The 144,179-nt window shown below is 28.6% G+C and overlaps 10 protein-coding genes, 2 long non-coding RNA genes and 3 pseudogenes across 27 annotated transcripts in view; 9 read left to right on the top strand and 6 right to left on the bottom strand.

Annotated features, from left to right (window-relative positions):
* The window catches only part of LOC145182085 (wee1-like protein kinase), a 39,064-nt gene extending 33,187 nt beyond the window's left edge, over positions 1-5,877 (top strand). The window contains exons 11-15 of one of the 2 annotated variants that reach the window (XR_016449693.1): positions 2,220-2,269; positions 2,370-2,427; positions 2,632-2,724; positions 4,105-4,160; positions 5,347-5,417. Coding sequence is in view for 1 of the 2 variants with exons in the window: in XM_090078165.1 (XP_089934291.1) it covers positions 2,220-2,269; positions 2,370-2,427; positions 2,632-2,712; positions 4,105-4,160; positions 5,347-5,467 (366 nt within the window). In the remaining variant the exon portion in view is untranslated. Of the gene's footprint in view, positions 1-2,219; positions 2,270-2,369; positions 2,428-2,631; positions 2,725-4,104; positions 4,161-5,346 lie in introns of both variants that reach the window. The other variant, XM_090078165.1, reaches the window with a different exon arrangement.
* An 8,017-nt stretch (positions 5,878-13,894) lies between these two features.
* On the top strand, positions 13,895-14,949 carry LOC149892019 (uncharacterized). The gene is made up of 3 exons (XR_016449692.1): positions 13,895-14,014; positions 14,577-14,605; positions 14,886-14,949. It is a non-coding gene; the product is annotated as an uncharacterized LOC149892019 (long non-coding RNA).
* Positions 14,950-17,063: 2,114 nt separating this feature from the next.
* On the top strand, positions 17,064-19,760 carry LOC149892018 (uncharacterized). Its single transcript, XR_016449691.1, has 2 exons — positions 17,064-18,313; positions 19,421-19,760. It is a non-coding gene; the product is annotated as an uncharacterized LOC149892018 (long non-coding RNA).
* Positions 19,761-29,434: 9,674 nt separating this feature from the next.
* On the bottom strand, positions 29,435-73,566 carry LOC145193527 (F-actin-monooxygenase MICAL3-like). 8 transcript variants are annotated; one of them, XR_016449690.1, is made up of 23 exons: positions 69,634-70,875; positions 63,128-63,229; positions 62,612-62,967; positions 61,828-62,085; positions 61,407-61,609; positions 61,103-61,230; positions 57,731-57,884; positions 55,875-55,923; positions 55,615-55,756; positions 55,307-55,413; positions 54,614-54,664; positions 53,442-53,622; positions 35,234-35,352; positions 34,391-34,634; positions 33,451-34,248; positions 32,865-33,050; positions 32,659-32,759; positions 32,355-32,568; positions 31,827-31,994; positions 30,803-30,911; positions 30,677-30,723; positions 30,363-30,502; positions 29,435-29,556 (listed from the first exon to the last, which is right to left on the bottom strand). XR_016449690.1 is itself a non-coding variant. In XM_090078156.1 (22 exons), exons 1-22 carry the CDS (start codon positions 73,031-73,033, stop codon positions 30,471-30,473), a joined length of 3,777 nt encoding a protein of 1,258 aa, XP_089934282.1. In that variant the 5' UTR covers positions 73,034-73,566; the 3' UTR covers positions 30,277-30,470. The 8 variants fall into 8 exon arrangements, 7 of the variants coding, with proteins under 7 accessions (XP_089934282.1, XP_089934284.1, XP_089934281.1 ...); XM_090078156.1 differs by lacking the exons at positions 29,435-29,556; positions 69,634-70,875 and adding an exon at positions 73,006-73,566 and having other exon boundaries at positions 30,277-30,502; XM_090078158.1 differs by lacking the exon at positions 29,435-29,556 and having other exon boundaries at positions 30,277-30,502; positions 70,792-70,881.
* LOC149892017 (uncharacterized) lies at positions 40,033-42,085 on the top strand (annotated as a pseudogene).
* On the bottom strand, positions 66,133-68,031 carry LOC149892016 (uncharacterized). The gene is made up of 3 exons (XM_090078163.1): positions 67,392-68,031; positions 66,802-67,216; positions 66,133-66,700 (listed from the first exon to the last, which is right to left on the bottom strand). Exons 1-3 carry the CDS (start codon positions 67,904-67,906, stop codon positions 66,197-66,199), a joined length of 1,434 nt encoding a protein of 477 aa, XP_089934289.1. The 5' UTR covers positions 67,907-68,031; the 3' UTR covers positions 66,133-66,196.
* A 1,741-nt stretch (positions 73,567-75,307) lies between the features above and the next one.
* On the bottom strand, positions 75,308-85,005 carry LOC145197503 (glutamate-rich WD repeat-containing protein 1-like). The gene is made up of 13 exons (XM_090078164.1): positions 84,885-85,005; positions 84,653-84,694; positions 82,414-82,445; positions 82,219-82,296; positions 81,880-81,948; positions 80,803-80,908; positions 78,200-78,294; positions 77,845-78,009; positions 77,618-77,661; positions 76,528-76,663; positions 76,329-76,453; positions 75,554-75,827; positions 75,308-75,481 (listed from the first exon to the last, which is right to left on the bottom strand). The coding sequence occupies exons 2-13, from the start codon at positions 84,690-84,692 to the stop codon at positions 75,377-75,379; spliced, it is 1,269 nt and encodes a 422-aa protein (XP_089934290.1). The 5' UTR covers positions 84,693-84,694; positions 84,885-85,005; the 3' UTR covers positions 75,308-75,376.
* Positions 85,006-86,155: 1,150 nt separating this feature from the next.
* On the top strand, positions 86,156-88,162 carry LOC149892015 (uncharacterized; annotated as a pseudogene). Its single transcript, XR_016450269.1, has 3 exons — positions 86,156-86,500; positions 86,577-86,768; positions 87,030-88,162. The product of XR_016450269.1 is annotated as an uncharacterized LOC149892015 (transcript).
* Positions 88,163-88,721: 559 nt separating this feature from the next.
* LOC145192490 (uncharacterized) lies at positions 88,722-93,232 on the bottom strand. The gene is made up of 4 exons (XM_090078910.1): positions 93,077-93,232; positions 91,181-91,291; positions 90,868-91,096; positions 88,722-90,278 (listed from the first exon to the last, which is right to left on the bottom strand). Exons 1-4 carry the CDS (start codon positions 93,153-93,155, stop codon positions 88,886-88,888), a joined length of 1,812 nt encoding a protein of 603 aa, XP_089935036.1. The 5' UTR covers positions 93,156-93,232; the 3' UTR covers positions 88,722-88,885.
* Positions 93,233-96,581: 3,349 nt separating this feature from the next.
* Positions 96,582-100,395, top strand: LOC149892014 (uncharacterized). Its single transcript, XM_090079815.1, has 9 exons — positions 96,582-96,852; positions 96,948-97,160; positions 97,260-97,499; positions 97,668-97,744; positions 97,852-98,048; positions 98,239-98,568; positions 98,729-98,887; positions 99,152-99,344; positions 99,544-100,395. Exons 1-9 carry the CDS (start codon positions 96,728-96,730, stop codon positions 99,891-99,893), a joined length of 1,884 nt encoding a protein of 627 aa, XP_089935941.1. The 5' UTR covers positions 96,582-96,727; the 3' UTR covers positions 99,894-100,395.
* Positions 100,396-107,292: 6,897 nt separating this feature from the next.
* On the top strand, positions 107,293-110,964 carry LOC149892013 (uncharacterized; annotated as a pseudogene). Its single transcript, XR_016450096.1, has 2 exons — positions 107,293-107,381; positions 108,742-110,964. The product of XR_016450096.1 is annotated as an uncharacterized LOC149892013 (transcript).
* A 2,186-nt stretch (positions 110,965-113,150) lies between these two features.
* LOC149892012 (uncharacterized) lies at positions 113,151-114,692 on the bottom strand. Its single transcript, XM_090079766.1, has 2 exons — positions 114,545-114,692; positions 113,151-113,760 (listed from the first exon to the last, which is right to left on the bottom strand). The coding sequence occupies exons 1-2, from the start codon at positions 114,610-114,612 to the stop codon at positions 113,151-113,153; spliced, it is 678 nt and encodes a 225-aa protein (XP_089935892.1). The 5' UTR covers positions 114,613-114,692.
* Positions 114,693-116,066: 1,374 nt separating this feature from the next.
* On the top strand, positions 116,067-116,570 carry LOC149892011 (uncharacterized). Its single transcript, XM_090078050.1, has 2 exons — positions 116,067-116,139; positions 116,245-116,570. The coding sequence occupies exons 1-2, from the start codon at positions 116,067-116,069 to the stop codon at positions 116,568-116,570; spliced, it is 399 nt and encodes a 132-aa protein (XP_089934176.1).
* Positions 116,571-117,144: 574 nt separating this feature from the next.
* LOC145187068 (tRNA pseudouridine(38/39) synthase-like) lies at positions 117,145-127,912 on the top strand. 6 transcript variants are annotated; one of them, XR_016449726.1, is made up of 17 exons: positions 117,145-117,308; positions 117,500-117,564; positions 120,292-120,425; positions 121,005-121,098; positions 121,600-121,707; positions 121,824-121,872; positions 122,006-122,108; positions 122,561-122,621; positions 123,237-123,296; positions 123,729-123,802; positions 124,017-124,131; positions 126,297-126,356; positions 126,518-126,581; positions 126,909-126,971; positions 127,208-127,265; positions 127,517-127,638; positions 127,733-127,912. XR_016449726.1 is itself a non-coding variant. In XM_090078293.1 (16 exons), exons 2-16 carry the CDS (start codon positions 117,505-117,507, stop codon positions 127,810-127,812), a joined length of 1,245 nt encoding a protein of 414 aa, XP_089934419.1. In that variant the 5' UTR covers positions 117,145-117,308; positions 117,500-117,504; the 3' UTR covers positions 127,813-127,912. The 6 variants fall into 6 exon arrangements, 4 of the variants coding, with proteins under 4 accessions (XP_089934419.1, XP_089934420.1, XP_089934421.1 ...); XR_016449727.1 differs by having other exon boundaries at positions 117,190-117,329; XM_090078293.1 differs by lacking the exon at positions 126,297-126,356.
* A 3,379-nt stretch (positions 127,913-131,291) lies between these two features.
* Positions 131,292-141,968, bottom strand: LOC145190602 (tumor susceptibility gene 101 protein-like). The gene is made up of 10 exons (XM_090078291.1): positions 141,607-141,968; positions 138,547-138,614; positions 135,127-135,211; positions 134,663-134,728; positions 134,055-134,218; positions 133,402-133,857; positions 133,050-133,142; positions 132,572-132,708; positions 131,988-132,090; positions 131,292-131,778 (listed from the first exon to the last, which is right to left on the bottom strand). Exons 2-10 carry the CDS (start codon positions 138,589-138,591, stop codon positions 131,674-131,676), a joined length of 1,254 nt encoding a protein of 417 aa, XP_089934417.1. The 5' UTR covers positions 138,592-138,614; positions 141,607-141,968; the 3' UTR covers positions 131,292-131,673.
* Between the last annotated feature and the right edge of the window lie 2,211 nt (positions 141,969-144,179).

The following is a 144,179-nucleotide window of genomic DNA, read 5'->3' as shown; positions in this document are numbered from 1 at the left end:
TGCACAAAAATAATGATTTTTTTTTTATTGAATACTTTTATTTGCATTTGTTGGAATGTTTTTAATGTATATGTTTAAATAACTCATTTTAAAAATACAGTGGCATGCAAAAGTTTCCAGCCAGTGATATTTTGTAGCTCTAATTTGTTTAAGAAAGGACAAATGATTTATTATCATTATGAGATCAATATGAGAGTTTACATATCCGTTGATCTCAACCAATCATATACAAATAAACTTTCCTAAACCATGACACTTCCTCCACTGTGGTTTACAGTTGGAGTTCAGTTCAAAATGCTTTTTCTCTTGCCAATAGGACATCATACAAGTTATCTACCATCAGTTTTAAAAAGATTAAATCTAAATATGTTTGAGAAAGCTACTTTTTTCCAATCTTTGATTTTTCAGTTATTTTTCAATGTGCTATTTTTTTTTTGTAAATGCGTACTTGAATATCCTGCTGCTTATATTTATATTATGTGGTTGGAAACTTTTACAAATCTAAATATAGCAATAACAATAACAAATACATTCACAAACATTAATAGTATTCTTTTACTGTATTATTTTGTTTCTTATATCTCATACTAACATCCCATAATGATAAATTATTAGTCTTTTTTTTTTTTTTAAGAAATTGCTGTGCAAAATGTTATTTGCTGGAAACTTTTGCATACAATTGTATATGTAATAATAACTAAATATGTGAATTAATGCATATGAAAGGATTTTTCTTTTTTTTTTCTTTTTAAATAAATCCAAGATTAACTCTGATAATTTTGATGTTTCACTTAGTAAACAACTTGATCTTTTTGATGTTTTGCTCAGTGCCTAATAACTTTTTTAAAGTTTTTTTTTCTCATTTTTAGCTATATCTTTAAAGTTCATTTAAAGTAAGATGGAAATAAATGGCTTTAACCAATTCTTTGTGCTTTTTTAAGTTATTACTAAATAGTTACAAAATCAAATAAAATGATATATGATTTGATAAAAGTACAGAGTAAATTATTACACATTTTATTCGGCATACTTTCGACTCAAGGATTAGTTTGGCTTATTCAGATAGAATAATTTTTAAGTTTGAAATATTTTTTTTTCCTGATTCGGACCTATGAGAAAGAGATAAGAGGTGCTATAGCATTTCCTAATTCAGAACAGAAATGCAATTTTGAATGCAACAGCAGATATAGTCCTTAAAATTGAACCATTCTGTTAGGCCTAATTTCTCAATTTACTATTATTAACTTTCCATCAGTAAGTCAGAGAGATAATTTAGTATGTAGAAGGAATTACTTAACTAAAGTCTAATAAAGATGTTACTTTATTAAAGTCTAATAAAGAAAGTTATAAGAGTAAAATGTTTCATTAAGAGTAGCTACTGTTAATGAAACATCTTTATTAGACTTTAGTTAAGTAATTCCTTCTGCATACTAAATTATCTATTTGACTTACTGATGGAAATTTAATAATAGAAGATATTAACAAACTTTTATTGATGAGAATTTAATGAACTTATATTGTTGAGAACTAGGACATCATTGATAAGACATTATGCAGTATAACACTTTTTTTTTGGCAAAATTTTAAAAAGTTTATTAAAAAAAAACAAAAATCTTCAGTTCATCACTTTTTTAACCCATTCTGAACAATCTATAGTCTTGACTTATATACTAGCATACTTGAAAATTAGAGGAGTCTGATGGTGAAATTAATACTGGGTACGTTTTCAAATCTCTCAAAGACCAATCCTAAAATTTATGTCATTTTGTGAAAATATTGTCATTTGAATTCATACAAACCAATTAAGTACTTCAGTGCAGTAAAATATGCCTTTGATACATTAAAATGCACTAAAGTACTTAATTGGTTAACATTGATGATTATTAAAGAAGTTGCATTCACTCATTTACAACAATATTTGGTTAAATCAAATTTACTGCCTTTCCAAGTGTATAGTTATAAAATTCTAGAAAAGAATGTAAGATTCTGCATAAAAGATCTAAATTTTTAACGAGTATCAGATAACGAAAAATGTTTCTTGTGACCAACTGCAGTATTATAGATAAGTAAGACATTGACTTAAGGATTACCCATAATTTAGTTATAAAAGATGCATTCCATTACTGAACTGAATATTTTTCTTACTTAATGTTTAGCTGAGCAGCTGATTACTATTGTGTTATAACTAAACAAAAGTTTTGAAACTTAACTTTTTTTAGGCTGGTGGAGCTGATTTACCAAAGAATGGCCCAAAATGGCAAACCATACGGTAATCAATTATATTGAAATTAAGTAACATTGTGTCTTTAAAGAATAATTAGTGTAATGCATTACATTACTTGGTAAACAACATTTTTATTTCCAATTAGTAACACTGGTCTTCCTAACCTTGCCAATCGTCCTGAAGATCTTAACATTTTACTGCAGGTGAATAATTTTTCCTAAAAATTTTATTATTATTTCAATTTATTTAAACTTTAGTTAATTTAAAAATTTGTTTTAACTTTAATTTATTTTTATGACTAGGTTGTGAATAAAAGAGGATAAACCTACATTTCATTTGTTAAAATATTAAAAACTCTTCAGTTATTTCACTACTGCTGAAGCTTTTTTTTTTTTTTTTATCTTTAGCAAATGATATCTAGTAATCCATCTAGAAGACCCTCTGCTAATGAGATTCTTCGTTCATCTTTTCTTGGTTGTTTGACTAAAGTGAGGGAATAAGTATAGCTGCCTACATTATGTTCATATTTTTATACTGACTTGATTATTTTATATTGCTATACAAGATTTGCATTACATATTTGACTAAAATATTGATGTAATGCAGATTCAATTATGCTAACTAAATGTAGTATTAGTTACATTATTTTATCAATATCTTGAATATACTAATATTTTAAAATGAATTTATGTGTCTAAAAACTTATAAATACTTTTATAGTTTGGGAAAATATTTTAAATTTTGTTATGGGCATGCTAGAGAGCTTCATAGACATAATTTCAGTTACTGCATGTGTTGTACATTTATAGAATTAAATTTTTTGTCATAAAACAAATGTATAATAGCAAGTACAACATTTAAATATTAAAAGTGACTGATTTGCATAAAGTTTTTTTAAACAATGCTCAGCCTAGTTAATTTATTTAAAAATTATATCAGTTCTTATTTAGTTAATCATGCATATACTTACAAATGTATACTACATTAAAATGTAAATCAGAATAAAATGTGGTTTCTTTCACAAGTATGGTAATAAATCTGAATTACAAATGAGTTTGTATGTTTCTGAATATTTCCTTGTCTTGATAGTAGTTTCCTTTGTTAGTAATTTATTTTCCATATTTGATTGACCACTCAACTTAAAAACAGGCTTTGGTGCTTTTATTATACACAGTAATATATGTAAAAACATTATTAAAATTTTTTAAAGACACTTTTCAAATATTTTTGAATAATAGGCACATTTTTTTTTCTATGAAAGCACAGCAAATTTAATTATGCAGATTATTTATCCAGATATGTTATTATCCAGGGACTAAACCCCCTCCCCCTCTTGTTAAAAGGAGATTGTTGGTTAAATTTAACCTATCTAATAAACCTCTCATTGCTTGGACAATATTTCCTTGTTTTTTTTGGCATTCTTGAAACTTATCTCAGTTAAACGACTAACATACAATAGCTGTTATGAAATATTATTTTTGTATCAATAAAACACATAAGTTTATAAGTGCATATATACTTACAGTAAATTACATATTATTTTAGGAATCTAGAGTGTACATCAAATTTAGTTGCTTAATTTGATTAGTTTTTTTTTTCTTTTGCTAAAGAAGCTTTAAATCTAAGCACATGTTATTAGTGTATTAGTACATGTTTTTAAAATGCTGGTGTTGTTAAAATTTCTGCAGTTTTAAGATTTAGTTGTTTAATAACTTGTGCTTTAATTTTAATCCGTGAGTTGTTTTATAAGTTAAAGTTTAATTGTGATGAGTTATCATGATCATGAAGTTTTCAGTACTAAGCCTGTTAGTTTTAAACTTGTGCTGTATAAATTGTATTTCTTATTAAATATTTTAATACATCCTCATAAGTTTTTTTAGGATCAACTTAGAAAGGAGCTTAAAGAGGAGAGGTTCAAGAATGAAATTTTATCTGGGTATGTTTTGCAGTTGTGATTAGTATGACTAATTTTATGCGACAGTTTTTAATGCATGTTTTACTATAATGTATCAAAGTCAAGCAGGTTATTTCTTTTATGTTCAGCATTTAAAATTCATAAAACAGTATATACTGGTTTGAATTTCAAGACTTTAAGCCATTTAGAATTAGTCAAAAAGGTAAACTCAACTTATAAGCCAAGTTGTCTTATGCACTGAATGCATTTATAAATCCAGTCAACTTGCATATCAATACTTTTTAACTAAACTTAATTTTAAAACTAAGGAAATTTTTTAAAATTGTTAATCTTCTTATGTAGTTTAGGTAAATTACATTAAGTCAATTTTATTTGTTGAAACTGATGTTTTCCATATGTTATTCTCCTTTTTGGTGGTGAGAAAATTATTATTACCCCAAAGTATTTCACAGTAAGTGATAAATTGCATAATAAGATAAAGGGCTACTTATTTGATCTATGTAAAATATATACAAAAGTGCTATTAATTTCTTAATGCAATGATATACTGAATGCCCCAGAAATGTTTGGAAAAAATTGTCAAAATCCAATCTTTAATTCAAAAGGTGGGTAGCAAAATAATTGAAATTTTTAAAATATAGTTAACATGGATGAAATACCTGTATGGCGTTACATGCTAACTTTAAAAACAGTTAATTTTCTCTTAAAGCCACCTTTATTGTGGCATATCTGATAGTTCTATTCAATTTAGCTTGTCTTTCATGAAGGTTTTAGCTTCAGTAAATAACCACACCTTTTTTAGTAATATCAAAAATTTCTGAAATCAATACCTGATAATTTCAAAAGGTTTTTTATGATGGGTTTCATGTCTCTCGATAACTGTTTCCAATTTTTAACCTTTGAATTTGGAGCTTAAATTTATTCCATAAATAGCAAATATTGTTCCCATGCACTTGCTAAGGTGTTTTTAATAAATTGGAATTTATGCTTTTATGTAATTAAGTATTTTTGAAACTTTATTTTTACAGGGAGGGAAACGTTTTAGTAACTGACTAATAAAAATAACGTTTCTGAGTTCAATATGTGAAAGTACAAATAGTATAGTTACGTTTAACACATATTTGTGTGTGTGATCAAGTTCGAAGAATGAGTACATCGAATTTAAAAATCTTTTAAACTAGGCGTGTATGGTTTCTTATTCGTTTAGAAAACTTCTAGCTGCGCAGAAAGCTGTCATCGATTCGAAAGCTATTCTCGGAACAGGGAATAGTAAAAGAGTTGTTGGAAATAAGGTGACGAGAAGTATGAGTATGAGTGTTATTATTTGATATTTTTATTTTTTAAACTTTTTTAATATCGATTTGTTATCAGTATTCTGTTTAACTCCCATTTGTATATATTTGTATGTACAGGTGATTCTTTTAAGATTTGAAATTTTCATATGCAAGGTTATTTTTCTGGCATATCTTTTGGTATTTTTTTGTTCTGTTAAAGTTCGTTCTAGGAACCCAATGAAACCTTTAGCTACTGCGGTATTTTCTAATAAAAAATTACGGCCTAGGAAGTTTATGTTCTTAAACCATTTCATAAACGATGATTGTATGACATAGATGGATTGTTTTCTATTTTCGTATTCACTTACGGATATACTTTTTGTTTGAGTAACGGGAATTTTTCTTTTCTATTTTAAATATTTTAAGATGTAAAGAATTGTACAAAATAAAAAAATAAACAGTGATAGTCGTCGTTTCTTTTTCAAATGTTTTAAAGAGCTCTATTTTTCAGTTAGATTCAATTAGATATGTTGTGGTTTTTAGGATTTCCTAATATTTCAAGTTACAAACTGTGTATTTTTACTGAAAATACCCAATTTTCATTCATAACAATTAAAATTAAAAGAGATTTAAAAATCGACCACCCTCGCAACATTAATTAACGAGGCGGGTCGATTTTTAAATTTCTTTTACTTTTAATTGTTATGAATGAAAAATGTTATTAGATTAAAAATAATATTCCTTTCCTTTAGCTTAAAAAGTGAGTAAGCTTGTTCACGGCAATTCTTCTCATAAAATAATGCACTAATAAAAACTCATTTTGGTTTTGGTTTAATAATAGCAAATGAAGATGTAACAACTGCTGACTAAAACGAAGGTTGAATTCCCAAACGAAAAGACATTTTCTTATATTATCTTAGATTTCATCAGCCTGTCGTTAAAATGACTAAATCTGTTAAAAGGTATTTCAGAGAACTTAGTGAATTATTTAGAACAAATAACTGTTTGAGTGATTCAATATCTTAATTAGGCACGGATGAAACGGCTTCTCTCAAAAATTGAGACACTGGCTAGGGACAAAACACTTATTCAAAACGAAAACAAAAAATTTCAGTAAAAAACAATTAAATTCGTAAAAAAAAAGCTCTATATTCAAGATAATGCTGAACCATAATAATGTACTAATTGAATTAACAAATATACTGAACCATAATAATGTACTAATCGTAAATAAGATAAACTAAGTAATTCTGATAAAAATGGTGCTGACCAAAACAATCAACAGCTTTATTTTTTATTATTAACATATTTGAAAAAAGATTCACTTGGGAATTTTAAGAAAAATAAGACAAACTAAACTACATTTCAAGACAGTATAAAAAAGGAAACTAATATAGGATCTTAAGCCGGACATTCTAAAAAGAAAAAACATATATATATATATATATATATATATATATATATATATATATATATATATATATATATATATATATATATATATAGGGTTTTCCGATAAGTTCTTGCCGCTTTTCTAAATTTGATATAGCTTTATTTTTTAATATAAAATAACAACAATTTAATCAGTAATGTATTCTCCGCTGTTTGTTACGACTTGCACCCAACGTTCAATGAGTTTTTCGATTCCTCTTCAGTAGAAATTGCCTGGCCTGGATTCAAAAAATTCTTCTAACCACCCGCATAATTCGACGTCATTATTGAACGAAACGCCTCGCAAAGCGTTTGAAAGAGATCGGAAGAGGTGGAAATCCGATGGCGCTAAGAGAGTATGGAGGATGTGACAGCACTTCCCAACCAAGCGTTTGAATTGCCTCCTTGGTCATAATGGCAATGTGGGGACGGGCATTGTCGTGTTGCAGAAGAACGCCATATTGCCTATCAGGTCGTTTTTGCTGGATGGCGTTGTTTAATCGTTGCATCTGTAGAACATAAAGTTCCGCATTGACTGTTTGGTTGCGATCAAGCAATTCCCAGTAGATAACGCCTTCCCAGTCCCACCATACACACAACATTGTCTTCCGTGGATGAAGAGCTTGCTTCGCTCGCGGGGTCGCTTGCTGTTTCGGGCTTAACCATTCTTTGCGCTGCTTCATGTTGATGTAGAGACACCATTTTTCGTCACCAGTGACAATGCGATAAAGAAATCTTTGCTTATGTCCATGAGTTGAGAGATAACGAGCAAGCAAACTGGCAGCAATGGTGGATCGTTGATTTTTATTGTTTTCGCTCAATACGTGCGGCACCCAAGCTCCGAGTTTTTTAATCTTTCCCATTGAGTGGAGATGTTCTGCTACTGTTGATTTATTGGATCCTATACGCTCTGCCAATTCTCCGGTTGTTTGACTCGCGTCTTCGTGCAGAAGTTGATTCAAACGCTCTTCATCAAACTTGCTTGGTCGCCCGGAACGAGATGCATCCTTGAGGTCGAAATAGCCACTTTTGAACTTCGCAAACCAATATCGAGCAGTTCTTTCAGCTATGGCACCCTTTCCGTATACGGCACAAATCTCTCTAGCAGCTCCGTGGCTTTGGCACCTCGGTTAAACGCAAAAACAAGGTGGTGTCGAAAATGCTCGTTTTTGCCGACTTGACACTCCAGTTAAATGCTCTGAAAATTAACAAAAATAAATCAAAATAAAAAAAACAAAAAACTCTCTTTCGAATAACACAAAACATTATACTAAAAAATTTCATTTCGATTGCAAATTTTTTAATTCAAAAAAACGGCGAGAACTTATCGGACAACCAAATATATAAAGGTTGAAGAAAGTGAAAGAAAACAGGAAGTGCAAAAAAGTATAAAAATATCTATACATTTATAGCAAACATCGGTACTTTTTAATGAATTCCTTAATGCCCTTGGCCATTTTTTTGCTCAGCCTGATAGGATACAGCAAAATATGAGCGAGGGATCCAAGAGGAGTCGGTGAAAGTCTCGAATTTGGCCACATTTGGCCCAAATTTTGACGTTTTGTATGGAAACGGACCAAAAATCGGGGTTTTGTCGCCAATTGCGGTACTTGCCAGCCTCTCTGTTGGTTGTCTCTGTCCTTTTTGTGCTCAGCCTGATAGGTTACAACAAAAAATGTCCAAAGACTCAAAGAAATCTCGGTGAAAGGCTCCAATTTGACGAAATAATCACAGAATTGACATTACAAGCAAATTGTAAGCATTTCTGTGCATTTGTCGCCAATTTCGGTACTTATCACCGAATTCCTTGATGCCCTTGGCCATTTTTTTGCTCAGCCTGATAGGATACAGCAAAATATGAGCGAGGGATCCAAGAGGAGTCGGTGAAAGTCTCGAATTTGGCCACATTTGGCCCAAATTTTGACGTTTTGTATGGAAACGGACCAAAAAACGGGGTTTTGTCGTCAATTGCGGTACTTGCCAGCCTCTCTGTTGGTTGTCTCTGTCATTTTTGTGCTCAGCCTGATAGGTTACAACAAAAATGTCCAAAGACTCAAAGAAATCTCGGTGAAAGGCTCCAATTTGACGAAATAATCACAGAATTGACATTACAAGCAAATTAAAAGCATTTCTGTGCATTTGTCGCCAATTTCGGTACTTATCACCGAATTCCTTGATGCCCTTGGCCATTTTTTTGCTCAGCCTGATAGGATTTCATAATGGAGTTAAGCGTAATGTTTCTATTTTAACAATCAATCTAATGATAACTGTTGAAACCTGGTCAAAGTTTGATAAGATACTTGACTTTTATGTTCCTTGAAAATGGACAATAAAAAAAAAAGGTAATTTTGCAACATATTTTGGTTATTGGACAAAAAATAATTGGAGATCAAATTTAAACATCAGACATAGTTATGTGCTTATTTGGCATATTTTTCATCATCAAGAGATATAAGGCCGAGATCCACAAGATTCTGACATTTTCTTAGTATCTTCATTATTGTTATATCTTAAAGTTCTTTTTATTTTTGTTATTTGTTACTTACTATTTCTAATATTTTTATCAAGTTTTAAATTTTCTGTTTTTGATATTTTTACTTGTTCTTCTGTATTATTTTCATCATCTGTTTCAGTATTTAAAATTTCATTTATCATTAGATTTTTTTTTTTTTTTTTCCTTCTTCAAATATACAGTTACTATGCTTTTTTTGTTGTTACAGGGCTTTTGTTGCTGTTGTTCTTAGTTAAGGTTTCTATTTCACTTTGATATATTTTTAATTATTGTTGTTGTTTATTATCTTTGTTATACTTTTAAGTTAACATGGTTATAATATCAATTTTCTTTATCCTTTTTATCTTATCATTTTTGTAACTGTAAATTTGTAAATTATTTTTGTATTTGTAAAAATAATCACTTACCATTTTTGTAATTGATTATTACTTTTATGGGTATTGCTTTTGTTAAACTTTTTAAATTGTTTGTGTTAGTATTAATGTTATTTGTTGTTTTTATTGTGTTTTAGAATGCTTTTTTATTATTCAATGTTGTAATTATTGATTATCTTTAAATATAGTTGTTTTTGCTTTGTTTTGTTTGTTTCTTTTTGTTTTTGTTTGGATTAGGGTGGATTAAATTTCCATCAGCTAATTATTGCCAATTTCTTTGTTCTAACTTTTCAAATAGTTAAAGATCATGTTTGCAGAAAAACTTTAAGTAATTATGATGAAATCAGACTATTATTTAATGGATATGGTTGAACATAATTGTATAATACTGTGCAATATTTTTTAAAAAAATTTATGTACCACTGTTGCAACATCATCTGGCAAAGAATCTGCATTAAATGATCTAGTTGTAAATATATTTTATAGTTTAAAAAAAGTTTCATTTAGTTGTGTTGTTGTTTTCTGATTTTTTTCTTATTTTGAAATAAAATTTAAATGGAATTATTTGTTTGGTTTAGTAACATTTTCTCATCATTATAAGAAAATAACAATTATGTGTTTCAGACTGTAAAGCAGGTGAAATGATAATTATAGGTAATATAACTAACAGGTGAAATTATAATTTTGTAAACATATGATGCTTTGAATTAAAAAATATTTCAGTGAGTTTTATTTATGTTGTTCATTAATTTAGGTTAATATTTTTGTTTATCTCATATATAAAAAATTACTACTGCTCATCCTTATCCCCTTCCTCTCCCTCCCCTCCCCCTGCCCCTCCTTTCCTCTTTGCTATATTAAAGATCCCAAAGGCTAAGTTTACTTCAAATTTATAGACGCTAAATCAAAAACATTCTCACGAGTGAATATACAAGATTAATTTCACTTTCAATCGCCCCTAAGAACTTTTGCGCTGTGATTAAGTTGTATTCTTTGGTTCCAACTAATTATTCTCTATTTATAATACAAAATCAACAGCAATCATATCCATTTCATTATTACATAAAGAGTTGTTTGCTAAACCTACCTAATGCTTATGCAAACGAAAAATGTCGTAGGTTAAAAAAATATAAAACTAATGAGAAGATAAAACAGAAAAGATATACAAAATAAATGAACTTGTAAATAAAGAAAAAAAACCAAGCCCAAGTATAGCATCATTTAAAGCAATTAAGCTCATATCATTCTCAAATCCAAAAACAAGATATCTTAAAAACGTATACAAAACGCAAATTAAAAACCAGTCTTCACGGAGACCAAATGGAGACCACTATAAGAAGTCTAAAATGCGCTTGTGCCGGCAGGGCTCTGTCATTTTTGTGCTCAGCCTGATAGGTTACAACAAAAAATGTCCAAAGACTCAAAGAAATCTCGGTGAAAGGCTCCAATTTGACGAAATAATCACAGAATTGACATTACAAGCAAATTGTAAGCATTTCTGTGCATTTGTCGCCAATTTCGGTACTTATCACCGAATTCCTTGATGTCCTTGGCCATTTTTTTGCTCAGCCTGATAGGATACAGCAAAATATGAGCGAGGGATCCAAGAGGAGTTGGTGAAAGTCTCGAATTTGGCCACATTTGGCCCAAATTTTGACGTTTTGTATGGAAACGGACCAAAAAACGGGGTTTTGTCGCCAATTGCGGTACTTGCCAGCCTCTCCGTTTTTTGTCTTAGTCAATTGTTATGTTTTTCATTTTTTATTATTTTAATCCTGCCGGTACAATTTTTTTTTTTTAATTTTCTTTTATTGCTTATGTTTCAGCTTTTAATATGTTTCCGTTCACGTTTAGAACGTGACTTTGTACGACACTTATTTGAATATATCTTTTATATGTTCTTTTATTGCCTCGGTTAGACCTGCTTTTCAACTCTTAGTTTAAAGGATTTTCTTTATGATCTTCATTTTCAACTATTATTAGCCCAATATTATGGAAAGAAACTTTATTAAAAGCTGTATTATTTTTTTCCTTCAAGAAAATCAAGCTAAAACATAGGATTATTTTATAAGTACAATTTGTTTTGACTTTTATAAATTAAAAATATGTAGCTACACTATCAGATATTTGGATAATAATAGTAAAACACATATTTATTTGTGTCTTATTTATATTTTTAAACTGCAAATAGTTTACACCCATGATACATATAAATATTGAAAGAGAAATGCACTATTATAAATATTGATTATTTGTAGATAAATAGGACTAACACAGAACTTTCTGTACACTTATATCAGTTAGATTAAAGATTATGGAATTTCAAAAATAAAACTGTTAAATAGAAATGCAAAAGCTTAAACATCAAACTTACTTAACATTAAAAAGAAATATTACTTCTACCCTACAAATAGATTGGCCAAAAAATATAAGTATAAATGGTTAAAATGTTAGGAGTGTCTACTTATTTAAACCAGATTTGTATTAAACTCCTCAATGTCATGCGGTTAAATACAGTTCATAACATTCTTTTTAGAAATCATGAATCTTTTTGATGTCATGAATTCTTCAGATTATTAATTCTTGAACTTGCAATAACAACTCTTTTGATCACGGAAATTTTTACAGCATCTGCAAAAATACAGGAGCACTTTTAATAACTAAGAACAATTCAAACGTATAATAAGAATAAGAATAATAATAATAAAAATAATAACAATAATAATAATAATAATAATAATAATAATAACAATAATAATAATAATAATAACAATAATAACAATAATAATAATAATAATAACAATAATAACAATAATAATAATAATAATAATAATAATAATAATAATAATAATAATAATAATAATAATAATAATAATAACAATAATAATAATAATAATAATAATAATAATAATAATAATAATAATAATAATAATAATAATAATAATAAAAAGCAACAACTACGTTTAAAATAATTAATAATTACAAAATTGAATAACAAAAGAGCATTCTAAAACACAATAAAAATAACAAATAACAACAAAACTAATACTAATAATTTAAAAAGTTTAACGAAAGCTATAAACAATAAAAGTAATAATCAATTACAGAAATGATAAGTGATCAAAGGAATTTAATAATACAACCACATAAACTTAAAAGTGTAACAAAGATAATAAACAGCAACAATTATTAAAAATATTGCAAAATATAATAGAAATCTTAACTAACAACAACAACAACAACAACAACAACAACAACAACAACAACAACAACAACAGCAGCAGCAGCAGCAGCAGCAAAATTCCTGCCTGAAAAACATAACAGATAAAAACATAACAAAAAACTTAAAGCACAGCTATAATGTCTTGTTTCAAAAAAATAAAATAGCTCTTTGCATGCATTGGCGTCCGCAAGGCACACTAAACTTACAAAAATCAACTAAAAGCCGGGGAGAAAGATAGTAAAACCTCTTGACCTGCAGTAGGCATCTTTATTTATTACTTTTTAAAATTCTCTTTTATTAAATACGAAGAGCAATATTACCGAATCGTTTTCATAAATTAAGCACAAACACCGTGAGAAAATTGATAAACCATAAACAACATAAGCTTTGCAAAGAAATACTAGCACGTCTTAGACAGATCTTGTCCCCCGGTCAATCAAGCTAGCTAAAGCAACTCTGTAAAACAGCCAAACAAAAACTCAAAAAAGCAAAACTAAAACTTACTCAGTTTACTCCTGGTATTTTCAGATTATGAAACTTGTATCACAGAAGCCCTGTTTATGTCTATTTTCAAAAACTGTAAACGTAGGTGTATATCCCATAATAGGCTCATTAGGGCAAACCTCTTGTGGGAGGATAGACATTTGTGGCAGAGGCAAACTTCTAAGCCCATTGTTTGCCTTAACCAATAACACACCAGGAAACGGACCTTGTGAATGTACCAATTTCATTCTATGCACGCTGGATCCGCACAAACCTAGCAATTTTCGACATTCACGTGACCAAAGGGGAGAGGGTTTTATCTTGCAATAATTTAAGCCTCTCTCTCCACCCTTCTCGCTCCCCCTCACCCCTCTTACTACAGGCCTATTCGTCGTGCAACCGGAATTTTTTGTGCAGGCCTATTTTTTTACGGTTGTAGACAATTATTTGTTAGACTTGTTTTTATAAAAGAGAAAATCCAATGTTGTTTATGATATATTGTGAATTACTGTTACAAGTTGTTATGCAAACAAACTTGGATAATTTTAACGTGGAGTTTTAGAATTCGTTTAAAGCAAGTAATATATGTTTTTAATTTCAGATTAAGTTTTTATATTGTGCCAAAAAAATTGTTGTGTGTATGCTTGTTTCTATTTTAACAATTAATCTAATGATAACTATTGACACCTGGTCTAAGTTGCGACATATTTCAGTTATGGGACAAAAAGATAAATGGAGATAAAATTTATATATTAAATATATGCTATTAAATATATTAAATATATGCTAAAATTTATATATTAAAAAAATGCAAAATGAGCATATGCTATATGCTCATTTTGCATATTTTTCATCATCAAGAGATAGAAGGATACGTTTTTTTTCATTCTATGGATGCATGATCCATAACATTCTGACATTTTTTTAATATTGTCATTATTGTTTCATCTTAAATTTTTTTTATTTTTAGTATTTATCACTTACTGCTGTTAATAGTTTTATAAAAATTTAATTTTTTTTTTTGTTAATTTTACTTTTTCTTCAATATTATTTTTTTCATTTGTTTCTTTTTCCTTCTTTTTTTTTTTTTTTTTTTTTTTTTTCTCATATACAGATACTATGCCTTTTTTGTTGTTACAGGGCTTTTGTTGCTGTTGGTGTTAGTTAAGGTTTCTATTTTACTTTGTAATACTTTTAATTATTGTTGTTGTTTATTATCTTTGTTATACTTTTAAATTAATGTGTTGATGTTATTACATTTCTCTTATCAATTATTATTTTTGTAATTGATTATTGCTTTTGTTAATTATTGCTCTTATTAAAGTTATTAATATTATATTATTTATTAAATTCATTGTATTAGTGTTGCTTTTATTTGTTGTTTTTATTGTCTTTTAGAACGCTTTTTTGTTATTCAATGTTGTAATTAATAATTATCTTTAAATATAGTTGTTGTTTTGTTTTTTTTTTGTTTGGATTGTGGTGGATTAAAAATTCCAACAGATAATTCTTGCCAATGGACATTTTCAAGTTATTTTGTTAACATTTTTAAATTTAGCTTGTATTTTTTTTTTTTTTTTTTTTAATTTAGTTTTAGTTATTTTTCATCATACTTACAACTATCATAATAAAATCAATTTCATTGATATTGCTTAACATTCTTAAATAATAATGATATATTTTTTTAATAATAATATGCGATCATTTAATAGTTTATTTTTATATTTTAACTTATTGATAATTTGTTATGAAATGTTTTTATAATTATTATGAGTGAATGAGGTATCAGACGGTGTGCATTACATGATGCATTTGGTCATTTTTTATTTTTTTTTTAAAAAAAGTTTAGCATGTAAATAATATTTATATTATGACAAAATTGCTTACAGTTACTATCAAATATTTATGTACTATCAAATATTTATGTACTATCTTATCAAGCAATTAATGTGTTTTTGTTTGAAACAGAAATAAGTAAGTGAATTATTTTTTAAAAAAAAATAAGAAATTTAAGTAAATAACATTCTTTTATGAAATTTTTATTTGTTTCAAAAATAATTGCATTTAACATTTTATGGTATCATGGGTCCCAAAAGAATATTTGTGTGTTTTGTAGTGCAGCAAAAAACATATCTAGCATCAAACTTTACATTGCCTTCACAAATAGACATAGACTGTAGAAATGGACATACACTGTTTATATTCATTAACAATGCTGAATCACAAAAAACAACTATCAAACAACTCAATAAGCTTTATGGCTTCAAGATTTGTAGAAGTCATATTAAACTTCTTGTTAAAGAATCAAAAAATGGGCTCGCAATTTTTTAAGAGATTCTAAACATTTCATTAACTTTTGCAAGGAGCTTTTCTTGTGTCAAACAGTATTACCAGCAACACATTCATTTCAGTTATTCCCAAATTCAAATAACACTATTTCATCTTTGTCATTTAACTCCTCTCCTAAAGATATAAGTGTTTTATCTTTATCTGATTCAAGAGCATCATTATCCACGTTAAATGCTGACCAGGGGCCTATCCTATAAAGCTGAAAAATGCAGAATTCACGCAAAAAAGCAGCTTTTTTCTTAATTCACGCACAAAAAATTTCTGCAAGCTGCAATCCTAAAAACAAAATTAAGCAGAATTTTTGAGTAAATTACTCAAAGTTTCTCACGCAAATAAATCTGCTGCAAATTCCAAATTTCGTGTAATAGCGCAAAATTTTAATCAAAGAATGATTTTGCAAAGTGATGTGTGCAAAGGTTCGTGATTTTTTCTTCAAACCACAGATGTCTACTTTTGTAAACAAAAAGTTTTGTCATCGAAAAACGTAGAGCTAGAAAATTTCACTGAATATTAAGTGTTTCAACAATATTTTTGACATTTTTCTAAAAGTAAGCATTGGGTGAGAAGCATTATTTAACATGAAGTATTTAAAAATCCATCAACTTGAAGTAGCAACTTTTATCAAAATAGTAATTTTATAGTAGAGCAAACTCACGATTAATTGCAATTTAAGACATGAAAGACCTAACAACAGGCGCCCGTTACTCTACAAAACAAAGGGTTGAAAGCAAAAAAAGCTGTTGTATTTACAAAAATGAATCAAAAAACTTTTACTACAAAAGACTTTAGCATTCAACCCCTTATTTTGTAGAATGACAAACCCCTATTCAAAAACTGTGATTATGTGGTGATTGGAAGAAATTAATTCAAAATTATTTTGTTGTAATTTTGCATATGAAGGGGCATGGCGATCCTATAATCATGCGTGGCTGTGGTGTCTGGGAGTTTTTATGTGCCAAATTACCATAGGTGTGCCATATACAGCACATTTATGGCAACTATTAAAAACTAATTTATCTATTTTTAACAGCCTTAACTTGTATAAATAGAGTAAAAATTTTATTAGCAACATGTTGATTTAAAAGTAGCAAATGTAAATGGTGTTGATCTTCAAAATATATTATTTGTGATCACCTTTGGATCATATGGTTTTTATCTATATGTAAACTTATATAAAAGGAGCAAATGAGCTAAAGAAAAGTGTTATAATTTTTCCAACATTAGTGGGGAAGAGGTTAAATATTCATTAAATAACAAACTTTTTTTTGTTTACTGCATGGAAATTTAGATTGTGATGTAATAATTAGGGAATTAGCATTTACTGGAAAAATTTTTTTATTGCTTCATTTTAGATAACTTAAGCAATTTAATAATCTTACTAATATTAGTTACAATCTTTTGAATTTAAAGATAAATTGTATTACTTCCAAATTGGAAAAAAACAGCAAAAATAAAATTGATATTATCATAAGTATAGAATAAACCATGTTTCAACCTGGCATTAAAAAAATCTAATTTGTAAAGTTTGTCATTTAGCAAAAGCACAGTCTCTTATCCACTAATGATGGATTTTTCATAAACTGGCAAATTTTAATGCAAATTCTAAATTTTATCTATGTTTATATGTGCTCACTTGATTAAATCTTCATCATTGTAACAGATCTGAAATTTCTATAAAGTTCAATAAATATTTAGTATTCTAAAAATGGCAGCTCATTCTTCAGATAAAGACTTAGAAATGGGAATGTTTGAGGAACTAGAATTACAAGAGTGACAGCCTCGTCAGTTCAATTAAAAAAAATTTGATGATAGTATTGATGACAAGACTTTTTATGAGCATTACAGAGTTCCTCGACAAGTTGTAAATTTACCAGAGGAGTAACTGAATGATCGTTTAAAGCCTAAAACTGGTTGAAACAAGAACCTGTCAGCCAAAGATCAAATCAAAGTTTTTCTACATTTTTTTGGGACCAATACATTCTATCATGCTGTCTGAGACTGTTACAAGATTAGTACTGACACTGTATTTAGGTGAAATGTATTTGTTAGTTATTTATAAATACTAAAATTTATGTAATAAAAATTATGTTTAAAAATTCAATTTTTAAAAACAAATTTTGGTTTGATATTATTGAGCTTGTATAATAACTTTTATAATAGAGTGGTAAAACTTTCTGCGATTGCTAAAACTCCCAGCCATCATGATGGCTTGATAAGATAATAACTTGTTAACAAGCCAATATTTACTTGGTAAAATCTGTATAGACAATTTTTTTTGTAAAGTTATAATTAAACCATGTAATTCTTGTGGACTTGCATAGAAATTTTTTGAGATCGCAAGGATGTCAAGTGTGTGTGGTTATGGTGATGGCACTCATGTACTGGTGAATCCTACAAGTGCTGATAAAGCCTCTTTTGTGAACAGGCACCATACACACAGCTTAAATCTCATGGCAGCTTGTGGACCAGAACTTCAGTTCTTTTATGTTTCATCCAAGCACCAGGATGTTGGCATGATTCAAGAGTAGGTATGGGTCTATTTACATGAATCTAGTGTTGCCTACTTGCTTAAAGTTGTAATGTCCTGCATTTTGAAAGTCCAAAAATTTGTTAAATCAGAATAAATTTGTTTTGGCAAAAAATGACACATAAAACTTAATCTAATCTTACCTTGCAGCAAAGTATGTTTTTATAAATTACAAAATAATTTTGAATGCTCGTATCTCTGACAATTTTGCAGCTACAGAGGTCCAACTTACCATTTTGAAAAGTTTAAAGCTTGTTGATTCCAAATATGTCTGGCATGATATAGGTTGTGCCTTCCTTTTGGAGTGATGGCACCAAATGTACCTCCAAGATATGGGCCCAATCTATACCATATCTGACATATTTGAAATCAGCAGGCTTTAAGTTTTCCAAAATGGTATGTTGGACCTATGTAGCTGCAAAATTCGCAAAGTTATGAGCTTTGAAGTTGACAAAATCTTTTTTGATTTGACATTTAGACAAAATTTGTTAATCTGTATTTCATTTGTTCAGTTTCATTTATTTTGTTCCACTTTACTTAAAGGAAGTAAACAAAATATAAAAAATAGAAAATGTAAATTTTTGTTGACTTAAATTTTTTTAATTAAGAATTGAAAATATTAAAACATTTTTAAATGAAATGATTTTAATTAAAAATTTGAAATAATTCAGCCCCAATAGGCATCCATCTTTCTACAAAACATTAGATTGAAAACTAGAGTCTAATGACTTTTTTTATTCATCTTTGAAAATACTTCAGCTTTCAATCCCTTTTTTGTAGAGTGACTGATGCCTATTAAAGTACATAGATATATGAAATTCAAATTTCTTCAGTAAACTTATATTTTGAGAAACTGGGTATCCACTTGTTTTATAATGCTGTTTTACTCTAATACAGCCATAAGTGTTTTACAATAATTGCACCATATAGCATAATGAAAGTGATTGTTACTGAGGATCCGAATACAAATTTGGTGAGGTTTTAGTCAAGGTGTCTCTTGAGCGTTGACATAAATTTAATTTTTTTTTTCAAATAATAATATAATAAACTGTTCCAATTTTGTACAGAGTAATTCACAAGAATATTTGAAGTAATCTTAATATTTTAGGTACTTCGAGAATCCACACTTTAGAATGTCTTTGAATCTGGTAAGCAGCCTTTGCCAGGTTGTGTGATTTTAGGGGACAGCGTCTATCCTAATAATGATTGGCTAATTTCTGCTCTCCCTGGTGCAGTAAATGGACCTCAATCAAGATATAACCAAGCTCACATTTCCATAAGAAATTGTACTGAACGAGCATTTGGAATTGTTAAACAACATTTCAATGCATTGAGCACTGGACTTCGTGTTAAAAATATGGACTTTGCTGCAAAATTTGTCCAGTGTGCATTTGAAGCAAAATATTGTAAATGATCAAAATTGCTAAGAACCCTTAAACCATTAAAAATGTTTGTTTAGGATGTTACCATAAGGTGCGTTCATATATACAAGATGGTCAGAAAAGGCAAATAACATTTTACTTCTGTTCAAAAATAAAATTTTATTTTATCTCATTACGATAAAAAAATCTAATAAGCAAATTAGTCATCGACCGAAATTTGTTTGTCATCTTCATAAATAAAATTTGGTTTTAATTCATAGAAATTGAGCATTATAAATCACTGAGTACACGAACTTTTGCACCTCTAAATGTAAGAAATGCAGACCCATTTTTTGGTACACAACGTAAACAAGGAATATAACAAATATAATGTAAATATAAAACCTTTATTTTCGTACGCAAATCTCTGAAACAATGATATGAAATTTGTTTACAAAACACAGATTAAAAAAAATACTTTTCTCCGAGGTATATTCTTTGTTAACCTTTTGTGTGCCGAAAAAGCTAAAATTTCTCTTTTTACAAAAAAATTACTCATTTCACGGCGAATTAGAAAAATCCGCAAATACACATTTTTTATAGGATTTTAGTTTTGAAAATTGCGTAATTGCGCAAAATTTTAACCTACGCAAAAATTGTCCGTATTTACTAATTTTTTTGCGTTTTGCGTAACAAGCTTTATAGGATAGGCCCCAGTTGTCTCCTAGAACAAAAGTTCTAAAATGATGGTTTACGATTTTGGCAAATGATATTACTACCAAAATGTGAAAGCATAGAGAGGATGTGAAGGTATTAAAGGAAAATGTTTAACTAAGGGCAAGATTTAAACATCTCAATGAGACTATTGCTCACAAAGACAAGATAATTTAAAGTTTTAGGAATAAATAAAAGCTACAACGCTTAAAGTTAACTATAAAAACATAGTGCTAGTAAATTTACCGATATTTTAAAAAACCGGTAATTCGGTAAAAAAAAAAATTATTACCGGGTTACCGGTAATTTACCAGTTTTTTTTCTAAAGGCTTAAATAGTAATAATCTAAACACTGAAAACAACAAAAAGCATAACAAATGAATATATTAGTAAAACAGCATCAGTTTACAGGTCCCTCCTAGTTAAAAATAAATAAATTAAACAATCAAAAAGTTTTTTTTTTTATATAATAGAATGTAATTAATTCATTTATTATACATTAACATTTTTATACTTTAGCGTAAACATTAACAAACATAAACATAAAGAAAACTTCATTTTTGAAAAGAAAATAATTAATATAGCCAATTCTTTTCAAGGAGCATAAATTGTTTATTGAAGTAAGCTCTTAAAAAACACATTACATTTAATGTTTCGTCGTTTAAACTTGTTCTGTACCTTGTGCCAATTAAACCTGCTGCAGAAAAAGCTCTTTCCGACTCTACACTGGTTGGGCGAACTGCTGAAATATACTTTTGGAGTTTGTTTAAATATTTTCATTTAATATTTTGTTCCTTGAAATACGCCATTTTCTTCCTGACTATATTTAAAAGACCGGATGTTGTCTTCGGATCACTAATCTCTTCGTGAGCAATAGTTATCTTTTTTTTTAATTACTAAATCAAGTTTTTCCTTCATTGACATTGCTTGACTTGATGTCGCCACTGCTGATAAAACCGTAGATTCACTAGTTGATTCAGTTTCATACACTTGCACAAATTCAGCTTCAGTAGTTTCGGAATCGTTTTTTAAAAATTGTTGAATGATTTCTATAATATTTTTTTCCATACCCAATTTACTTGTTGTAATAAACACGCCATAATTATTTTCATTATTTAAAGCTGTACGTGGACATGGTTCATGAAGATATGAATATATATCAGAATATACGGTTCTTCTCTCACTTATTCGAAATATTAAATCTTGTTTCAATTCATTACTTAAGAAATTATTTTGGTTAGTTAGTTCATCCAACATGAACCTAATTGTCAAATCTGCAACATATAGATTCGTGTCCCTTGAACAGAGAGCTTCCACAGCTACTTTAACAGGTTGCAAAGCCACTATTATATTTGATACATCATTGAGATTATTTTCTGATAAATCTATATCGGATTTGTTATCGATTAGACTCTTACGTACACAATTTTTAATCCCATAAATTCTTTCCAACATTATCAACATACTGCTCCACCGTGTTTTTGTGTCAAGGATTAGCGTAAGTTTTTTTTTAAATTCATCCTCATCATGTTTTTGGAGGATGTCATTTTTTGTTGGTGATCTACGGAACATGACAACAATTTTTAGAATTTTTGTTATTATTGGACCTATACTTTCATGTTGAATTGATGAATCAGTAGTTGATGTATCCTCAATAACGTCAAAAACCCCAATATCTTCCATTACATCGTCCTCTTCATCTTCACCATGTTCAAATTCAGTAATAGCCACTTCTTGATTTTCTACGGAAATATTATCCGAAACAGATCTTTTATACAGCACCTTAATTACTGATAACTGGATACCGTGGGCTAAACAAAGTTGATGATTTACGTCCAGTAATCTGCCTACCTTTTTCATTACGGCGGCCCCATCCGTAGTAATGGAAATTATATTTTCTATCGCAAAACTAAATTCTTTAAGTGTATTTTGAAGATACGTTATACATTTTTCAGCAGGCATCCTTTAATCCTATCCAATCCGAGATTCCAAAATACATTATCATACGAGTGGACATTCACATTCATAAACCTTCGATTTTTGAGAGATGTCCATTCATCGAAAGTCAAGCTGAATAATTCACCACGGGCTATTCTTTCTGATAATTCTGTAACGATTTGTTTTCGGATTTTGTCACCGTACTGCAACACCATTTTCTTAATTGTTTTTGGAGACTTTGGGCAATCATATCCTTTGGATTTAAATAATTTGTGAAGATCGTATGATGTGCAAGTCTTTTTAAATGATAAACAATCTCGTGCAGTCAGTCGTGCTAAAACAGCTGGAAATGAATTATCAATCGTTTTAATAATGTTGAAATAATCAGAAATTTTGATCTAGAATTTGTATCATTCGTAACGGAAGTTTTGGTATTGATATTAGAACAGCTAGCTTCTGCATCATCATGTTGAACTCTTTTTAGCAGATTAATTTTATGTTTTCTGATAAGGTGATTGTGCAACTCACTTGTGCTGCCGCCAGAGCATTTAATATTTTTTTTGCATAAATTGCATATAGCTGAATGACCAGCTTTCGTACGTAGAAAATGATTCCACAATTGATTTTTTCCGGATCCAGTAGACATCATAGATAAGGTTATTTTTTTTAAAAAAATTCAATATGTAAATTTTGGAACACAATACAAATATATTCTTTAATATAATTTTAAAGACTTTTTGTGAAATACTCAACACAATAAAAATATAGAATATTCGCTTTATTTTCAAAGTTATGTTTTGTGTTTATTTTCTTTTTTTTTTTTTTATGATACTTAACAATTTTATCATCCAGTGCAAAAAACCAAATAATTTTAAAAAAACTCACTAACGTACGATTTAAATTAAATAAAATGTCACCTGTAACTGTAACCAGATGGGACGCGAGCACAAAATAAACTGAATGTAATTATACATAAACTACATAAACAAATCCTAATTGTATATAAATATTTTTCTTTCTCTATTAAAAAACGAAAATTTAAGAAAAATCAATCAAGCAGGCTGTATTTTTTTTTAAGAAATGCATATTGTAATATTGTAAGAAAACAAAATTCTTTTCCATTATAAAGTTCTTAATTTTTTGCGATTTCAACTGTTTTTTTATAATATGTAAAAAAGTTAGCTTTTTTGTAGAATTTTTCTTTTTAGTTAGAAAAAAGTACTACTAATAATTTATTCAGAATTTCCATAAAATTTTACCGAATTACCGGTAAATTATTTGAAAATTACCGGTAAATTTAAATATAATTTTTAACCAATTTACCGGTTTTGCTAGCCCTATAAAAGCACAGTATGCTTAATATTATTTTTTTTTTTATTCTTATTGTTGTTAATGTTTTTGTATTTTGTATTATAATATTATTATTATTTTTATAACTTTTGTTATACTTGTTCCTCTTTTTATTTCTATCATTGTTACTTTTTTATATATGATATATATTATTATTATTATTTTTTGTTATTCTTATTATTTTCCTTTTTTTTCTTATTCTTATTTTTGTTAATGTTATTATTCTTATTATTACTTTTATTCTTGTTTTTATTATTCTGTTTTTCTATTTTTAATACTCTTCTAATTATTTGTTGTTATAATTATTAATATTTTAATTTATTTTATTATTTATATTTATATTTTCACTTAAACTATTCCTTTTATTATAAACATTTTTCTTCTTATCATTTTTGTTAATATTCATGTTTTTATGGTTAACATTGTAATTTTTATTCTTTATATTATTGTATTGCTATTTTCAATACTCTTCCTTTTATTATTATTGCTATTTTATAAATAGTGATTTTACATAGTTTATTGTTTTTGTCTTTATTCTTTTTTTTTTTTAACTATTATTATAATTAAATTTTATTTTTATTTTTGTTATTATTGCAATTATAGTTATTATTTTTATAGTTGCTATTGTTTTCATTATATCATTATCTTTTTTTTAATTAAATTCGCTCTTCATATTCTTTTTATTGTTCTTCTTCATATTACTCTCATTAATATTATAATATTACTAATTCGTTAGATTTGTATGGAAATTGACCAAAAAACGGGGTTTTGTCGCCAATTCCGGCATTTGTCAGCCTCTCTGTTGATTATCTTTGTCATTTTTGTGCTCAGACTGATAGGTTACAACAAAAAATGTCCAAAGGCTTAAAGAAATCTCGGTGAAAAGCTCAAAGTTGACGAAATAATCACAGAATTGACATTACAAACAAATTAAAAGCATTTCTATGCATTTGTCACCAATTTCGGTACTTATCAGTGAATAGCTTGATGCCCTTGACCGTTTTTTTGCTCAGCCTGATAGGATACAGCAAAAAATGAGCGAGGGATCCAAGAGGAGTTGGTGAAAACCCCGAACTTGGCCACATTTGGCGCAAATTTTGACGGTTTGTATGGAAATTGAGCCAAAAACGGGGTTTTGTCGCCAATTCCGGTGCTTGCCAGCCTTTCTGTTGACTGTCTTTGCCATTTTTGTGCTCAGCCTGATAGATTACAACAAAAAATGAGCGAGACTTTCAAAAGAGCTTGGTGAAAGTGGCCAAAATCGTGACATTTGGCCCTAATTCGTTAGATTTGTATGGATATTGACCATAAAACGGGGTTTTGTCGCCAATTCCGGTACTTGCCAGCCTCTCTGTTGGTTGTCTCTGTCATTTTTGTGCTCAGCCTAATAGGTTACAACAAAAAATGTCCAAAGACTCAAAGAAATCTCGGTGAAAGGCTCCAATTTGACGAAATAATCACAGAATTGACATTACAAGCAAATTGTAAGCATTTCTGTGCATTTGTCGCCATTTTCGGTATTTATCACTGAATTCCTTGATGCCCTTGGCCATTTTTTTGCTCAGCCTGATAGGATACAGCAAAATATGAGCGAGGGATCCAAGAGGAGTCGGTGAAAGTCTCGAATATGGCCACATTTGGCCCAGATTTTGACGTTTTATATGGAATTGGACCAATAAACGGGGTTTTGTCGCCAATTCCGGTACTTGCCAAATTGATAATTCGAAGAAACAGGCAGTGTTCTCAATTAGCTGAAATCAGGTCGCCCATATTTAGGGTGTTTTCAAAACGTTTAGTACCATTTTGCTTTAACCACTCCGTCAACTGTGAGAGATATATTGCTGTGCTGAAAAAACACCTTTTACCAGATTTGAGGAAAAACCGGAAAATGAATTCAGTTATTCCTGCCGGATGGTGCACCACCCCACATTTTTAACGATGTCAAACTAACCGAGTTATTCGGAAATTGAGTTACTTGGCATATATTTCAAACAATTCTGGCCTCCTCGTTCCCCAGACCCTTATCCATAAGATTACTGGCTCTGGGGAGAGTTGCAAGCAACAGTTATCCTCACAATCAACCCAAATCTAACGAAGAATTAGTTAATTGCATTGAACAAGCAATAACAAACAATTTACAAGAAAAAACAGCTACAATCATGGACAATTTTGTGGCTCTTTTGGAAAACTGTTGTGCAAGAAAGCATCTCTTAGAAACTACAAAAAATATTCCTAATTTAGTTGTGCTTTTGAAATAAAATTTTCTGCAGTTTGATTATTTTTTCTTTTTGTTTATGTTAAAAGTGTTTTTTTTTTCCTCTTCAAATTTATAATACTGTACTTTAAATGTGCAAAAACATATTTTTATATAAAAAAAAAGCCTGGGCTGACTTTAAGTTGAAGGATCTGTACCTGATTAAAAACAAAATAATTAGGTTTTCAAAAAAATAATATTTTTTACTTAAAATATAAAAATAAAAAGTTTTAAAAAAAAAACTTGTTAAAAAAAAAAAAAAAAGTTAAATTCTATAAATGGAAACACATTTTTATTGAAACACATTCTGTATTTTTATCAAACACCCTATATTTTGTTTTAATATGTTGACCATAGTACATTTTGCAATGATGACTGCTTCACTTCCCTGAGAACCTTGTTTACAACAATTGTTCTAAGCTATTCCATGCTTCCATGCCAATTGAAAAGACAAGCTTCATTATTACATACTCTTTTTTTGATTTTATCATGAATACTAGGCTGTAGTTTTTCAGTTTTTCAGAAATGAAGAGTAAACCTCGAATATGAAATTCATGTTTCAGTTGCTGAGAAATGCTATGAAAGTTGGTGGTAAAAAACGGGGTTTTTTTCCACCAACTTTCATAGCATTTTTGTAATTTTTTTTTTTTTCTTTTTTTTTTTTTATACTTACGACAAACTGCTTGCAGTCTGCCTTATTTTGTTCAATCTTCATGAATATTGATATGATATCATGTTATATTGTTATATGTTATATATATATGTTATATAAAGACAAAAATTTCTTTTTTTGATTTAAAACTCTAAAATTTTAAACTTTTGTGAAACATAAATCATAATGCTTAAAAAAATTTGTATTCGTTTAACAAGTTTTGCTCGTAAAACAAGATGAATTGTTTTTCTTTGGGTAGAATTTGATTACTATGAAATTGTTGTAGTTAAAGAAAATATGTTAGATCTCGGATTTAGAAGCGCTTAAGAGATTTTCAGATAACAAAAGATGGGACAAAATTTGGCAGTTTGACACCTTCACTAAAAGAAAACTCTTTGATGAATTTAGATCAATTTTAAATAAACAAAAATAACACAGTAACGACAAATTTTAATTGTCATTAAAATTCTACTGTATTAAACAATAAATTAAAGGGGTCATTTAAGTCCTAATCTATTGAATTATAGATTGCAATGATCATGATAGCCCTAATATATTGAGCAATAGATTGTACGGTTCATATCAAATGTGATGAGTAATAAATTATAAGAGTCTTTTAGATCGCAATATATTAAATGATATCACAAACTTTACAATTATCCAGAGAAAGCAATAGCAGTGCGAGATAGCGTTCAAGTTTGCTTCATTAGTCAAACTCGCAAAATTGACAAAAACCTTGTATTGATTTTTTACGCAGTGTCGCGTGAAAACTTAACAAAGTTCATTCAATAATGGAATCAACAATAGAATAAAATGATCAACTAATGGAATAAAAATAATCTTCCCGAAAAACTCAGAGCCGGCCTTTAATATTTGTCTTGAAATTTGCAGCACTTTAGACAATGGTAAACTCAACAAATTATTCAAAAGTTTTGCGTAAGGAGACAAGTCTTCTTAATAACAAATTTATAACAATAGAAACGTTCTTTCTCTTAGGATGATCGAACAAATTATATACCTTTTCATTTATGTTAATCTAACTATTTTAGTGATATACTTCATTTCCAATCGCAAGTTCAAACTATGTAATGTTCAACAAACAATAAAACCTGAGCGTAATTCCAAATGAAAGCATCCAAAGCGTGTAACTATTAGCCTTAGATTTTGCTGATTTATGCACAGCTAGAAAACTCATATAAAACTTTAGTTTCCAAAAATTTCAGCCACTAGCTTCAAAGGGACACTGGACCAAAATAATCGACAGATTCTATGTTGTGGCATTCAAATGAAGCCTTTTTCTAAATACGAGTATGTAGGTTTAATAAAACCTAAACAAAACGATAGAAGCAATAAACAGGGCAAAGTGATAACTTTGAGAGGGTTTAGGAGAACTTGGGCCCTTTAATTTTTTTTTTCCTCTTCAAATTTATAATACTGTACTTTAAATGTGCAAAAACATATTTTTATATAAAAAAAAAGCCTGGGCTGACTTTAAGTTGAAGGATCTGTACCTGATTAAAAACAAAATAATTAGGTTTTCAAAAAAATAATATTTTTTACTTAAAATATAAAAATAAAAAGTTTTAAAAAAAAAACTTGTTAAAAAAAAAAAAAAAAGTTAAATTCTATAAATGGAAACACATTTTTATTGAAACACATTCTGTATTTTTGTACTCGCTATCAAAACTTATCAAAACTCCTTGCTATCTTCAAAAATATTGCTTGTACTCAAAACTAAAAACTGCTAGCACAGTCTCTTCAAAAATATTTCTTGTACACTGTCTGCCAAAAGATTGCAACCATAAAGTTTTATTTTTTCAACTTCTATTATTGAATACATAAATTTATAAAGATTTGTATATAATACGACAACCTTAAAATGGTGTTGTTCTGCATGTTGTTATTTTGATAAAAATATGGTCTTCCAAAACATAAGCAGCTTTATTAACTGCTCTAAACTTCTGATTTCAAAAAACCAATTGTATTAATATATTCATATTTGCAGTTGGTGTTGTATTATCAAGAGTGAGATTGACTTTAAATCAACGTTTTTATTAGGAGATGAGATTTGTATGTAATGTTAAGGATATCTCTCTTAAAACTGATTTTTTGAATATTTGTCTTTTATAATGACAAGAAACAAGTATAATTTAGCTTTTCGAGAACGCATTATCAAATAATATAAGAAAAGAGTCAAACTATAAGAACTTGTTACCAAGTACTCCATTCACAAGTCAATTGTATGTTGACAAATCAAGCGACAATAAAAGCAGTCATTTAGAAACGGAATATAAGGGCGGGCGATTACATAAACCACGTTTTTTTACTGAGAGAAAAAATATTCGTCTCGTCAAAAAGAATCTTTTTGATAATGATGCTATTCAAAAACTGAAACTTTCAGTGTCCAAAAATAAAAGATAAAAAATTTAGATCGCAGTCGGTTACAACTTCTAATCTTCAAATAAGCGAAAAAACCTTTCACTTCTCCAAATAATCAAAAGACTTAAATTGCATATGCTCATTTGTATTTCAAACATTGGACAATGATTGACAAAAAAGTATTGTAGAGCGATGAATCAAAGTACAATTTAAAAAGATCCTATGCAATTTAAAAGTACGTTGATCTAAAACGTTAATACATGAGAGGAACAGTCAAGGATTGTTGAAAAAGTGTAATAAATTGGGGTTGTTTTTCTAGTTTTCGTGGAATCGGATCTATCCATCAAATAAATGGCATTATGGATTTGTTTATCGTGATATTCTTTAGGAAAAGACGGTTTCTCATACTGATGATAATGTCTCTTCTTCAAGACAATAACATGATCTCAATCTGATTAAAAACTTACGGCATCAAATTGAACTTTGCTCTAAGACATGAATACCTTTAGAAACCCTGATGAGCCGCATGGAATGAGATCACGCAAGAAAAAATCTATAAACTCGTCGAGTCTATGCCGAATAGATATTCCAAGATCCTAAAAAGTAAAGAATGCCAATAATTATTGATTTTACTATTTTTTTAGTCGTTATAAAAAATTGTTTATTGTTTTCTACAGTTTCAGTTTTTTTTAATAGAAATGGAAGCAATTTTTTTGCTCACTAGAGTTCACATGAAAACTAAATTTATAAAATTTCATACAATCATAAAATCACGCATACAAAAAAAAGATTGCTTTAAAAAAAAAAAAAGGATAATGATAAAATTAATACTTCTCTATGATTCATAAAAAGGTGTTATGTTTTGGAGGACAGTGTAAGCGCCATTAAATGAAATGTAGATGTGGTAGCGAAACTTAAATTTAGATTTTTATTTAAAATTGAGTATTATTTATTTCATTCTATTTCTTTTTTTTTATTTAGTTTTTTTTTTTTTGTAAAGTGGATTATAAATGAATTGGGGTTTTGCCGCATCCAGGCTTGTGATTTGAATAAAAATGTGAAAAATCTAAAGAAAACTGATTGTGACATTTTGAGTATTTTTTGGATTTTCAATTTTTAAGAGATCTAAGCTTTTTTAGGGAATTTCCAAAAAAAACTACGAAAGTTTTTTAAGGGAATTTCCTAAAAGTAAACGAGAATTTTGGTAAAAATAAAACACTCAAAAGAGTAGAACTTTAAACGAGATTCATAATTTTTACAAGTATTTCTAACGCTAGGTTCAGAAGAAAAATTTTTCAACAATAAAAAACAACCAATTTAGCTAAATATAAAAATAATTTCTTTTATCAAAATATTCTAATTTAGTGTGCGAAACAGAAATCACATAAATGCTTCAACGCACTTGTTTCTATAATAGCATCACGGAAACTGCGTTGCAAATTTCCAAACGTGCGCATTGACTTAATACGGATTAAACAGTGGCCGTTCAGTTTTTGCCAGTAATTGTTGTTTAGATAAATCTATTCATTCCCAATTCATTGGCTGAAAAAGATAAAAGTAAAACAAAAGGAGTCTAGGAAACAAATTTCGTGCAAATCTTTGAATAAATCATCAATAAGAAGCTTTAATTTCTAAATGTTTACATGTTAAAAACTTTAATTTCCAAATATTTACATAAATAAAATAGTTAAAGATAAATCTGAAAATTTCACTTACACTTTTTTGAAAACGCATCCTGGAGATTTTTGTCTTCTTCCATTTCCCTATGGGAAAAAATTTTTTATTACAGAAACGAAATTTCAACTGCAGCATTTCTTACTATTACTTACATAAAACATTTACCTCAATCTATCTTCTTCCAACATTTCTACAAGGGCATTTCTTTGCTCGACCGTGTCTACTAACTCTTTTGTTAAGTGCTTAATCTGCTCTTGTGAGTCTGGATGACGCTCTAAAATGTTTGGATAGTTAACATTTTATCACGCTTCCCAAGCTGCTTTTAATTAAATCAAATTTAAGAAATAAAAGTTTTTTTGTTTTAAAAAAAAAAGAAAAGAAAAAAAACTAGAAATAAACTAAATATCGGCATTTGAAATCGACGTTTCGGTTTTCCGTTGATGACGAATAGAAAAAATAAAGTACAAGTAAATCAAATTTAAAATAATTTTTTTATTTTTAGACCTAAAAGGTCATAAAATTCCTGAAAAAATTGGCGGCACGTCACATTATATCACTTTGTTTCAACCTTTCAAAACGTAAAACTTCTATTCGATTAAATTCGTTGAACTTTTATTTTGTAAAAGTAAAAAATTTTGCATGAATAAAAACATGGCCCACCATAAACTTTTGCTGTTTTAAACGCATAAAGAATTCTATTTTAAAAAGCTTCAGAAAGTTTGATTTACTTTAAAAGACTGATCTGAAAATTGGTATTTTATTCGTTATTAACGGAAAAACCAAACACCGATGTTTAAAATAAACGACTTAAATACAAGTTGCTGAGGAAATATATTAACCATTTGATATTAGCAAACAGGTGGTAAATATTTTATACTTTGATATATGTCATTATGTACTTTACAAAAGAAAAAAAAGTTTTTCTTCATGAAGGTCGCGAAATCTCAATTTTAATCAACAGCATTGAGCACGATGAACTCAATATGCCTCGCTAATTTTGCTTACCATTCTGAGTTTGGCTCAGCTCGTTTAATGAAACTCTGGTCTCCACGTGTTAAATATTGCATCATAAAGTTTTAAAGTTAAATTTTTTTAAAGATTGAGAAATATTTAAAACTTTCCTGAAAAATAATTCTTTTACCTTTTTTTTAAAAAACTTTTTAGGAAAAAAAAACAAGTAATAAAATACTTTCACACGTTAGCAGTTCTCTTATTTGTTGCTCTAATCTGGCTTGCCTATCTTCAAGTTGTATTGAATTGGACTGAATGACAAGCTCTGATTCAAACCGAAGCAACAGATTTTTTTCATTTACTAGCGAGCACCACTCGAGTGTAAGTTTGGTGACATCTTTATGTGCTGAAAGTAAGTTAAAATGTGTTATAAAATCATCAACATAAACAAGTACGAAATATTGTTAAATTAGTAACCTTAATTCATTTGAGTAGAAATGGTCTTTATGTCTAATTAGTTCGCCTTAAAACCAAAGTAGAAGTATCCTTACAAAAAAAATATTTATGGTCGACTTTGACGATGATTTAAGTATACACCAATTTTGTATAATGATTTCAGAATAAAACATTTTTGTAAATTGAAGCAACTTTCAAAAAGTGATACCATAAAGAAGAATAACAAAGGAATAAAAGAAAAAACTTTAAAAACGTTAAAATGATTAAGAGCTGAGGTTAATCCAAAATCTAGTAAAAAATGAAAACATACGCAATTCATTTCTCAAATCTCTTTCAACCTTTCTAGCACGCTCTTCAAGCTCATGTTGCTTTACATCAACCTCATCTAATTTTCGTTGTATGGATTGCGCTTCCCACAAACGTTTTGCCTCTCGCTCTTTCATCTCTTTTTTAATCTCAAGCTGCTGGTGCGAATGATGCTTTTTGGCAGCAATTTCTTCTTCCTCAGGAGTTAAATTTTTTTTCTATGAATTGAAAAAACTTTTTTAGTCATGAAAAAAAAAAAGTGTTCTTAAACTATTCATTAGGAAATTAAATTATTCTGTAAAATTTACCTTTTGCTTTTTCACAAATATTTTACTAAACAACCCATGATGTTCCATGTCTTTTTTCTCTTCTTCACAACCATCAGAATCTGTATCATCCTCTAATTCTCCTAAATAAGAAGTTAAGCAATTTTACTACAATTTCACTTGTTAAGAAGTAAAGAAATTTTACTGCTACCATTGATAAATACTAAACAGAAAAAAACTCTGCATACCACTTGGTTCGTTCATTTTTTCCAAAATTGTTTTTTCCTCAATCTTTGGAGAGAACTTTTCAAAGGTTTCAGCATGTGCTGATTCTGAAATGGTCTTTCCACTGGTCACTAAACTGCTATCACCCTTTTGGATTTTTTTTCTCTTTAGAACTAACTTTTTTTTCTTCTTTAATTGCTGCTGATTATCTAAAAAACAAATATAAAATTTTCTGAGGCCTTATATTCTATTTTGACAAATGAATGATAAGAATGGAACAGATTTGACAAAAAAAAAGTAAACAAAAATATTTTAAATATATTTGCTAGATTTTTTGATTAAACTCATTGGAAAGCATATCAAAATCGTTTTTTTGAAAAATATGAGGTTTACTAAAGTTTTCAGTCACATGAGCAGTTTGATTGTTGTTGAACCCCTTCTTTGAAGATATATTATTTGTTAACATTCTTACTTATTTGAACTATGACACAGAACAGAAAAGTTTATGAAAGTCAAAACTATTAACTGAAAATATGTTGATTGTGCAATTTTATAATTTATTCAATTATAAATGATTTACCTAAAAATCATTTAATATTTTGTGAGTACCTTTATTCTTTTCTGGTTCATCTATGAGGATGTCAACAGATATCAGCTGCAAATTGACAATACTATCATTAAAAGCTGTTGAAACAGGGTACTGAGCTCTCCTTTCTTCCAATGGACGCCTTTGTACTGCACCAGTGGTATTTTCCTTTATCTTAAAGCTCTGGTATCTATCTCTTCCAATACCTTCATCAGAAGTTGGATTTAGGAGGTTATCTGACAAATTTAAACAATTTTTTTCATTTAATCCTGATGTTACTGAAGATTTGGAGTCCATTTTGTTTGAGGGGCTTTTTTGTAAAAGAAAATGTTTTTTTCTTTCTTCTTCAAACATTTCATCTTCTTGAATTAACTTTCTTAAGTTAGGAGTGGAAACACTTAACTTCTTTGCTGTAAAAAAACTGCTTGTGACAACTTTTTTTGGAGGCGAAGTATGGTTTACATCTAAATTCCTAGCAGCAAACATATCATAAGGAGTACAAATATCACCATACTTCTCAGAAGATGTGATCTCGGGAGAAATTTGAATCTTAGGAGAAGATAAAGCCTTAGAAAAAGATGAAACCTCAGAAGTTAAATTTCTAGAAGATAAAATATTTGGATTAAATGAAGAATCATTTTTTAACACAGGACTATCTTTATTATCTTTTTTATTGTTACTTTCTTTAACAGTAATCAGAGGTAGATTTTCTTTTAACTTGGCTTGAATATCTATGATGCTACAAGATTTTATTTCATTTTGCCAGGGATTCTTTGATTCATGAGATTCTATTACTTGTGTGAGAGGGCGACTGCGACGCTCTACAAGTTGCAACAAAATCTCCTTACATATAACATACATATAATGAAAATTAACTTTTATCCATTTGCATAACTGACACATTTAATATTTTTTCCTAGTCATAAGAACAAAAGCAAAATAATAAGTTAGCAACAAGCTCACCATTCTTTGATGAAGTATTTACTTTCTTCTCTAATTGATAGATCATTTTATTGTAATGGAGCTTACAGTAAAACTTCCCTTCATCATCTTCCTTGTAATCAAATATATAATTTCCAAGCAAGAGGTGACATCTGCAAACACAACAACGAAAGCATTTGCGATGAAAGAAGAGTCCTTCACAAGACTGCCTTTCCATGACATATACTTTTTGGTGGCAAAAATGACACTTTTCACTTTCACTGAGCTAAAAGAAATCGTTGTTAAACTTAAACAAAGTATGACTTACAGGAAAGAGCTCCCTGACAGAAAATATGTCAATTCTTCTTCTCAATTACTGAAGAATAATATGTTTATTAAATGAAATAAAATAACTGATGGAATATATAGCTTTTTCTTAGATGGTCATTCCTCTTATGTCAGTTTGCTGTTAGTAAAAATTTGTCAATTAAACAGCAATACTGATTTTTCTACCTACTTATTTGCCTTATATTTTATATATATATATATAATATATTATTTATATAATTATTAGTGATTCTTTATCTTACTCTTCTTACATAAAGTTAAATTAGAAATATCCTTAATATGCCAAGTATTACTAATTTAATTACTGATAAAAATCACATTTTATACATTTATACAATGATGAAACATGCATTGATGAAACATACATTTATACATTGATGAAACATACATTGATGAAACATACATTGATGAAACATACATTAATGAAATATACAATTTTTTTTTCAATTTACTTAGTTTTTCATTTTGCATATATAAAAATATATTTTCTATGTAAAAAGACACTTTAAAGAGAAAAAAAAATACACTTATTATTACCTCAGTAGAATCTTTTTCTGTGGTTACAGATTTCCCAATTGCTACTGTATTACTTTGAACTATTGTATCTCCAAATACTGTTTGTGCCAACTGAGATATTCTTTTGTACTTATCTTCACCTGAAACATGAATTTTTAAACTTTTAATTTTCAACTTGAACTTTTAAATTAAAAAAAAAAGTAAAAGAATTTCAAAAAGAAAAATTTTATTTTCCTTATCAACTTTATAAAAAATATATTAATTGCTAATTTTAACTACCAAAATACTATTTACATCAAAATTTCATAATTATCATGTTTGTAGATGCATTTTTATTTAAAACAACTTTAAACCAGTGACAAATACAAATATGTGAACTTTCTCCCAATATCTGAATATTTCAAAAATTTATTTAAATCATCATGTGCATATCTAATTAACAGGTTTTAAATATGTATAAAAACATGCTTATAACATGTGGATAACATGTGGTAAAGAAATACAATTTTATTTATGAAAAGATGCTGAGTTTCAAAACATTTTTTAGCTTTATAAAAAACAGCTATGTGTAGACACCTAACACATGTGTTGTAATATTTATTTCATGGTAATAGTCAATCTTGATCTTTAACAATTATAAGGCAAAGATCATCATTTTAATACTGAATGTGGCTGCTTGTGAAAAAATATTGTTAAATAAATTCTGAAAAATGATGATTGCAAAAACGTGACAGTTTTTTTTTTATTAAAAAAAAACAAAACGGAAGCTTTTTAAACGTCACTCTATCTTGTAGATGACACAAGATAGAGTGACATTTCCACCAAAATTTGACTAAGGTGGATTGTGAATGTGTATGTGTGTATTAATGGTAAATACATCACAGTTAGAATTTGACCTTCAACTCTGATCTTTTTATTAAGTCCAGGCCCATTGTGCTGAGGCCTTATACTATCACTAAAAAAAATCATGCACAGACTTTACTTCATTCAAAAAACTATATGCTATTTTGCAAAATACATTTGACTGAACTTATAATTCTTGGAAGCCTTCTCAGGTGATTTAAGGACAGTCCAAATTTTTACGGTAGTTCGTCCTACCTTCTATAACTTCTTTTTAAAAAAAAACTGTTTTTGAAAATTTGTTGTCTAAGCTGAATAATACTGAGCAAAAGTTGGGCTAAGTTGAAAAAAATATTATTGACAAAAATATGGTGGATGACACATATTGTCCTTAAACTTAAAGATAAATGTTTCAGAAAATAAGGGTTTAAATTGTTAAGTACAACTTTTCTAGCTATCTACAAGCTAAAAGACATCAATATTGAATTATATTGTTTTTTCGTACTTTGATTCAGAAGGTAGGGTAGAAAATCCGATGTTTAATTATTTCTTTCAACAATGAACACTGAAGTGTCGAGAACTTGGTAATACTTAGCAATTTTGTTTTGAAAGGGTTTTTAATGACCGCATAAACAGAATGGTTTTTGTCAGTGGAAGTTATTCGTAATAAACAAAATAGAGCGTGTGGTCATTATATACACATATATATATATATATATGAAGAGTTTATTTTCAAAACGAGTTAAGGGACGTTTTTGAAAAAATTGCGTTAACTGCCCATTATTATAAAAATAAACAAATACTTTTAAGTCATGTTAGTAACTATTTTCAAAGACTTCAATATTTTGATTTATTTTTAGCTAAAAAATATTTTTATTTTCAAAACGCGGCACAGTGGGCCAGATATATAGGATATGGTGGACAAAACCTAATTATTATCCAATTGCTCCCCAAATCCATTTAGATATATAAATAATCATTACATATGAAGTAATATTTATTTTTATCAAGAATATTCTAATTTTTAATAAGAAAATTACAATTAACAGGCTTAGTAAAAAAATTTTTTTTAAATCAACCTTCTTTTCAAAAATCAAACAACAAATTGTGTTTAGCTACAAAGAATAAGAAGAAGGTGGAGCTGATTCCCTCAGCAAAGCCAAAACTTCACTGGGGATTTTTTTTAAAACTCTTACTATTTTTCTTATGACCTTTTCTTAATGATGTTATGACAGGATCACTAGATACAAGTAGTCTGTTTACCAGGTCACGATTTGTGTATATTCTAGAAGTCTTTCTACTAAAATCTTCCCTAAACTTTTTAAAATCCTTGTTGCGGGCCTCTTGTGCCTCCTCTGACATCAGTCCAATTGGCAAGTACTGTCTTGCAATAATGGCATGGCCATGAACTAAAGTTTTGTGTACTGATTGTGACATGTTATACCAGGAATACTTAGATATGTAAAGTTTAAGAGCAGTAATACAAAACTCTTTAAACTTGACAGTACCAATTTCAAATCCAGATGATAAAGTGACTAGAATGATGTAAAAATAAAATAAAAGAGTTTCATCTACTTTCAAAATTTTGGCAGTTGATTGATAGTCTGCAAAGGCTCATCGGGCGGTGTTTCCATCATTACTGGTACCTACAAATTGCATATATGTGATAGTTAACCTGATGATTCATATACAAGTATTTATGTAATTTCACTTACCAGATCCTCCACTTTTTGGGAAATCCACAACCAGTCCCATTTGGTTTATAAATTCTGTCTGGATACGTTTCTTCACTTGCTTAACATTTTCCTTATCTTCAATAGCTCTAGACTGCCACTTTTGAGTTTCCAGCTTGTATCCAATATGTAATATCATCTCAAAAAACCAAATCCAGGAATGCAGGCTAGAAAGACCATATTTCAGTTCTAAGTTACTAGCATAGTCCGATTTCAGCACCATTTCTAAGTTATTCATGTTTTTTGGAGATACACCACACACAGAGCAACATTGATTTGAATTAGTCACATCAGACAGAATAGTTTGACTTTTGCCATCAATCATGGTCAGTTCAATAATACTTTTGACAACCAGTTCTTTTCCACTAAAAGTAACATTTAAAATACCACATTTTTCTATTTCATATTCTAAATATTTTGCTTCTTCTAGGACAACAGCTTTGCTTTCTTTTTGAAAAGAAAATCTTATTGGACGACAATAAGCAGTAGATGATGGCTTGTCATTACGCCATAATAGTACTTCTTTGTTATTGCAGAACCCACTGAGTTCTAGTGGTGCTAAGCAGGTAATGAACAGAGATTCTTCTTTTTTTAAGTTACGATCTCCAGCTTCCTCACTACTACACGCTTTGCCCATCAAACCTGGCCTTGCAACGCAAAGTCAACCGGGTCAAACCATCTAGCGTTGTGCTGATCACAGGAGCTTGCACCTCGCAGAGTCTTTTTACTGTATGTTTTAGTAATTCTTGTAGTGTTACTTGTGCTGAATAATCATCAACAAAGATGTTCTCTGGATAGCAGTTAGCTTTGGACAATCTTATGCTGTTGTATGAAGGATATATATGGCAATCACGTTCTTCAGCTCCATTTCTGATAAGTTGGTAAGTTGATTTTGACATGCCACCATCTATAATTAATGCCAGACCTTCATTAGGTGTATACTTTTTAAATTGACTAGAAGGTTCTGATATCTCAGCAACTTGCTTGGCAGCCTCATAATTTAACTCTTTTCTTAATTTAAGCTTTGCTGAGTGGAGCAACTCATCAGTAGTAAAATTATTTATAACATCATTGAGTCTTCTTCCTTTGGTTTTGTCAGATGCATCTTCAAAGGAGCAACTTGGTCTTCCACCAATACTATGTGATTGACTAGAATTATCAGACTCAGATATATTATTACTGTATGTAGATTTAAAGTCCTGAGCCAACCAATTTTTATTTTTACTCTCAAACTTTATATTTCCCCGGTTTGCATCCTTCCATTTCTTTTGATATACTTTTAAAAACGCAGCATATCCAGTAGAACCCAAATTCATAGAGACTAGAATAGCTTCTACAGACAAAGAAAATGATTTATCACTAGGCTTTAGTTGGTCATACTGTATACGTTTATGGACATCACTTATCTTCATATCAACTACAAAAAAATGATTTTAACATTATTAGTGCAACCACTATAAACTAATATAACATGAATATGGCCGTTATTTTCATTTCAGCTACATTTAATTAGGCCAGTATAATAGGCACAGCACCTATTATTAACTAAAACCAAAAAAATAGGTTTGTCGCGAATAGCATTTTACAAAAATATCTTTTTTTAAATGTTTACCAAACTTAATGGGGCAGCTAAGAGCAGAATTAAACACCACCAAAAGGCTGTACATATATTGTATTAACTTATTTTAACATTAATAAGCGGTTCCAGCAGGTTCTAAACTATATGCGCCACTTTTAATATAATATTTTAATATTATAAATAAGAATCTTACCTTTATATTTCAAAATGAAACTGTGAGTTTAATATAAGACCTTGGAATTTGTTGTGGTATTTTTCGTAAAGCTATAAAATTTAATTTTAATAATGTCTCAATTAATTTTGCATTTGTTAAATAATTTAAAGGTTATTCGTTGTCATAGTTGTAGGTGATATATCTATTATAAAAATTAATAAATAAATTTCTAAATATATTCAATTGTAATTGATAATTGTACATTTATGATGTACTATCAAACTACAAATAATGTTTTAAACCATACATTATGCTCTTATATACATAATATACTAAGTTGTTGGAAGTATTTCGAATAATTTTTTTTGAGGTTTTGTCTACCACCTGGCCCACTGTGCGCGGTATGATTTTTTAAATTTATTTTCAAAACGCTATTTTTTTTTTGGACCAATCATAGCGTGCAGAAAGATAATTTTTCGCAAACGCAATAAACAACTCGAAGAAAAACTTAAAAATGGCTAACTATGATTGTTTGGATGAAAGTGTTGTTTTAGCGTTGAAGTCTCGAAAAAGAAAAAAGCAATGCTCAGCAAGAGAAATGAGAAAGTTATTTCGACATTCAAGTGGAGGAAAAATTCCTTCTATATCGTGTAATCACGTTGCAGGCTTTTGCAAGGTGAGTTTATTTGATTTTATTGAGCTTATTGTTATAAAATTGTTATAATAATCTTTAAATTTATGACAAATTTATTTCAGGCTCGAGATATTACACCAGACAATCTGTTTAAATGTCATTCAGAATTCTATTGTAATACCAACAAAGTGTCACAGGATGCTTCTATATTATCAATGCTTAATATAGTTAGTATTAAAAGATCCAGAGTGAAAAATAATGAGCGAAAAAAGTTAAGAACTATGAGCATTGAGTACTTTTTATGCATTGAAGGATACAAATTACGAGTTTGCCAAGCTTCATTTTGTTCAGTATTGTGTAAGTTTACAATTACTTTAGTTTTATTTTAGAACAATTTGCATAATTTATGCATGTATATTTGTTGAAAAAATGTTTTATTGACAAAAATCAATATTTTATTTATTTTTATAATCTAGCCATAAATCCTGATAGAGTTATACGAATTGCAAGACACTGGTATGAGCATGGAACAACCAGACCTGAAAATAGAGGAGGAGACAGGAAGAAAGCAGTCTTTTCTGAAATGAAAGAAGCTATTAAAAACCATATTCAGACTTTTACATGCAGAGCAAGCCATTATGGTAGAAAAGGTGCTCCTGGACGTAAATATTTGCCTTCTGATTTAAATGTAAAACGCATGTACCAACTTTTTTTGGACAAAAATAGTACAACCATTGCTCAAAATGTGGGCAACCATTATTATTATGGGATATTTGTAAACCATTACAATTTAGCATTTGGATATCCAGCAACAGATACATGTTCTACATGTCAATCGTTCAAGTTGTTTATGAAAAACCAAAATATTACTGATGACCAAAAGAAAATAAAAACTGCACTTTTCATTCTTCACAGAAAGAAAGCAAGAAAATTTTACAGTTTGCTTAATGATATCCACCTAAATGAGATTACTATCTGCTTTGACATGATGGAGAATCTTGTACTACCAAAATTATCAATAGGAGAAGCCTACTATTCTCGGCAGCTTTATTTATATGTTCTAGGTATTGTTATTCATAGGGGTAATAAATCTCAGTCTGTTAACGATATTTTTTTTTTACATGGCTGGAGTGTGAGAATCGAAAAGATTCAAATATGATCTGCTCAGCCGTACAACATCTATTAAAAAATGATCTAATAGATAAGTGTTTGGATGTTTCATCACTTCGGCTGTTTTCTGATTCATGCTATGGGCAGAACAAAAATATAAGTATGGCATCTATGCTTCTTGCTTTAAGAAAGCAATGTTTCAAGAAACTGCATATTACACATACGTTTCCAGAACGTGGACACTCATATCTGCCAGCAGATCGTATGTTTGGTCGAGTACAGCTCGATATAAAAAAAAAAGATAAAATTCTTGAGCCTGATGAATACATAAACATACTTAGCCGGCTTGGAAAAGTCAAGGTTTATGGGCAAGACTGGTCAGCACTTGACTTCAAATCAGAAGTAAAAAGGTTTGTCAAGAACAAAAAAACATTTAAAATCAGTGAAGCAAAAAAACTCCTTATTTGTTCTGACAAGCTAGAAGTGGTTCCATGCAGTTACCATTCTGAGCCTATATCACACAGTCTCCTTAAAAAAGGAAAGAAATGGGACAATTTCCGACCAAAATATTTGGAATTAAAGAACTGTGTTAAGCTTGCTAAAAAAGATGATGTTTTTCGGCTCCTTTGTCTTGTAGGAGTAGAAAACAGAATACTTGCCATGTATAAAACACTACTCTGTAACGCCACTGAAGATGTTACTAACTTTAGTGAAGAAGACAGTTCATAACTTTATTTATATTTTTTAGCTGTGAATTCTTTTGATTGTGCGTGTGCATTGTTTGATGTATAAATATTAAACAAACGTTTTTTTCCAGCATAAACTTGTGTTTTAATTGATTTTCTTTTATTAAATCAAAAAAGCTAGTCAATGAGAAGTGTCATAAACTACCACTTTATACGCTTTTTTAGTTACCAATTGGAGTTGTTTTAAAAAAAAATTTAAAATAATTATTTAAACTAAATAATATCAAATAACAATATTATAAAAACAATATGATAAATATAAGAAAATCTGTGTTTTGCAAGTAGATCATAGAATACATAACACAATATTTATTAAAGGAATAAATTAAAATGGATATAAAGTGTTTTGTTAACAAGCAATATTTGGATATACAGCGTTTTGAAATAAAACAAAAGTAACGACTGGAAATAAATATTGATTTTATCAAGCTTGATTTCAGTAGTCATCGTAGTCTTATTAACAAAACACATATGTAACTAAATCAATAAATAGTAATTTCAAAACATTTATTTTCATTGCGTAGGAAAAAAGATTGATTTTCTCAAAACCCATAATTTGGATTTACCGCATTTTGAAAATGAGCTCTTCATATATATATATATATATATATATATATATATATATATATATATATATATATATATATATATATATATATATATATATATATATATATATATATATATAATAAACATCAAATAATACGAATTCTCTAAATACAAATATTAATTTATTATGAGAAATTTTCGCTGGATTATGGTTACTAGCATCATCAGCTCGTAAAATTATTTTAAGTTATAAAAAACGGTTAAAATTAACTCATATATATATATATATATATGTATATAAATTTGTTATTTTTAATTGATATTAAGAATTAAATAAGTTTGGTTAATAAGTTTGGTCATTTGTTTTTATAATTTTTTAAAAGGTACTTATTTTCATGTCTGGATTTAGAAGTTCAGTTTTTTTTATTTAGTAAATTTCCTTGATCTAGATAAGTAATAATTTCAAACTTTTTTTGTTATCAAGATATACATTTTTGAGATATGTTATTATAGGTAGGCGCAGTTTTTAGAATAGCCCAATTTAATTTAAAGTTAATATTTTTTTCTTTTAGTTACCAAATATATTTTGACAGCATAGTCTCTTTTGAGTACTTTTCATGATTTTTTTAATTTTTTAATGTAGTTGATGGAACTTCCTGGTCAAAGAAATCAATTACTATTCTATAATGCTTACTATATAACTAAAAAAAAATTATTTACAAGTATATTTTGTAATTATATAGAAATGTGATTTATTTTACTATAGGAGGATGGATCCTGCTTAAATACAACACATTGAAATTTGACTGATAGCATGTTTAATTTGTATAGTAAAGATAAACAAAACTGGAGAAAATGAAGAAAAAGAAAATGTTTATTTAACAAGAATGAAAATATTCCAAGAAAGAAAAAGATTTAGATTGAAAATAAACAAATTAATAAAATCAGCAGTAGTCTTTAGTAGACTGTTGACAAAACGAATTTAACCAATTTGTTTGGAAGAAATAGAAATCGATTTATTAAATTCTTTTGTAGTAAAATTATTATTATTCGAAATACATTATAAATCAATGACAACAAATGCATGGACATTAGTTGAATTAACAAGTAATTTACAGAAAGTTATTAAAAGCAGCTCAATAAGTTTAAAGATTATGTTAATTGTCAAATGTTTATATACATCAAAATGAATTGGAAAAACCTTTGTGATTGGTTTTGAAAACATCCTTTGCGATATTATTAGAGTAATAGTTTAAATTCTAGTAATAAATTTTTGTTAAATAGGATTTGATTTGTATTGATTATCATTACTTAATTTATCATAATTTTTTGTTCATTTTGCTTTAACAATTATCATCCAGTCAATTGATTTATTAATTTTTTGTTTGTTTAGATATTATCTAGATTACATATATATATATATATATATATATATATATATATATATATATATATATATATATATATATATATATATATATATATATATATATATATATATATATAAAAACATATATATACGCTGCCATTTTTTCTTTTTTCAGAATCGTCAAGAAGTCTTTCTATTTTCTTTTCTTTAAGAATATTGAGCACTTTCTATTTTCTATGTTCTGTTCTGAACATTGAGCACTAATTTTGTAAAATACACTAACACAATTTACACCCAATTTAAAAAATCTATTGCAAATAATAACTATTCAAGATTTGAATAATAAAGAATGTGGTTTGTTATAAATCATTATATTATATGCTAATTCATAAAATGTTATGAACTCATGATATATAATCAAAAAATTAGAAAACTTTCTTGTCGGACTTTTTTAGTCACCGCTTTAATATAAAGGTTTAGAAAAATCCTGCAGGATCTTAACAGCACAATTTTACGTCACCCTCAGATAAACAGAACAAACCCAAAATTTACAGAGACTGGCCTTAAACTACATGAGTTTCTTAAGTATTACTGATAGGTTAAACTGATTCTGAAAATTTATATATATATATACATATATATATATGTATATATATATATATATATATATATATATATATATATATATATATATATATATATATATATATATATATATATATATACATATATATATGTATATATATATACATATATATATATATATCAAGAAAAAGATTTTTTTAATATCATACCGCATACCCTCTAAAATTGATCCTACATATGAAGGTATTCTGTGCGCAAAATATTATCTATAAATATTAAAACTAACCCATCCCTCAAAGACACTCAATTTTTTAATGAAAGCAAACATTTGTATGATACTTCGTTATTACAAGGACTAATAATGCGAAATATAAATATTTTTTATAGCAGCAAATTATTTTTATACATTTTAGTATTTATGAGTCCATCCTATTAACCAAAAAAACCTATGTAATGAGTCCACCCTATTAATAAAAAAAAATAATGTTGGCAATGTAGTTTAAAGAATGCAGGGACTTGGTCAATTATAAAAATCATCTGCTCAGATAGATTTTCTAATGACAAAAGCCTCACAATATGGCATTAGACATTAAGGATTACTTCATACCTCTTTGGACATCTAGTTGAAAATATTACTGGGGCAGTTACCAGAAAGCCCAAGTTTCAAGAGTAAGTATGTTTAAATAGATTGTCTATATTTTATCAATTGCAAAAGTTCTGCAATATGGCACTAGACAAAGGGACTTTATACCTCTCATTGGACATTCAGTTGAAGATATTACTGGAGCAAGACTAGCAAGTGTGAGAGATGTACCAAGGACTCTATTTTTCCACATTAAAAAGAAAAAAATGACTGTTTCTGAAAGTGCTAATATCACATTCCATAATTTGGAACAGTTCTGACAAAAATGCAGACTGCCGACACAACAGAAGCCTAACATTGTTAAAAAGATTAAAAAAACTGTATGAAGAATATCTAAACATCATGAGAAACATAAAAAGGAGCAGCAGTAAAAAAAGATCAGGAAAGCTTTGCTGCCAAACTAGATGATTTGTTTGACATCAGTCATGTTGACTCAGTCAATGATAAAAAATGAAGAAGACAGGGAGTTCCTAAGAGGGAAGAGTTGGTACCATTTTAGACATAGACAAGACACTGGCTAATAAAGAAAGAAGAGCTGAGGAGAAGTGAAAGAAAAGAGAGGCCTACCACATGTCAGGAAAAGAATAACAAGCGAAACAGTTTGAAAAGGTGACATTACCAGCAGAAAATTCATCAACTGAGGAAAATTCGGATGATAGTGATGAAGATGATCAAGTCCAACTCAGTGACAGTAGGCCTAGAAAATCAGAAGATTTTCACCAAAAATGTGCTGCACCTTAGATAGAACAAACATCAGCATTGGAAAGTCCACAATGATTGTTGCTTCAGTTTTAAATAAAGTTGGACCTACAGCCAATGTTGTATTATCTAAAAGCACTGTGCATTGAATGAGACAAGAACAATGCAAAAACAGAGCTCATCAAATTAAAGCTTCTTTTGTTCCATCAAAGTGTGTGGTACATTGGGATGGCCAGCTCATGCCCATGAACAGTGCAGCTTCAAATGATCTAGTGGATTGTCTGCCAGTATTGCTAACTTCACTTGTTGATGGAAATGTGAACCTGCTAGGAGCTCCAGCTCTTTCATCAGGAACTGGAAAGGATACGGGTCAGGCACTATATGAATTGCTTCATTCTTGAAATATACATTCAGAGGTTACTGGCATGTGCTTTGATACAACAGCGGCCAACACTGGACGCAAAGCAGGGGCAGCAATACTGATAGAAGAGCTGTTGGGGAGAAATTTACTCTGGCTGAGCTGTAGACACCAAATAATGGAAGTCTTGCTCTCTGATGTCTACACAATATCCTTTGGACCCTCATCTGCTGCCAACATACTTATGTTCAAGAGATTTAAACAAGCCTGGTCTTGAACTTCTACAGCTTGCAGCTCTACAGCTATTCACGAAAGTTTAAACAATTGCAGAATTTTCAAATCTAATCTTCGGTTTTTCTTGAATAAAAATCTAACGGAAATAGATATCAAAATAATTTTTTTTCCAATTTGGTAAATAGGTTATTTGTTAATAGAATAAAAAAAAGTAGGTTTTGACTCATTACCGTTTACTCAGAAATTTCATTAAAAGGTAGGTGATACAAAATAAGAGGTTTCACAAAAGTTTAAACGATTTTATTTAGGATCAATTATTTGCTAATTAATTGATAAATCCGCTGCAAAATTTTTTTCGCAGCAAATTTATCAATTAATTACCAAATAATTGAGTAGTTTTTCAATCAAAAAATTCATCACAACATCATCTGGCAGCTTTTAATTCATTAAAAATCAACTTAAAATATTGTGAATTTCAAATTAATTTCAATTGCGTGCAAATGGGTCAAAAATCACTTTCTAGTGACATCAAATGGCAAGTTATTGGTATGGCGCGGACAAAAAATCACACAAACGTTCAAATAGACAAAATACTTAACATTTCTGAATATTGCGTTAGAAAAACCATCAAAACCTGGGAACTTACCAAGGACGTCTCCGACATGCTGCGTACTGGGAGACCATCCAAACTCAGCAACCGTGACAAAAATGGTATATTCAGAATGAGCAGAGAAAACCCCAGACTCAGCTACAAAAAGCTAGCACAAATCTTCAATGAGTCAAAAAAAAATCCAAAAGTTAGCAGAGAGCTCGTGAGACGAACATTGTCGAACAAAGGTATTGGAACGTACATACAGCGGTGGCCAAGTCTTGGAACAAAACATTTAACGACCAAAAAAATTTATTTTTGATCTAAAGTATAAATTTTGAAGGTTTGAGGTATATTTTTAAAGAGAATGTTGTTTAAAAAAATACTTACAACTTATTTATTTTTTTATTTATTTTACTGTTATCGTTTATTATTTTTAGTATAAAAATTTATCATAACATAAAATATGTTGTTCCAAGACTTTTGGCCACCACTGTAGCTGCTAAAAAACCTATTCTTTCAATCACGGATAAACGTAAACGACGAGTGTGGTCCAAAGAAAGGCTGTACTGGTCTGTGGAACAGTGGGCAAAAGTTATTTGGAGTGATGAAGCTAACTTTCAAGTCGTAAACCGCAAGGGAAGAATCTATGTCAAAAGATTTGCAACTGAGAAATATTCAGACAGATTTTTGCAACATCGTCGACAAGGCGGTGGAGGTTCGGTTGGCATCTGGGGATGTTTTTCTCACAAAGGTATAGGCTTCTGTGAGCTGTATGAAGGCCGAATTAATCAATACACCTACAAGAACCCATTGGAAACGTGTTTAGTTCCATCAATCAGACACTTGTATGGCAGAAGCAAGCAATTCATCTTTCAACAAGACGGGGCTTCAGCTCATACAGCACACTCAATCAAAGAATATTTTTTGAAAAAAAAGTTCAATGTGATGCCCTGGTGCCCTAGATCACCAGATCTCAACCCAATCGAAAATATTTGGTCTTGGATCCACAATCAACTGACATACCATGAAATTCAATCAACTCAGCATTTAAAGCAACTTTTGAACTTTTGAACTGGCTGAAGGTACCTTGCGTGATGTGCATGAAATTAGTTGAATCAATGCATAAACGAGTTTATCTTTGCTATAAAAACAAAGGAGGACACTTCAAATATTAATTTGGCTTTTTTTTTCATTTTTTGTTCAAATGTTGCAATTCGTTTAAACTTTTGTGCTTCTTATTTTTCCTATAAGATTTTTTGTAATAGCTTTTTTCTAACTAAATATTAAAATTTTTATAACATGTTCATATTCATTTTAAAGCTAATTACTTTTTCTTAAATAAATTAAAAAAATTAAGTCGATATCATTTTACAGTTTTTCTTTATCAAACAAAAACCAAACATACTTGATAAAAATTCTGCAATCATTTAAACTTTCGTGAATAGCTGTAGAAGTTGGAATTGACTTGGAGGTAAGCTACACTGCTAGTTTCAGTGATTTTTACTACCAAAGTTGTAAATACATAAAAGTTTACACTAATTTCTAGGTGACAATCAGAAGACCAGGAGCCTTCCATAGAGCCTGTTGGATGGCTAAAACTATTTATTCACTCTAGATGGAACTTCTTCTGAAAGGAAACAAAACTGCTATACATTTTTGTTTCCTTTCAGAAGAAGTTCCATCTAGAGTGAATAAATAGTTTTAGCCATCCAACAATATACATTTTTATTAGATAAAGTAGAAAGGATTTAAATTTTTTAACTCGTTTATATTTTGTTTGTTTTAGTTTTTCTTTTTGCAGTTTTGTTTTTATTATCTTATTTTTTAGAAGAAAAATAGGGGTATGTATGTTATTTAAAGTTATACTAATGCTATTTCCATAAAATGGTTATTACTACTTTGAAATTTCTGTGATGCTATTAAATATTTTTGTTCTTTTTTAGAAAATTTAGAAAAGTAAATTAAACTTTTGTGCCAACACTGACATGGCATGTCACATGTTATTGTATGTAAAGGTTAAATTTTGTTATGAGGATTACAGTTCTTATGAAGAAAAAAAAGAAGGTAAAGAGTATTGTTTGTAAATATATATTTTGTATCTTTTTAAATTTTCTGGCATCATTTTTAAAACTTTTGTTTGCACACGTTTATTTTTTGCATATATGCTTTTTTGATATGTATGTGTATGTGGTAATAAGTGCTTTATAGTTGTGTTCAATGTGTTTTTATAATAATGTAAAGTGTTTTTTTACTGTTTGTGTATGTGTTAATATGTGTTATATAATTATTTTAAAAATGTGTTTAAATATGTATGTAAGGAATATATTTAACCTTATATACATATTTAAACACATTTATTGTGTTTATAGTTGGTACATATGTTTATATTTGTTGTTTCCATGTTTTCAAAGTGCTGTGAATTGGTAAACATCTACCTGAAAGTCAATTTAGAAAAGGAGCAGTACAAATGGCTTTATATTGTGCAGCTCAACGTGATAACGGCATGGTTTAAGTTAAATACTGAAAATGAAAGAGCACATTGCTATTCTTATGTAGACATTCCTTATCAATTTATATTTGATGATAAATATTGTAAATGGAAGGTTAGACAAAGGGGTGGTAATAAGGTGATAGTAAGAATGTATAAAGTTAATCCAACTGGAGAATTGTTTTTTCTTAAACTGTTTCTTTTGCAAGCAAAAGGAGCAACATCTTGGGAGGATGTGCGTACTGTTAATGGTATTGTCCTTGAAACGTTTCGTGAAGCATGTGTTTTGAAAGAACTGTTGTAAGATGACACTGAATGGCAGAACACTCATTCTGAGGCGGTTTTAACACGTACGCCAAAGCAAATTAGACAGTTGTTTTCAATTATTTTGATCTTTTGTGAATCTGACAATCCTTTACATCTCTGGAATACATGCAAAGCTTTTATGATGGAAGATTTCATTCACCGCTCAATCCCACTTCTAATAGCTGAACAAGCTACTCTTCATCAAATTGAAAAGATTATTAATCAAAGTGGTAAAATGCTGACTGATTACAATCTGCCTGTTATTGATGAGTTTATCGGCTTAAATCTAGAAAATTTTGATGAAGATGTTCAACAACTGAAATAGTAGAATTGTGTATAAACACAACCAGCTGAAATAGTAGAATTGTGTGTAAAATGTTCTTTGCATTGGCAATGGGTGCAGAAGTTTGCATTAACTGAAAATATGAGGGTACAAGATGGGGAAGGTGAATTTTCCCAATGGCTACTGAAACTTGGGAATAGAACAATACCTGTCAAAGAGGAGGATCCTTTTAAAGGATGCATTAAAATACCAAATCAGTGCATTATTAGAGAAAATGAATCAGTTGTTGAAAAGATTTTTGGAGATGCTGATCAAAATGATAATTCTAAACGCATGATTATAACACCAACTAATGTTGAATCATTATCAATGAAGAAGTGCTTGAATGTCTGCCGGGTGAGGTCAAAATTTATTTAAGTGCTGATCAAATTGATACTGATGACCTTAATGAAAGAAATAATTTTCCTGTTGAGTTTTTGAACAGCTTAACTCCTTCAGATATGCTACCTCATTGTTTAAAATTGAAAATTGGTTGTGTAATTTTGCTACTTAGAAATTTAGATCTCAAAGCTGGGTTATGTAATGGTACTCGAATGAATGTTTGTGCTCTTCAAAATAATTATATTGATGCAGAGGTTTTGACAGGTGTTTCTGGTGGTAAATGGGTTTTTGTTCCTCGAATTCAGTTGGCTCCATCAGATTCTAATTTACCTTTTGTTCTGAAACGTCGTCAGTTTCCTGTCAGATTGGCTTATTCAATGACAATTAATAAGAGTCAAGGTCAAACATTTGATAGAGTTGGGGTATATCTCAAAAAACCGTGTTTCTCTCATGGTCAACTATATGTTGCATGTTCAAGAACTAGGGCATTTAATAGTTTGTTTTTCAAAATTAATAAACATCTCATTCAAGGTATGGTAGGTGAAAAGTGTTACACAAATAATGTTATATTTTTTTTATTACTTTAATATTTTTTTCATAGTTTTTGATAAATATACCTGTCATTTAATATGTTTATATGAGTTATATGAAACCATATTTGTTTATAGCTGTATATGTTTAAATTATGTTATTTCCATGTTTTCAAAGTGGTGTGAGTTGGCATTATATTGAGCAAGATTGATAACCTTGCCAGCCAAGCGGTGTACTTATAGCAGAGGTGTGACTTGGCAGCATTTAGTGTCAGGCGGTTTTACTGCTTTAGAGCTAGGTTGTGTTGTCTAGCCTTTTTTAATTATTCTGGAAACACAATAATGTCTGTTAATGTTTAGCGTAACGTGTATGGGAGAGTATGCAACCTTGATCTTTAAATCTAGGGTGCTTTAATGTCCTAAATTTGAAGTAATTGAATAACTAATATTGAATATAAAAACAAATATACTTTTATGTAGTTATATGTTTAGTAAAAAGATAAATATATAGTTAACTTTAAATTGGTTTTCTACTTTTGCCTTTCATATTTTAATTTGGTTTGTTAATTTTGCTGGATTTTAGGATCAAGGGTGTAAATATTCTATTATTATGTGTTATTGTTGTGATGTTTTGTGTTGATAGACTGCTTGGCTTACCTTCACGCTGGTGTCTATTGTTAAAAATGAATAATAGGTAGTTTCATTGTTGGAACTTACTGCTTTTATTTATTTACTAAAAGCCAAGACAACATTATGCTAAAAATGCAGTTTATATCTTAATTTGATTTTTTTTTTTTTTTTTTTTTAATTTATTTTAGTATTGTTAATCCTTTGCACTTCGAAACAGATTTTATAGTTACATTTTCGATAAATGTTTATATTAACTGCCATGTCAAAATAGGTTACTATAAATAGGTAAATCGATTTTCAGTTTTTATGTGAATTTTTTTTTCTTTCTTTTAGATTTACAATTGACGCATTTATACAATTTATAAAAAGAAAACCTGATTACCTTTTATTGTAAATTTTTGTTAGTTAAAATGATATAAATATATGCAATTAGTTTAAATTTTTTTTTAATTTTCTCTGTTTTATGCCTTATAATATTTGTTGTACGTAACTTAGCAGATCTTTTTAAACGGGGGGTGAATATTGTTGTTTTGCGCATTTGTCAAATATCGAGTTACTTAAATTTTATAAGGTGTTTAACTAATTAATTAACTTAATTTTGAGGAAAGAAAAAATTTTTATATATGTTAAATTCTTAAATCATTGTTTCACATTTTATTATTCTGGTAAAAGGTCTTCATCAAAAACTTGATTACTCTTAATAAAAATAGCTCTATTCTCCTGACCACCATTAAGGCAAAAACGGGGAAGGGAGGTCCTTTATTAGTGTAAAATATTTAAGAGAATTAAATTTCGAGTAACAAAAGGAATTTTTAGTAAATGGTAGCAAATTACCGTTTATTAAAAACTGTTGAAACAAAGAGGCCATATATAAAAATGGTCAGATTAGTGCCATAAATAGTAATGGTCAAATGCTCATTTATTTTTAATTAATTTATTTAGTTGTGTGCATTTAACGTTTTAAAGAGATTTCCTTTTTTAAAGAAACATGTATCAAGAGGATACCAAAAAATTTATAATTCATGTATAATTAACGTTCGCTTTATATTACTCTTATTAATTAAAGTTCATGTTATAAAAAATATAACAAAAATTTAGCTTTTTTCGTCAATTTAAAGCATGATGAAGTGTTACTATTTTGTGTCAGTAACTAAAAACGTATTGTTTTGAACTTAGTAATGTCGAGGAAAATGGTTCTGCCTTACACTGATATGACATATTTCAGTTTTAAATTTCTCAAATAATGTTAAATAATTGGTAAATTATTTTACCTCCGCATACTTTTTATTTTAATTTTACAGATGGTTTAATTTTTTAAATTTGAAGGTGTTTTTCTAAAAGGGTATTAGTAATGGTTTCGCAACTTTAAATTGTGGAAAACAGTCACCATAAATTAACAGACCGACCATAACCCGTATTACGGGTTGCCTTTTGCTAGTTTAAAATAATATGGCATTACATAATAATTATGCTATAAATATAAGACATTTCAGAAGAAAAGAAAGATTTTATTAGTGCAAAACTTGTTGTTTTTGGTATTTTATAAAACTGGATAAATGTTGTTTTTGAGGGATTGGTTAATATTATGTGATTGGAACAATATTTAGAAATGGAAATCAACTGGTCAACAGTTCATTTTGAAGGGTATGAATATGATTTTCAAACATAAATTTATTTAAACAATGTACTATATTAAGTTTACAAACTGGAATATATGGTATTAAAAAATTAATTCATTTTTTATCAATAACAAGTCTTATATTTTAACTTATTATTAAAAAGTAACCTTTTGTAGCTGTCATTTCATGATAGATATCACTAGGTAAACCATTGCTCACAATTTCCTTCCTTGACGATGATTGCGAACTTTTATTATCAACTAAATCAACTTGCTTACTTTCCATTTGAATACTTGTTGCTGTATTAGCTTTGTAAACAGTTAATGCAACCCCATCTTTGGGTAAATTCTAAATTCAATACTAATACACTTGATATTATGCAAATTAAATCTTTGAAAATTATTTAAAAAATTATAATTTTTTATATTCTGTTTACTATGCTTGCAACATTTTGGTCATTTAAACTTAAATGTTAAGTATTAAATTATGCATTTAAATTTGTGTTATGAATATTTAGGATAAATATTTTAGATTTTAATGCTGCAAAAACATTTTAAGTTTTGATATAAGATGAAAACTTAAGCAATTAAGTTTTCATCAAAAATAAATAAATAAATCTGACAAAGTGCTTTAAAATTTAAAAAAATTCTTAATATGCTTAGAACTTCCGGCAGATTCAAAAATTGTGTCTTAAAGATTTTGCTGCTTGATTCAAAAATTACTAAATTGTGTTAGGTTACTAATACATTTATTTTAATAAAAAGCTAATAAATTTTGAACTATTGACTATTATATAACCTTGTTTTAATACTTTAGCAATAATACATTACATTCCAGTACAGTAAAGACAACACAAATTTATTTTAGACTCAAAAATGTTTTTGCATAAAAACTTTAAAATAAAATAAAACTGGTATACAACAGCTTCTTCATGACAAATAAAAAACAAAAAGATTTTTGATTTCCAAAGAGAAGATTTTCATCATGGGGCAGGTTGATGAAATTTTTGGTGACTAGGACATAGAGGCAGAAAAAAGAAAGATCGAACTTAAATAAGCAGTTTAACATAGAACTCAAGGTATTTAATGGTTACACTTTGGAATTAACACTGTGCTATTTTATTAGATGCTCTACGACATCTACAACTTACTTTAAGGGGGCTATAGATTAATTTGTTAGTACCATGTTTAACATAACACTCTGATACTTGACATAACACTCTGATACTCTGATATGACTAACATTGAAAATAGCTAAATTTCTTGGAATTGAATGATTAGTTCAAGAAGTGAATATATATTTTAAATTATTTAATTTAAGACCAATTTGAAAATTGTACCAGTAATAAATCCTTATCTTTCTTTTTCTTTGCATTCTTTGTATTGTTTCTCTAAATGAGAAAATGTAACTTAATATCAGCATTATTTAGTTTATTATTAGCTCTACTAAATACAAATAGCAATATAGAAATAGAACAAACAAAACTTTTATCAGTGAAAATATTTAATAATTATGGCAATAATAAAAGATGATGTGCCACAAATGCCACTTTTTACTTTATCTTTTTTTTTTATTGATATGCCTAGCAAATCTTTTTACTTGCCCACTGTTCCTGGCTAATCAAGGTCAGGTTTAAAGATTATGTAAAAGTGGAAACCAAAAGATAATATCTCTGGTTACTAAATAAATAAGTTACTCATCATAGAGAAATATTTATTACAAGTTTATAAAATAAATTTGGTATAAGAAAAAACAATCCCAGAAGTACACCTGGCCTCAACTGTAAAAACTTTAAGTCTGTTTTTATTTCGTGATTTTTTATGCTTGAAGTTATATTTGTATATTTTTATTTAAGTTATTTTAATAGTGACCAATTTGATGTATTAAATCACTATTTGCAATAACCTGTGTTTAGTAATATTCTTATAAACATGAAGTTGATAGATTGATTGATATTGATTGATTGATATTGATTGTTTGATATTCAAAAGACAAAAAATAACTATTTAAAAATTTTTTAAAAATACATTACTTTAGACAGTCTTGATATGATTGACATTTTACTTTTCCCTGGAACTTTTGGAGAAATATTTTCTTTATACACTTTTTCATTCTTGACATTAGATTGCTTATAAACAGCTAGAAGAGTAGAATCACATAAGTGGACATTTGTTAATCTTACAGTTGTATAGTTTTAGTCACTAGGCCAAAGTTTTAATGCAATAAACAGATTTATTCAAAGAAAAGAAGATTGATCATTAATCTTTTGAAAATCAGTAACAAAAAACATCCTCATATAAAAAAATCAACTGTTTTACAATCAAAACAAAGGACACTTACCAGGAGGTTCACCTTTAAGGGCTTCATAATATAGTGATACATAAGCAATAATGGCAAGCTTATCAGGAACTGCTTGTCTAACTAAATCATGACCAGAAATTTTTGGAGGAATGCCAAAATACTCTTCAGCTATTGCAAATGCCTTAAGAGAATTTAGTCTTTTTATAAAATTGTAATTAAAATTTTTCATAATGTTTGGTTTTTTACCAGAATTTTCTAAATCTAATTTAAAACATGATAATTTTTTCAAATTTTTATACCTTAGCACAGTTCTCTTCAACATTATTGAAATTCAAGGATGCATAGTCCCTATACAAAAATATTAAATCTTAGAAAACAAGACAACCATTGTAAAAATTAACTGTTGATTTCTTGCAGCAAACATATAAAAACTCTCTCCACAAAAATTTTGTGTTCAATTTATACTCACTCATAATTCATAAAAATATTAATATATTGAAAATTACATAACCCCAATTTCTTCTACCACTTTACACAATTGTTTCCACACAGTGCAATTACACTAACTTAATGGAAATAGTTTTATTCGCCATTTAAAAAAATCTTTTTCTTTACAGTTATCTAAGTAAATCTAATAAACCATTTAATCACATTGTGCCACAGGGATGTGTAATACTAAGCAGCTCAGTTTGTAGAAATTTAGTGGACGATGGAGCTGTTTACTAGTTAACAGCATATCTTTTGTATCTGAGCATATTACCAGAACAATAATTCTATCATTACTCCACATTGTTTGTTTTGTGCTCATTATGAGATCCAAACTCTGCCTAACTAAAATATCATTTAGGAATGCATTAAAATGCTTAAATTAACAGGAAATACTATGAAAATTTAACAGTCTGTTATTAAGAGAAGTTAAGCATTGAACTTAAAAAAAATGTCTCTGCATGTAATTTTAAAAAGCAACTTAATTCTTAAAGCATATAAAATTAAACAAGTGCAGGAATTGAAGGAGACCAACTACATTCACAACATTTATGATTCAGCAGTTTGATAATTTTGACAACACTTTATTAAGTTACAAAGAAAGTTTCCACTTGAATGGTTATGTAAATAAATAAAATTGTTGTTACTGGTAAATGGAAAACCCAAAACAGAAACATGAAAAACCGTTTAAAGCCCTAAATTAGTTGTTTGGGCTGTAATATCTGCCAAAGGTATAATCTAACTTTTTTGAAAACTCTATAACTTTTTTGAAAACTATAGAGTTTGAGCACTAAATGTGAATACAGAGCAATACTGTATTCACAGATCTGAGCTCTCTATGGAACTTCTTACAGGGACTTTTTAAAAAGAGGGTGCTCCAAAATAAGCCAAGGATATTAACTCAACTAAAGCAGAATATCACAGTGGAAGTGGCTTCAGTAACTCAGGCTTTGTGCCAATGTGTACTGAGAAATCTTTTCTCAAGATTAGAAGAGTGCCAGGTATATAATGGACATTATTTAGATAACATGATTTTTAGTAAATAATTTTCCAATAACTACAAATTGAAAATAAAAACAAAACTTTTTAAACAACAGATGTTACTTTTATTTTTCTTAAGGAATTTATATTAATTAAAAGATTTTCTTAAATCTCAACAGTAAGTGCAAAAAAAGGTTTTTATTCTCACATTTAAATACTTTCCATGTAACATGATTCTATGGTGAAGATGGGTTGGTTCTTTTGACAAGTAACACAGCTCAATTTTGCTTTTATGATCATAGTTGTAAAAATAAAAGTTTTCACAAATTATGTAATAGTAAAAAATAATTTCTTACTATAAAAAAAACTAGCGGTCTATGTACAAAAGAAATCACAGTTACTTGAAAAGTGTTAAAGATAACAAATAAGTTCTCAATTCTTTAATATTTAGCTAGCCTCTTGTTCTAGATGCCTTTTCTACATTTCTGTCTATTATAGTCAATTATAGAAACCATTTTGTAAAAAAAATCCAGTGTGGCTTATGGTAAATATTCTTGGTAGATAAGTAATATAAAAAGAACTTCTTTGAAATTTTTCTGTTCACTAGTTGCAGTAAAATTTATTAAAAATTATTTAAAAAAAAAAAAGATTAAAAAAAAAAACCTCTATAAGTATAAGCAGCACTTACAAAAGGTCAGGGCGGTACCGATTTACAATGGCACAAAAAGCCAACCCATTCTTCCAAGATACGCTCATGTCATTCATGCAAATATGAGAATAACCATGTGTCTGTTCTTTACACCATGCTAGCAATGTGTCTGGATCTACTCCAACTTGTTTTACTTTTTAAAAAAGATATTTAATTTAAATAAAGATTATTTTAAATAAAGATTAGTTTAAACTTTTACAATAACAAATATCTTTAATGATCTTTATAACAACTTTTTTTAAAATATTCTATGATGGTGTAAAAATTACTATAATATATAACTATTTTTTTAACTAAAATATTTAAATACCATGGGGATTAGAGAGATTAATATTTTGAAATACTTTTTGGAGATTGTTTGCATAATAAAATAGAATGGGAAATTAAGATACCCACTCTTATCTTTTCTAACCCTAGAATGTATTTATCATATCATTTCTAATAATTATAAATCGTGACAATTTAAATCACCAGTAAAAAATAGCTTTTTTCCCGGTTTCACTTTCTACAAATTCCAGTAAAAAAAAATATTACTTTCAGTAGAAAATAATTAATCTCCGGTAAGTAAATAAACCGCCAGTAATTAATTTTATTTCCAGTAGATAATACTTTTTTTCCAGTAATTTAATATTAGTTCTAGTAAAATAAATTTCATATATATATATATATATATATATATATATATATATATATATATATATATATCTGTAGTAGTAGTAGTAGTAGTAGTAGTAGTAGTAGTAGTAGTAGCAGTAGCAGTAGCAGTAGCAGTAGCAGTAGCAGTAGCAGTAGCAGTAGCAGTAGCAGTAGCAGTAGCAGTAGCAGTAGCAGTAGCAGTAGCAGTAGTAGTAGTAGTAGTAGTAGTAGTAGTAGTAGTAGTAGTAGTAGTAGTAGTAGTAGTAGTAGTAGTAGTAGTAGTAGTAGTAGTAGTAGTAGTAGTAACAGCAGTAGCAGTAACAGTAGCAGTAGCAGCTAGCTACACCATTTTACTTTCATGTAAGATTTTTTTCAAATATTAGAGCAATATTCAGATTTCTTTTAATCATAATACATTATGAATTCCATTCCTCAATACTCATCAGAAAGTGAAGCTGATTCACTACCTAGTTCTCCAAAAAAAAAAAACCTACAAGCAATGGGAACTTGACTGCAAATTAGAAAATTTAAATGAAGTCAAAGAATTTTTGAACAAAGAAAAAAATTGGAGTTTTGATTTTCGAAACAAAACTGAAGAAGGTCAAAAAGACTACTACCGATGTAATCTTGTGAAAGTTAAAGGAACTCAATGTGCTGCAAGCATTTATCTTTTGTATGACAGTTTCTCATCTAATGTATTATTATACAGAACAACTTCACAACACACACATGATTCTATTGAGACTAAAAGGGGAGGTAAACTTTCTGAAAAAGTTCAGTTAGAAATCAACAGACTTTTTGATTTGCAAATGAAACCCAAACAAATTCGTGACTACTTGGCCAAAAATGACTTTTGTGTACCATCTCAAACACAACTGAATAATATCCTTGCAAAATTGAGAAAGAAAAAGTTTGGAGCCACTAACATCAGTCTAGGTGAATTGGAAAAGTGGTTTATTGAAAACTCTTCAGTGCCAAAAGATGAACATACAGCATTTATTGTGTCCTATACAGTGACACATGATGAAGAGTTCCTTTTCAGATTCTTTGCTTCAACCAAACATTTGCTTAGTCTTGCCAAAGATGCAAAGATCATCCATGCTGATGCTACTTACAAACTCATTTGGCAAGGCTATCCAGTTTTTGTTGTTGGTACATCTGATTCTGACCGCCATTTTCATCATTTTGGCATAGCAGTTTGTATGTCTGAAAAAACTGCAGATTTTACATTTTTATTTGAAGCATTGAGAAAAGGTGTCCAAAATATTTTTGAAGTTGTTATGACTCCTGAGGTTTTGGTTTCTGATGCTGCTCAATCCATTCAAAATGCTTTTAAGTTAGTTTTTGGTGAAGAACAAAAAATTGTGATGTGTTGGGCACACATGTACCGAAATGTTTCACAGAAAATTAAATCCATGGTGAAAATAGAGAACAGAACATCAATTTTGACAGATATTGAAACATTACAAAAGTTATCAAGCCCAGAATCTTTCTTAATTGCCATCAATCTGTTTTTTAAAAAGTGGGATGACCAAGAACATTTGTTTTTACTTTACTTCAAAACAGAGTGGGTTAACACTAACTCCAATTGGTATGAGGGCTATAGGCATTTCACCCCAACCACTAACAACTGTCTTGAGTCATGTAATAGAGTAATTAAAGATGAGCACACCTTTCATGAACGATTTCCTATCAGCAAGTTCAAAGTTGTTGCTTTGCAGATGATTGAAAACTGGTCTTTTGGTTACAAAAATAATCTGAAGTTGTTTTCAAAAACAACAACAATCAGTTTGGCTACCAAGACATCAGCATACCAATGGGTAAAATCCAAGAAAGAAATTCTTACAGAAAATAAAGAAGCAGAAAATTTTTATTACATACCAAGTGGGGAGCAAAATGTAATTAAAAAAGAAGACATTTTGATCTACAAAAATCAAAATGATGCCACTTTCGATGAATTTGTTAAGAACCAATTTGGAATTTGGGTGGTTTAGATGAAAGATGACAGTTGGCAAGATGCAAAATGTACTTGTCCTCATTTCTTCAAAAATTACTCCTGTAAGCATTCAGTAGGAGTAGCAATACGTTTGAAATTGTACAATCCACCTCCTGAAGCCAAAAATATTCAAATGCACCAAAAAAGAAAGCCAGGTCGTCCAAAAAAAGCTCGAAAAGCTTTGCTGATTCAGTGAATAATTCCTGATGGTTATCTGTAACCCTGATTTAAATCTATTGGACAAAGTATAAAGTTTATGTAAAGTTTAGCTTAGAAGAAGTTTATGTGTTTAAGTGAATTTTAAATATCAATCTTCAAGATAAATAAAACTAAGTTTAATGTAAACATTCGTTTAATTCAAAATAGATTATTGTTTCTTTTGGAATTATATTCCAAAATCTAATTACACTTAAAGTATTTTTCACTTGAGCACTTGAAGTATTTTTCAAAAAAATTTTTTCTACTGAAAAACAAAAATTTTCTACTTGGAAGTTTGAATACCGGAAAATAACTTTTAAAAAATTAACTTTTTACTGGTAAAAAACTGATTTCTTACCGCAAACATTTTACTGGAAAAAAGTTGTTATTCTACCGGAAAAAATATTATTTTTTACTGGAAATAAGTTACTGGAAAAAAAATTAAGTTTACCGGAAAAATGTGAGTTTAATACATAAGACTTTATTGACAGCCATTATAAATATAAAAACAGATTGTTTACCTTCAATTATTTTGGAAACAACTTCTTCTTCATTTGTGTATGTTTCCAAACTGAACTTTCCATCACTTTTATCAACTAAATATGCAATCTGTTCTTTTTTAAATAATCGATTATTTAAATTTGAATATCTAAAAAAAAGTAGAGAGGTAAAAATCATATAAAATGCATGATAGCTATACATGACATAGATAACTTATGATAGACTTAATAATATATACCCTTTAGGCCTGTTCTATATCATTTTAGAATTAGGCTTTGTTCACTAGATTTTCAATAGGAAAAATAGTTTAATGTAAAGAGTTACCTTGTGAATGGGTCAATGGAATATTTTTCATGGGACTTCATCAAAGTATCTGGTTTAGTTTGTGAAAGAATATTAAAAATACTTTCTCGTTCTTGAATTAAATCTACTGAATCCATCCCCAAGCTAAATCCTCGAACCATCCATGCAACATCCATAGCACCAAGAAAACCACGTGCACAGCCAGAACCAGTAGGCCAGAATGGCTGAAAAATAAGGTTTATTGTGTTGGGAAGAAAATTTAAAAAACAATTTTCTTTAAGGAATTCAAAATTTAACTGCAAAATTATATTTATTAGAGAAGAAAATAGTCAGTTTTATTACAACTTTTTATAGTTGAATAAGACAAAAAGTTAAATAATAAAATATTTTAAAATTATGATATTTTATGTAGCATATTTTTGCTTTCTTGTTTACTACTTACTTCAAGTAAAACATCTCCAGCAATACAAAGTAGTAAACGCTTTCCTTTTCTTTCAACAATTTTTGAGGAATATTCTGCTTGGTGAATGGAAGTAAAGTCAAACATAGCAACATCTTCTTTTTCAGAATGGTTTTTTGCAAAAGTGTGATGAGGAAGTTGGTATTTAGTAGAAAAATCAGCTGCTTCTTTTGCATACTGTAGCAGTGCTTGATGAGAGACATTCTCAGATGATAACAGTTTAAAAACATCTTTGTAATCCTAAAAAGCACTTTTTAGTAATAAATAAATACTAAAACATTTTTTTCTTGTGTACCTAAAAAATGTAAGATGTTTAATTAACATATCAATCAAATAGTTACTATTTCAGATTATGATGCACAATCTTTAGGAAAAAGTCTACTCGGCCAAACATTTCATATATAGAATTTACTGAACCAACTCAATAGCTTACATTTTCAAAAAAACTCAAATTCTTTCACTTAGTTTATATAGCACTGTTAAGCAAACTGAGCATTTTGAATTGTACAAATTTGTAACAATTATAAACATATACAAATAAGATGCGCAAATTTGTAACAATCTAACAACTTTTTATAAAAAACTTAAGGTGAAATGCTGCAAGATAATGTTGATGCAAAATAGAATATTTTATTAAAGAAAGAGCCTTTTAAGTAAATTAAATATTGATAATCAATATTGTGCCAAGAAGTTATAAAATTTTATTGCAAATGGGTCATCTTTATAAAATTTTAGCCATATTTTCTGTTATTTTGTAGCCCTGTACCTGTTTAATAACACCTTTATCCAGTAGGCTTTTTTTTTTTGCTGTCATAACAAAATAGTGAGTTTCATCTTTATAGTAAACAATATTCTCCAGTTCAATACCAGTATTTTCCTTTAACTGATGGAAGAAGTCTTGATTATATATGTATGCTACACCACTTATTTCTTCAACAGCTGCTTCAGCTTTTGTATATGTATTAACAAAATTACAAGTAATGGCAATTGCTAATTTTCCACGAAATTCTTTTCTTTTAAATTTCAAACTGTTTGACTTTCCGTCACAACCAACAACAACATCAAACTCAATTCCATTTAGGGGTGAAGAAGCATGTTTAAATTTACATCTCCAACCTCTAGCTATAAAAAATATTTGACCTTGATTAGTATTTTAAATAAGAAAAAAAACAAAAAAAAAAACAGAAAACATAAAGTTAAGTAAACTGAAATCAATAACTTCCTAATCTAAAATAAAATGCTTAAACTTCAAAAAAAAAAAAGGAAGTGAAATCATAGTTACTATCACTTGGTTGTACAATATCAAAAAAAACTGTTTCAGCGCAAACTTGAACTCCAAGAACCAAGCATATTTTCAAAAGAATACACTGCAATCTTCTGATACCTAAGAATCAAATTGTGCTGTTTTTAAAATGTTTAAACATTTTCAAAAATTATTATATTTTTCTTAGAGGTTTCATATTTACCAATAAGATGTAATTTGATTTAAATATAAGTTAAGATCTTGTGTAAGCATAAAAATTCATGTATATAAATTTGCTTTGTACAAACATAACCAATCCATTTGTATTCATAAATTATATTTAAATTTTTTGAATATAAAATGCAAAACAAACTGGATGATCTTTGAAAGTAGATTTTTTCATAAAACCTTTTTAATATTATTCTTGGTTCTTAATCCTGGGTGGCTATCATTGTTAAACTTTAGCTGATAGCAAATTTGCTATCAAGGTGTAATAAATGTTTATCTTGTTGACCATTGTATGGCCCTAAATTATTTTTATTCACTTTTATTTAAATTTTGTTTATCTTTGTCTTTCTTTGTAACTTTTAATGATGTAGATGAAAAAATCTTTTGGAGCCACATTCAATAGCTCAGAATTATCCATTGAATAGAATGGAAATTGTTATCTATTTTTAATGAGATCATGCAAAATTTATTTTATAATTATTATGTGAATTATTGTTTCATTGAACTGTATCAAAACAGTTTTATTAAAAAAGATTTTAATACAAATAATAATAATAATAATAATAATAATAATAATAATAATAATAATAATAATAATAATAATAATAATAATAATAATAATAATAATAATAATAATAATAATAATAATAATAATAATAATAATGATAATACTAATAATATTGATTAATAATAATAATTATTAATAATTATTAATAATAATAATAATAATAATAATAATAATAATAATAATAATAATAATAATAATAATAATAATAATAATAATAATACCAATAATAACAACAATAATATATAATATAATAGTAATAATTAATATGTATGTATGTATGTATGTATGTATGTATGTATGTATGTATGTATGTATGTATGTATGTATGTATGTATGTATGTATGTATGTATGTATGTATGTATGTATGTATGTATGTATCTATCTATCTATCTATCTATGTATCTATGTATCTATGTAATAATTATAATAATAATTCTGTTTGATCTGCCTCAAACATCAATCAAGTATAAGAAAAAATGTTAAAAGCAAAAAATGATTAACAAAAAAATGTTTGTTTTTTTTTTAAATTGACAAGGTTAAATTTAGCCATTAATTGCTTATTCTGATGGAGTTTTCCATGATTCCAGATTTTAAAGCAAGATGAAAAATCAAAAAATCCCTAATCATTGTTACAACAATTTAAAAGTATTAAATCAGGGCAAAAATCACTCAAAAGAATAAGTGTGTAACTCATAATATTAAAAAATCTCTTGTGCACTATCACAGTAGGGCTGATAGCTGTCTGTAAGCATTTGTTTTCTATTGGCTTTAATTATGTTTTACTTTGTGAGCTTAAAAGTAACAAACTTACTTTGTGAGCTTAAAAGTAACAAATTATAAAACAACTCAATGGCGAAGCAATAACCAACTTAAGGAAGGATTTTAAGATATAAATTTTTGGTGATAAAAATTCAATTTTCTTTGCTAGTCAGCATCAATTAATTTAAGTTTATAGTTTGAACAGTAATTAAAAACATTTACATGATCATAACAATTATAAAACAAATCAATAGCTTCAAAGAACTGTGAGTAGCAGACCAGGCAATTGTTTGGATTCAATATTCTACTTAATGAAATACTAATATCCTTTTTAAAAGCAGAAAAAGTTAATGGTAAACACAAGACAATCTTATCACAAACAATTGTAACTCCTCTTGAAATCTTTTTTGTACTAATTGTAAATCATGTGTAACTCTCTTTGAAATCTTTTTGCATGAAAATGTATAAAAATTTATCTTGTCATATTTTTTAACTTTTCGCCTAGATAAGTCATAAAAAGAAAATGTTTAAGTCAATCAGTAACTAAATAATTTTTTTTAAAAAAAAAAAAAAATTTTTTAGTTACTGATGCTTAGATTTAGACTGGCTTCAGTGTTGGTAAACAAAAAGAAACATTAAAAGTATAACATGCACCTACTAATTGTGCCTCTAAGCTGCTTGATCATTTCTGCTTTTTTAGGTCAATGTTTTTCACATATAAAAAATTTAGATTTCCCCATGTGAGGATTTTTTTAATTTAATAAAGAAATCCTCACATGAGAAAGCAGATTTATTCACTTTTGTTTCATCTTAAGCAATTTAAATACACAAACTTATTTTGTTCATTATAATTGTATATGCAATTCAGCTTCAATTCGCAATTTTCAAAATTTCACAATTCAGTTCAATTCCCTCTACTACTTTTAAAACATTCATTAGTTCATTTTGATATAGAATCTACTAAGCTTTAAACCACATCAAGTCATAGATGTTTCAAGCTCTTTTCAATTATTCTAATTTAAATTGTCAATTAAAAACATTCCTCTTTTGTAAAAAGTTTTTTCAGGTCAAGACCACTCATGTAAGTCCTTTACTACTTCTTAATACTCCATAATTTGACTTGATGGCAAAATGTTATGCTTTTTTTGGAATCAATTATGTAAAACATCACTCACTGTTAAAAATATTGGACAACTTCAACAATCTCAATCATTAATTTATGATCCTTTGTAATTCTTTATGGTGTGCAGATTTTTCTTATATTCTTACCTTTGTAATGCTTATGGTGTGTAGAGTTGCAAAAAAAACCGTTTTTTTTTTAATTGTGTTTTTTTTGCAAAAAAAACATGTTTTTTTTGTGTTTTTTTTTGTTTTTTATAGTTTTTTTTGTTTTTTTTAGATTAAAAAAAATTATTTACTTTTATTTAATTTCTATTTTTATTATAAATGTAATACAATATATAATAGTAACATGATATATGATAAATGTATAGTACATCACTTGAAAAATTTATTTTTAATTAACAAAAGACTCTGTATTCTGGCTTTCTTGTTAATTAAGGTCTTCTATTGTAAAGTCAAATCCGTATTCTTCAGAGTCACTTGATACCTCTGACTCTAAACTCTGTGAAGTACCATTGTCCAGAAAAAATTCTTGGCTTTGACTTGTTGATGATTCTGCATTACATTTTAGATTTTTGAGTTGTAAATTATGTGATTTAAATACTAATTTTGAAGCTCTGTCATTTGTTAATCTATTCCGTTTTTGATTGTGGATCCAAGATTGTCTACTAAATGATCTTTCGACTGCAGCACTTGTTGGTGGAAGTAATAAAATTTTACTTGCAATATTTGATAGTATTGGAGCACAAGAACAACATATTCCCTTCCACCAACTTACAGGAGATGAATGTTTTACTGAAGCCCATATAAAAGGTTTTGCAAAAAGTCCTTCGTTTGATCTATAATCAGCTATCTCACCCAAAATTTTGTCATCACATTTTTTAATAGAAGAATCCATTTTTCCTAATTTATGTAGCGTTTCAATGGCATCAATCTAAAGAAGATGTTTTAAATAAGGCATCTTAATTCATTTTAAATATAATTTCCTTTTTTTTCAATTAATTTAAATGAGGATTAAATTCTGAAAATACTCACCATTTCATCTCCAGAGATATGACATCCTTTATAACATGGATCCACTAAATTTGCAGCAAGATGAATGTTTTGAATGTTAAATTTCCTTCTTTTGGCAATTATTTCCATCATAGCATTTGCCTCGCTTTTTAGAATTGGACTGCAAAGGATATTGTCCTGAAAAGACTTTTCTAAATCTGAAAATGTTTTTGCAACAATGGAGAGACTTATTTTATCTCTTTCAACTGCTGCAATGGCTATGGCTATTGATTTTAATAACTTGATAAACCCATCCACTTTATCCCAGAACACTTCTGACAACAATAGGTTTTGAATAGGCTTAGCAAGAGATTTTGCTTCATCGTCAATAGCTAATCCCCGTAGTGCTAATCTGTTGTTATGAAGACTTTCCATACAATGTATAATTGAAGCCCATCTGAAGAATATATTTATTTATAATTAAATATTTATTTGCCTAATGTTATTTCCATACTAAGTATTATGATTTATAATGTAATATAAATTTTTTAAAAATTTATAATAATACTTTTTATGTTTTATTTTTTATGTTTTTATGTTTAACTTTATTATAAAACTTATTTTTAATAGACCTAGTTGTTACTGGAAGCTTTAGTGATTGTTGAATGATTTGTCCTGATTTCTGCTGATGTTGTTTTAACAAAGCTGATAAAATTTGAGAGTTCTTTATCCCTTTTACCACACTTGTGCAATTTCTTTGGGAATCTGCTATTGATTTCAAGTTACTCGCATCAGTAAAAATTAAATTTAAGGTATGTACCAGGCATCCATAAGGATATATGGGAGGAAATTCAGTAACTATTAGTTGCCATGCTTTTTTCATATTGGCTGCATTATCAGTACAAACACCAAGAACTTTCATAGGTCCAACATCGCATATTATTTTTTTAACTATATTTGCCATATATTTGCCAGTATGACTTTCTGCGCCTAAATAAATAAATAGTTCAGTTTGAACTTTCTTTTGTTTAAAAGGCATATCGTTCAAATATTTGTTTTTATTTGATCTCCACATTTCATACATTTTGCAATGTGCTCGGTCATTCGAGTGCAATTTTTTGATAGCTTTAAGCTGCAAAATTTGCATATAACTTGTTGAATTTTAGAACCTCCAGATTCTAAAGGTGCCTCATTGCACAATGTAGCTACAAAACATTTCTTTCTGCCTGGCATTTTTTTTTTTAGATTTCTTTTTTTTTTTAAATAAATATAAATAATATTTTTAAAATTGTTTAATACTAAGTTTTTTTCATTAGTTATACAAACTTAGTTATTGTGTCATTTTTATTTACTTGAATACTTTTTGAATAAATAAAATTTTAGCTATCTAATTGCAATTTGAACAAACATTTGAAAAAAATGATTTAAATTTTATAAACTCAAATGAATCCAAGATAAAAAAAACTTATAAAAAACAAAATTAAATCTTCAAAATAAACCAAACTATTTCAATTTTAAATTCCAATAATTAAAACTAGTTAAAATTTTAATTTTAAACTCTGTTTAAAATTGAAATACATAAAATAAAGAAATAAACTATTAAAATTTTACAAAAGTAATAAACAAAAGTAAATAAAACATAAAAGTAAATTTTATATAACTGTTGGTTCATTTTTGTATTTTGCAATGCAGTGATATTTCATTCATTTTTATGAATGAAATAACACTGCTGAAATAACATTTTTATTTCATTCATTCAGTAGTGTTATACTTACAATTAACTAGTAGCTACTAGTATAGTTTTTTTGAGATATATTTAAAAAATTACTTAATTTCTTTTTTAATATTTAATACTGTTTTTTTTTTAAATATGCATTTTATTTAATAGAAAACATTCATATTTTGAAGGTTTAATGCCTCTGAAACTGTTTCAAGTATTATTAATATCTTAAATTTAATAAATACTAAAAAAATAAAAAATAAAAAAAACTATAAAAAACAGTTTTTAAGAAGAAAAAAACCGCTTTTTTTGGGTTGCAACTCTATAAATTTGTAAGAAATATTATATAGGGTAAAATACATTACATTTAATAAAAAACATGTATATTTTGAAGGTTTACTGACACTGTAACTTTTTAAAGGATAATTGATATATAAAATTTAATGGACACCTAAAAAAAACAAAAAAAACCATTAAAAACATGTTTTTAAGACAGGCCTGTTTTTTTTGCAAAAAAAAGCGTGTTTTTTATAAAAAAAACGCGCATGTTTTTTTTAAGTTGCAACTCTAATGGTGTGCAATAATTTTTTCATTACATTGTTTTTAGGACATTATAAAAAATCATTTAAGTACTATTTTGACAGAAATATTGCTAATTAGCTTGAAATTAGACATTTCTTTTCATTGACTATAAGCAAATGTTTAAACTTTTTTATTAGAGGTTTAAGGTTTAAAATCAATCTTATGAAAACACATTTTTTTATAAACAAAACATATTAATAGTTAAGATTTCATCTTAGTAATCAAATAAAAACATAATATTAATGATATATAAGTTGAATAAAAAAGAAACTAATTATCACGTTAAGAAAAATGCAATAAAAAAAGACGCACACAAGATGACTCATCAACTCCTCATATAAATTTTTTAATCACATTTTGCTTTGCAACTTTGAAATTTACAATTAGAAATTGATAGAATTTTTAAAGAAGGTTTGTGCTACTTTTAGATTTTTATTACTTTTATTACTTTTTCAATTCCTAATACTGAATCAATAACTATGCTTTCTATTTAACCTAGCTTTTGCAAATGTATAAATACTAAGAGATAAGATGTTTTTTATAAAATACTTTAACATTATAAAAATTCTTACTGATATGATCAAGTGTTCCAGCACAAAATTTGCCAAAAAAAGATTTAATTCCCAGTGCTTTCAAATCAGTAATTAGAAATGGCCAAAGATGAAGTACATTATTTCTAGAAAAACTATTTCTACTTTCAACAACAAACACATGTGCACCCAATAATGCAGCTTCTACAGCGGTTCTTAACCCAATAGGTCCAGAACCAATAATCAAAACTTTTGACCGTGCACAAGGCTTATTTTTGTAATCAATATGCTTAGATTTTTTTTCTAGTTTGTTAAATAATGTTTGACATTTCCATGAAGTAAGTTTTGCTTTTAATGAAGAAAAAACTGTTTTGTAGTTCTTTTCATTTATACTGAGATATTCACATAACTTGCTAAATGTAGTGAGGGTAGGGAAAAGATCAGATGCTTCAAGAAACTCATTATAAATAGCATCTGTTTCATTCAGTATATCATTCTCTCCAATCATACTATTTAATCTGAAATAAAAAGTAACAATGTATAATCATTATTGTTGTCTTAATCATAATTGTTGTTGGAATTGTCATCATAATCATCATCATCATCATCATCATCATCATCATCATCATCATCACCATCACCATCACCATCACCATCACCATCACCATCAACATCAACATCATCACCATCACCATCATCATCATCAGTAGCAGCAGCAGCAGCAGCTATGGTATTAGGATTTAGAATAATGATTTAGGATTGTTCTATAAAACAGAACATTGTCAGCATAAAACAAACAAAATAAATTTTTTTTAAAAACAAATGATCAGCTTGACTCAATTTTAAATTAATGATCACTAGATACATGTACTCATACAACGGTGTTTCACTCCGTAGAATTTTTGTCTCTAAAAGTGTCATTCGATATCAAGGAACTTTGTCTATTTAGTAGTGATTGGTGGAGAGAAACCATATACAAAATATTTTTTTTGTAACATCCTTCTTAAATTCTTAGAAAGGATGATTTGCAATAAGGTCTCTTTCAAGAGATAAGTATATTTTTATCCTTAGCAACAATAGTCAACAACGATAACATTCCTTTAAAATTTCCTGAGTTACACATATGTATTGATGTAGAAATGTAAACAGAAATTATGTACACACAAAAACTAAAAAAGTTCCAAAATTTTATTTACTAACCAATCGAACTCAACTTAAGTCAGTAAAACTATTTTAAGGCCAAAAATTATTATAAACGGCTTCATTAAGTTAATGTTTATTATTTAAGGCGTGATATCACGTGCATTTTTGAAAACATTTTTGAAACACCTTGTTTCTATTCACACTCTGTATATATTTACCTCATCATAATGGATAAAATTTTATTTTTCTTCTGATGAAATATTCCCCGGATTTAAAAACCAGACTCTCAGCTCTAAAGAGCGCTCTTACTTCTATTGAACAGGGTAGCTGAACTCTTAGTGGCTGGTCAGGTTACTTAAAATAAGTTAGGATTTTCATTCCAAGCTTAAACTGCCTATAAAAAAAGAAGTAGCCCTTAATTCTCGAAGTTGGCATTGACCTTTTAGCATTGGTCATGAACTTGAGTTTTCAATCCTCGGTCTTGAGAGAGGATGGCCTTGGTCTTTGCTGTTAAACCTCAGTGTTTGGCTGGTTTTGTATAATTATACATTTAGCTGTTTAAAACTGCAATAAAAAAATATGAATAACTTTATTTTTGTATATTGACATACGGCATATTGGTATGAAAATTTTAAAGTTTAGTATTTCAGAATATAAAACTATACTTACATCGACATGCAAAGAAAAAATGCCCAAAAAACTCTTAAAAAACCCATAAATTTTTTAAAAATTTCTTTCTTTAAGTTTATGAAAGCTGTTTTTTTTTGTCACCATATTGAAACGTGGTCAAATAATGAAATTAGTTCGAAGTTGAAAACTTCAAATTAAAAAAAAATGTTCCAAACCAACGAGAAACATTTTGTTATAATTCCAAAAAAATCATAACAGTTATATTTTCAGGGTATTTATACGTCCGTATTTTTAGGGTATTTATGCATTCATATTTATTTATTATTTATGATTTTACTATTAAAAGAAATTCAGAACTATTAAAAACAAAGGAGCAAATAAAAGGATGTCACAAGTTTTTTTCATACTTTTTAAAAACTGCAAAGAAATGTAAAAAATCTTTGATAACTGTTAGAAAAATAAGTCATCGTTGTTTTTTTCATAAAGCGACATCGTAACAATTTTATATGTGCTGCTTTACCTGCTGTATCTATGCCGCCAAATAACGAATTATCTGGACTGTGCTAGGTGTTTTACAATTTACCCGCCAGTTGATTCATGAAGTTGTGTGAAAGACATTTAATCCTTCGCATATTTGCATGTAATATTTGAGAAGAGATTTAGCAATTTGACCTTAGAATTATTAAAAGTTTTCTAAAAAACTGATAGTCAATAAAATTTAGTAAGTTTTATGATAAGTCTTAGTTAAAAAACTTTTTATTTGATTTTTGCTCTGTTTTCTATGAATTCATTAGATTTAGTGGCTCTATATCTAAACCGTTTTCGCATTTTATACGGAATGGATGTACACCTGTGTGCGAAGCTCTTTCCATGGCTTAAATTCTATGATTATCTATGTGTGCTGTCGCAAACACTAGCATAACTTTACTCTTACTACGTCGCCTTTCTTATCCAAATACAATAACATGAAAAAGTTTGGCTACTATTCTTTTAATATATTTTTTATTTTTTCTTCTTTTTGTTCAATCCCACTGAAACAGAAGATTAATAATATAACAGTAATATTTATTAATTTTCATTTAACTTCAAAAAACATTTACAAAGAAAGAAAAATCAATCCATGCAAAAGTTTGAAAAAAACTGTTTAAAGACTAATATGCAGGTTGTAATTAAAATTCTACAACGCTATGAAATTATAAAAATTACTTAATTGTGAGTTTAATACTTGGTTGGATGACCATTACAATTAATAACTGCTTACATATCAATAAAAAAGACAATAACTGCTTATATATTGTGAGGGCGGCATTTTTTTTTTATTAATAATTATTTAATGTTTGTTAAGTGTTAATTGTTGAAGGTAAGGGATTAGGGAGGTTTTGGGTTTAGTGTTGTGTGGAAAGATATATAGAGGTTGGGAACAATGTGACGGCGTGGAGATTACTTGGTTAGGAAAGGGCGAGGTCTGAGGATTGTTTGGTTGAGAATGGGCAAGGTTTAATCGTTATAGGGCTAAAGTTTTATTTGCCGTCCTCAGTATATTCTGCTATATAATAAAACTCAATAAATGTTCTATTATTGTGTAATGGTTAGCACTCTTTTACTCATAACGTTTAAATAATACAAATAATATTCTCTTACGCTTCTTGCAGTGTTCAATACTGTTCATATCAGTTTCTCCTCTTTTTATATCTTCTTTTTATTACAAATAATCTCTTCATTAATTAATTCTTTTGATTATTTTCCTTTAATCAATATTAAAATCTTCTTCTCTTCTTTTATTCAACTGCTTATTAAACTACTCATAAAACTGCTTGCTCTTCAAAGTATTTTTCTTATCACAAAATTCTCTCTTCTTAAAATTCTTTTTAAAAACTATCTTAAAACTCTATTTTACTTCTCTTTTAAACTACGTCTTCCTCCTTCTTTTAAAACTCCTCTTTTAACCGTAAGACTCGTTTTTTTTTTGAGCTTTTATAGTTTTTGCTTGTTTTTCGGTTGCGATACCTATTCATCTTTTATTTATACGGCAGGTTTATGAGTCTTCGCTGTTGTATTTAACTTTTCTTACGTTTTGTCGTTTATGCGTCTCCGTGTTTACGTTTTTTTTCCAGTTGTATTTAACTTTCCTTCTTACGCTTTAAAGTTAATGTGTCTTCGTGTTTACGTTTTTTCCCTGTTGTATTTAACTTTTCTTCTAACGCTTTATCACTTATTATAAGGAGTTGATGAGTCATCTTGTGTGCGTCATTTCCGATTGCTGTTTTTAATCTAGTTCTCCCTCCTCACAATATCAAAGGCTAAAAACGTAATATCTATTAGGAACTACTTACAAAGGCAAATGAAGTTCTAAAGAAACTTAATGCATGCTTATTATGCTCATCTAGAAATATGCCTTTTAAATACTTGAAGAATTATTTAGAATTTCTAACCTATGCTATTGACAAGAAACCGTTTGGTACAAATTTTTAGATCTTCATCAATATATATTTTAAAAGTAAGAGTACAATGTGCGTGTCACTTAAGCTCATAAACGAGTCCCGGTACGATCAAAAGGAATGGTGTGGCAGTCGATCTATCGCCCATCCATGAAAAAGATTCAGGTTTTACCTAAAGGGCGTACTATTGAACTTTTAAAGCCTGGAAATTTCTCCTAGAAATTTTTAGAACAGCCCAGAACATTCGAGGGTATTCGAGAGCATTTTACAACATTCTAGAATGTTCCGAGCTGTTCTGGAATGCTCGGGAACATTCTAGAGTAATGTGGAATGTTTTAGAACAGTGTGGAGCATTCGATGTCTTTTTGTATGGGTGGGTTAGGGAGCCCTAATGCTCTTCTTATTATTGACTAAGGAAAGAATTGAAAAAGAAATGAAAATTTTTGACGTAGTGCAGTGAGTGATAAAACCAAAGATAAAGTGTGAGTAATAAAAAAGTTAAAAGCGCAGGAACGCTAACGTTCCCATCAAGCGAGAATGAGCGTAGTAAGAAGCAGAGAAATAAAAAGAAAAACGAAATGAACTAATTATAGAATCAAAAGTTGCGACACAATCTTATATTAAAAGACCGTGAACGTAAACCACTCGGAAAACATAACTCTAATAGAAGCGCGGACGAGAACAAGTAAACACTAAAGCATATCAAATGAAGCATTTCTCTATGATCCGACAAAAGAACATAACAAACATCAACGCGTCGTAGTTGGAGAAATGAATGACATCTGCCAATTTTCAACGTGAAAAAGTTCAGTGAAGAAATACTAAAAATTTTGTTGTATGATGGGAAAAATCTGATTACTGCCATAGGAAGCACCTTCGCAGGAACATCTATACTAAATAAAAAGGGAAACTCTAAAATCGAAGCTCTGAAGTGATGGGAGGAGCTCTACTCATATTCTCATGAGATTTTTGATAAACACTTCCAGTTTAGCCTATAGTTTTACAATTAACAAAGTGCAAGGACAAACTTCAAAAGATTGTGACATCAACCTTAAAGACTCCTGCTTCTCTCACGGTCAACTATACGTAGCTTTCCCTAGAGTAGGAAATTCGAAAAGTTTTTACATATATATACCCCGGATAATAAAATTAAAAATATTCTTTGTAAACAAGTGTTGTAAAATTTTTATTTTAAAGTTTATCCTTTAATTCCAACTACCACACAACTTCATATTCCATGAGCGAAGCCGTGTACCCCAGCTGTTTGAAATAAAATTGATGCTAAAACTGAGCAAGTTAGTAATCAAACACGTGCAGAGCATATCGACAAAAACAAAGTTAAGGTAGTTAATTTTTTAGAAGTTTTTTTTTTGTCATTTTTATTTCTTTAATTTTAAACTTTGCCTCAAAAAAACAACTAATATTTTACTTTAGCTAAGAAAAATCTTTAGAGCATAATTTATCAAACTTAATTTTAAATATAAAACTAATATAGATAAATAAGGTTAAAGTTTGTAAAACTCTTTATTTAGGGTTTTAGTGATTTAAAAAAAAAAAGGTTAAACAATTTAAAATTAAACGCTGATTGTTTTAAAAATGTTAAATCCACTCGAAGCAGTACTCGCTAAAACCCCAGGTAACTGCCGATGCCAATGAAGTTCCTTAATATCTTTTTGCCCCTAAAAGAAAATTTTCAGATAACGATTTATGTATAACGTAAGTTTGCACAAACATATTTACAATTTGCTTACCATATGTATAAAAAGAAGTTGTGGAGGAAGTGAAGCACTATTATTCTCAGTTTCCTGCGTCTCGTCACGCTCAACAGACAAATCCCATAAAGTTATCTGATGGTCATCAGATGAAGCCGCAAACACGGTACTATCAGAATGATGCCACTCAACTGACGTAATTGGAGCGCTGTGATATTTAAAAGTAGCAACTGGAACTCCTTGCTGAAACCGACGCAGGTCCCATATATTTATTATACCATCATCTCCTCCAGAAACGATAAATGGATCATTTCTAAACGACAGAAACAGAAAAAGAAAAAAAAGGTCTTGAGGTTGTAAGTTTTCCTGTTTTTTCTGTTACTTCAACTCATCTTAAACATCATGAATTCATCTCAATCATGGTTTTTAACAAATGATCCCAAAAACTGCTGACATATCCAATAAATACATGCAAAATACAAGAAAAAAATATTTCATCTAACTCTAACCAAAAGAATTTTTGTGTTTTGGATTTAATTTACCATTAGTTGTTAAGTTAAATATCTTTAGAAATGTTTTTAGTTTAAGATGTTCAAGTGGTACTTTTTTTTTTAGGATAAGAGGACAGAATGAATTCGGAGGACGTAGATTGATTGAACATGGACAGGAGGATGATATCGGGTAACAGTTACGACAGGTGAATATTGTGATCATTACTTACAAACTCTAACTTAGCTTACAGGGCAAATTTTAAAAAACAACGTATAAAATAACGTTAATAACAGATTTTAAGAATAGAAAAATATCTATTTACTTGTTCCATGAAATAACATTAACATCAGCATCGTGTGCCTTTACTGTTAACATGCACGCTTTATCTCCCACACCGCGCGAGTCCCAGATCTTGATAGTTTTATCAGCAGAGCATGATGCAAACACCTGTAACAAGACTGCTACAAGATATGATACTTATTGTTTAAATGTAGATCGACTAATAGAAACTAACTACTTACATTAGACTCATTTGGGCTCCATTGGATGTCTTCGACAGATCCTGTATGGGAAGTTAGAGGTCTTTGGTCAACATGCCAACTAGATTCGGTGGGATTCCACAAATGAATACGGTTGTTACATGAGCCGGTTGCAAGTCTAAATTTTTAAAAAGGCTCATCAAAAACAAGGATGCTTATAATAAGTTGGAGCGTTTAATTAGCGGGTTGTTCTTTTTTTTTTTTTTAAAGGTTTTTAAGACATTTCATAATAATCCGTTTACGTTATGTTAAAATATTCTTACGGAATTTATCTTTACGATTAAGAACTCAAATTAAACAGCTTTCTTAATTTAAAGAAAATGAATAGAAAACTACTTTTGTTCTTTTTTTTGCAAATGAAAAAGTTTTTTGTAAATCGGAAGTTTTTAATGCTATTATTTAGGGATCTTATTTAAAACTTAGAGAAGAAGGATAAAAAAATATGATGAATTTAACAAAATCTTTCAGCTAAGGAGAACATGTAAAAGCTATTTACATTTCCACATCTAAAACATCAAAAGCAATTCGTATGTGTTCTCCTGATTTCTAAACTTCCACATTCGTCACCTGACTTGTCGCCATCCGTGGATTAATAAAATCGCCTAGTCACATTACGTGAGAGTAGACCGTATATATCATTATTTTCTTCATGATAGAACCTATCATTTATCCATTTGAAGCATCCACGAGTAAAGCATACTGTATTTCAAGATTCAACGTTTTACCTTAAGCTTTTATGAATAGGAGAATTATTTGATTAAAGAAACTTAACAGCTGCCGTTGAACCATAAACCGGATTCTCTGTATGTTTTTGATTAAGTTATTTTCAGGGGAATCCTAAAATAACCTAATAAAAAAACTCAAAAAATCTTGTTAAATAGGGTTGTTTAGCAATATTGCACTGGGTTTCAAATTTGCTAATGAATGTGCTAATAGCAAATACAATACGAACAAACAAATATTGGAGTGCGCGTGCTTTTTAAAACCTTCAAAAACAGTATTAAAAACAGGCTGTTACAAAAAAAATAATTATACGAGGACACTTTAAATAAAGTTAAATACAACATCTTACCGACCAGTAAAAGTAGGAGACCAATCCATAGCAAAGCCTTCTCTCTTAAAGAACATATTACAAATAAATGACAGAAAAACATTTATCCTTTAAAGTTAATGCTTGTTACACTTATTAATAAAAAACCATTAAAACTGCCACAAAGTTTGAAATTTTTTTAATGAAAAGATATAAACCTAAATATAAAAAAACTTACTTTAAACAAAATGTAAAGGACTTTTTTTTACCTGATGACCCGAAAAGGAAAACAGTGGCTTCTTATCAAGTACACTTTGATGATCTCCCATACCAACCATATCAAGACAATTTAATTCTTTTGTGAGATCCCATATATGTACAGTTTCAGATGATGACCAAGAAACAGCCAAATGTCTCTCAAATGCAAACGTGTACTATAAAACAACAAATAAAATCAAGCACTAAACCTGTGGTTTATTGATTTAAATTGCAATAGTAGAGAAAGGGTCTTAAAGACATGTTGAAATGATTTAATTTACCTTACAGTGATAATACATACTGTAATTATAAAGATATTTGTTACAATATTCATACAATAAATATAAAATAAATAAAAGGAGTTACCCTGATTCTATTTACTCCACCAATATGTTTTAATGAATATGTTTGCAAACTAGGCTGATCTTCACTCTCTTCAATGTAACTATCTTCAGAATCTTCTAAAAGTTTTAATTATCTGAAATAGATATTCTTTAAAAATTTTTATTTGATGCCACAGTAACTTTCACTGATCAGTTTTGATAAATTCTGAAACTTTATAAATATATCTTAACAAATTACTTCTTTAAATAAAACTTTTAAAAACAGTTTTACTATCTACAACTAAATATCTTCTTTGAAAATATACAAAAAATAACTATACACTCTTTGTTTATTCTGTCCTACTTCTCTATAATAAAAACAACCTATATGTTTTTCTAACGCCATACTATCCAAGTTTGATAGTGTGCATATATTGTATATTAGAGTGTATGTAGTAAATTATCTATTAGTACAGTATATATTAGAGTGGGTTTGTATTTCAACTTTAACTATTAAAAACATTTAGTTATAGTTATACATATCTATAGTTATAGTTATATATATACTGTGTTAACCCATGTTAAATCTCTGGAAACTTCTAGACTTAGTGTGAAATATTTTTTTTCCTACAAAATATGGTATCTTTCAATATAATTTTAAAACTAGAAATCTACAAATTAAACAGAAAAACAAAAACAAAAGTGGCTAAGATAAGAACAAAACATAAAAATTAATTGCTCACTTTTTACAAGTTACTTATTGGTTTTTAAAAAATTATCATTGGAGTTAAGGAGTTTAAAAAAAAAACAAATTTTTAGTAACACAAGTCATTAAATATCCACGTCCAAACTTCCATCAATTTGTCAAGTTCTTTTGGTGCTGTTTTATAATATTCTTGAACTTAAATTACCAGTCAGTCAAAGCTCAAATCTGGTCATTTGTGAATGTATCATTTTGGGAAAAAACACAATACCATGACAGCTTAACCTAATTGTGTGAAAACACTTTCAGACTTGTATCAATTATAGAGACCGACAAAAACATACTAAGAAATGTTTATGCTGTAGAGAAAAGTTCAAAAGCAATTTAGCAAATCTTTTTGATATTGTATACAAGATGAAGTGAGAATACTATAAGATAAGACCTTTTACAGTAACAATTCAGCAATTACTAGCAAGAGTCAAAAAAAAAACTTTCTAAAAAAAGAAACAGGTAAGATGTAGAGTATAAAAAAGAAAAATTTTCTGCGGCAAAAATTTTCTGCAGCAAAAATTTTTTCTGCAGTCCATAATTTAACAATTTTTAATATATGAGGATAATTCTGATTTTATATCAGATGAGAATGCTGCAAATTCAGAAGTGTAGTTTTCAGCAATTACTGAGAGAACAATCAATTCTGAGAAGAAGTAGAAAAGATTGTTACTCCAAATTTAGTACCTATTGATTATAAGAGGATTTAGTCTCTATTGATTATAAGAGGTTCTGTTCTCATTCTATGACAACAATCATAGCTGTCAGAGGCAATAATGACAAATTTCCAATAAATTAGTCATATATCTAACTATTTTGAACAGATTAAAAACCTTTTTTTTTTAAAGAAAAATGCCAGAAATATTACTCCTCACTGATATGGTAAATTATTACCAACTATAAATGTTCATATTGTCTTTTCTAATAGAAATAAGGAGCAACCTATTACTGTACTAAAATTAGGAAATTCATTTTGTGATACCACAGGCTAGAAAGCTTGTGGAATTAATGACGGCTGTGTGCTTTTGGAACAAAAATTAGACAGGGAATCATAAGTTTTTACATACCACAATTACACTTGTGAGCTTGTATTGAAAAGTGTGTTTAAATCTAAAACTGACCAAGATCCATTTTTCAATATGTTAAGAGAAAATTAGAAAAAAAATCTACTTTAACCTATATGACATTCAACTCTTCAACAAGATAGTAAAAATGGATTGAACTCAAGCAGTGAGTAATCTAAATGAAGCAAGGAAATCTCTAGGGCAGAATCTCTAGAAATTTTGGATTAAATTCCTATTCTAATTAGTTTAGTCCTATTCTAATTAGTTTAGTTTGTAATTTGAAAGAGTGTACCTTGGAATCAGGAGAGAAAAGAATCAGGATTAAAAAAAAAAAAGAAACAAAATGTTATACATCCAATGTTGCTCTATCTTAATGAAGATCTTGGTTCTCTTTTAGAAGAGTTTTTAGAGGACTTCAGTTTCTTTTGACTAAATGGTTGGAATCAAATTATATTCTCTTACATGTGGACATGTTATGGACAAGCTTTTAATAGAAATCATACAAACAAACTTCTAAATCTAAATATTGAGAGATATCGGTTGACCTGTAAAAAATGAATAAACTTCTACAAATTATTGACTTCAATTGAACACCATAAACCTGATGGACATTCTCACAAGAACTTTTTCTGAAATTGCATTAAGCTTATTTCTGTATTACTCTTTTTATATATATATATATATATATATATATATATATATATATATATATATATATATATATATATATATATATATATATATATATATATATATATAAATAAATAAAGAGTAATACAGAAATAAGCTTAATGCAATTTTAGAAAAAGTTATTACAAAAATAAGACATACCATCCTCCATTATCTTAGTGAGATTTGACATTTTCATCAGTATCACTTGGTTTATTTCACCTTCACAAGCCTGTGTACCAGCAACCAAATAGCATGTCATAGGGAACTAAGGAAAAGCAGGAAAATTCTTAGTTTAGAGTAGAAGAATTAGAAATTCTCTAATTCTTTTATTCCAAGTTTCTTATCAGGTGCTCAAGAATATATAATAATGAAACTTTTCTTAACTTTAGCTTTAGTTTTAAAAGTTTAAAAGCCACAGCCAGTAAAATTGTCAAATGAAGGAGATAATTTTAACTTTTTTTCCAAAGTCAAGTAACACGGAACTGGGCACATTCATCTGCAAGATTTTAAATTTTTAAAATTTAGAACTACAGACAAAGCTGACACTTGAGGCTTATAAAGTCAGCCAGAAATGTCTTCTTTCTAATAGTTGTTGTTCACTTTCTACTGCCTTTTGTTTCAAAGTCACCTTTTAATATTCGGTTGAACTAAATGGATAATCTTTAGTAGAATATTTTTCCTTTCATGGTGTAAGTACAATTTTCAATTTTAATGCTTCATGAGCAAATGCAATTACAAGATATATTTTAAGAAAAATATTTGGTTTTTCATGAAGACTACCAGGATCCTTAAACTTTAAGATTAAAAAATATAATTATAATTTAACTTATCATAATATCTATGATAATCATTTTTTAGCTTGCTCACACTAAGAATATATTGTTGAGTTGCACATATTAGGTTTATTGTTTTGAACTTATTAATACACTAGCAAAAAAAAAAACATCTTGAGTTAATAACAAATCTTAAAATAATTTAGTAAATAGCTTAAGTGTTAACAACAAAAAAACACTTGGGTTTACAAATCTTTTCTAAAATGCATGTATTTAAAAAAGTTCTCCATTCTGATAATGTTGTTATTGCTGATTACAAAAGACAATTTAAACATAAGAGGGCTAACTTTTTTTTTTTAATTTATAAAAAGAAAAATTGATAATAAGAAATATGGCATCATTCTTATTTGCATTTTTAAAACGCAATGTCATGAAATTTTCAAAATAACAAAGCATTTACTACCTGTGTTCTGTTGTCACCAAGTTTGTCAGTAATTACATCAAAGCTTAAACATGGCATGCCAGTCTGTGCCTAAAAATGATTTAAACATTTGGTCATAACCAAATTAATTAAGTTAAGTGCTTTAGTTAAAAACTGTAAAAATTGAAATTGAGAGTTTCCATAGAGCTCTCAAAAATCTCAGACTTAAAACTAAAATAACAAGCAGAAACAAATAACAAGCAGGAACAAATAAGACTGAAGTATTTTATAGAAATCTGGTTTTGTTTTGAAGAAATGGACAAAACATGAACCAATGTATGTAACTAACTAGTTCATTTTTAAACTAACAAAATATCTTACTGCATGGTACATATGGTAAGCTGTTTTCTCAAATGTAAGTTCTTCACCATCTTCAAGTGGCTCTCCAAGGTATATTTTCTAAATGGACCATCAAAACAATGAATGATAATGAGATCAAGTTTTATTATTTACTTTTATCTTCAAAAATCTACAAGGCTCTCAATTCCAAATATCAAAATTAAATTGCAGAAATACCTCCTCCATTTGTTCTTTACCATCATCACTATCTATAAAAAAATTGTTAAGCCAAAATAATTATATCTAAAAAAATATACCTCAGCTTTTCCAAGCTAGTAAGCACTCAGTTGATACTTTCAGATGAGCAAAATATTGAAAATCTGACTTTTGAAATTTTTTCATAAACCTGAAATTTTCTTTGCTATATTGTAGATTTTTGTGATCCTGAAGTGCTCTTTCTTAAAAACTAGACTTCAAAATGTTACAAATCAAATTGATACTGATCACCTCATGCTGGCCACTAGACCTCTTCAATCAAAAGATGACTAGACTTCTTTAATCTAAAGTTATGAGTCATCAAAAAGTCCCCTGTCCAACTTTTTAAAAAAATATATCTCTAATTCAAATGGTTCCATTATGCTTTGTTATTTTGAAAATTTCATGACATTGCGTTTTAAAAATGCAAATAAGAATGATGCCATATTTCTTATTATCAATTTTTCTTTTTATAAATTAAAAAAAAAAAATTAGCCCTCTTATGTTTAAATTGTCTTTTGTAATCAGCAATAACAACATTATCAGAATGGAGAACTTTTTTAAATACATGCATTTTAGAAAAGATTTGTAAACCCAAGTGTTTTTTTGTTGTTAATACTTAATCAACTTTTTTTTCTTGAAATTTTCGTATACAACTACGTATGTTCTGTAAGAAAAAGCAAAAGAAAAGCGAAAAGAAAAAAGAATGGGTAATCAATCATAACTTTTCTTTTAAATAATTTTAAAATATCTAGGTGGGGCACTTCTTGATGACTTAAAACTTTTGAATAAAGAGCTCTTTTTTTTAATAGCCATTTTTAAAGAACCACATAAAATATTGAGCTGAAACCTTTAAGATATGTTTATGTAATTTATATACACCACCTTAAGAAGCTTAAATAAAATCTAAGGTGAAAAATTTAGCCCATTTGATATGGAATGACTCAGAGATACTATTACCGCAACATCAGTAAGTTATGTTTTTATACTTTTTGCAAATTACAAAAGAAAAAAAAGAAAAGTTTTTTTTGCAATACTCAACTAAAAAATTTTAGTTTTAAAGGCTTCTAAAATTAGAAGGAAAATCTTTTAGGTTCAAAAATTAGTTTTTGTGTAAACAAATGCACTTATTAGAAATTTTTTACAACATTTTTATAGCTGTTCTAAAATTCTAAATATCAAAAATAATATCTTCAGAAAGTAAAACAGTGTAAAATTTGAATAGGCTTTTTTGTTTATCTATGTACTTGTTTTGTACAAACTGAGAAAACCTGGAGCAAGATACCCATCAACATTCAACTTAAAGGGAGTGTATTCCATGCTCTGATATCATCAGGCTGTTCATATTGTAAAAGGCTGTCTAATTATGTAAAGACATTTCTTTATTCATCATTTGATGGTATATATGCATAAAATTTTAATATTTCTCTTTCTTATAATGAAATAGTTGATCTATTTTTGTGAACAAAATTTTTTAAACAGTTTTTAAAACTTTTCTGGTTATACCTAAACTATAAAAGACTAATAAAAAATTATTGAATTTTTTTTTCTTTAGTCTATTATACAGAAATTTTTTTCAGTTTTTTTTCTGACTTTTGCTAAAAATTAGTAAATGTTTTTGGTTTTATAGATCCAGTACAACCCTGCATAGTTTTCAAAGCACACTTATAGCAAAGTATTTTGGTTTAGTGGTGAAAAACTAAATTAGGATACAAATGTTAAATACAAAATATTTATATTAAACGTTTTTATTCTATACATACATACATACATACATACATACATACATACATACATACATACATACATACATACATACATACATACATACATACATACATACATACATACATACATATACACATACACATTTGGCCTAATTTACCCAGAGTTCACTAATTGCAGCAATTTTAAATATCTAATGTTTGTAAAAAACCCTTTGCTCAATGGTAAATTTAAATTTCTAGAAAAATCAGAAAAGCTGAATTCCTAGTTAATATGCTTATATATCCAAGTTATATGCTTCCATTATCTTAACATGTAAAAACAAAGGTTTGTACAAAAGGTTCTAATATTTTACAAAACTTCCAATATAATATTGATAACTAAACATGCTTGACTTTAAATCAAATGTTGGCAAAAAAAAAAGAAACATTATTAAAGAACATTAGTTTTTAAAAGCTAAACAGAAAAAAAATTTGTTAACTAGTTTTAAACATACCACTTGCATTCATAGGCTCATCAAATGAGATACCTTCCATTTCTTTACATTAAAAAAAGAAACCAATATATAATCAACCTGATGTGTGTAAGTGTGTGTGTGTGTCTATATATATATATATATATATATATATATATATATATATATATATATATATATATATATATATATATATATATATATATATATATATATATATATATATATATATATATATATATACACATCATACCCTGGATGAATCATATATTTGTTTTGTTTTTGATAAATCTGGACATTTCAATCTTTTACACGTGCTATAAAATGTCTTGCATGCGTTTGTATCACGATTAACCATTCCCATTTCTCCAACTAAGAAAACCGATGGGGAGGGGGTAAAAAAATTGTTTTCATTGAAAAAATTTGACTTAAAATTATTTTAAACCAAGTCGATTTTTAAAAATACTTCTTTTTCTATTTTTTTTTTTTTTTTTTTTTTATATATATATAATAAAGATGTAAAGGTTGCAATAACCCAAAAGACGATATTCGGCAAATCTCCAGTAAATTTAGGATCGCACGGGCGTAAGCAGCCCTTTTATCATTTAAGATTTCTTAGAGATTTACCTATCAAATTAGAATTATAAGCAAGTCATCATTCAATCTAGAATCCTCATAATGAATACGGTGATAGTAGCCTTCGAGGTATTCTGATTGAGAGTTTTCAAAATTAAGAATCCGCGTTCGGGGTAAAACTGGGATATTCTCTAAAAAATTGCTTTTCATTGAAGAAAATATGGAAACAAATTCTTTGAGATAACTCATATCAAAGCTAGATTCCTATTAAGATTTTCTTCAAATTAAACAATTCCTTGATGCTATGTTAAAAACAAAACGACAAAATTGGAGTTTCGACAATAAGCATCAAGCACTCGAAGCAGTTAATGAAAAAGGAATGCGTCTGGTAAACAATGTGGGTGAGAAGAAGAAATAATTTTTAGCTACTTCGAATATCAAAATAAATTGTAGGAACCAAATTTTTTCGCAAATAATATTTTGTAAAAAATGTTTGTGCTACCTCGAATATCAGAATACTTTCTACAGGAGCCAAAATTCCACGAGCAAGATCAGGTTAGTGGATACTATAACTAAGTTTGAAAGTGTGATGTGTTGGCTAATAACGCGTCACGTAAGGTGGCTAGTGTGACGATTAGCCAAAGGTGGTAGCAAAAGATTGGGTTGATTTTTTGAGAAACCGACATTCAGAAAGTCTTTACTTGAATTCGTGTCAATCTCTGTAGGAACATGGACCTATAAGAGATGGACGTGCAACATATTGTTTTTTTGCGAACCATGCTCGTAGCGCATTGTTACAAATCTTTTGTTTTAAACAATAGAAATTAAATTATTTTCAAGTCTGTCGAATTCGTCGAAAATTTTTGGTCTCGTCCAACCAGTCACGTCAACTTCCTTTTAGTTAATCAAGCTAACAGCAATAGAATCAGGATGTAAGCTTAATTTTATATCCTTCAAGTCGGCTTGACGTCACGAGAAAACACGGAAATAGCAACCATTATGGTTCGGGGGAAAACAAACTGAGTTTCTAAGTGAAGCAGTACAGCTAAACAATTGACAAAGCGTAAAAGACAACCATGTCAAAAAGCTGTTGCGTTCCTGGTTGTCAAACAAATAAATTAAAAAATCCAGAACTTAGATGTTATTGTTTTCCAGCAAAAGAAAGTTTAAGAATAAAGTGGATAAGTGCTATTCACCGAGCTAAAGTTGATGATTCTGGTAGAGTAAACCACAACAAAAATTGGTCTCCTAAATCAAAATCAACCTATGTTTGTTCTTTGCATTTTATATCGGGTAAATACATAAATATTATTTTTAATACATTTGAAGCTCCTTTGATTGTTTAAACTTTGATTGTTTAAACTTTTAGGACGGAAAGAAAATTTTGAAAAACACCCTGATGCTATACCTTCTAAATTTCCATGGACAAGTATAAGATCTCCATCTAAAATCTCAAAAATAAAGTCATCCAATGATATAGTTTCACCTCATCTCCAATTAAATTTACCTAATATATCTGGTAGGATCCAAAGATGTCAAAGAAGAATAAAAAGGGCTTCTGGTATTTATATAGAGTTATATATAAGTATATAAATATGATACAGGGTTTTGCAAGCTAATGATTTATTAATAGTGTTTTGAAATATATTGAAGTCTTTAGTATAAATATTTAACAAATAATAGGAAAGTTAAAAGGATAATTAAAACTTTTCATTTTAGTTAAAAGAAAATTGATCAGCAATCCTAAATCAATAAAAAAAATAATTATTTGGTAAATAATATGATTATAAAGAAGAAGTTGATTTTTCTGTTATTGATGTAGAAATGGAAACTTTTACTGATGATATGAATTTGCAATTACCTGTGGTATCTTCTTCATCAGAAATAACTTTTTCTTTGCAGTCACTTATTTTTACTTCAGAAAGAGAGGGACTTTATAATGAAATGGATGAACTAAGAAATGAAAGGGATTGGTTAAAAATAAAAAATATTGAGTTAAAGTTAGCTGCATCTCCATTTTCTTTAGAAGCTTTGAAGCAAAATCCGTCTGTTTGCATGATGTTGACTGGCTTAGACTTTAAAGTGTTAGAAAAAACAATTTATGTATATGAAGATATATTTGACAGCAGAAGACCAACAAAATTGAGTAGTTAGATCAAGTTATTATAACCATAATCAAGTTAAAGCAAAATTTAAATTTTGACTTAATTGCATATATATCTAACATTAGCAAAACAACTGCTATTGAATATTTTTACAAGTGGCTTGATATAATGTATTGGAAACTTAACTTTTTAATAAAAATGCAAGATCGAGATCACATATTCGACACTATTCCTGGCATTTTCAAAGCTAAGTTTCCACAATTAACATGTATTATTGATTGTTTCGAGACATTTGTTGAAGCACCGTCTTCGCTCTTAGCAAGGGCTCAATTTTACAGCCAGTACAAAAGACATTGCACAATTAAAGTGTTTATTTCCTGTACTCCTCTTGGGGCAATAAATTTTTTGTCAAAATGTTATGGAGGCAGAGCTTCGGATTTACTAATTACACGCGAATCTGGATTTTCTAGTAAACATGCCAGGAGACCAAATCTTAGCAGATCGTGGATTCACTCTACAAGATGACTTTGCTGCTGGGAGTTCTGCTGAGTTGTTAATCCCTGCATTTACACAGGGGAAAAAACAGTTATTTGCCAAAGAAATTGAAACATCTAGAAAAATTGCATCTGTTAGAATTCATATTGAATGAGTAATAGGATTGATGAAAAACAGATACACTATATTAAAAGGTATCATACCATTAAAGATTATAAAAAATATTAGGGATGAGTCTGCAAATAGTATTTTGGCAAATTGTGATAAAATAGTTGCTGTATGTGCTGCTCTGACAAATTTGGGAGAAGGCATTGTATTTAATGATATGAAAACCTAAGATTTACTTTGTAATGATTTATTGTGTATATATATATATATATATATATATATATATATATATATATATATATATATATATATATATATATATATATATATATATATATAAAATTAATGTTAAAATCTTTAATTTCAATTGTTAGTTATTTTATTGAGTTATTTTGTAATCCATTTTATTGATTTACTATGTATATTTTTTGCCCGTTTTTACATCTCTGTATGGTCTTCGAGAGTTTTTTATTGTTAACTAATTTTAAAAAAAAAACAAATAACATTTACATGTCAAAATCATGTTATTTCTAAAAGTTATAACTCAGTGCCTTAGAGAGGGAGGGGTAAAGAAGGCAATTTAACCAGGGCACCAAGATTGAAGAGGCGCCTGCCGACCGGTTAATTTTTTTTTTTTTTTTTTTACAATAAATCGAACAAATACTAATGAATGTAAATGTGAAATCTGCTTAATAATCCGAGCACCATCTTTTTAGCTATTGGAAAATAAAAATAAATTACAAAACCAGAGTCTCTTTTAATTAAGTTTACCGGTAACAAAGAGTCGTAAATCATAACGCTCTAAAATAATCCTAATAATAATTTATTTGCACAAAGAGTGTTTATACATTTATGATATTAGGACTATTAAAATATTATAATTTTTTCGTTTTTGGAAAAGATTTTTCATCACTGGGTAAATAGGATTGGTAAAAATAATATTTTTTCTCATAAACTAAGACAAATAAATTTAAAATGGTATTGTTTCTTTTTGTTTATTCAAGTTTATACATTGTTTGCAGTACCATGTTTTACCTTTCGGCAGTCGTTTCAAACCAATACAAATCGGGTGATACCAGTTATCACATTTATCACACCCCATCATACAGTCTAATTCTCCAGGAAACCCACAATTTTCAATACAGTATATCACTTTTTCAACTTCGTTAGGGGTATGGCTTTCCGGAGCTGACGGTGTGGAGCATTCTAGATTCCGAGTAATCAATTCGGGCAAAACAGTTTTTTTCCAAAAAGAATCACATTTTTCATAAATAATTTTAAGGAAAGTGTCATCCTTTTCAACATTAACAATTACAGATTCAGAAGGTGTCCATACCAGAAAATGACAAAATAGTGTTTCAGTGCACATCATTTCATGTTGCACTTGAAAGTAATAATTATTACTCTTTCTTAGAAAATAACCGTTTTCGTCTCTTCCAATGTAAAACTTACCACCTTCGATTTCTTCATGAAGTGACTTATCCTGTAGGCTATAAGGACACTTTACTTCAAGTAAACTATAGCCACAGCAAAAGCAAAACACTACACCATCTGGTGAAGCTCCATACCAAGGTTTGTTTTTGAACACACAAAAACCTATAGATTCCACTTGAAAGTTTTCATGAATGGGAATTGTATCATTCAGTGCTTTTTCTTTACAAGGGTATCCAGAGTAGATATTTCTGAAAAATTCAATAGCTTCTTTTTCATGTTTTCTTCCCCACATTAAAGCTGGAGTTCTAATTTCACTCTTAGCAATTTGACAAATTTTTTTCACTAAATTGGCATTAGAGTTGTCAAATGATGCATGGTATACTTGACCAATTACAGATCCAGTTATTCTCCCTGCTCGTTGGTCAAACCACGTAGAAGAATAATATTGTGTTCTTGTTGCTTCCTCAATGTAAACAACATCCACATGACTAAGAGTCAACTGGGTGGTTAACACTTCATGGTATTCTTCTAACATTAAATTGGTGTCAGCACCATACAAGTGTCTTAACGATGGTGGTAGTGTTTGCAGTTTTACTACTTTGCAAATAAATTTTCTATTGAAATTGCTAAAAAGACTCAAGCCAAAACTTTTTGGTTGCACAGATTCAATTTCTTTCAAAAAGTTCATTTTAGAATTATATGTTGGAATATTACTATTTACTGTTGGCAATAAAACTTTGTTAAACTTTTGTTTTGCTGCATCTGAATAAATATTAATTTTGGCAACAGGACAACCTGTAATATTTCTTACAAAGGTTTGATTCCATACACATGTTAACTCAGTTGGAGTGGATGATGTTAAACCAATGCGTACTGCAGCTTCAATCTTATATAACACAGCCCCAACATGAGAGCATGTTTCACCTAGACTTTAAAAATTTTGAAATATCAGAAATATTATATGTGTGTGTGTGTGTATATGTATGTATGTCCGAGCTAAAATATATTGAACAGGGGCGGGGCAGATGCAGGATTTTTTATGGGTGATGATTATTTATTTATTTGCAAAATCCTCTAGCCTGCGGGGAGGGGGAAGAGGATAAAGGGAGGGGGCAGACTGTTGCCAACAATAAATGGCAATTCATCATCAAAGCGGCATCACTGCCTTATTAATACTTACTTTACATTACTCTAAAATATCCATCTAAAATAAAATGAATAAAATGTTGCCTTGGCTATTCTGTTCATAAACCAGACAATTATTACTTGTCTAATTTATTTAACGAAGTGCACCAACGAGAAGGTAAGCCATAGGACTTTGCACTCCATCTGTAAAATGTCATGTGGCCTAAGGTCATCCAACTTATATATAAGTATTATTATACTATAAATTTAAAATTAGAGTTTTTCATATTACAAAACGGTTTTATTCACAATTTGTTACAATATTATGGGTGAATTCTGGGCATCATAGGATACCCCCTAGATCCCCCCATGTATAAAATATGAACTACTTACCCAGCCATACAATTGCAATGATCTGCCAGGATAGTCCCATCTGATTTAAGAGCTACCCATGGCTTGTAACATTCATCAGTATTCCGATAAGATGGTCTCACATCAGCACACATAATATATACACTACTTTCTAATTTGAAATGAACAGTTGTTTGAACCCAGCCTGATATAAAAAATTTCCAGGCATCCAGTGATTTAAAATTTTCCATCGCCTCTGGGGAATAAACACCTATAATTTAAAAAATAAAAACTAAATAAAATCATGAAACCTTAAGAATTGATTAAACTTGTATAAATATTAAGACCAACTTACACGGAGTCTTGATAAGGTAGTGATACAAATGATGATAAGTCAGTTGTGGCCATTCATTAGGGTTGTCAATCCAATTGTCTGCTGGAAACTTGTAAGGACATTGACTTAAACCTGAAAAAACAGTAAGAGTAAACTTAAACCTAAAAAACAGTAAGAGTAAATATTGTAAGTAAACAGTAAGAGTAAACATTGCTTTAAACCTTAAAAAACAGTAAGAGTAAACTTAAAACTGAAAAAACAGTAAGAGTAAACAGTAAAATCAAGTAGTCAAGCATGCTTTGAAAAATAAAAAAAGTTTTTTTTAAATTTTCTTATAAGATTTATAATACATTAAACACTAAATCTTATTAAAAAAATTAGACTTGAATAATCTATTGTAATATTAAATATTAAGTTAAAAAAGTAAACTAAATGTTTATTCAGAACTTATAGTTTAGTGAACTTTACTTTTATTAAAAGTTAATATTAATTTAATATTAAAAGTTTTAATATTAAATTAAAAATACCAACAAAAACTTGACAATTGTTATAGTTTAACCTTTAATTAAAAAAAAAGGTTAAATCGTATTTAATGTACGTAAACTAAAACAGTGAAAAGCGCAACTTTGCGTAATGGAAAAGCGCATAATTATGCAATAATTATGCAAAATTCTTAAGACCTCAAATATGTTTTTAAATCACGTTCTTTGAGTACTTCTACAATAAAAGTTCTTCATTATCATTTTCTTAAGTTTTATCTTTTTTTTTTTTTCTTTTTTTTTTTAATTTATTCAAACTAAGTAAGTTAATATGACTAGTTTAAGAAATTCATTTAAAATTAAAGCTTTGTTTGCGACCGAACTTTCATCTGATAAAAGACGAGGTATTGTAGTGTTTTAAGTCCTCCACCAACTGCCTTGCAAACTGCTCACTCCTCTCCAGGGAAAACCCAGAAGAACGTCGACCCTGAATTTGCCTCCCTTTTGAAGAGCGGGCGAGAAAAAAAAGAAAAGCATTAGTTTAATACAAGCACACCGGTCTAGCCCAGCCTCATTTGACCTTAGCCATTAGGTCTGATAAAAGACGATCTAATGTGGTAAGATTGTATATTAAAAAGATAATGAACCTAACTCATTATCTGGAACAATAATACGAGATGCTTGAGGTCTTGGCATTTTACAGTTTTTTTAAATAAAAGACACTTATTTCCATTTTACAAATATTTTCAATTTAAAACTTTTCTTTAAAATAAAATTTAAAATTTTGTGAAGTTCTTAATTATGCAAGCTCTTTTGTTTAAAAATAATCCGAAAACAAAAGAACTTTTTAATTACTTTTTATTACGTAATGAAAAAGTTGCGCTTTTTACTGTTTTAGTTTACGTACATAAAATACGATTCAACCAAAAAAAAATCGAATATGTTATGTATGATAAGTATAAATCATACATAACATACATGATTATTAATTATGATTATAAGTTATAAAAGATATAATACTAATTATGCTTAACATTATCTAGCATAATCCCTTATTGTTCATAATCTTTTAAACAATAATAAAAAATGATGCATAATTAATAATTAAAAATTATAATTTCAGATTATTTGATCCGAAGGTGATCAAGATTAATACCGATTGCGTATTATATTATTTTTTGAAGATCAACACCGCTTTTGTTACTTTTTAATCAACATGTTCTTAATAAATTTTTACTCTATTTATACAGTTTTGATCGGTTAAAAATAGCTAAATTATTTTTATCAATCTTCATAAATGGGTTATATATAGCACTTATGGTAAAGCACCCAAATACCACAACCACGCATGATTAAGATCGGAATGTCCCATAATAAGCTAAGTTACAAAAATAGCGTTAACGTAAATTTCTTCCGATCATTATTTAAAAAGTGCTACCTAGTAATGTCAACTTTTCATTATATCTTTCTTTAGATGTTGTATCTAGATTTTCAAAATACTCATAAATAGATCCCATAATGCTAAAAATAAACTAATAAATGCAATATTTATATAGAAAAAAGCGCTAGTACAAAGTTTATTTTCCCCTAAATCATAATGCCTTCCAATCGCGAACTTTGATCACGTGTCTTTCCGACTTGAAGGATAGCTACATATTCTTAATATTTTAAGAAATAACGCGGATAATGAGAAGAAATTGAGATCATTTACTAAACCACTTTAGTACATGTATAAATAGAGATATAATAAATAATACAAAATATCAACAAGTTTTTTAGCTACCTAGAGCATATTGGTTTCATGTCCAGGGAACTACTCCATCTCTTATATTGCTGTAGACTTGTAGTTTATGAATATTATAGAATTTTCCATTTTTATGTTTAACAACAGAAATATATACAGTTAAGGATAAATAACTTATACATAAAATGAATGTAAATACAAAAAATAAAAAAATAATTTGTCACAGTTTTAAAGAATTTAGCAAAGCCAATTTATGGCAAACCACAAGAATAACTAAGGTTTTTAATTTTAACATAACATGATTTGCCAGCTTTATAAACTAATTTTTATTTGACAAAAACATATGGGTTATTATGTGCCTTTTATGACAAATGAAGTAATATGAAATATGAAAAACGAAAACATGAAATATCTGGCCGCATTTTGCAAGGTAAATATAAGTTTGAATAACTTTTTAAAAAGTTTTGCTATATCAAATGTGTTATAAAAAAGCCCATTAGAAAATACACCTACTAAAAAATAATGCTTAGTGGAATATATAATATGGAGCTTAAAGAGTAGTCGAGGCAAAAAATGGCGACATATCGGAAAAAACATTTAAAAAATACACAAAATTAAGCCTGGTGAATGAAGGACCAAGGAGTTGAATGAAACCTAAAAAAAAAATTTTTTCGAAGCTTTTTTATACTTTGCTATACTTTTTTTAGTCATTTTAAAATTAACTTTACAGGTATATTTTATTATTGACGGAACTTTGTTTACACGAAAAAAGTTCCCAAATTTACAAATGTTTATCTTGGAAAAATGATGAAAATCTGTTCGTGTCGACAACTGATTTCATTTACCTTGATGTAATTTTTTTAGTAATTTGTTAACGCGTAAAGTAGTTACTTTATCCTAAACAGTCTTATTAAACAAATGCTATAAAAGTTTAAACTTATACCACGTGATCAGAGTTTCTGTTTTAAAACTGTTGGCAGCCATTTTAGTAGTTTTTTTTGATGACGGGTGAAAATTTCTTAGACCATTAAAAACTATAGACGCGGCTTTTTGAAATTGATTGAAGCCAAACTTTTTGCGCATATCACTTTGTGGCAAAAACGCAAATAATGTAGGGTTTTAGTATAAAATAGGATATTGTTTATGTAGGATTTTAGTTTAAAATATTTAGGAAATTTTTTTCCATTGAAACAAAAATATTAAAAATATTTTGAATACTTTCTTTTAAAGAATAAAAACATTACTTTGTTTTTTTTTAAATTTTTTACTCAATTAAAAACACTCGATTTGAATAGACATTAAAAATATAGTTTCATATATGTATTTATTGACCACAAAATAAAATACTTTTAGTTAATTTACTTCGAAGTTTTTTCCAATCTTTATTAAAACTCTCTCCTTGGTGATATAATCTAACGTTACAATAATAAAAGCTAATCATTTTGACTAAATTAACCAAATGATTAGATTGAACATCATTATCAAACATATGTTCTCTGTTATCAATAAAAATAGAGCTACGAACACTGATTAGAATATTAATAATTAACTTTGTCATTAAATTTTTTTGAAACAACCTCTTTTCTTCCTTAAAAATTCTGATTTCGCTTTCTGCAACTTTACATATCGTCCCCTCAGTATTATCTTGTTCTATCTACAAATTTTTTTTTTTTGCAAAAACTAATTTTTATTGTTTAAAAAAGTATAATGTATTATTTCCACTTATCAATAAATTATTACCTTCTCTGCTTCGTCAAGATTTATTCAATTTGACTTTGTTCTAATTATTACGTATTTTGTTCAATTTTACGTATTTTGTTAGTTTTATCTTATTCTATTTCACTTTTTTAAAACATTTTAGTATTATAATGTTCTAATGCCCAAATCTGCAATAAGCATCGGCGTTACCGCACCGTCGGTAAAAATGCGTAAATTTGCGTAAAATGCGTAAATCTGCGTAAAAAGCGTAAAAATGCGTAATTACCGCGGTAATTTTACCGCATTTATCACTTTTTACCGCATTTATCACTTTTTACCGTTTTTATCACTTTTTACCGCTCACGGTGGTTTAATTTTAAACATTTGCGGACATTTACGATGCGCATGCGCTACTTTAAAAACAACAACAACATCGAAATTTTGATTTTTTTTTTTGCAATGGTCTTTTACCGTAACCTAATAAAAAAGGTCATATCATTGCTTTGAAGATGTATATACCAAATATAAATTTATAAACTGATAAAATGTGTGGCCAAGGAAAACATATTTTATTTGAAATACTCAAATTTATTAATTTTTATGTGATAAAATACGCAGTAAAGTCGGAAATTATTTTATGGTCATCTTTACTACTAAAACATAATAATTAAGCGTTTATTAGAATTTTTATGCTTTAAAGCTATATATATTTAAAAAAAAGATGGTTTTAACTTTATAAGTATTAGTTATAGTGAAAATATTTGGACTAGACATAAAATAAATAACATACAATCTAAACTTTTACCTCAAGCAAAATTTAATCTTAAACTGCAAGATATTAACTGCATCTTAAACCCTCATGTGCATCTTTGTGTGTGTACTATTTGCAATGACATTATGCATAAACCGATTATTATAAAAAACTGTCTTCATTCATTCTGCTCAACATGTCTATTACCACTTATCATTGGCAAACTAATATCAAAAACAAAATGCCCTAAATGTTCCTTTTCAATTCCAAGTGATGGGTTAATTTCATCAACCAATGTAATTGAAATGATAAAATATTTGCAAGAAGTATGCAAGCAAGGTTGTGGTAGGTTGTTTAAAGTCACACAACTGTCAGAACGAAAGAGTCATCAAAAAACTTGTCAGACAACTCCGATATCAAATTTAACAACATTATCAATATCATCGTCATCAACTTCACAAATAAACTTTTCAGATATATTTGCATTGGATTCAACAAGTATTATACCAAGAATTATTGAAGATGCTGCTCTGCATGTAATAAAACAAAAAATGTCTCAAACAACATCCAATGTAATTGAATTTCCGACAGATGGACCAAGGGTAAGACTATCTTTACAAAAACAGAGACTGTTAAATTACTATAACAAAACAAAAATGCTTTTAATTTTATAATAGAAAACTATAGTATGATTTTTTGAACATTTTAACTAAATTACACAAAATTTTAGCCCTTATGCTTTACATCAACACCAATAGCCTACAAAGAAAGTTCAGATGTATGTTTACGCACAATTTGCAGAAGACAATTACAGCTAAAACATAATATGAGCAAAACATGTGGAGAAAGCATCAGTTCTACAATCAAGCAAACTGCTACTCTTTTGAAATCTTTTAATGAAAATGAAAAAATATATTCTGAGCAAATCAAATATTTCCAAAGCCAGAATATCTGCTGAAGAAATGATCAGTTTAAAAGCAAACATGAACAGTACTTATGTCAACATGAAAATATTATCTAGGTACACAAGATTGCAATTATTATATAGAAATCTTGAAAAGACAAATTCAATAGTTTTAATAGTTATTGATAATAAAAAAAAAAACATTATTTTAGGTGGTTGAAAAACAACAATGTAATATGTGCTTCTAATGCAAAACAAAGAAATGTGGCTAAGAAATGGTCATGTGATGATCTTATTGTTAAAAACGCTCCATTTATGGTTGAAAAAAAAGATTCAAAAGGTTCTTATGAAATCAAGGAATTGCCATGTGCATATATCAAAAATCTACAAGGACATATAATAAATGTACTAGATAGACTAGATAGGTACAAACAAATCTTTTTTAAAAAATACTTTAACATACTACAATAAATTAAATGCAATACTATAAAAACAAAAACTAATTTTTCTTGTTTTAATTTTAGCAACAACCTCTTATTATACAACAAGATTAAAGACAATGAAATCCATATAAAAATAGGAGGTGACTATGGAGGTGATTCATTCAAAATGTTTTATCAAGTAGCGAATGTGGAAAAGCCTAATGCCAAAACTAATACAACAATATTTAATATATTTGAAGCAAAGGATTATAGCACAAATTTGAAAATTTCATTGGCAAGATTTACATCAGAAATTGATTTGTTGCAAAAAATGATTTGGAAGTAAGAACATATTACAAAAGATAATTCAATTATTCAAAAACATCCAACCAATATTTGACATAAACAAAATCATCAACTATTCATTTCTTACCACAATTGTCAGGATTATGATAGATTACAGTTTCTTTTTAAAGAAATGTATAATAATTTAATTCTGTTCAATTTTAGAGAAAAACAGATTCGCGTATTTGTATTTGGTGATTATGAATTCTTGTGTGCAATTTATGGAATAACTGGTGCAACTGGTGAGTACATACTTAATACAGATTTCTTTAAAAAAACTCATCTGGGCTAGATAAATGCAGCATGATTTATTTTGTTTTCTTAACACAAACTTGTTCAATTACTTTAGGTAGAGACTCATGCCTGTTTTGCAACATCACAAGTCAAGGAATGTCAAATCCAATTAATGATAACATTGAAATGCGATCACTTAAGACACTGGACTTATCTCTAGCAAAATTTAACAACCATGGTGCAGATCCCAAGTTTGCCAAGTTATGCAACAATGTTATTGACCAACGGTTGTTCAATGTGCCACTTGATCAGGTGCTTTGCTTTTATTCATTATTCACATTATTTTGATTTTATTTATTAGGCATTATTTGCAAATTCACACGAATAATCGTAAACAATGTAATACAATATTGTTTACAACTTATACAGTTATTGGTGGGCTAAATATAAATGGTGGTGTATGCAATTGTAAATGATAATATAAACTCTCTTGTACTATTAGATAGGAATTCCTGCTTTACATATCTCACTTGGTATATACTTAAAGTTTTTCAACATGTTAGAAGACTCTTGTCACACAATTGACATAAAAATTGCAGGTCGAATGGCAGTAACCAACCGAACGCTTGACTGTGAGGAATTTAATGCATATATAGAGCACCAGCACCAAATAAATCAACTTCAAATAAGTATTCAAGAACTTGAAGATAAAACTCGTGTTATAACAGAAGCACTTGAAATGCAAATACTTTTTAACCCTGAAAACGAAGAAAAAATTAAATTAGTATTTGAACCTCACCTGATGCACTTTGGTAAGAAAAAGAAAGAACAGGTAACTACTTTAAATTTTATTATCTACTAAAAATATTTAATTTAGATTGGTAATTAAACCCGGAATGACTCAGCTGAGAATTTTATACATTGGAATATTTAAGTTTCATTTTATTGATTAGATTTTTTTGAATTTATCTTAAAAACATATTTAATCATAGATCTCAGAACTGAAAATACTCCTTGAAGCAAATCATATAAAGAAATCATTTGGGCCACTTGTAAACAAACTTGATAACGTACTTAACTCATTAGGAGTACAAAGACAAGCATATCACGGGAAAAGTTTTGTTGGTAATCATGTTCACAAAATGTTAAAGGTAAAATAATATCTAATATATATTTCCTAAATTTATAAAATCTACTCTTTACTAAAAACAAAGTTTACATAAATTTAAATTTACAATACAATATAAATATATGTATATATGTGTGTGTGTGTGTGTGTGTGTGTGTGTGTGTGTGTATGTGTGTAAGTGGAATAGATGGCTAATACTAACATTATTAGACATAACTAGATACATAATTAACAACAGTTACTACATATAATACATATTTCACAATTATTTTATATATTAAATTAGGAGAAAAGTATCCTTGAACTTTGCAACTCCATACCAAACCTTGTAGTTGAACTTGGGTTTAATGACACTGATATACACAAAGAAACTGTTGAAATTTGTAAAAACTTTGAGGTACTCTTCTCTAAATTTGGAATATGTCACAAGCTTATTAACTCCTGCAATCAGTTCAATGAAGATAACAAACAGGACCTTGGTATGTCATATGTTATAATTTGGCAAAACACAATTAATAGAGAAAATCGTTTTTGTTATTTGATCTTTATCTTTGTTTTTTGAAATCATTGTGTTATATATATATATATATATATATATATATATATATATATATATATATATATATATATATATATATATATATATATATATATATATATATATATTATTGGTTACAGAAAATGGAATCAAAGATTTCATGAAGTACTTCCGTGAAAACTGGCCAAACGCTTCAATCACACCCAAGCTTCATATGCTGGAATACCATGCATTACCTTTCATTAGAAAATGGGGAGTAGGACTAGGTACTTATGGAGAGCAAGGTGGAGAAAGTATTCATGCTGAAATCAACCGCATGAAGAGTACCTACTGCCATATGAAAGGACTACGTAGATTAAAAAGCATAATGAATGAGCATTTCATAAAAAACAACCCAACTGTAAAAAAATACCAAAAAAAAGCTCAGCCAAGAAAAAGAAAAATTGTAGATACTAAAAATAATCCGATAAAATACTGCAAAATGATTTAAAGAAAATAAATGGCAGCATTAAAGCCTGCATAATATTTTTGTCAGTATTTTTAACCTTTCAAATAAAAAGAAAACTTACCAATCTTTAAAAGCATTATACTATCACAAAAAAAAGTAACCGGTTTTCGATTTTTGCTTTAAATGATTCACAACCTTTTACATTTTCAAAAAAAATCAAGATAGTCACTAAAAAACTTAAAACTTCAGAATATAGACTATAATGTAAGCACAGGTTAAACTCCGCCTAAAAAACAGCTAAGTTTCACTTTAGTCCCACTTCTATTCTCTTTGTACAATTATTTAAATGATAGCTTTAATGACACATACCATACCTAAAGTATTGTTTTGATATCATTTCTTATGGACTTTTTAGAAATATCTACAAATAAATCTAATTTGAAGTTTAGGCAATTTTATAAGTTGTTCTTTGTTTACTTGCGAACATTGTTGTTTACCAACATTTGAGCAAAATATAACGCATGCGCATGATAAATGTCCATTACTAAATCACCGTGCGCTTTTTATCACGATTTACCGCATTTTATCACAAATTACCTCTTTTTGCTGATTACTGAAAAACTAAAAAAAGATACTTTAAATTGCTTTTTGTATTTCTATTAGTAAATATTACATTTACAGTTTTAAACAAACAAGTTATTGATAAAAGATTAATCATCAGATATATCATCATCTGTCTCTAATAAAATGTTTGCAAGCTCAGATGCTCTGTACTTTTTTTTCTCATTCCCCTTCCAATTCGACTTCATTATATTACCTAATTTTGCTTTTTTGATTCTACTTTGATTGTGCTGGATTGTCATTGGAATAAACAAAGAGACACTTTGAGTTTGGTCTTTACCTTGAGTCACTTCATACCCTTCTTGTTGAGCTAGAGTCCTTTGACTCTCTTGAGTATCTAACTGTAGCTGTTGTTGCTTATTAGGTTCAGGACCAGTTTGAGTATCTGATAAAGTTGGAGAAGCCTTTTCAAGTGCACCTCTTTTTTTAGTTTCAGTTTGACTATGTGATTTTCCCTGTTGGTGAGTCTTCTTAGTTGGTGGTGTGACATGTGGTAATTCATACGGCTCTTCTTCGCAAGTTTTTTCCCAATCGTTGAGGTTAGAAGGAACCCTTGCGTAATTTTGACTCACAAAAACTAACATGCTAGTGTTTTCTGGTTTTACATTATGTCTAAAATCAGTAACTGTCCTACCTCCTACTGAAAACATTCTTTCTGATGAAGCAGAAGTCACAGGTATAGCCAAGTAACTTCTAGCCAGACCAGCTAGCAAAGGTAACTCATTTTTATTTTGCTTCCACCATTCTAAAGCATCCACATCCCTTTCAGGTAAGGCCATAGTCTGATACTTTTCAAATTCAAGCATCAAGGGTGGCTTGAGCTTTGATTGGCTAGGCTGTGAAGTCCCAGGGCGATGCGCTGAAACCTGCCTCCTGTCTTTCAAAAACTCAAGGTCCACTGGATCCATTGTTTCGTCAAGATCTGATGTTTCTAGCGAAGTATGATCATCAACCTATGACTCGCAGAACTGGATTGTGGTTGGGTGATTGTCAACCAATTCCTTGATGGCGGCTTCCCTCCCTTCCTCACTGTTTGCAATATTTTTGAGTGTATATCCTCTATAATATGGGTGCAGAAGTGAACCCACATTATAGTATTTGACTCCAACGCCATAATTAGGTAAACCCTTCTCAAATTCTTTCATGAAGTTGTGTAGGCACTCTGCAACTTGAGGGTCACGCTCTTCAATGTCATTTATGGTTCTTTTGCAAAGCAAGTGGAGATTTAATATGTCTTTTTGAACTTTATGCATAGTCACTAGATTTTCAGAAGACCAGGAATCAGAGCATCGCTTACATTCTGCCAGAAATAGTAAAATGTTGTAAACACTAATAAACTCTAACTCATCCGGAATCAAACTTTGAAGATCTGGTTTGTTTAGAGTTTCAAGAGCAACCAGTAAACCAGCCTTCAATCTGAGAATTGACTTAAGCATCATAAAGTTAGAATTCCATCTTGTTACAATTGGCTGAATGATCTTTACTGGTTCTATATTTGCTTCCACGCACGCTTTCTTGATGTCCTGCCAGTCTAATGAACTTTGGTGGGTCCTTTGAGTAAGTCCTTTACATTTCTTAATTATACCATTGATTCCTTCTGATTTTTCTACAGCCTTTGTTAAACAAGTGTTGAGCAGATGATCGGCACAGGTTAGATGATCACTGATCTCTTTGCTTTCCGTGATTGCTTTCTTCATGTTGGCTGCAGCATCAGTAACACCCACTTTGTAAAGGTCTTCCCTCTGAAGACCAGGAAATTGAGAAATCATGTGGTCTATTCCTTGTGCAAGCAAAACCCCTGTATGTCTCCCAATAAAGTTTTGGCAATCCAAAGATAAGTTTTTGAGTTCAAAGTCTTTGGTAACATAATGCAATGTAAGGGAGACGAAGGGATCACCATTTCTTGCAGTCCATCCATCTGTAGTGAAAGCTACCATTTCGCAATGCGGGATGTCTCTCTCGATTTGCATTTTTACATCACGTCTTAGATTGCGATAAATCATTGGTAGCTTAAATTTGGATAAGGTGGTTGGACTTTTTAGGTTGGCTTGTGGACAAAGATAATTCAGCAGCATTTTGAAGCCAGCAGTTTCAATAACGTGAAACGGGAGGTTAGAGAGAACTAGTGAAAGGGTTAGGATGGTATCAAGTTCCAACTGTTGAGCACTTTGTGAAGGCCACTTTATTGTTTCAGTAAAGTCGTCCATTTTTGTTTGGTGACTTGATGATGCATCATGTGGGAGGTTATCAAGCCTTTTGTTTTTATTAATAGGACCAAAATATCTTCTTATGGTACTGGACTTATCAGCCTCTGCCTGAGCATTCCTCTTTTCTTGAAATTTCTTCTCTTTATTTTCGTTATCGACTTTTTGCATCTGGTAAAAAGATAGCGGATTGCAGGATCTGAAATAAATAGTGGAATTATATATGTTTAAAAGGATGCGAATTACAATGTTTCAGTAGAAGATAGTTCATAAAAAATAAATACATGAACCACAAGACACATTAGTGTTTTTTTAAAAATTCTAAATAATTTTTTTTTTATCATGTTGCATTTTACCATGGACATATAAGAAATGGACGTGCAACCTATTGTTTTTTTTGCGAACCATGCTCGTTGCGCATAGTTAGAAATCTTTTGTTTTAAGCAATAGAAATTAAATTATATTAAAGTCTGTCGGATTTAACGAAAATTTTTGGACTCGTCTAACCAGTCATTTCAACTTCTCTCATTTATTAAAGATAACAGCAAAAGAACCAAGTTTTAAGCTTAATTTTATATAGATAGACATTCTTAATACCTTAAGAAATAACGCGGACAATGAAAAGAAATTGAGATCATTTGCTTGACTACCTTAGTACATGTATAACTTGAGATAAAATAAATAATACAAAAATCAAATTGTTTTGTAGCTACCTAGAGCACAATGGTTTCATGTCTAGGGAATTACTCCATCTATTATATTGCTGTAGACATCCAGTTTATGAATATTATAGAATTTTCTATTTTTATGTTTAACAACAGAAATATATACAGTAAAGGATAAATAACTTATACATAAAATGAATGTAAATACAATAAAGAAAAAAATAATTTGTCACAGTTTTAAAAAATTTAGCAAAGTCAATTTATGGCAAACCGCAAGAATAACTAAGTATTTAATATTAACATAAAATGATTTACCAGCTATATATAAACTAATTTTTATTTGACAAAAACAAATGGGTTATTATGAGCTTATTATGACAATTGAAATAATATATGAAATATGAAAAGCGAAAACATGAAATATCTGACCGCATTTTGCAAGATAATTATAAATTTGAATAACTTTTTAAAAGGTTATGCTTTATCAAATGAATTATAAAAAAGTCTATAAGAAAATACACCTACTAAAAAAATAATGCATTAAGGAATATAAATTATGGAGCTTATAAAGTAGCCGAGGCAAAAAATGGCGACATGTCGGAAAAAATACTAAAAAAATACACAAAATTAAGGCTGGTGAATGAAGGACCAAGGAGTTGAATGAAACCAGATCTTAATAAAAAATTTAATTTAAGCTTTTTTATACTTCGCTATACTTTTTTTAGTCATTTTAAAATTATCCATACAGATCTATTTTATCATTGACAGACTTTGTTTACACGAAAAAAGTTCCCAAATTTACAAATATTTATCTTGAAAAAATGATGAAAATCTGTTCGTGCCGACAACTAATTTCCTTTACCTTGGTGTAATTTGTTTAGTAATTTGTCAACGCGTGAAGTAGTTACTTTATCCTGAAGTACAGTCTTATTAAACAAATGCTATAAAAGTTTAAACTAATACCACGTGATCAGAGGTTCTGTTTTTAAACTGTGGGCAGCCATTTTAATAGATTTTTTTGTTGACTGGTGAAAATTTAGAGTTAGGGCCTCTTTATATGGAAAGCGGGCTGGCTCGGCAAACGAGCCAGCCCGTTTACCGAGATATCGACGTTGTCCTTATTTCAACTTAATTTTATTTTGCGTTTATATGAATAAACAAACTAGCCCGGATCGCTATCCGGGCCAGATCGTTTATTCATATAAACGCAAAATTTTTCGAAGCCAGTTTTGGCCTCTCAAGAAGGCGGCGGATACAACGAACGGCTATATGAAAATTAAAAAACTAATGATAATCAAATTTTATATCTTAAGCTCAAATATTGATAAGTTTCAAATAAAAATCTATTATTTTGTTTAGCATAAGACTTTTTCATAAAAATAACGGAATATTACATAATTACATAAACTTCAAGTATAAATATTTTTTTATTTAACAAAACATATTCTTACAATAGCTTGTTGTATGTTAACTTTCTGCTTTTCGTTTTTTAGAATAAATATGAGCCCATAATTATGAAAGTGGTCTAAGTCATATTTCTTATTTCGAGATATTTAATGATTCGCATTTGAATAAATAAAAAATTCCGTATAGCGTTGTGATTACAACTACTTTTTAAAGGTTCATTTTTGACGATATCGTAAAAATTACATTGAATATATTTAGTTTAAAATCATGTCGTGTGAAATAAGTGATAAATTCATTTTTTTTTTTAATTTTGACTTAGACCACTTTCATAATTATGGGCACATATGATAAAATACAGATTCTCAGTAAAACTAAGTAGGAGTTTTAATTTTAGTTTGTTTCAATTTAGTTTGTTTAATAGTAGTGAAGAAAAAGTATTTGTTTACTTGAGCAGAAATCTCAAATTTAAAATAATTAGCATTTGCAATATAACTTACGTACCTTTTAGTTCTTAACTACCCAATGCTTGTGCTAGAAGCAGGGGCCTGTACAGGAATTTTTTTGGATGGGTCGCAATTTTAACCCCTTCCCAAAAATGTTAAATTTTAGCATCCCCCCCCTTCCTCATTGAGAAACGCATATATGAGGTAAGACGGCTTAGTGTATGTACAAACGTAAGTCCGAATTTAATTTTTAGTGTTTAAAACCCTTACTTTCTTTTTATATTGTTCAAAATGCAAGTAATTAAAAAGATACACAGCTTTGTATAAAACAATTGGGGATGTCCATTGATATATTTTAACATATGCTTGTTGTTAACTGTAGTCTTCTCCTCCTGATGATAAATATCAAAAGAATTTGACTAAAACTTTACTAAGGGTGTAATTGAAATGGAAGTCCGGAATTTGTTCTCTAAGAAATAATAACTTTTATTTTTTTTAAATTAACAAAAGAAAATATTTAAAAAATGAAGTACTTTATAACTTAACAAAAAAGGTATGTCCATTCAAGTTTTTTATTAATTTGTTTAAGTCAAAAATTAAAACAACCTCCGTTTAATATATAAATCGTTTTTTAATAAACTTTAGACCGTTCTCGATTTGAAAAGCGCTATAATAAAATACCAAATCGTAAATCTAACTGTTATCCCGGATTAATAACTTCTTACCATCCGTTCGAACAATTAACCTTGTATAGTTTGCTTAATTATTGCTTTAGTTTGCTATAATTATTCGCTCTGTTTGCTTTTATCTACCGACGCATCATATTTATTCAAAATATTGAAGTTGTGAAAAAATATATAAAGATACATATTTTGGGTATGTCCAGCGACGTAGCAGACATCCCCTAGACACGCCCTGAGAAGGTTAGTAGCACAACTGCATGTTGCGTTATTGAAAGTATAAAATTTGTCAAAATTGTAGGTAGACACCACTGCCGCTTACCATTCAGTTGTGTTATCAACCTTCTAGCACACTGTATTGGGTAACTAAGAACTAAAAGGTACATAAGTTATACATAAATATTAATTTAATCGTAAATTGCACATAAAAAAATTATATCGAATATTTTGAACTTTAACATTTAAATTAACAATTTCTTTAATTGTCTAATTTTTTGAAAATCATTTCATTTCTCTAAACTTTTTAAAATTTTGTTTCATTGTCTTGTTTTTCTTTCAAAACTGTTTAATTATTTTCTTTCATATTACAATAGTCTTATTAGATGTACATCGGTTCACCGCTAAGAGCTCTGATCGCCGCCATCTTGGAAGGCCAATTTTTGCTTCAATATATTTTCGAAAACAACAATAGAATACGCTATCTAGTTATATTTTGAGATCAGTGGTTTAAAATATACTAAATTATAGTAAGAGTAAAACACTTACTTTAAATGAGCTTTAACTCCACTGGTGCTACCTTGAGACAGCTTAATCACTTATTTGCACTTATTGCACTCAGCAAATCCTGATTTTCTGCCAGAGCCAGAGATGTTATCCTCTTCTCTGTCTAGCTTGGTAAAATAATTCCAAGAGCCATTGTTTCTTGAAGATGGTTTGATTCGGTAGTGATTTTGGTATACTAATCAGATCACTGAAGAACTTTGAGGTTGTTAGTCTTTCTTGACTTTTGTCAAGCTTATATAGGAGACTAATTTAATTTTAGAGGGTAATTAATTATTTAACAACTATCTGACTTGATAAAAACAAAGTAATTTTTTACCATAATAATTACCGCTTATACAAACTTTTATCACAATTTACCGAAATTACCGATTTTTACCGCTTTTACGCAGTTTTACCGTATTTACGCAATTTTACCGTTTTTACGCATTTTTACGCCTTTTACGCATTTTTACGCATTTTTACCGATTTTACGCATTTTTACGCAATTTTACCGTCTTCTGTTACAAGAAAGCGTAAAAATGCGTATTACGCGTTTTACCGCATTTTGCCGCATTTTACCGAAATTTTTTTACCGCCGGTGCGGTAACGCCGATGCTTAATCTGCAAATCAATGTTGTAGCGCAAGTCACGTGACTTTTTATTTTGATATTTTCAAAATGTCGTCAAGTAAGTTTATTGGTTTAGTTACAAAAGAAACAGTTGACTTTGAATTACTTAATACCGACTCGTAAGTAGTTTCTATTACTATGGTAATTTTAAAATTTGAAAATAAAAAGGAAAATTTTATTTTTCCGATAATTGGATTCCATTTTATGTTCTTTTAACGATAAAATAGTAAACTATTATATCGTGCATTATCAACTATTATATAAATATCGGGCGCTACTCGACTTTCTCCCCCCCCCCCCCTAATTTTATGATTGATTCTGATAGAGAATTTTATGCTGATTAAGAATCGTATAAAAACATGGGTCTCAAAATCAATGGAAAGTGCTCTAATTCGAAGTCAAAGTTGTAAAAAATCCCACTAAAAACCCTAATATTCGCCATTTTGAAAATACTAAGTTAATGATCTTTTAGCTGACAAAAGCAAAACATTAATAGCATGGTTTTTACGTTAAGAAAGTCGTTAAAGTATGTTTATCTTGCGCAATTTTTTGTGGCAATGAAAATAGCCGTTTTTTGATTTATTAGAGAATAAACTATATTGCAAGTAATGTACTTTTGTAATAAATTTAAAAAAAAAATTCAACAGTTTTGTTTCCTAAAAGAAGAACTTATGAAACTTAGTACATAGTTGTTCTATCACATGTAAAATTTAAAAAATGTAACCTTCAAACCGTTTTTTTAATAAAAAAAACCAGCGTAGGATACAATAATAATTATTCATCAATTTTTCTACATTCTCACATTCTACGTTCAACCTTTATTTGAAATCTTCCATTAATTTCATTTCGTTATAACACTTTCGTTACAATACTTTAAAATAATAATGTTAATAAAAACCAGGTCTGTTTATTGCGCAATGTAACGGTAATTAATTTTCGTTAAAAATGAAAGCGTTTTGAAAAAAAATGGCGAATATTAGGGTTTTTAGTGGGATTTTTTACAACTTTGACTTCGAATTAGAGCACTTTCCATTGATTTTGAGACCCATGTTTTTATACGATTCTTAATCAGCATAAAATTCTTTATCAGAATCAATCATAAAATTAGGGGGGGGGGGGGAGAAAGTCGAGTAGCGCCTAAATATCGTGCATTAAAGGGTTAAAATAACTTAAGACTAGCTCTCATACACAGTACTAGTAGTTAACTAACTATAAATCTATATGTATAACTATATATATATAACTATATGTATAACTATATATATTGTGCCTTTAAATAACTATATATATATATTGTGCAAAGTTTTTAAGTAAGACTAAATTCTTTATATTATTTATTTCCTAACTGTAAAAAAATAACTTATATTACCCTGCTAATTACGATGCTTATGAAATTCCAATTGTCATTAATTTTTGATTTTTTTTTAATATTATGTTGTTTTTAAATGTACCTAAAGTTTATACTTTTTATTTCTACAGTGTCGATTCAAGTTTCCACAATAAGTTACTACATACGGATTTAGAAATAGTTGTGCCAATAGAGCAACTCTCGACAAAAAAAAAAGTTGGACGTAAAAGAACCAGAAATCCAGATAGCTGGAAATGAAATGTCAATAAAAAAAGGCGTCAAGCTGGCCAGGAGTATAAAAGCAGGAATAAAGTGATAAGAAGAAAGAGAGAGATCAATAATGAGAAGGACTGTACTAACTGTAAATTTAAATGCCACATTTATTTTCCGCAAGAGCAACGGGAGTTACTATTTAACAAATTTTGGGGACTCAATGATGACCTCAAAGCACACTTTTATAGTGAAAATACAACACGTATTGTGAAAAAAACTAAACGAACACTTGCAATTTCATCGAGGCGGCAATACTCATTTGCCTACTTTTTTCACCTGGCAGGGATTCCCATCAGAGTTTGCAAACCTTTCTTTTTAAACACTATTGACATAAGCCAACAAAGAATTTCATATTTTTATAAACATTTCCAAACAGATACAAACACGCCTACCCCAAGAAAACAAGGTAGACATACAAAAAAGAAAATTCCTGATGCGGTCAGAGATGGCGTTAGGAAACACATATATAGTATTCCGGTTATAGACTCGCACTATTGCCGTGCTAATACAAATAGAAAATACTTTGAGTCTGAATTGTCTATTAGTCGACTGTATGAGCTTTACCAAGACTTTTGTCAGCAAAAACAATTTCAACCGGCTAAAAAGCACTTATGCTCTGAAATTTTTTTAACTGAGTTCAATATTTCTTTCCAGCAAAGAAAAAAAGATAGGTGTGATAAGTGTGAAATTTTTAAAATCAAAAGTGCTGAAGGTATTTTAAGTGATTGTGAACGGGCTCAGCATCTAAGTCATATTGAACAAAAAGAAGATGCACGCGAAAAGCGCAAAAAAGACAGTCAGGACATCCTGTTCTCTGTTTTGATTTACAAAATGTTTTAACAGTTCCCAAGGCTGAGATATCCAACTTCTTTTATCTTAGGAAGCTGTCTGTTTATAACATGACAGCACATCTTTCTTTAGATAAAGATGTTTATTGTTGTATCTGGTCTGAAAGCCAATCTGGCAGAGCCGGAAATGATTTGGCATCTGCGATCCTACGAATTTTAGAATCTGTGCTTACCACCCATCCAAAACTTAAGAACCTCATTTTATGGTCAGATTCTTGCGTTCCGCAAAATAGAAACAGTATTATGAGCACGGCAATAAAGCATTTTTTAAATGCTCATCCTGATGTTGAATCTATCACTCAAAAGATTTCTGCAAGCGGACATGGCTTCACCTCAGTTTTTACAGGTGCCCAATCATTAAGAAAAAAGAAATCTACAGCATATCCCATAACTGCACCAAAACTGTCAATTCAGACCAAAAAAAGCCACTTACTTTCAAAAGAAAAGAATGAAGATATTAAAAAAATGATGCCCTACATGCCTGAGATTGATAGAAATTATATGGCAACTCTTTGTGTTTAGTAATTCATGTGCATCTCCCATGTACTTTTCTTAATTATTTTTATGTCTTAATATAATTGTTTCATGAAAAAAAAATGTTTTACTTGAACACAACCAAATAATGTCTAAAACAGGGGTGGATCCAGGTCATTGTCCTAGGGGGGAGGGGGTTATATGACCAAAAAAAATGATTTTTTCAGCTAAAACCACTGTTTCATTTGATCATTTTTCTAACTAAGTTCAATAATTCTTTCCGGCAAAGAAAAAAAGATAGGTGTAATTAGTGTAAATTTTTTAAAATCAAAAGTGCTGAAGGTACTTTAAATGATTGTGAACGGGCTCAGCATCTAAGTCATATTGAACAAAAATAAGATGCACGCGAAGAGCGTAAAAAATGCTTATAAATTAGTTTACTAATAAATATATTAAATGTGTATATAACTAACTTTTTTTTTGCCAAAAATTCAAATTTTGCAAAATAATATTTTGTATTTTTATTTTTTTTTAAATTTCTATCAATAATATTTTGAAGATTGATAATTCTTAAGATAGGGGGGAGGGGGATACTCCCATCTTTGTATCCGTCCTTGGTAAGAAATACATTCAAAACATTCACCAAATAAGACATTTGTGCATGTTTGGACAAACTATAATTAAAAAAACCCAAAAAAATTGACATAGAACATTATACAATTTTTGTATTTTGTAAAGTTTGTCAGTAATTTGTTCTATCTCAAAAGTCAAAAATCATTTTTTTAAACACTAAATACACAATAATTTTCTAAAAATGGTTTATAAGGGTATTATATATTGACCTTGACAATTTTATAATAACAAAATTTGGTGCAAAGTTTATTTTGAACATTTTTAGGGCTTTTGAAAATTCAAATGCCTTTTTTTCAAAACCATAGTTTAGCGACATAGAACAAGATAATACTGAGGGGACGATATGTGAATAACATCTTTGGAGGGTTGAACCAAGCATAGTTTAATGTCACTGTAATTCTTTTTTTTAATTAATGTTGAAGTTGGGATTTGTGATTGAATTAAGTTTAAGCAAATGTCACAATCTAAAACTTTTTTAATTTTTTTTTACAACAAATCCAGCAATATATTCCACAACATCACTAACATATAATGATGAACTTCTTGAATAACTTAAACTGTTTACAGCATACTCATGGTCATCACAAATTTTTTCTTTATCAAAATCTTCAATAAGCTGATGATCAATTGTTTTCATTTTAATATTTTTGGAAGAACTCATTGCTAAAATTATTGATGGTGCCTGTTCAATACAATTGGCCTGAGAAGAACCTGAAACACTTGTATGAATCAACAATTTTTTGTAGGCAGCTTGAAACTGTTTTGCTGTGGGATTATTATTATATCCTCCATGGCTCCTTATAGCACTGAAAAAAACTTCCAAATGGTCTTGAGATTGTTTATAAGCTGAAATATACCTAAGACTATAATTACCATTTTGAACATAATAATTCCATATTCCCATATATGATTTCAGGCTTACAATCATCTCAATAACACCTGTTTTACTTTGACTTAAATGCAGAGGTTCTCCATTTTTAGCACATTTAAGTGTTATTAAATACTCTATTGACTCTTTTATTTTTTTGAAAATAGTTTCTTTATTATGTTGTAAACTAGATTTGAAATTCTTTGCTAACAAATTTCTGCTATTTAAGATGTCAAAAATGTTATTAATAGCAATAATAAATCTTTCTGTTGATTTGCTGTCTTCAAAATCCTTCAAGTGGTGACTTTCTTGTAAATATTCTATTGCATTTGCAACTTTTTGACTGAATGTCTGTGCAGCTAGCTTGACTTTCATTTTTTCTTGAAACCAATTTATATGTCTCTTTGTAATTTTTGTCGCTAAATGAAGGCCTTCCTTTTCTTGAATATTTACTAATTTTTCAGTAAAATCCCATTTTATCGGTTCATTATTACTATCAAACATTATTTTGTGCAAACCTAATGTATTTCTTATAAGTTTTAACATGTGCGGAGGATCCATGAAAATAAAAATTGGTTTTATTGTAGCTGGATGTGGAAAGTATGTACAAGTACAGTTAACTGATAAATCAGCTCCAAGATGATTAGCCATACTAATATTTGCCGAAGCACCATCAAAAGTTAAACTTGTTATAGTAACGCCAGCTTCTTCTAATATTTTTAAACACATTTTTACTAAGTTACTTTTTTGAACTCCTGAGATTCCATTAATTAAAAAGTAGCCAATTGGTAGCTTCCACGCATTGTTTAAGCTGTTAATCAAAAACACAATTGCTTCTTTTGCTTCAACTTCAGAATCGCTTTGAAGTTCAGAACCAATATCAACATACCTAAAATTATAATTAAATTTTTTTTGATTAAACAAACACAAACTTTCCACTATTGTGTACATATATAATTGTACTTATATATAACTTTATTAACACAACCTACCCTGAAAACTTTTCACCATCCCATTCTATTTTTTCATGAATTGCCATTTAATCAATCATTAATGAGCAGATACATGATTTTCCTTTTTCTTTTAGTTCTGCTACTTTCAGTTTTAAGACCTTAATTTATTCAGATTGAAATCCAGGTTCGCATGTGACTTTTTGATACCATTTTTGAAGTGTTCTTGGATGAGGAAGCAATTTTGTAAATGTTTTTCTGACATGAATAAGCTCTAGGAGAATAAAAATTTAGGGTAAGAGCAAAGCTTTTCAACTCCATTGGATATTCTTTAGTGCATTTGGATTTTAGTAATTGTTTAAAAACAATTTTTGTAGAAGCAGGCATTGTGTCCTACAAAAATTTAAATAACTTTAAAATATCTAAGAAATTATTACCTATACCTAATTAAAAAGTTTGAATGGAAAGTTCACATAGATTGTTACTTTATATATTTAGTAAATATCACTTACAGAAAGCTTAAGGGAGGATTCTTCGTCAATCATTTGCATTTCCTTCAAATGTTTAAGTAAAGATTGTAAGTTAGATACTCTTTTGTGAAGTTGCCGATTTCGTTGTTGCAAAATTTTAATTTTTTTTTCTTGCTTTGAAATTATTTTTAATGCTAGATTAAAAGACCGTTGTTTTTTAAAATCATTCAGGTAACATTTTCTCCTTTTTAGAGGAGGTTCTAAGGCTGTTTTTTTTAAATTCCTAAAGGTATTGCAGCTCTGTCTTTTAGCTCTGTCTAAGGAGGCTGTTTCCAGGGTAGTTTCAAATGAAGTATCATCTTTTATTGTTTTAATATTAATTTCACTCTCACTTGTGATTTTTCTTTTAGCTGGAGGTTTTCTAGGTTTAATTTTCTTCACCAAACTACTCGGAAAATTAAAAACACTTGGTATAGCATCCTTTTTAAGTTGCTTTTTTGAACTCCAACCGCTAACAACATATGAATCTGGTGTAAAATGCTTAGAACAAATTTTTGAACTTTTTGTTGGAATAAAGTTTTCTCTACGCATGACAGCAATCCATTTATTTCGTAACAATAAATCTTTTGGAAATCTGTAACATAAAATATAATTGATAAATAAAAATACTTTTTTGCATGTTTATCAAAAAGTAACATATAGCAATATAATGGTTTATAGCAACATATTAGTAATAACATTTAGCAATATAATGGCAAACATAATGGATGTGGTTCTAAACTATGATATATTCTATATAGTATTATGTTTACTTTCTTATCAAGAAAAAAGAACTTTTAAGTTTCAAACAACAAATAATATTTATATAAAAATATTAAAACGTTTTAAATAAATATTAGCATAAATCAAAACATATGCTAGGATAAATCAATATTGGCCAAAATTGCAGAAATCCAAAATAAAAATACCATTGAGTCATTAATAATAGTAATAGTGGGCAACAAAAATTATTATTGACATAACAATATGACTTAATATGACTACTATGTATAAATATGATAAGCCATTTATCTTTCATCATAATTTAATAAAAGATAAACATTTATCATGTATATAATCATCTATTAATCATTCATTATAAATTAGGATGAAAAATAAATAGCTCATCATATTTATAGCTTACTATATATATATATATATATATATATATATATATATATATATATATATATATATATATATATATATATATATATATATATATATATATATATATATATATATATATATATATATATATATATAATTTTTCTATATAATATTAAATATGATAATATTTAGTCATATTAAATAGTCAATAGATAAATAACATCATAGTAGTCATATTAAATTATTTTTTATTTAAAATAAACTCTTACAGTAAAATGATATATCTGCCCCGGCTTTGTCTTTCTGTGCAATTATATGCACAGCAAGAATGCACCATAGTTGATGATAATCAAAAAATATAATGCAAATGCAAGAGCAAACTTATCATCTAAAAAAGTTTTTGCCACAAACTGACGTCATGCGTCAACTTTTTTTTTTGGCTTCAGTTGAAGATTAGAATTATTGAGCTTAGGCCGGGTCTATAGTTTTTAATGGTCTAAGGAAAATTTAGAGTTTGTCGGAAACTCGCATGGCTCGCTGATTTCTGCGGCCTCTTTGATATAAAACAATAGGTTGCACGTCCATCTCTTATAGGTTCATGGTAGGAAGTAATCTACCTAATTATTTATGCGTTTGCTTTTGAATTGAGAAAGTTATCTGCAGTTTCCTTTAATACGTTTTACACATTCTTTTATACTAAACTTTGATTCATCATCTTATTGCTATTTTGTAATAAAATTTTTAGGTAATTTTGAAAAGCATAATTCATTTTATCGCAAAAATAAAAAGATATCAAAAAATGTTTTGTTATTTTCAATTTTCGGTGCCAAAAGATTAACGACATTCTTTAAAGAAATATTTCTTAAAAATTCAAGCATTTAGAATTTTAAAACATCTACATCTTTGGAACTAAATATGTTACAGAGATGCTACAGAGATGCTACAGAGATGGTTGAAACAAAAACTGGAATAACTTAAGGATTGCAATCCATTTAAAATAAAAAGATTTACTTTATTCATAAAAATTGCCTAAATCCCCTATCATAAAGAAAGTTCTAGATATAAATAACTTTATATCTAACTGAATCTACAATGTAGTTGAAACATCTTTCAGCACCGTTCCAGGCAAGAACTCAAAAGTATTTTGAGTTCTTATTTGGAAGAAACCCACCAGCTTATACAACTTCCGCCAAACATGATAGTTTTACCGTAGTAATGATTTGTAAAGGGCGAGGCAAAATTAACTCCTCTATTTGCTGTTATTTTTTATTTTGGTATTAACTGTCATTTTTTTTTTTTTACAGTTGTAAAGTAGAATAGCACAAATTTAATTATGAATCGATTCAATTCACAACAACGTGCAGAAATCGTGACTATTTTTATTCAAAAAAATAAGTCAGTAGTGTTAACTCAACGAGAATATCGAAAAAGATATCGCTTTCAGCACCTGATAAGAAAACAGTTCATGTTTTATCAAATTGTTTTGAGCAGTATGGAACAACTTTAGACTCTCGCCATTCAGGAAGACTAAGAACCGCCCGCTCTGAAGAAAATATCGCTCGTGTTCGTGAAAGTGTTGCAGAGTAACCAAAAACATCAACAAGAAGACGTGCTCAACAATTAAATATTTCTCAGCGCTCTCTTCGACAAATTTTGAAAAAAGATTTACACCTTTTCCCTTACAAAATCCAGTTAGTGCAAAAGCTATTGCCCAGAGACCATAATCAGTGTTTGAAGTACAGTAATGTCATTTTGAATCTTGCGAGAGAAACTGATAATTTTAGTAAAAAAATGGTAATGAGTGACGAAGCACATTTTCATCTCAGTGGCCGTGTCAATAAACAAAATTCTCGATTCTGGGGAAGTGAAAGTCCACAAATCATTAATGAAACATGATTGCATCCACAAAAAATAACAGTTTGGTGCGCTATTCATGCCAAAAATGTAATTGGACCTTGTTTTTTTGAAGACGAAAATGGACAAACAACAACTGTTACTGGTGATAAATATCGACAAATGATCCGAGACTTTTTAATGCCACAAATGGAAGAACAAAATCTTGACAATATGTGGTTTCAACAGGACGGTGCCACACCACATACAGTCAAAGAAACAACACGGATTTTGAAAGACCTTTTTCTGGGTCGATTAATTTCTCGTTTTGGTGATTTGCATTGGCCTGCAAGATCACCTGATTTAACAGCTCCAGACTTCTTTTTATGGGGTTATTTAAAAGAAAAGGCGTATGTGAATAAACTACAAACTCTTGATCAACTGAAAAACAATATTCGATAAGAAATAGAAAACATACCTGTTGAAATACTCACAAAAAAATTCAATAAAAAGAGCTGATTTGTGTAGAACCGCCAAAGGCGGACATTTAGTTGATATCATTTTTGAAAATTGACAAACAAAAAATTTAAATGCTAAATAAACATATTATTTGAAAAAAAACAAAATTCGTTTATTTCAAAGTTGTAAGCAAACCAAATGGGCAGTTAATTTTGCCTCACCCTGTATGTCAGCAGGAGGGAACTTCAGCCCACTAATTTTTGTGAGAAACAAATGAAACTGAATTGATGGCACAACGTCTGTTACAAAACTCTATGGTTCATAATCGTTCTGGAAATTCTTTAAAAATCCCATTGTTCATGATCATTTCGGACAGTGTTTAAGTTTTAAACATCAAGTCTAGCAAAAAAACAAATTTTTGAGGCTTATTTTGATTCGAAAAAGATATTTCTTATCATTCATTTTTGATCAACAAAGTAAGGAAATCCCCTAAATTTAAAAAAAGTTTTACCATTAAAAAAAAAATTCTTTCTGATTAAAATTAACTCTTTGGTCCTACAAGGATAAGCGAGATTTTAAATGCAAGCGAAATTTTTGTTTTGTCGGCACGTTATTCTCTCCTAACTCTGTTCAATAATAATTGGATTGGTTCATTACTTCAGATTTGTCAGTGCTAAAATTGTGCAAAGTTTTTTTTTGAATAATTCGTATATTAATTGTTAAGTTTACATAAACATATATGTAAGCTCTTTTGTTTATAATGTAAGAAAAATTTTTAATTTTATTTAAATTTCTCGGAGCGAGAATAAAACCACTTAAAATGATCACATGTATTAGGTATATTACAGGATTCCACCTTCCATGATTCCCTTTAGTTTATTTAGATTGTGCATTTGAAGCAAAAAATTTTATTAAATCTTAAAATTTTTTAGAGAAAATGAATGAGAGCGATGATGGTAGTGATGAAGACGAAGAATTCAGTTTTTTATCTAAAGAGGTTAGAGGTCTAAATAATATTTTGATAAATGGTAATGCTATTTTGTCTATTAGTGAGTTCATTATTATGTTTATAAACATCTTAAATATGTTTCATATCTTAAATAAAATTTTTAATGTGGAATATTTTTAAAGTTATTATACATACTAATCCAAAAATTTATCCAAAAAAAAAATGAATGAAAAAAATTTTATGATAAGTTCTGTCATATTTTTATAAAGACAAAAAAAGATTTTTTAAACAAATATATTACAAATACTATCACAAAATAGATTGTAGCAATTATATAGCATTTTCATTTAAATACAAATAATTTTAAAAAGAAAAAAAAAAAAAGAAATGAAAAAGAAAAAAAACAATGTTAACTCTTTATAAACACTTATTTAACAGCTCATATTAATGTTACCATTTTTGTTAAAAGTTTAAAATAAAAATGATTTAGTGGTTAAACATTAATCTGAAATAAAAAAGTGTTCCTTAATTATGTTGTTTTGTTATAACAGTATTTAACAAAAATGCCATAAAAGTTTTGTGGCATAACAGCAGCATTGATAATAATAAGACTAAATATTATCATCAGTGATACATCATTTGTGGACTTTCTATTTAGTATCTGTCCAGATATTATATTGAAAAGCGATATCCAGTGCATCACTATCTTTACCAATAAGTCGAAATGAATCTTGAAAACTATATAAAAACTATTAATGTTTTTTTTTTTAAGTAATAAGTTTGTATTAAGCTGTCACAACCAAGTTGTTTGTAAGCCTGGATGAGTTTTTTAACCACTCTCTTGTAGTTTGTTATTTTAGTTGAAAGGAAAAGACTTCACCTATACCATTATTGTCACTGACATGAATGCTACCTATCTAGAGCTTTTCTTGCAAGCTAGTAGAGAAAAGAACTCATCATAGTTTGTTTACAAATCAATGGCAGATTCTATTCCTATAATTATTATGCAGCACTAAGTGATAAAAATTTATCAGGTTCATAAAAACCCCTTTATCTTTTTCAATTGTCTTTACAAAGTTTTTCATTAATCCCATTATGATTTATAATGGAAATAGTATAATCTTGTTGCTATCTTTAAGTGATGGATACATTACATTTTTACTCCCTGTCTGCTGTAGCAAAGTCTCTTGATATTTTGAAATAGTATAATTCTTTTGAATAACTATCTCATTATCTGAGTATATCCATCCTGAAGACCAAGTAAGATAGTAGTAACTTTTTAGTCACCTGAGAAATCACTTATTTTTGGGGAGTGCCTAGGAGGTTTTTTTAGGTCAAGTTAGGTAATTAAGAGGCATGGGGCATATTATCAAATTTCTAGTATGTTTTAATGGTGTTGAATTTTGGATAAATTGAACATTCCTTCTTTAGATTACACAGTATCTGAAGATCTAAAGATTTTGCTTTAAATGATTGGAAAACAAACTAGAACATCAAAGCATCCTTGTCCATTTTAAATTACTTTATCTCCTAACTTTTAAAAAGCTGATCATTATACTTGTATAAAAATGTTGTTCATGCTCCTTTATATACAGGGGATAAAAGCAAAAAAATACTAGAGCTTGAAAGTATTCCTAGTCTACATATACTGTCAGGTTTTGGAACATATTATTGAATTCATCAACATGAAAGGTGCAGTTTTTGGTATCATAAATAATTAAGTTTGATGAAAAATAAATTATGATATTGTTTGTTAAATACATACCGTTTATTTTAACAGTTGAATCACAAAACTTGGATAAATTACAACAATTGATTATTAAATAAACTTGAACTTCTTTAGTACTTTTTATATTCTGTAAGGTTAAGTTCAAACAAGCTCTTGAATCCATTCATCAGAATTTCAATCATTTTTGGTGAATGCAAAGAATTGTAGAGCACAGTCCAAACAATAAAGAAGTGCTAAAAAACCTAGTTGTTGCTTACAACTATAAGCACTTTTAGAGTAGTTTTCTATTTGCAGGAATATAGTTTATAAAAAGTACAGTATTAAATGTCCTATGAATAAATGTTTATATGATTTTTTAATGTAAAATATCAATAATATTCTAACCATTCTCATGGTAATAAAGTAATTGTAGCAAGCCTGACTTGACTGTTAACAGCCTAAATCCCTAGGGTATGGCTCCTAAAAATCTTTTTTTAATTTTTTTTTGGTGTTATATTAAACTAGATCAAAATTCAGTGGCAGGTTTTAAACTTCATCAAACAATATTTTCTCGTTTAAAAGTTAAAACTATTTAAATCTATTTTAGGGAGTAAAAATTTACACTTTACATGGTCATAAAACTTAAATCTATCTATGAGTTTTGATCTAGTTACCAAACTTGAACAACAAACTTTCTGGACTCTTCCCAGGAAGTTTATTACTCAAGTGTGCATGATTTCTCCACATGCTTCAGTAAAAGAATTGCTTTTTACATTTTTGGAGCGTGGAAATGTTTTCTGATAATCCCAAAAAAAATTTCTGGGGGTATGTTGCAAGGTCTTAGGGGATGTTCCTATGCATTGTGTAGTGTTAAACTAACAACTTCTTAAAACAAAAAAAAAACATAATTTGACGATGATAAAAAAGGTTTCACAAAATATCTTTTTTTGCATCTCAAAGTTATTTATTGCTTTGGTTATTGAGATGTTATGGTTAATTTTGAACTCTTGGTTGTTTCTTAAAAAATTTGGTTCAAGAAGTAATTTTTTTATGATTTAATTCTATAGGAGTTATTATTGAAATGTAAAGAACTTAGAGATGAAAATAGAAATCTAGAAAAACAACTGGATAATTTTAATCTCCAGCGAACAAAGAATTTAAAAAAGAAAGAACACAAACAAAGACCATTTAATTTCAAAAGGTAAATTTTTTGTTGTAAACCATACAATGAATAGGTAATATTTAAATTTTTTTGCAACCCTTTCAATAAAAAAAGTAGAATTTTAAATTAACCTTATGATAAAAGTAAGCTGTACTAAATGTGCAAAAAAATTGTAAATGTTAAAAACATATATACCTATATAAACCTACATTTATTCTAAGACTTCTAGAAATATATTTTTGATACATTTGGCAGCTAAGAACATATAATAATTCATTTATCTATCTAACTATTTAGAAGGGTTAAAAAGAAAATTAATTTTTTTTTAAAAACATTGATTTTAATGAATATTAATTTCATTCATTAAACTCAGAAACCAAGTTTGTATTAACCATCTCAGGAATGCATTCCTTGGCTAAAATATCAACCTGTAAGATCTTTCATAAAGTAGCATATTTCTAACTATTGCTTTATGAATATGCAGATTTTGGTTGACGATATATTTATCAGTTATTTCTTGACATTATTTTAGCAATAATGCATTTTGATAAAGACTTTGTGTATAACTTAGATTCATTTAATTTTCGTTTCATGTTATGAAGGCATTTTTTTCTTTAGCTATAGAAATCATCGAATTGCATTAAAGTTTCTATATCTGGGATGGAATTATCAAGGATTAGCAAGCCAAGAAACAACTAACAACACTATAGAGGTAGAAAATAGTTGAAAAGTCTTTTCATGAGAGGTAGATTTTTATTGTCTGTCTTTTTTAATATTTAATATGATTTTTAAAAAATTTATTTCTTTTTTACTTATTCGCTAATTCATTCATTTAATTTTCAAAGCAAAAATATTTAATCTACCTGCACTAAAGAATTTTGAAACTAGTTATTAACATAATTTAATATAAAGTTATGTAATTTCAAACTCAATTTTTAAAAAGGAAATTAAAAAATGTTTTAGTGGGCAAACATGTTGTTGTTGTGGAATTATTGTTCCAAATTTAAAGTGCAAATATTTATTCAAATTTTAGAGCACTAGGTTTTTTCAGATAATTTTTTAAAAAAATGATTTACTAGTAAATTCCATGATGATAAAAATACTTTCATTTGTACAATCAGTTAGGTTTAAATATTTAGTGAAAAGATATTTAGCAGATGTTAGAAGATAGCCGTTTTGAAATTATTTTTAAAGTTTAATTTTGCTAATTCAGGAAGTAATCTTTAATGCTTTGATCAAAGCAAAACTGATTGAAGATCGTGTTTCATCTAAATATTCTCGGTGTGGTAGAACAGATAAAGGAGTTAGTGCTTTTGGACAGGTATTTTAATTCTTTTGAAATTTATTATCACAGGAGCAATCCAGACATTATTTAACATTCTATTAAAATTCTTTCGAGGTTTTTATTATTTGTTACAAGCATATAAAGTATTTTAGGTTATTGCTCTTAATGTTCGATCCAGTACCCTTGTAACTGAAGAAATAGGTATCACATGATTATTGGGTTTACATTATGATAAGATATCAGATATTTTACCATTTTCTTATTTTGCTGTTGAGTTTTTATTTTTAATTTTTTGTTTCTTTCTCTAATACACCTTAATTATTTGTTTTCACAGATGCAAAGGAGGAACTATTATATGTCAGACTTCTAAATAAGATACTTCCACCTGAGATCCGTATGTTAGCATATGCTAAAGTTCCTCAAGATTTTGATGCTAGGTATAGCATTCTTCTTTTAAGTACTTTATAAATGTAACACTGAAACATTCAAACCATATTTAAAAAATTTTGATAAAATTAAACAATTCTAAAGAAAACTTTGTAAAAATAAAGGAGAACTTAGTTCTGACTTTCTCAAATATTGGGAAATAAAATCTTTTCTATTTTCTCACCAGAAAATCTTTGTAAAAGAATCTAAGTAGAGGATTAAGTAATAGATTACTAAATTGAAAGAAGAAGCTTTGCAAATGGAATTTCTTTAAAACAACATCTCTTTTTGGAAAAAAACTTTAGATAAATAATCAAAGGCTTATTTGATTACAAAAGAATAAAATAAGAATTTTAATATTTTCTTTATATATCTGTTGTAAATTTAAACGTGACATTTTTTTAAATTATAATTTTAAAATATGATTTTATTAACTTTTTTTTATTTATTTTTTTATTTTCAGATTCAGTTGTGATACAAGAATGTATAAATATTTTTTCACAGCTGAAAAAATGGACATAAAGGTAACAAAACATAACTCTGACAAGCACAGCATTCTTTTCTAGCTTTCGCCTAAATATGTAACTTACATATAGCAAATATTGTCCCTTTCTTATAAATGTGTTATTAGGTAATTTTTTTTTTTCCATTTAAAGAAATAAAAATTAATATTTTTTTATATAAGAAAATTGTTGTTGTAATGTTTTTGCATAATCAATTGGTTTTTTTTTTATGTTGCTACAGAAAATAGTAGTGAAAAAGCTTTTATCCTTATATGAAAGACTTTAAATTTTAGTGTCTCAATGTTGTTCAATAAGCTATAACAATATTTTTTTTAGTAATATAAATTTTGACACAATAATTTTTCATGCATCTCTAATTACATATTGTTGTGCCTTGCTGCATGAGACATTAAAACTTAAAAGTTAACAGTTCATAGGAAATAAATAAGATAAAAACTTTTATTTTTTTTAAAAGATGTTAAAAAAATGTATACAGGTGCAAATGTTCAGAAATTATTAATAATAAGTGTGCATGTTTTCTTTAAGCCAATATTTTAAGAAAAGTTTTTAAATGAAGTAGTACTGTTTGCAAATTTCTCAATAACTTATATTTCTTAACAGACTTCTTATGTTTAGCTAATGAACACTGCTGCTCAGAAATTGGTTGGAGAGAAAGACTTTCGCAACTTTTGTAAAGTTAGTTGTTTTTATGCCTAAAGTCATTTTTAAAACAGAGCATTTGCTTAAGCTATTTTACAAAAAAAACTAAAAAATGCTTGTTTTACTATGATCTAATTATCAAATTTTTAAAATTTTGTTTGTAGAAAAAATAGTTTGTAGTTTTGAAAATCAGTTAATGATACTGAAGTTAAATATTTCTTTAAAATGACTCACTAATATTGAATGACTCAAATATGTATGATTTTTTCATAAAGTTGCCCAATCAGTTCTTTGAAAAAAAATGTTTTCAATATCCTGAGATGTTGTTGCAAAAAAATATCCTTGTACAAAAATGTCATTGCATAGTTAATTTTGTTAAAAGTATAGAAGAAGGTCAGAGATCTTTTCATTTTTACCAGTAACAAAAAAAGTGTAGCTAAAAATTTTAAAAGTTATTTCTTATTTCAGGTTGATGTTGGAAACAATGTAAATCATTTTATTCGAAGGATTGTTTCTTTTAATGTTCAGAAGTTACAAGACAAGTGAATTATTTCTCTCTTTTACTTGACAATATATGGAAGTTTACAATATTTAATAATATTAAATATTTTTTATAATAGTTATAGAATATTATGTTAAATAGTATTTAATAATATTAATAATATTTAATATTGTTGGCAGAAACAGTAAAATTTAGGGATTATTCCTGCAATAATATTTAGTTTGAGTAGTTAGTGCAATTTTGGTTTTTTTTAGAGCTTATGTTGACATTTGTGAAATGGAAATAACTGGTTTGGCATTTTTGTGGCACCAAGTTAGATGCATGGTAGCTGTTTTACTTCTAATTGGGTTAGGAGTTGAAAAGCCTGAGGTTTGTTTCATTTTCAGACAAACAATTTCCAATTCTGCTATAAAATCAAATAATAATCACCAAACATAAAAAACAGGAAAAAACCAATCTTTTTTAATGTCACTTTTGTTTCATCAATTTGTCAAAGACTTCACAAGATTTTATGAAATCAGTGTCTTTCACAAATTTTTATAGAACCTGGTTTATGCACATTTTAGTGTTCTACAAAATTTTATGGGCTGAACTTCATTTATGCTTATTGAACAAAAGCCAAATATCAAACATTTGTGTTGCAAATTAAATCAAAACTCTTCATGACCTTAAAATTATAAGGTTCTGTTTCCACTTTTAGCAGTTTAGAGAAAAATAGCTTAGTAAGTTTGATCCCTTAAGTTAGAGCTGAACACAAATCATTTTTATCATAATCAAAGAATGGTAAATAAATGTCTGTCAGTTTTTTTCAATTAACTATTACTGTTTGAAGATGTCTCAAAAGAGATGCAAAGTAAACCACATAGCCCTAGAATTTACAAAATTATTTAATTAAATATGATTCCATCAATTTATCCAGCATAAAAAGCAACCGTACTAAAATGCAGGTTAAGATGTTTTTGGTTAATATTTTTATCTTTCTTTAGAAATAGGAAAAAAGTTAATAGGAAGTTGTAAAAAAACTGTTAAAATCTTGATCATAGTTTTATTATTGTACTGAAAAATTGTACAGGTTTTATTGTACTGAAACAGGTTTTATTGTAAGATTAACAATTAGATAAACATAAGAATCGAATCAGTTATTATTTAGATAGGGATTTGGGTTTGACTATGAATTAAAGTAAGGATATCCAGAAAGGCAAAGTTTTTAATGACTCACAATCAAGGTAAATATAAAACACTTACTAAGCTCTTACATAATAGAACACAAGGCAACTAGGTAAAAATACATATATTCCAGTTTATAAAGTTTATTTCCAAAGAAGTTTTTGAGTTTTTTTGTTTAAACAATTGAAAATGAAATTTTTTGTAATACGTTTTGTTAGACAATGTTATGTAAATTGTTTTTTAAGAAAAGTAGTTAAAAAGCAGATTTAAGGAAATTTTTTTTTATTCTTACCATAGTTTACATTTACTCAACTTATCATAGTTTACATTACTCAACTTATCATAGTTTACATTACTAAATTTATCATAGTTTACATTTACTCAACTTATCATAGTTTACATTACTAAATTTATCATAGTTTACATTACTCAATTTATCATAGTTTACATTATTCAATTTATTATAGTTTACATTACTTAATTTATCATAGTTTACATTTACTCAACTTATCATAGTTTACATTACTCAATTTATTATAGTTTACATTTACTCAATTTATTATAGTTTACATTTACTCAATTTATCATAGTTTACATTACTCAGTTTATCATAGTTTACATTACTCAATTTATTATAGTTTACATTTACTCAATTTATTATAGTTTACATTTACTCAATTTATTATAGTTTACATTTACTCAATTTATCATAGTTTACATTACTCAGTTTATCATAGTTTACATTACTCAATTTATCATAGTTTACATTACTCAATTTATCATAGTTTACATTTACTTAAATTGTGTTAAATATGTGCATCTTTTAACTAAGTTTAAATTAGTTCAATGAAGAAAATATGTTTTTATTTTTTTAATTTAAAAAATTTATTCGTTTGTAAGTTGTAAAGCTTTGAAATAATTAAAAAATTCGTACTGTCCTTAGACTGCATATTTTCTTTAAAAAAGTATGTTGTTTGCTTTTTTTCCTTTTTTAATACCGTAATGTCCTGCGACGTTCTGCAGCATTTAACTTAATAAACTAAAAACAGTTTTAATGCACTAAAAACAGTTGTTTTTTTTTTTAAGTTTAACAACATTCGTGAGTTAAAATGTTGATTTACTTAAAGATATATAATATTATAATCATCTTCAAAGAAGTGAAATTTTTATCTAACAAATTGAACTAAAATAAATTCTTTTGAATGGCTAATAAAGCAGCGTCAAAGTATTGAAAAAAAAAGTATCAATGCATCCATTAAACCTTAACGTTTTAAGTTTTAATGCCGTAGAATGCCGCAAGACACTACAGTAAATATACCAATTTTGCTAAACTGTGGCAATTTCAGCTTAATTGGACTTTTATTCAGGTATATCGCCGGATCATCAGTGCACCGTGTTAGGCCAACCGTGCACTGTATTAGGCAAAGGTAATCTTGTAACATTTCCATTTTCTAAAAATATTGAAATGATATTTTTTTATGCTAAAAATATCATTTGAATATTTTTATGCACGCATCTATAACAGTTGCAGTATCTGGAAAATCAAGTTCAATACATTTTAAAAATACTTACAAATCATATAATTTAGATAATCGACCATTTATTGGATGTTGAAAAATGTCCAAGACGTCCCCAGTACGAGTTGGCATCAGGTATATATGAGCGTTACATCTTAAGACTTTTCTTAAACTGTTTAATTTTATAAGAAGGAAGTCAGTTAAAATTAATATAGGTCAAAAACGTAATTTTTTTTATTTGGTTCGATGTCATTAGTATTTTTTTTTTGTTTGGCTCGATGTATTTTTAAAAATGCCTGTTTGATCAACTTACATGACATGTCTGTTCTATCTTTTTAATTTTTTTTTTTTTTTTAACTTTTTATGGATGTAGTAATAGTGGTTTATTCCGTCGTATATATTTCAAAATTAAGCTAATCAGTCTGAATTTTGTTTTTTGTAAATAAATTTATTAAACCTTAGAAATCCCGTTGGTACTATACGATTGCATGTATGACGATGAAATAAAATGGTGTTATGACAAAGGTGAGTTTGTTGATAATTAAGGTTTTAAAACTTTTTTTTTTTTTTTTATTGATTCTTTTTTTAAAAAAAATCCAAACATTAAAATGAAAAATATTTTATTACTGAAATCATCAAAATTTAGTCGATAAATAGTATTTAATGTAAAAAAATCATGTATCTGGATGTAAAAGTTTTTCTAAATTTATCAATATTCCTTCAATATAACTTTTGAATCGACGTTGCTTTCTTTTTCTCAGAATACAACACACATAACGTGAACCTACTTCAGAAGATGTGCACCACATTTACAGTACAGTAAGTCAACTTTTTATTTCTTAATATTTAATTTTTTGTATGCTAACAGTAAAATTCCACTGCTGATCGCACATTGAAAAAGTTTTTTAATCCCTCATACTGGAAATGTTTTTTTGAAACATCTACATGTGTCAATAGGTGAAGTTTTGTTTTCAAATTTGACCTTAAATTTTTAGGAGATTAAATGGTTGCAAAAAAAAATAAAAACACGGTTTCAATTCTGTTATTATCTTTAAAACACCGTTTTTTAGGTCAGCCATGATAGCTTCCATGTTAAAAGATCTTAACGCATGTTCAAACACCACCATAGCTGCTATTCTTCCCACTTTTAAAGAAAAAGATCATAAGCCTATTGGTAAAAGAGCTGTATGTGGTATGATCTTTGAAATTTAAATCCAAAGTTCTATTTTCATTGTGAATATTCTTTATAAGTTTCCAACAATAGACTAATGAGATTATATTTTTAGAGGGTCTCAATCGACACTTGGAAAAACAAAACACCAAACGACTGAAACGCGAACAAGACTTTCTGCTAGCCCGCACGTAAATATTACTTTTCGAAAGTTACGCAATTACAAACCTAAATCTGTTTCACGGTATAAAATGTATAATCAGCAAGTACGTTTATATTTTTACTAGCTCAAGTATATTGATGTTTTTATTGTCATAGCATAACTTTATCATTAGCAAGAGGTGCTCTTTTAGCATTTATTGTAAGGGTATCTCTTGAGGGTATCAACCACTGCGATAGTCTGGAAGGAAGACTGTTTTTCTGCTTACTGTTAACGTAGGTCCAAATTTTTCAAAATTTTTTGACACGCTAGGCCAGCAAATCTACCTCCATGATAGGTCTTAAGAGCAACACCTAAATGTTTCAGGTATTCTTTAAGATGGGGACAAGTGCTCTTGAGAAACTTTAAGAGGTGGTTCACAACTCTAAGCAAGAGATGAAGCTCCATGGGTGGAATTAAGCACTAGAGAATCGTCTGAATGAAAGAGTATTGGCTCATGAATCACATATCCAAATTCTTTAGAACTTGAAGAACCTTTAAAATTAGAAAAAATAAAGTAGTAGACAATAGCATTTTAAACTCTTGGTCTGCTTCAATAAACTTATCACCCTAGTGTTTCATTTAATAGACAAGAATAACTTACAAGTAAAGAAATTAATACTTTTTGTGATTGAAAACTTTCTGCCACCTTTGGCTTACTGAAGCATAATTATCCCTTTGAGAGATGCTGATGAGTTTGCAATGACTGTAAATGTAATCACCTCAGATGCAGTTTGGTTTTTTTTCCACTTCAAACAGATTTTTATGAAAGGCACCCTTTGTGCAGTTGTGTAAAATTGCTTTCCCAATTACTAAAAAACAGGGGCTACATCTTTTATCCACAACTAGCAAGTTTTTGGGTCCCATACTGGCTGGGTTTGCAACAATATATGTGGTGATTTTCCACTGACTTTTTCAATAGTGAAATTCAGGCACTGACACGTGGGTAATTTTCTTGTCAGTGCACCAGGTAGAGAGATTTTGTCAAAGTCTTATAGAGGTGGTAGGTTGACTTTTTCCCCTTGCTGATTCCGAAGATAAGAGTGCGGCATCATCAAAATCTATTGACTTCTGGAGGATGTATTGGGCTCTTTTTTTCAGTATGTTAGTCAGAATACATAATGCTTTTTTGAGACAAAGGAAGCACAGAGCTTTCCTCGAAAATTTGAATAGAATGAATTAGGTATGATCAAAAGCTTTGAATATGTATTTTCTTGAAAGAACCTAAACAGATAGATAATTTAGTGTCTAGTGTATTAACTAGCTCAGAAGCATGGAAAATTTACAAAAAAGGGTATATTCAAATTCGTTTTGATTTATTTAATTGTTTTCTACAATTAGATTTTTTGATTAAAAGCTAAATAAATTAAATACCAAGTGTTGATAAAAAGTTATGTTATGATACTTTGTTGACCAAAGATTAGTAGTTGTTTTTAATTTAAACTTAAAAACAAATTAAATTAATCAATATAAAAGTATTAAGTTATCATCTTTCAAGTTTTTATAAACCTTGCTCGAAATATTTAAAAAGAATCTTCTCTCTCGGACTCCAATCCCAGATTTCAATTTTTGTTCCTAGGTTATCAGTATTGAGTGTATAATCACCCCAAAGAGGGTTTCTTCTGTTCACTTAATTAAGGTTAAATGTGGTCTGGATAAGGGGTGGTTTTAGAACTCTTTGTTGCTTTATCTAGCTTTATCAACCTAGTGATTATTAGCTAAATACTAGATTGCCAAATACGTGACTTCTTTTCTAATTTATCAGATTAAAATCCGTTAATTTTCACAACTTTTAAGATTGAATGCTTATATATATTTAAATTTTATCAATTGCCAATTAAGAAAATTTTAGCTTGAAAAAGCTATCCTGCTTTTTTTCACTCAATAAATGCAACTAATTAGGCCGTGTTATTAAAGTTAGCCTTGATTCCAGAAAATTTAAAGGTCTACTAAGAAGCTTATGCTCGTCATATTTTCGAAACAGTTTTGTTGTTTCAAACCATGGACGTATAAGAGATGGACTTGCAACTCATTGTTTTACATCAAAGAGGCCACAGAAATCAGCGAGCCATGCGAGTTTCAGACAAACTCTAAATTTTCACCTGTCAACAAAAAAATTTAATAAAATGGCTGCCAACAGTTTTAAAACAGAAACTCTGATCACGTGGTATTAGTTTAAACTTTCATAGCATTTGTTTCATTAGATTGTTCAGGATAAAGTAGCTGCTTCACGCGTTGACAAATTACTAAACAAATTACACCAAGGTAAAGGAAGTTAGTTGTCAGTACAAACAGATTTTCATCATTTTTTCAAGATGAACATTTGCAAATTTGGGAACTTTTTTCGTGTAAGCAAAGTCTGTCAATGATAAAATAGACCTGTAAGGATAATTTTAAAATGACTAAAAATAGTACTGCTAAACAAAAAGAGCTTAAAAAAAATTTTTTGTCAAGATCTGGTATCATTCAAATTCTTGATTCTTCCGGCCTTAATTTAGTGTATTTTTTCCGATATGTCGTCATTTGTTGCCTCGACTACTCTGTAAGCTCCATACTATATATTCCACTATGCATTATTCTTTTATAGGTGTATTTTCTAAGGGGCTTTTTTATAATTCATTTGATATAGCAAAACCTTTTAAAAAGTTTTTGAAATTTTTAATTATCTTGCAAAATGCGGCCAGATATTTCATGTTTTGGTTTTTCATATTTTATATATTATTTCATGAAACCAATATGGTAATACAAAACTCTAGGTAATTACAAAACTAGTTGATACTTTGTATCATTTATTACATCTCTAGTTATATATGTATTAAAGTAGTTTAGTAAATGATCTCAATTTCTATATCATTATCCGCGTTATTTCTTAAAATATTAGGAATGTCTAGCTATACAAAGTTAAGCTTGAAACTTGGTTCTATTGCTGTTATCTTTAATAACTAAAAGAAAGTTGATGACCAAAAGTTTTCGACGAATCCGACAGACTTTAATATAATTTAATTTCTATTGTTTAAAACAAAAGATTTGTAACAATACGCAACGAGCATGGTTCGCAAAAAAAACAATATCGTTGCACGTCCATTTCTTATACGTCCATGTTCAAACTAAACCACTATACAAGCCTACATACTTTTCACGGTCGCAGCGGTTTAATTTGAAAAGGGATGTTGATAAATAATGTGAAACATATTTACGCCAACAGTAATGTTTAAAGACTAATTACAGAAAAATTACTGTTTTTTTTATTTACGGAAGCGGTTTTTGGGTAATGACATTTATACTGATCATGTTGAGAAAATTTTTAATTTTCTTCCAACTTTGAAATTAAAGAACTTAGTGTTTACCGAAAGTAAAAAATGGGTACCAATTTTTTTAAAATTTTAACCGTAACCTGTAGTAAAGATGGGGTCAAGAATTTTCCTCTTGGGCATTTTAAGTGGTAAATTCAATAAAGTTTTAACAAAGTTCCGTGTTAAGGTTTTAGAAAATCTTTTTCATTTTAATCTTTTATAATCTACTTTCTGAAAGCCACAAAATGGATTCATGGGTAATCTATTTTAACGGTGGGAAAAGGAGGAGGGAATAATAAAAATGATAAAAAGTCATTTACAAAGGATCAGTAAAAATAAAACATGCGGAGAAGTATATGAACATTAAGGTATGAGAGTTTATCTTTATGGTTTGTAAATAATTTCCTTCATGTTTTCAAAACCCAAAAAGTTTAAATAAAAAAACGATCTTCTGGACGTAAGATGAAAAATTCGTTTATTTTCTAAAGCGAAAAAACAAAAAACTTTAAGATTAAAAGATGATAACAAATTATTTAAAAAGGTGCAATAAAGTTGTTGTTTTGTTTATTCATTAAAGTTAGGTGTCGATGAATACGGAGATGCAGCTGCTCTTGCTTTTTGTAACGTAGCTCGCAGTATAAACTGTGTTCGAGATAATGTCCTTACCGTCTAAATTTGAATAACAGATTACAATCATGCAAAAGAAAAATGCCAATTGATTCATTTTCATATTATACGCAAGAGCACCTGATAAACTTCCAAAAATTTCAAACGAAAACAGAGAAAATTTTGTCATTCGTTTACCGACGCACTTTTCCATAGTTAAGTCTAAAAACGGAGCACAAAACTCGTACTATGTTCATAAACCGAAAAATTACCTTTAAAAAAGTGTCTAATTCTATGACCTCTTTCTGTAAGGCATCGCTTAAATAATAGATCGCATCCACAACTGCTATTTCTTCAGCAAACAAATCTAAGATTCTGAAGATAAAAATACACATATACAAAGTCTTTAAAAACTGATTTTGAGGTTTCTATAAACTGACGTATTTTGTTTTTTATTCAAATAAAATGACAACGTTTTGGTATCGTATGTAATAATATGTAATATAATACGTATATACTAAAATAGGTCGTCCACAACCCATATTAACTGTCGAAGTTTTAGTTTGATATAACAAATTAACGTGAAGGTACTTTTACGATTTATTCATTGCATCAAATTTAAAACTTAAAAAATTCGTTACAAGGTTTGTAATTAAATGAATTTTTCAATTAAAAGAATTCCACTAAACTATTTGTAAATAAAAAAATAAACAGACTTTTATAGTAAAATATGAGGATTTTATGTTAACATGCTTTAACATGCTGAATATTAGGATATTTAATATGAAGATAATATAAAGATAAATCTGTATATCAAAGTAAACTTTTTATTGGTTATATAAAGGTAATATCATACTGGTTATATAAGGGTGTCGTTGTAACAACAGCTTCATCTATATTCATATTGTAGCTATCATTTTCCAGCTTGACTATGTTTTCATCAAGCTCATCGTTTTTTTGCTTCAGCAAATGTATATTTGCTTTCAGTATTTTCTAAAAATAAATCTTTTACAAGAAGCGTCAAAAAGAAAAGTTTTTATAAGAAATATTTATCAAATACACCATAAGAGTTAAATTGGTGCAGAAACTATTTGCTTTTGCTATTTCTAAAAAAGAAAATTAATGCAAAAGTTAAATATTGGAATAACGAATAGATTTGGCTTGTACTCTGACACCTATCACACAATCATACCAGCAATTTTGACGTGTCAACTGAAGAATCTTCTTGTGATTTTGACGTGGAGTCACTTCGAGAATCTTCTTGCGGTTTTTTAATAGAAATAATAATTATCTTAATCTGAAAAACTGTATAAACAAAAAACAATATAAAAAACCTGTTCATTTTCCATTTTTTCCATAAAATCTTTAAGTTCTTTATTTCCATTTTGTAATTTAGTTTTGGTGGACTCCAACTCTTCCAATTCGTTCTATAAATATCAATAGTAATTAATGCTATTTGAATGTCGAATATAATTTGCATGAACTTTAACTCACTGTGATAAATATTAACTACATCAATTTAAACTCACTGTGAAAAAAATTTATTGAGATCCAGTTCATTTAAGTATGAATAAAAGAGAAAATCTTTGTTTTTTCCATTAAATAAAAAAATTTTCGTTTTTCTTTTTCTTTTTTTAAAATAAAGGACAAGTCTTAAATGAATTCCTAATGTGAAAAAATATTTACATTTCCCATAAGAAAAACTTCTTTTACTCTCATTTTAAGCTTATCTTCAGCAGATGAAAGCAAAGATGCTCGATAATGCTCATCTGGTATCACACTGCCTTGCCGTGTAATATTAGATGTTGCTTGATAGCCACTAGATAATTGGTGTTGGGCAACATTTTGTGCTGGGTACTGTGTAGAAGCACGTGTATAATTAGCTCCATTAGCAGCACCACTAATATTAGGGTAATTTTGTGTTGTTGGATAAGGAACTGGTTGATAAGGAGCTGGTTGATAAGGAGATGGCATATTAAGCACGGGCATACCTTGCTGGTATGATTGATTAACTGATGCTTGAGAATGGCCTAAGTATGGTGGGTGGCCGATAGATGGAACAGATTTAGAATATACAGGGCATTCTGCACTGAATATTGAGCACATTTTCTGAATTAGAAGTGATAGGTTAGATGATTTTGGCTAAAACAAAAAAGAAAATTCAGCATTTTTTATGTTAGAAAACTTTAGTGGCAAAAGTTTTAAATAATTATTAACTGTTAAATAAATTATAAATTCAAAGACTTTAATTTTAAAAATTCACAGAAATTACAAGTCTAAATGCAATAAAATATTTGTATAATAAAAATGAGCTGTAAACAATTTATCTTAAAACCTACATAACTCCATTCACTTATGAAAGGCATATAAACTTGACCAGATTGGTCAACATGTTTTCCAGTTTTAATAAACATTGAACTTGTTGGAGCAACATAAACAAGTGGAGCAACAAATGGATACCTTTGAAGCAACCAAATCTTTATTGGAATGTTATAAATACTACCTAAATTAAATTTCAAAAGTAAAATGACTAAAGTAAAAACAAAAAAAAAAAAAAAAAAAATTTTGAAACTTTTTTGAAAAAACTTTCAAAATATTTTAGCCATAATAAACAAAGCTATCATTGATAAATTCCAGAGAAATTATAAGTAAACACAAAATTAAGTTATTTAAATAACTTTTTAAAACAATTTATAAAGTGTAAGCATAAAATGTTAATGACATGAGCTAATGTAGTAGAGCAATCATTTCTTGGGCATTTTATGAATTTTCATGGAACTCCCATAGATTTTCATGACCCCCCCCCCCCCCCCCCAAGCTTCAACTTATGCATTTTATGAATTTTCATGAAACTCCTTCAACTTTTATCTTTCTCTAACTATTAGTATTTGTTGTAAAAGATTTTTTTGAAAAATTTGAAATAATAAAATCAGTTAAATATCTTTACCTTTAAATTGAACAGGTATAGTACCACATAAACAAAGTAAGTGACTTGTTTTTCCATCATTGGCCACTAAAAAATCACTGCCTTATATGTAAGAATATTTTAAAATGGAAGAATGGAAGATATAAAATTTAATAGGAATTATTTTCATTATACAAAATCAAACTTTTTCTTAATGAAAATTGGAACAATTTTCACTAAGAAACTTTTTCCTTACTTTGGTCAAAATTTATAAGTGATCTTTACAAGAGATATAAAGAGGCATAACAAATATTTAAAAAAGATGTTTCCTGGTATTTGTTTTACACACCAAATAGTTTAATTTTCTTAAAAATAAACAAATAAGAAAACAGAACATATTCAAACTTATTAGGATGTTTTTTGTAAAAAAAAAAAGTTAGTAACCAATAACAGAGCAACTTCACAATAGTATTTGAGTTTACTTAAAAGCAAAAACTAAAACTCACCAAAAGTTTCTTCAGTGGGATAAAGTTCATTATAGTTTTTTAAAGCATTCAATATATCAATTTTTGCTTCAGACTTGTGCTGATACTAAAATAAAAAATTATTCTGTTTGTTTAAATATTATTTTTCAGAAAAACTTGTACCTAACTATTCTCAATTTTTTTTAGTCTAAATCAAAATTTTTGATCTAAATCAAAATATATTAATTTAAGTTAAAATATTAGCAATTCAAGAACAAAATGGTAAAAAAAGGTAAAAGGACAAAAGCAATTGAAAATGTTTTTAATTTTCTTGAGAAACATTGTTTTACAAAAACTTGTTTGCTATCATTTATTATATATATATATATATATATATATATATATATATATATATATATATATATATATATATATATATATATATATATATATATATATATATATATATATATATATATATATATATATATATATATATATACATATATATATATATATATATATACATATATATATATATATATATATATATATATATATATATATATATATATATATATATATATATATATATATTTCAAGTTGTATTGTTTTCAAATACAAAATCTCATGTTCGTATAATGCTCAATACTTTGTATAAATAGAGCAATATATATATATACATAAATATAAAACAAAGAAACAATACTTTGTATAAATAGAGCAATATATATACATAAATATAAAACAATTTAATTTCATGGTTACCATTTAATTTCATGGTTACAGAAATGGAATAAAAATGAATAATTATTTGATTTTGATTTTGTTTGTCTGTTAAATTTGTTAAAAATGTTAAATTTGCTTGTCACTCAGATTAATATTATCAGAGTTTAAACTAGATCCACATGCAGTATTAATACCTAAACTGAGATTTACATCTGGTATTTTAAAATCACCACCATGATCACTGAAATTCTCCATTAATATATTATCAAAAAAGTTTTTATTCCAATCTACTTGAGAGCCCAATATAAGCTTAGTCCATTGTAGAAAATTTTGATATAAAACATGTTAACTACTCAAATTTTGAAACTGACACCATGAACTGGAAGAAACTTCAATAATTTCTGGGTTATTTTGGGTAAAATATTGTTTGAATTGGAAATTAGTTTTAAAAAAAAATTTTTATTGGCTAAACTTTCAGTATGAAACATGGAAACAGAATAAGTGCTGAATCAGCCAACCAAAGTTTGTGGGTTAAAACAAAAGCCTTTTTACTTAAAAGGTAAAAAGAAAGAATCAATGATTAGAATAGAAATAATATGACAGCAATTAAGTCAATCAATTTGTTGAAAAAAGTTTTTATTAGCTTCATTGACTGCTACTAATATTTTCCATATAATAAGTAGTTGTATAATTATTACAGGGAGATCAGATCAAGTGTAGACAATTTTTTAAAGTTAGTTATTTAATTTTTTATCTGAGTTTTTATTTATATTTTTAAGCTTAAATAAAACTTCATACTCATGTGTAATATTTTTATACACTTTGCAGATCAAATTTTTAAAAAATAATTTACCATGGAAAGAATAAGGTCAACAGCTTCAGAGCTTATTTTCAAACTGTTCGACAACTTCTAAGTTCAACAGCTTCCGAACTGTTGTTTTCAAATTGGAAATACCTCTAGTGAGATTAAGATTTTGAAGCCTTGTGTTTGCTGATCTGCTGTATATAAAATCTTAATACATCTCAAAGAAACTGTATCTGCTCTTTCAAAGGTAAGAACCAACTCAAATTGAAAAACCAGAACAGCCAGCCTTATCAAGAACACTCAAGAAATGGTACGATGCAAACCATATTACAAGCTGATCTAAAACTTACAGCATTCAGAAAGAGCAAAGCTTAACTGCAGTCACAAACCACTAGAGCAAAAGTGTTAAGTAGAGCGAAACTTCTTTAGGTTAAGCTTAAGAATGGCACACAACCTCCAGTGCTGTGGACAGATAAGAAATTATTTACAGTGAAAGCAACACACAATAATCAGAACAACTTGATTTATGCACAATGAAAAGAAGGCATTCCAGTGCATGAGCAAAAAAATTATCAGTGCCAAAAACCAGCATCTATAATGGTTTGGGCAGGTGTAACCTCAACAAGTGAAAAAACACCCCTAATCTTTATTGAAGAAGGTTAAAAATAAACCAACATGTTTACTTAAAAGTTTTAATAGAACAATAGACTCCTTGAATCAATAGGATGCTTAAAGAAACTGGCATCATTCTCCAGCAAGATGGGGCCACATTTCATACAGCAAATATTGTTCAAGATTTATGCAAGGACAATATGACACAGGTTTCTGGGGAAAGGGTTATGGCCTCCCTTACGACCAGATTTAAATCCCATAGATTTTGAAATTTAAAATACTTTGGAAAGCAATCCATGTTCATCCTCTCACCAAAGTATAATATTGCTGAAAGCTAAATTAAGAAATTGCTGGGACAAATTTTCACTAGAAACCATCCATGCTTCATGTCATAAGATTTTCTGAGAGATTAAGACAAGTGGTAAAAGCTAAAAGAGGTTACATCAAAAAAAAAACTTCTCATTTATATTTGTATGGTTATGCACTTTATTTATGCAAAAAATTAAATCATGTTTCCTTACTTTTGCAAAGTTATTTAAATAAAGATTTGTCTACACTTTGTCTGATCACCCTGTATAATTATTTCAAATAATTATTTAACTAAAATTACTACTGTTTTCTGTATCCAAAATTATATAAATAACAAAAACAGTTAATACTAAGGCATTAGGTTGAAATTCTATGTTATGTAAACTGCTGATTCAAAAGAAAAGAAACATGTTCACTTACTATAAAATTTATAAGTTTTTTTTTTTACGATAGAATTAAATAAGTTCTACCTTGCTAAACTCTAATAGTTTACTTCTTTTGCAAAGAGATTCGTTTTTTTAAGAGCAATCAAATGCAATTTGTTGCAAATAAAGAAAGTTAATAATGAAATTTAAACTATTTAATGAAATCTCATTAGATTAAAACTTTTGAAGAACTTGATTTTTATTATGAAGAGAAAGCTGAAAATTGGTACATGGCATTATCCAAAACAAGCTATGGATTGGCAAACTAATAATCTGGATTTAAATTGCCTTAAGAACACTTGGCTACGGCTAAACAAACAAATAATGAAGGACAGCCCACAAAATTTAGAAAATAGTAACATTATATCACTATATAATACCATATCAGTTAAAATCATTTTTTTACAATTTGTTATTTTCAACTGCATAGGGTCTCATTGAAGCCTGATTAAGTCATTTTGCAAGTTGAACTCTTGATTGGTATGAAAAAGAGAGCAAAGGTGCTCCATTTTATATATTGACAAGTATGAAGGAAAGATGTGCTCCACTTTCAAAATTTATCATTATGCTTAAAAAGTTTACCTGCTTAACTTTCAACTTTTCAGCTAAAAACGAGTCCCAGCCCATTCTCTGCAACAAATATCAGATAACTAAATAGAAGAAAAAAAACTGCATAATAGTAAAACATCTTTTGTATAATAAAATAGAAAATACAAGTAAACTTAACTGAATCAAGTACAACAAATAAATTTAACAATGGTCTAAAATTGATAAACCATTTTGAATAACCTTTCTAATGTTGAACAGGTTTTGGAAATGTTGATATAGTGGTATTTTATGCAAAACTTGATCAAACATTGTTAAATAAAGGGTGGTTAAATTTTAAGGGCCGATGTTGAATGCGAACCAAACCTAAGCGTAAACTATTTTTCTGTATTTAATGTGTCATTTCTCAATTTCAGACTGACTCAATTTGAACCATGGAAAGTTGCACAATTGAGCAACGCGTTAAATTTATTCAGGCCTATTATGAAAATGGGCGTTCAAATCAAAATGCATATCGTGCACTTCGTGAGTTTTTCGGTCAACTTAATCGTCCAAATGTGTGTACAATCGGAAAAATCGTGCATAAATTTGAGCACACCGGGTCTGTAGGAGATGTGAAAAGACCAGCGGATGCTCGTACAGCTTGTACTGTCGAAAATATCGCTACTGTTCGCAACAGTGTGGCCGAAGAGCCGTCCACATCAACTCGTCGTCATAGCCAACAATTGCACCTCTCACGCTCGCCGATGATGAACATTATGCATAAAGACTTGCATTTACATGCTTACAAGGTGCAGTTGACCCAAGAACTAAAGCCCACTGACCATCTCAAACGTCGTCAATGGTCAGAATGGTGGCAAGAAAAGGCAACCATCGATGATCAATTTCCGAGGAAAATCATCTTCAGTGATGAGGCCCATTTTCACCTTAGTGGCTTCGTCAACAAGCAGAATTGCCGCATTTGGGCGAATGTTAATCTGAGAGTGATTGTTGAAAAACCAATGCACCCACAAAGAGTGACTGTTTGGTGTGGTTTATGGGCTGGTGGCATCATCGGACCATATTTTTTCCAAAATGATGCCGGTCTGGCAGTTACTGTGAATGGTGTTCGCTATCATGAGATGATAATGAACTTTTTATGGCCCGAATTGGACCATATGGATGTGGAGGATATGTGGTTTCAACAGGACGGTGCCACTTGCCACAAAGCTAACAAAACAAAGGCTCTTTTGCGCGAAAAATTCAATGGCCGTGTTATCTCACATGGTGGCGATGTCAATTGGCCGCCAAGATCATGTGATTTGACACCGTTGGACTTCTTTCTTTGGGGGTATTTAAAAGAAAAGGTGTACATTGATAAGCCAGCAACAATTCAAGAGCTAAAGGATGAGGTAATTCGGCACATTAACGGCATAGAACCTCAATTATGCCTCAGCGTCATCGAAAATTTGCACCATCGGATGGAGGTGTGCCACTGAGGTCACGGCGCCCATTTGGCCGATATTTTATTCCATACATAATCGAATCATACCATATTATCATAATAAAAAGATGTTACAATAAATTCCTTAATAATTTGTGTTTTATTCAAATTTAACATCGGCCCTTGAAATTTAACCACCCTTTATATTATTCAGTTTGAAGAACTTAGGTTGTTACTTGATCTTAAAGCATTTGTATGGCTCTTTTGTATAGCAAAAAAATAAATGATACAGCATAATTTTTATCAAACTTCTAAAATTTTTAGTTTCCATTTAAAACAATTTAGTTATGTTTTTTTTACTTTAACATAAAAAAATATTGAACTTTGTGAATAGCATATCTAAATTGAACTGAAAATATAATTCATATTTTTCAAAAAAACATGGAATGCTCAAGTAAAGGCCTTTGAACACTACTAAAGCTTTTTAACCCTAATTTCAAATCTAAGCTCTATTTTTTTTTTTTAATTTTCTAGTTTTTTTACAATAATCAATTTATCATTTTTAAAAAACAAAGCATTTTCATAAGCATTTCTATTCAATAACTATGAAAAAAGTTATTTTTTTTTAGATTAAATATATAATATAATGACTTCTTCAAATCAAAATATAATCCTAACTGATTCTGCTATATCTGTGGCTGCTATACACTTTTCTGACAAAGACAAAAAGTGGGCTCTTTATGCTGTGCCATATTAGTTAAGAGTGTGATTTTACTAAACTTCCATGTTGTCTCTGCATTTAGGACAGTCAAGAAAAATATCAACACTAAATACAAAAAGAATGACCCAATTGCAACACTCTTGTAGTGGGCATGCCAAATATTGCATCAAGATTTTATTCTGCACTTTTGTGAAAGACATTAATCTTAGGTATGTTCTATCACACCTAAGATTAATGTCTTTCACAAAAATGAGAAGGAAATTATTTTTTAGGAACAAATTTTCCAATTATTAGAAAAAAATTAGGCTTCAGTGCAGCCCAAATTGATTTAAAATTATTGTCGATTTGTTATGTAACCTCTACGACATCTGCACTTGACTTTAGATGAGTAAGATAATAGTAGTACAAAAGTAATTTGGATCCATCTTTAATAATTTACGTGGACCAGCAATTATATGTAAAAATTATCATAGAATCATTACTGATTAACTTTTAGTTTACTTGAAGCTCAAACACCTTTAATTTGAATTTTTATTCACCTTGTTTAATTTTTGCTCCAGTGCAATGCTTTAGCAATGGATTTATTTTTAGCAAAACTACTTTAGTTTAAAGTTTTAGGGAGCTGAATTAAATGTACTTTGCACTGGTTACTATACTTGGTTTTTTGTAATATGATTATCAAATGTCCAAAAAGTGTTTGTTATCAAAATTAGGTTGTTCTGCTAAATTTTCTTGATTAAACTGTAATATTAATTACATAACCACAAAAATTATTACATGATATTAAATAAGATGCCAAGAGCTTATGATAGAATTAGAAAAAGCATAATCAAGGCATAAACACTCCAAACAAAAAATATATATGTGAGGAATTTTGTATTTTAAGTTAAAATGTTTGTTCAATAACCACATATCAGCTTTTTTGCTCTCAATAATAAATCCTTAGACTCACCTTGTCAATAAAAAACTTTCTTAGTTTTTACTCGCAAGATATTGACTAACACCATAGATATCGTCACATAATTTTTCAGACGTCTTTGTTTTCTTTTACATTTACGATTTCAGAAAACTAAAGTCAGTTAAAAGAAACCAGCATAAACATATTGTTAGTATATTATCGGTTCGGTATTTTGTGTTTGAAATAAGCATTGGGACAACCGTCTATTTTAAGTTTTTATTTCGATTCGGTTTTATCTGAACCGAATAAGATTTTTTTTTTAATTTGATTCATTTTTAGTAAACCATACATCCAAAATATTAAATCAACTTTTCAATTTTCAAACTTTTTACAAGGCTAACTCGATTTTTGTTTTTTCTTGCCTTAAAACATAACCGTGTCATTATCATCTCGTAACCAAGTATAATGTTAATGTTATTGCCATTTATATATATATACATAATATGTCGTCAGTGAAACTGCAAAACCTCGTAATTGACTTTTTGTAAAATGTTCAGGAGAGAGTTAAAACTAAATAGATTAAAAAGTTTATTTTTACATATAATAATCTTTTGCTATTAATTGTTATATCGTGTCTCTAACTGATATCAAATATTTTGTAAAAAATATAATCACTAGGGGTTGGGGGAAAGCAGTTACGTGTTTTTGTAATTCATGTTTTGACAGCTTTTGGTAGATACAAGGTTTTTCCACTAAAAGGTAACTAAGTTGTATAGACTTTATTTTGCACGTTTCATTAATTTAATTTCCTCAGCCTGCTAAATAATTTAGTGTTGGGGCTCTAATTTTTTTTAAATGATACTTGTTTTGATACTAGTTGTAAGAAAACTAAATATTCAATTAAAAATTTAATATTCCATGTGACATTTTACGATAACAACAACATTTATGACTGTTGACACAATATTTATCAATCTCATCAAAAAATATCTCGACAATAATTATCAATCTCATCAAAAAATATTCTAATACAGTTGGTCAATCTTCATTAATAAAAGTAATCTCAACTAATATTTTAAGTCGTAATACTCAATTAATAATGCGGAAGATTGTCATAAAACTCCCAACAATATGAGGGCAGAACTTGTTTGAGTTTCTGGAGATGATTAAATTTCATCTCAGAAAATTTACGTGGCTGCGAGTAAAGTCTAGTTGGAAGGAAAGGACCACGTGCTGGCCTCTTAGGCAGTGGTTGCCATTCATCTGAATACAATAACTTGTATTTCATAATTCCTTCTGGTGTGTACATAATACACCTAATGTCTGTTACTACTGGATCACCAGTTTTAAACCTAGGTCTAATTGATTTATAGTACGAAACCAGTGCGTAGGATTTAAAGAAGTCGTGGGTTAGATATTTCACCGAGTATGGATTTTTAACGCACGCTTCGCGACATACGCCAACATAGTCAGTCGGCAGATAAATTTCTTAATTCCTCAAACGGTGTTCGATTGTACTATGAACTGAATCTACTTCCATTTGAGTGTGACCTTTTTCCAAGTAGTGCTGTTCTATCGTGACCTTATGTTCAATTGCTAGGGCTAACAAGGCATTCGAGAAAACTGCGTTTCGGTTTTGATAACAGCAACCATCTCTGTACAGAATCAACCACGTACATGTAGGGTTTGAGTTGATAAAGGCTGTCACATGGTCCGATATCATACTCGCGAACACGTCTCCGTCTAAACCTCCTTCGCTTTCATTCCATAAGTAGCATGTGACGTTACCATTAGCCTCATTGTAAATTGTAAAATTATGAACGCATAACTTTGTTTTGTAGTAGAATGCATTGGCTTTAAGAAATGGAGCCATTTTGACAGCTTGAATGTCCATAGTGAACACTGCGATCTTATCTGGATGTGCAATGGAGTCAGCTTTATCTGCGGCTTTCTGACTTCGAGCTTCTTCTTTACGTTGCTGATGAACATTGTATACTTCATCTGAAATATGACCTAATTTATGTGACGTGCATGTGTCACATTGATCTTTTTTGGAACGGTAAATTGCTAAGTTAAGAGCTTCAAATTCTGTTGCTACAATTGTTCTCGAGAGTGGTTTTAGTTGGGGAGAATTTGCTTGAAATGACTCTCCGTATAAACGATACAAGACCATCGCGGATATTATTGGTGGTTCAAGATAGAGTTTATTAGTCGTAGCTCTACAGTAGTGAGATGGAAGAGTGGGAAGATTTTTCAAAAAAGTCAGTAGAAATGTTTTCCTCTCATTAACAGCTGGAATATTACAATGATTTCTCTTTGGTAAAGCTTTTGTATTGAGGGTTTCTTGCACACCACTACCATCTAGACTGGACTGCGCCCAGTCACGAACCTGCCACTCGCGCATTCCTAATGTGGCAAGAAACATCTTCTTGCAAACTTGAAATCTTCTATCGTCTTTTTTTAAAAAACACTTTAGAGTTGAATTACGGCGCTTTGCCTCGGCTGTCTTTCGCTTTGGCTCCATCGATTCTACGAGAGTCGCAATATACGTTCGCCTCATTCCCCAGTCCATTTTACCCCAAAAATGTGAGAAAAGTTTTCCTCGATCTCCCTCATCGAAGCTTTGA

Source organism: Hydra viridissima, unplaced genomic scaffold (assembly GCF_058129835.1).
Source record: "Hydra viridissima isolate aposymbiotic clone 2 unplaced genomic scaffold, HvirCarnegie_v1 scaffold_2, whole genome shotgun sequence".
Taxonomy (NCBI): Eukaryota; Metazoa; Cnidaria; class Hydrozoa; order Anthoathecata; family Hydridae; genus Hydra; species Hydra viridissima.
The sequence above is the reverse complement of the archived record's forward strand: the minus strand, read 5'-3'. Positions and strand labels throughout refer to the sequence as shown.

Excerpts from the sequence above, each read along its gene's own strand:
- LOC145192490 (XM_090078910.1), bottom strand. The coding sequence starts at position 93,155 with ATGGGATCTATTTATGAGTATTTTGAAAATCTAGATACAACATCTAAA. Across the intron at positions 91,097-91,180 it reads CTACCTTATCAAGACTCCGT|GTGTTTATTCCCCAGAGGCG; the intron begins GTAAGTTGGTCT and ends TTTAAATTATAG. Across the intron at positions 90,279-90,867 it reads CATTGCAATTGTATGGCTGG|TCTAGGTGAAACATGCTCTC; the intron begins GTAAGTAGTTCA and ends AAATTTTTAAAG.
- LOC145197503 (XM_090078164.1), bottom strand. The coding sequence starts at position 84,692 with ATGGAAGGTATCTCATTTGATGAGCCTATGAATGCAAGTG. Across the intron at positions 82,297-82,413 it reads GTAAAGAACAAATGGAGGAG|AAAATATACCTTGGAGAGCC; the intron begins GTATTTCTGCAA and ends TGGTCCATTTAG. Across the intron at positions 75,482-75,553 it reads AACTTCTTTTTATACATATG|GGGCAAAAAGATATTAAGGA; the intron begins GTAAGCAAATTG and ends ATTTTCTTTTAG.
- LOC145190602 (XM_090078291.1), bottom strand. The coding sequence starts at position 138,591 with ATGGGCTGGGACTCGTTTTTAGCTGAAAAGTTGAAAGTTAAGCAG. Across the intron at positions 135,212-138,546 it reads AAAAGTTGAAAGTTAAGCAG|TATCAGCACAAGTCTGAAGC; the intron begins GTAAACTTTTTA and ends TTTTTATTTTAG. Across the intron at positions 133,143-133,401 it reads AAGTTTTTCTTATGGGAAAT|AACGAATTGGAAGAGTTGGA; the intron begins GTAAATATTTTT and ends TGATATTTATAG.
- LOC145187068 (XM_090078293.1), top strand. The coding sequence starts at position 117,505 with ATGAATGAGAGCGATGATGGTAGTGATGAAGACGAAGAATTCAGTTTT. Across the intron at positions 120,426-121,004 it reads AGACCATTTAATTTCAAAAG|CTATAGAAATCATCGAATTG; the intron begins GTAAATTTTTTG and ends TTTTTTCTTTAG. Across the intron at positions 123,803-124,016 it reads GTTCAGAAGTTACAAGACAA|AGCTTATGTTGACATTTGTG; the intron begins GTGAATTATTTC and ends GGTTTTTTTTAG.
- LOC149892011 (XM_090078050.1), top strand. The coding sequence starts at position 116,067 with ATGGTAATGAGTGACGAAGCACATTTTCATCTCAGTGGCCGTGTCAAT. Across the intron at positions 116,140-116,244 it reads AAATTCTCGATTCTGGGGAA|ACGAAAATGGACAAACAACA; the intron begins GTGAAAGTCCAC and ends GTTTTTTTGAAG.
- LOC149892016 (XM_090078163.1), bottom strand. The coding sequence starts at position 67,906 with ATGCAAATTTTGCAGCTTAAAGCTATCAAAAAATTGCACTCGAATGAC. Across the intron at positions 67,217-67,391 it reads AAGCTTCCAGTAACAACTAG|ATGGGCTTCAATTATACATT; the intron begins GTCTATTAAAAA and ends TATATTCTTCAG. Across the intron at positions 66,701-66,801 it reads ATATCTCTGGAGATGAAATG|ATTGATGCCATTGAAACGCT; the intron begins GTGAGTATTTTC and ends CATCTTCTTTAG.
- LOC149892012 (XM_090079766.1), bottom strand. The coding sequence starts at position 114,612 with ATGGTGCATTCTTGCTGTGCATATAATTGCACAGAAAGACAAAGCCGG. Across the intron at positions 113,761-114,544 it reads GGCAGATATATCATTTTACT|ATTTCCAAAAGATTTATTGT; the intron begins GTAAGAGTTTAT and ends TTTATGTTACAG.
- LOC149892014 (XM_090079815.1), top strand. The coding sequence starts at position 96,728 with ATGAAAATGAAAAAATATATTCTGAGCAAATCAAATATTTCCAAAGCC. Across the intron at positions 97,500-97,667 it reads TTGCAAAAAATGATTTGGAA|AGAAAAACAGATTCGCGTAT; the intron begins GTAAGAACATAT and ends GTTCAATTTTAG. Across the intron at positions 97,745-97,851 it reads TGGAATAACTGGTGCAACTG|GTAGAGACTCATGCCTGTTT; the intron begins GTGAGTACATAC and ends CAATTACTTTAG.
- LOC145193527 (XM_090078155.1), bottom strand. The coding sequence starts at position 70,099 with ATGATTGGAGAGAATGATATACTGAATGAAACAGATGCTATTTATAAT. Across the intron at positions 63,230-69,633 it reads TGGAACACTTGATCATATCA|GTATCAGAAGATTGCAGTGT; the intron begins GTAAGAATTTTT and ends TTTGATTCTTAG. Across the intron at positions 32,760-32,864 it reads AAAAATGAACGAACCAAGTG|GAGAATTAGAGGATGATACA; the intron begins GTATGCAGAGTT and ends CTTCTTATTTAG.